Source organism: Eleutherodactylus coqui, chromosome 3 (genome assembly GCF_035609145.1).
Source record: "Eleutherodactylus coqui strain aEleCoq1 chromosome 3, aEleCoq1.hap1, whole genome shotgun sequence".
Taxonomy (NCBI): Eukaryota; Metazoa; Chordata; class Amphibia; order Anura; family Eleutherodactylidae; genus Eleutherodactylus; species Eleutherodactylus coqui.
In genome coordinates this window covers 146,186,134-146,330,312 of record NC_089839.1, presented here as the reverse complement: position 1 = coordinate 146,330,312, position 144,179 = coordinate 146,186,134, and the positions used below count along the sequence as shown (strand labels likewise).

The window sequence follows — 144,179 nt, the reverse complement described above, 5'->3', positions numbered from 1 at the left end:
TCAATATTCTGGGTACCGAGCTCCAGACAGCTGAGGGAGAGGAGCCTAAAAGGGGGATAAGCCTCCTGGGTGATGAGCAATTGTCTTGCCCTCGCAAGCGTAACATGTATAGACAAGCTGAGCAATCCAGCGATGATACTTCTACACCGTTATTAGAGATGCAGAGACAGATGACTGAACTGTTGACTAAAAACGTTAGCAAGACAGAAAGCTCTCACACTACTCCCCAGCCATTACTGCCTGAGTGCAAGCTACCACCTGGACCGCCTCAGTTGACCGGAAGTTATCCGTGCCCCTTGTGGCAATTTTATGAACATTGACGCCAATATGGACTTGAGGTTAACTCATGCTACCGTTTAAATGGGCGACTTCTGGGAAGAAAGACTGCACCCTGGGAGACCAAACAATAGATCCTTGCACCCTGAAAGGGATATCTAAATATGTTGGCCCCCATCCGGAAGTTACCATATATGTGGATGGTATGCCATTACCCGCTTTGCATGACACAGGATCCCAGGTAACCACAATCCGGAAATGTGACTTTGAAAATATTGGTCCCCTGAAGTTCTTAGCTGCCCGCCCAAGCAGCTCATTAACGTCATAGCCAGTAACGGGTTACCCGTACCACTAGTTGGGTACTGGGAGCCTACTGTCATAACCGGCAAAACGGAACTATATCATCAAAGTGGTAAATATTCCAGACAAAAATGCACCAGTCATAACTCTGGGCATGAACATCCTCAGAAACTGCTACGTAGAAATGTTGGAGGCTCTCCAGAGCCATGTACTTGCAGCGTCTGAGGCTCAGCGTGCTGTTCTAAAAACAGCAATTAGAGCACTCACGGCTCAGCAACAGTTTACTAATCCACAGGGTCACATTGGCCGAGCCCGCGTAAAAGATATCAGACCCGTTTTAGTGCCGCCAGAATCTGAATTTGTGCTATGGTGCAGGCCTACATGGTCGCGAGTACGAGACCGTCATTGAACCTATCCCTATTGATGGTCACCCATTCTTACTGGCTGCCCAGAGCCTGGCCACTGTCAAAGACGGTAAAGTGCTAATCTGTTTAATTAATATTGGAAATATCCCGGTGCAGCTAAAAAAAATACACTGCTGTCGTGAAGGTATCCCTGCTCCCACCTGATGATGTGCTAGAAAAGAGACTGACAGTGTCCTACAGAGTGCACAGTCCACCTAGCCAGATCCCGCTAAGCTTTCTTCCTGGCTGATTGACATTCCCATTGGGGATTCCCAGTCCTCTGCTGACCAGATACAAGGGATAAAAGATGTAGCTGTAGAAAAACAGAACGCCTTCAGTCGGCATAGTATGGACCACTCTATTCCAACTAACGGTTATGCCCCCATCAAAGAAAGGTATAGGCCCATTCCACTTTTCTCCTATCAACAAGTAAAAAATATGATCAAAGAAATGAAAGATAATCAAATCATCAGAGAAAGTCACAGTCCCTGGGCCACTCCAATTGTCCTAGTTAAAAAGAAGGATGGAGGCATCCGCTTCTGCGTGGATTACTGCAAGCTCAATAGTGTCACTAACAAAGATGCTTATCCATTATTCTGCATTGAAGAGTCCCTAACTGTACTAGGTACTGCCATCTACTTCTCTTTCTTAGATCTAACCAGTAGTTATTGGCAGGTGCCCATGAGTGACTTAGACCTAGAAAAGAATGCATTCACCACCCCCAAGGGGTTATTTGAGTTTAACTGTATGCCCTTCAGTCTCTGTAATGCCCCAGGCACGTTTCAACGACTAATGGAGAGATGTCTAGGTCACATAAACTTTGAATCTGTCCTACTGTATCTAGACGACGTCATAGTCTACTCAAAGAATTATATATAGCATCTCCCACATCTCAGAGAAGTATTCCAAATCCTCATTGATCACAGCCTGAAAATAAAACCTTCCAAATACCATTTGCTACAGACCAGAGTGTGCTACCTTGGACATGTTGTTAGTGCAGAAGGAGTCTACCCAGATCCAGACAAAGTTGCTGCGGTACACAATTGGCCTACCCCCAAAACGCTCAAAGACATTAGAAGCTTCCTAGGATTTGTAGGGTATTATAGAAGATTCATTCCCAAATTTGTACAAATTGCAGCCCCTCTCCAAGAAGTTTTGCGAGGACATCCTAAGGAAAACCATAAAAGGCCACTTTCTATTAACTGGGAAAAGGAACAAGAACAAGCGTTTCAGACGTTAAAAGGAAAATTGACAACCCCTCCTATATTTGCTTATCCAGCTTATATGCTCCCATTTAATCTATACACAGCCGCCAGCTTCAAAGGTTTAGGTGCCGTACTCAGCCAAATACAAGAAGGTAAAGAAAGAGTCATTGCATATGCCAGCCGTTCTCGAAAAGGCTCAGAAAGAAATGATCAGAAGTACAGCTCTATCAAACTGGAACTACTTATATTAGTTTGGGCAGTCACAGAAAAATGTTAAGACTATTTAGCTGCTGCAACCTTTACTGCCTATACAGATAACAAGCCAGTCGCCCATTTGAATTCAGCCAAACCAGGAGCATTAGAACAAAGATGGCTCTCAAGACTAGCCAATTTCAGTTTCAACGTGAAATACTGTACAGGAAGAAGCAATACTAAGTCCACCTGCAGACGGCCGAATCGGATCCCGAGCGTCTGCAGAGAGCAGCGTGGCACTTACCTCCTTCCACGGCTCCAGCTGCACAGAAATAGAGCATGCAGCAACTTGTTTGCCGGCCGAGATTTCGCGCGGTCAAACCGCGGCCGTCTGCCTAGGATTGCGTATGCTAACGGAATCCTATGGCAGCTTCAACGGGCGGAATTTCCGCCCATCTGCAGGCAGCCTAATGCTGATGCTCTCTCCAGGTTACCAAATTCACTTGATCCCTCCCCTGAAGATGACCTATGGAAGACATTGAACTTCCAGACTTCACGACTCACCAAGTTCATCAACGAATAATTCTGATTCCTTCTCAGAAACTACAGATAATCTGCAAAGATTTTTTCTCTTACAGCAGGACATTTAGGAAAATTGCAAGGCTATTTAATCACAGGAACCATCCCTAAAAGAATCTTACGTAAATCCATGGACTCTGAACTGCTATGCTTGTGGAGACAAAGGAAAAGACTGTTTCTAAAGAAAAATTTAATTTTCAGAAGTTCTATTGATCCAGCCTCTGGAAGTCGCCTACACCAAATATTAATTCCTCTCAGAGATGCCAACCAAGTTCTACTTGCCTATCATGACCAATCTGGACACTTCGGAGTACATAAAACAGAAGCAATTATCAAATAACGCTTTTATTGCATAGAAATGCATAATGACATTGAAAGCTGGTGCAAGGAATGTACAATTTGTAAAACTTGTAGACCCAAAAATGACCAGAAAGCCCGTTACATCCCATTGTTTCTACTAAAACACTTGAACTCTTAGCCATTGGCCATTTGAAAATTGAAACTAGTAAGTCCGGGTTTAGTTACGTACTCATTCTAATTGATCATTATACCAAATTCACAGTTGCCGTACCAGTAAAAGACTTGACCGCTAAAACTACAGCCGCTATTGTATGGAAACACTTCACTCTGAATTACATTTGAATCCCAATTATTCCAAGAACTTTGTGAGACTTATGAGTGCAAGAAACTGAGAACCACTGCATACCATCCACAAGGAAATGGACTTTGTGAAAAATTAAAGCAAACAATTTTAGAACTATTGAGGAGTATTCCACCCAAACAGAAGGCTCATTGGCCCAACTTATTGCCAGAACTCATCTACACCTATAATATTACACCCCATTGTTCTAAAGGTTATACCCCTTACCACCTTATGTTTGGATGTTAAGGAAAATTGTCTGCAGACCTCAGACTAGGAATTCAAGTCTCTGACAACACCAATCCTTTGCCCAAAACAGAATGGATCCAAGATCATCAAAGACGTCAAAAAGAAGCCCAAGAAATTGTTAACACCCATTTCATTGGAATAAGAGAAAAACAAGCAAGAGACTTTGACAAAAATGCCCAAGCATCAGATCTACAAATAGGTGACCAAGTATGGCTCTACTTGTCTTCTGCATCCTCCGCTCGGAGCGCTCAGCTGTATAATAGCTGGGCGCTGCGAGCAGAGAACAGCTGGATGCAGTAGACAAGCAGCCACGCTTGTCTTCTGCATCCTCCGCTCGGAGCGCAAAATAATCGCTCAACGTTTGAGCGATCACCTTGCGCTGAATGCACACAACAATTATCGCTCAAAAGTGGCAATTATCGCTCAAAAGACATCTTTTGAGCGACAATCGTTCTGTCGAAACCAGGCTGCAGTCCACAGAAACCACCTTAAGATTTGTTTAACTCAACCTCCTTCTTCATCAGATTGAGGTACTGAGGAAATAGACTCTGATTCAGATACTAAAGCAACAGGAAAGTCAAGTATCGAATGTCCTTCTCCATTTGACCTTGAAAACCAAATACTGTGGTACTAAAATCTGTTTGCTCGATTAATATATCAGTCACCAGATACCACAAATACCAAGTTCTTTGTCGACAGCAAATCTAGGAAATTCAACATCACAGTCATCGCCCCCTTCACCAGTCGTCTCACCTACTTCAAAAAGAAGACTTCCTGGACTACCCATTGTTCCCAGTTGTCTCGTGGACAACTGTCCTTGAGACTTCAAGACTAACTTTATTATATAAAGAACCTTAATTAATCCTATGGATTCTTCATCAGTTTAATTTATTGCAACATTCACACGTTCATCAAGTCTTGCACCCTGAGAGACTTCCCGGCATGTTCTCATGTTTAGTAACATTCAAGAATTGTGTCTCAAGAGACTATTTGAACAGTTCTACAAGTTATTGTAGTTTTTGTTTTATGCTCATTCTTGCTTTCACCTTTTTCAAAGATGCTTGATTAGTGCCCCGCACAACTACATCGTGGACTCTGGTTTCGTATGCTAATGTTTATGGAATCATACCTATCCTGGTGGTAAGGTAGCCAGCTTTCCAAAAGGTTTGCCAAGAAAAGAAGAAACTACTGTCTTTTATTGCATGCTTTCTTTTGCAGGTTGTACATGCATATATGGACTCTTGCACAGGACTCTAAAGTAAAGTTATGTGACTGCTGCCTTTCTAATGAATTCCTCTCCTAACAGGTTGCCTACTATACAGTGCATTTCTTGAAAAATGTCATTTATTGTTTGCATTTATATTATGCATAATCTGTTTGTTTGTGGGGAGAAGAGTTATGTAGGTACCCTATAACTAGCTGGAACCTAAGATTCAGTCTTACCCCAACATAATTCCTAAAACCTTGCAAGTACACTAAAACTCTAAAATTATGTGCTGTCACATACTTACTAGGTACACCTATCTTCCCTTCGCAGCTCAGTACAGCCGAGGGCGGTTGTGTTGTTAAGTAGGGAGGAACTGTAGTGGCCCAGAGGGCCTCCAGAATAGTCACATCAACTTTGTCCTGTCACACCGGTCTATGCACTTCTCTTAGGCATAGAAGGTGCCGCGCATCAAAGTAACCCTGTTTCTCCCCTTCCTAAGCTCAGAGCTTAGCGCTGGCAAATAGCTGGTTACCAATTGTCTGTCTGTCATGCCTCCACTGATTGGTGAGTGAGTCCAGGGCGGGAAACCATGACATGAGTCCCTATGCAAAGTGGGTGGAGAGAGAAAAAGTGTGGGAAAAGAAAGGGGAAGTGAAGGAGTCAGTGTGCAGAGCAAGAGGAAGGAGAGAGGACTCAGCGGAGAAAGCTGTGTGCAGCAAGTCGTGGTTAGAGAGGAGGAGTGTTAGCAAGCCAGACATGTTTCTCTACAAAGCCAGCAAGGGTGGCAAGGTCCATTTTTGCTCCCTTGTCTTTCCTGCAGTGAGGAGATCTGAGTTGGAGGCCAGCGTTCCACAAAATAGTAAGTTAAACTACCCAGTGAATTTAAAGCCAGGATTAGTTCAGCACCCATCTTTAACTCCCATCCAACAACTGTATCTTACTCTTCCAGTAAACCCACCAGCTAACTAATACCGAAGAAAAATGTTTACTGAGTTACCTCTAGGAGAATAGAGAGAGAGCCTTGAAGAAATTCTTGTTTTAAAGTACCATTCTACTTTATTCAATGTGTTCAATTACTGCCTCATTGTTGGCTCTTGTACATTCTTACTGCTGCAAAGTTCTGCTATATTATATTTTGTTATCACCAAAAGCTTCAATAAATCTGCGTGCTCCCAGTTTACTAATACAAGCTACCGGACTTGTCTCAGGTTATTCCGCCATCATTAGACTTGCGAGTTCTGGTTGGATTACTGGCATCACCCGTGACAAAACAATTGTTTATTCCAGACATAACCACATACGTTAACCTTGCCACTGTGCGACATCTGAGCAGAGCACTGTTACCGCCACTGTCAGGAGGGATTACATAGCCACCTGTGACAACCATCTTGCAATCCCCGTGGTCTCACCCACTTTAGCGCACTCAGCTCAGCCATTGCAAAGGTACTGTTGAACAACCACTCACATGCCCTCCTTATATTGAGGGAGGCGGCTGCTTAGTACTATTCTTGCCCAAAAAAGGCATATACAGGGTGTTAGGCCACATAGTACATGTAGTGCACCATGCAGGCTTACAACTTATTAATGACACCATATTTAAATCCAACGGGCTGCCCTGCACCTCACAGGTGAACCACACTGGCACCCTGGGCTCCCTCAGTGTTCAAATCAAACTGCATGTTACTGATACATACTGATAAATACGAGGTATTGGTTAATATTTTGGCCACAATACACAAGTTCACAACCTGCGTCAAGGGTCCTCGTTTACTTGTGTTTCTACACTAAGATCAATCCACATCACAGAAAAGGGAAATATAAACAGTCAAAAAAAATCACTGAAAGCGATCGTCCAATTGCTCCTCCATATAGCAGTTTGGCTGTGTGCATGTTGAGGGATGTGGTGCATTTACCTGCCCTCTTGTATTAGTACATTGCTAAGTATATGGCCGCTTTCAGTGAACTACTCAACAGACCATCAAATGTCTTTGGGTTGCACAATATAGCAGTTTTGAAAGGAGATCTTAGAATCTGAATGGGAACTAGTTTTAATAACTGTCTCAAGTTGCAACTAAATAGTGGAAAAAAAGTTCTCGAATAAGATCCTAAACACTTCATTCTATAATGTCCGAAATCAAATATTCTGGATTCCTAGTGGGACATTCTTCTCTTCAGATGACCCGCGAGCTACTACTTGCAGCCTAGTCTGTAGCTATGTTGACAATATGTGAATGTGGCACAGGAATCAGAGCTAACCTGTCTCCCAGGTGTGACAGGAACGCAGGAGCAACAGACCACGGATCTGAGCGAAACAAAGAGTGGGATTCATCCAGCTTTCTGATACTCCTGAGAAATCTATCCCCACCTAGGCCATTTCCATAGTAACAGGTGCAGAGGTAGAGGCACACAATGACTCCTCTGTTTAGTGGCGGACTAGGCAGGTTTGACTGCTAACATATTTTTTTTTTAACATGGTCTTCAGGGAGCCAAAACGATTATTGATTGCCAAATATGCAATTTCTGAATGTACGAGCATCGATCTTAGGTGGTAACAACAAAATGTATCCATGCAAAATGGAAAGGTATCTTGACAAGAATTAACATGGTGCTCTGATGTTTATGAAGCCTTATTATATGCATGTAAGAGGGTTCGTTAATTGAAAATTTGTGCAAAGTAGAAGTATTAATAAACAGAAACCAATCAGATTATGGCTTGCAGTTTTTAATAGAAATATGGTAGCTTTGTCAGTGTTCAGAAATCAGCAAATAAAGGTTATTATTTGTGTCAATGTTGACTCCGGCATCAAAGGGGGTCAGGCGCCCGGGCTCTGGGTTACGAACAAAAGTGCACAAAAGTATTTTTTAGTTATTTTTGGATGAGATTAAATTTGGGCACAGTCACTGCATCAGCTTTATTAAAGTCATATCTTGCCACTACACGAACAATGTCTAATGGCTTCTGGCTAGACAGCCAGTGTCTCAGAAATCCGGATGCCTGTTTCTATCTGTGGCAAATATTGCACTAGTGGAATATATATATTTACAAAAACATATGCGATACTTCTAGAAATGCTAATGATTAATGCTTATTTTGGCCTACTGGTTTGTTTATTAGAACTAGAAGGAAATGATAGGAGTTTTCTGCCTTTGAACTACTATGGTATAGCAATTTCAAAGGGGTCTCTATAGTAAGGATATTGTCTTGTTAATGCAATCTTTGGTGAAGGGGAGGGGGCTATTTTTTTAAATCCTTTAGATCCTTGTCAGCTCTCCCAACACCTGCTGCATTCCTGTAATGTTGCATCCCACCTTTCTGCAATGCTTCTAGGGGAGAATTCCCTGCAATACAACATCTGATGAATTCATATAAAACTTCTATTTAGGATGGAGATATAGTAGAGCCCTCTAGACTTCACTTAGGACTTAGCTGAAGAATATCATAAGTCTTGTGAAAGGTATGGGAATGTAAAAGAGGTATGTTATTTACCATTCTATAATATCTATTTAATAAGGCTACATTTTTAATAGGATTTTTAAGTATAAGTATTTCTTTTATAACATTAAGGCTGCATTCAGATGAACGTATATCGGCTCGGTTTTCACGCCGAGCCGATATACGTTGTCCTCGTGTGCAGGGGGGGGAGGATGGAAGAGCCAGGAGCAGGAACTGAGCTCCCGCCCCCTCTCTGCCTGCTCTCCGCCCCTCTGCACTATTTGCAATGGGGAGAGGCGGAGCGGGGCAGGGCTAATTCTCGAAACTTAGCCCCGCCCCCGCCCCACCTCTCCCCATTGCAAATAGTGCAGAGGGGCGGAGAGGAGGCAGGGAGGGGGCGGGAGCTCAGTTCCTGCTCCTGGCTCTTCCATCCTCCTCCCCTGCACACGAGGACAACGTATATCGGCTCAACGTGAAAACCGAGCCAATATACGTTCGTCTGAATGCAGCCTAAAGCTGTGTTCACACTAGTGTCATGGCTCCAATCTTAACGATGCCATGATCACTAAGGGGACCTGTTTTCGAACTGAGCCCAATGAAACACAGATTTATAATAGGGCCCACCCAGGTTATTTTTGATTTGTCAAGTATTGTAAGTTATTGCTCTCAGTAAGGCCTAATGCACACAGTCAGGGTCATATTCTGCATGCGGGATCCCACAGCGGAATCCGACCTGTTGCCCGGCCGGTGACCCCTGCGGACCCACAGTGTCTTCATCTGTAATGCAGATGTGCCGGCCAGGCCAGCCGACACATGCGCAGTACAGATGACGCCACACCTTCACTAGGCAATGACGCGGATTACGCTGCCCGTCTGTGGATCTGACAGCTTCCATTGATTTCAATGGAAACCATCTGTGCAGAAATCTCACTAAAATAAGACATGCTGCGATTTGCCCTCCGCGATCGGAAAATCGATTTTGATTTCCGCTTGTGGACATGGAAAAGCGTTTTTGCATAGCATGTCTATGGGCAAGATTTGCTGCGGAATCCAGAGGGCGGACGCCCGCTCCAGATTCTGCAATGCAAATACACCCGTGTGCATTGGGCCTTAGAGAGACTAAGTAATCTTGTAGATATGAACCCTTTAAATGGGTAACAAAAAAAAAAGATCTTACAGCTAGCTTTCAAGACTACCAGCCTGATAAAGAGGCCTAAGTAGCCTCCAAAACTTGCTGTAATATCATTCCATTTGTGTTGGGCACTGAAAGGTATTATAGTTACAAGATTATTTTGTTTGCATTTCTGAGAGGACTAACATTTTTCTATACTAGTTGACACGGAAACAAACATTTTTCTTTTTACTAAATGCAGAAAAGTGGAATGCAGCCTCCCCATTCCTCTGCTTTAAAAGGTTTAAAATCTGTAGTACCTGAAAAGCTCATAGGGCTATGATTCAATGATTTGTATAACACAAGGGAACTTAAAAAGACCCACTGTGACCACCATCTTTCTAATGATGATTATTCAGTAAGTGATGGCATATCCTAGCAGGAAAACACCTTCCAAATAGGGTCACATATAATCGCCATTATATTGATAATTACACACATAGAACTGAAATTTTGCCACTATGGAGATTGTATTTGTCCGTACTGGCAGCTCTCTGTGTTCTATCACCCGAGCTGCAGGGGTGCGGCGCAGGGGAGCCCCGGTCTTTGCGACCTACCCTGGTTCCGTAATCCTGGACGCCAGGGCGCGCACTCCTGTACTCAGGGTGCGGGCGCCTAGGTAGCCGGGTTGCTGGGGACGTGGTGGGTGCCGTCCCGCGCTGCGACCCAGTTGCCATGACACCTGGGCTTGCTTGCTCTGTCTCTGCTTGTCTTGTCTGGGTTGTTTCTCCCAGCGTCCTGTGATTGGGCCCTGCTGCTGTCAGGCTCCCCGTCCCAATCAGCTGCTGGGGCGGGAGTTCTGACAGCATTTAAACTGCTCAGTTTCCTTCTGACCTTGACAGTGTATGTTTGGTCTTTAGCTACAGTTATACCTTGAATTGATACCCTGTTTTAACTCGCTTGCTTTGGACCTGACTTCGACTTCACCTGACCCCTTGTACCGCTTTCTCTCCTGTTTCTGACCCGGATTGCCTGACCTGCTTTTATGTTTGTTTGTTTTCCTGTATTTGTCTGTGAGCCTGACTACTGCCCCGCATCCCTAGTGAGCCTAGGGACTGTCGTCCAGTTGTCGCCCTAAGGCCTAGCCTAGGGGGCAAGTAGGTGGGAACAGGGGTTGCGGGTAGGACTAGGGACTTCCACCTGCCCGGACTCCAGTCATGACAGTATTTAAAGAGAAGCCTATAAGGCTAATGGAGCTTTAACCCTTTCCAATCCAGTGACGGGCCTCGTCCGACATTGAGATTTCCCTGCATACCTCCAATATCGGGCGTGTTACAGCACATGGTTCTAACACTATGCAGGACAGCTTTCTGATGTTGGAGGCTGTTATGCATATATGTACATCAGAGAGATGTTCCGCATACTATAACATACATATGCAAAACAGCCTCCGACATCAAAGAGCTGTTCTGCATAGTGTTAGAAACATATGCTATACACATTGTATGCAGTTATAGGATGCAGCAGTATGGCAATGTATTACAGAGATGATAGACAGATAGATAGATATGAGATAAATAAATAGATATGAGCTAAGGCCCTTTTACACGCAATGATTATCGCTCAAAATGTGTCCAAATGGCCGAAAATGAGCGATAATTGTTACATGTAAATGTAGGCATCCTGCACTTTTCGTTTAAATTCAGTTTACTTAAAATCCATCATTCAGGCGCTAAAAGACTGAGCAAATGCATTCCATTTGAATGTATTTCTCTTATCTTTCAAAAAACTGCAGGATGTTCTCCCTGTGGCATGTTTATACTATCCAAGAGAAGAACAATGGAATCTGCCAACAGCCACAACGAGAACAAAGGAGCTGTTTGCAGAGCTGGGTTGTGTTTAAACACATGCTGGGCTCTGCAAACAACTCCTGCAGGTCCTTTTACATGCAAATGAAGATGATAAATTGTTAATAGCCATTAAGCCTTTATGCCACTAGAGCGCTAAATCTTTCAATTTTCCAGTCCTTTGAAGGATTATCTTTGTGTGTAAAAGGGCTTATGGATGGATGGATAGCTAGCTAGCTAGCTAGCTAGATAGATAGATAGATAGATAGATAGATCTCTTTAGAGAAATTAGAAATGAATAACATCTTATTATATAAATGTATGTTATATCAATACACATATAATTACAGGATTACAAATAATCTTCCCGATGTGAAACACTCATAAGTCACATTTAATTTTCAAAAAAATGCTAATAAAATCATCATGACGTGTCATTTTTATGTGTTTCTGTTGAGTAATTCCAAGGAATCCACAACACACTTTCCCACCCAAAACAAACAAGAGCTGGGAAGTGTGCGGGTGGCAGGGAAATTGGTTTGGAAAGGGTTAAAAAGAAAAATCACGTCTTTACAGGGCATTAGTTATACTTTAAACTGAATGTCTGCCTTTGAAGAGCTGGCAAATCTAGTGGATGCTTCGTTCTCTTACAAATATACTCACCTGTCACCTTTCCAGCCTTCTTCACTTCTGGGCACAATTCCCACACCAGGGTGGTGTCTGCGGACTGCGATGGCGTCAGGGAGTAAAGAGGACTGCAGGAACAGGGATGTGAGAATCTACATATCTGCTCTAGAGTCTGTTATGAGGAGTACTGTGATCTGGGGGTCTGCAGTAAAGGGGAGTCAGGTCTGACGGTCTGTATTTATGGGTTCTGACTAAAGTATTTGTTTAGGCGGCCTTGTCTAGTATCTGTAGTTAGAGGGTTGGGTCTGTATTTGATTAGGGAGTCTAGTCAAATTGTAGTGACCCAGAACATCATCCTGGTTCCTTTCATAAATGTCATACATGTATTGCCTCATGTGGATTCACTGTGCAAAGTTGTCTTGTCATTTTCTGTATGTGTGTTCCACAGCTGCAGCGTCTGAAGAGTTAAGGTTCATAAAATCATTGCCTGTCAGCTCTGTCTGCTGAATGTATCTATTCTCTTATGCCATGTGGTACAAGTGAAGGTATAAATTTGAGTGGTTGAGAGTGGGAAGAGAGTCCATTTTAAGGAGAGAGTGCTAACACCGAGCCGCATGGAAGCACCTTTAGCTTCCATGTAGGTGAAGATGGAGGAAGAAGAGTGGCATCCCGTACTGTTTGGAGAACGGATGCATTAGGAGTGAGTCCCAGCAAGAGAGAGAGTTAGTGCAACCCCAGTTTCCTACAAAACAGGTACCTGTTCACACCACAATACAGGCGTTTTCCTGTGTGGCTGTCTGTTAGTTTGAGATTACTGTACAGAGGTACTTTAATGGCTAGGCCTTTGTCTTAATAAGTGTTTCTTACCAGAGTGTATGCGGAGTGACCCCTACCCCCTTTCCTTCCCTGGAGTGCTCCCAATCCAAGACTGGTGACATATAGATAACTTGGACTATAGGGCCGTATTGATCCTGTGTATCCTCTCTACCTCTGAGATATAGCCTGTAACTACTGCAAGTGAATTGTGTCTGTAATTACCTGTTATACAAGTTACCTTCAAGTAAAAATAATACTGGGCCCTAACCGTTCCTAGAGAACCGAGGTACTACACACTGGTCTCCGTGTTATTTACTCCGCCGCATTGATTAACGGTGTGTGGGAATGGTGTCGTCACGAGTGATATCTACTACAACCCCCCTCCTCCCCTTTATTGTCACTCCCTGCCAATGGAATGTCAAAGCTTGGCTTGCAATCTATACTGGTCTTGGTTGCATATCATCCCTACGGGACCAGAGCATGGTAAGTGCCACCATGAAACGTCAGAATTTCACCCTCCCAGCTGTTCACATTAGCCAGGTGCCCAGGGTCACCCTTCTGGGGTTTTGCAAAATATTATAGGCTAGGGGGTTTATTGTATAAAAGTGGGCAAAGCATCAAGTATGCCACCTTATGCAACTTTTCACAATGTCCATGATGTCCCTTCTTGACGTGATTAAGCTCAGAACTCTTAGGCCCAATGTCCACTTGCACACACGGATTCCACTGCTGAATCCCGCAGCAGAATCCAGCTGTGCTCGCAGACATGGACAGGAAAATACATTTTCTTACCTGTCCAGCTCCAGCGCGGATCTCCTCTGTGCCAGCCGATTCTTCTTTCTTCAGCACGAGGAATGCGTCCAGATGCGCTGACGATGTGCCGGAAGCATGTGGAGTGCAATTTTATTTTTTTTAATTTTCTGCTTTTCCGTGGATCCGCGGCACATCCACAGTGACAGCTGTGGCTGTACCGCACATAGGACGGCTTCCATTGACTTCAATGGAAGCTGTCCCGTGGGATCTGCCAAAAAATGAAGCATGCTGCGATATCTTCCCATGTGTGCGATCTGCATGCTCTAAATTGTCTTGTGGATGCTAATGCATCTCTATGGGCGGCACAGGATCTCCTGCGCGGGAGACTCATGCGGATTTAATAATTAAAATTGTATAGTATTGGCGCTTAGCTCCGCCCCTGTCCCACCCCTCCCATTGCAAATAGTGGCGAGGGGCGGGAAGGGGGCGGAAGCTCAGAAAACCGAGCCGATATACGGTCATCTGAATCCACCCTACAGATGTACTGCAGTGTATTATCTGAGCTATCATAAGATCGTAGATTCAAGTCCCCAAAAGAGACATAAAAACTTGCAGAAAATAGTAAGAAAAAATTCTCTTAATAAAAAAAAACGTTTTTGCTCTTTTCCCTTTTCTGTTCAAAAAAAATAATTGAAAAAAGCCATATGTTTGGTATTGTCATAACATAATTAAAGTAATCAAAAAAGTCATATGTGCACCAAAATGGCACCAATAAAAACTAAAGCTTGTCATGTAAAAAAAAACAAGCTCTCACAGAGCACCGTCCATAGAAAAATAAAAAGCTTATAGGTCTTTGAATACAACAATGCAAGAAAATTTTCCTAAAAGGGGTTATTATTCTAAAAAAGTTGAACAACCTAAAAAAAACATATAATTTTGGTATTGTAATTGCACCGCTTTTATCATGTCAGTTATACCATATAGTGGGCGCCACCAAAAAAAAAAAAAGAAAACTGCCAGAATTTATGAGTTTTTTCTCCCTGCCCTCCTCCCCAAACAATAAAAGTTATACTAAGTATTATATGTTCCCCAAAATGGTAGCAATATAAACTTAAAGGGGTTGTCCCGTGCCGAAAGGTTTTTTTTTTTTTTTGCATAGGCCCCCCGTTCAGCGCAGGACAAACCCAAGGGATGTGTTGAAATTTTAAAAAAAAATTTTACTTACCCGAATCCCCTCTTTGTAACTTCTTCCTTCTTTTCCTCCAAGATGGCCGCCGGGATCTTCACCCATTATGCACCGCGGGTCTTCTCCCATGGTGCACCGTGGGCTCTGTGCGGTCCATTGCCGATTCCAGCCTCCTGATTGGCTGGAACACGTGACGGGGCGGAGCTACGCAATGATGCGTAGAAGGGGCGGAGCCAGAGCGCCGCTCGTGCCTGGACCGACCAGAAGGGAGAAGACCCTTCTGCGCAAGCGCGTCTAATCGGGCGATTAGACGCTGAAATTAGACGGCACCATGGAGACGGGGACGCCAGCGCAGGGAAGGTGAGTATATAACTTCTGTATGGCTCATATTTAATGCACGATGTATATTACAAAGTACATTAATATGGCCATACAGAAGTGTATAACCCCACTTGCTTTCGCGGGACAACCCCTTTAAGCAGCTCACCACCTGTTTCCAACATAGCATTTATCCAGGTATAGTATGTTGATGTATGGGGTGGATGTAAGGTGAAACATGAAGTAATAGCCAGGATAAAGCCCAGCACCAGAAAAATAATAATAGAGGTTAAAAATCCAATTTATTACCATGCATTAAAAATTAATACATGAAAACATTATGGTTTCGGCTTACGTGTATCTAGTCCGCCCCCCCCCAGCCTACCCCACAAAAAACACTCTTGCTACTACCAATAAAAACTACAACGCATCATGCTACAAACAAGCCCTCATATGGTTATGTCAGATTAAAATGTTATTGCTTTTGAAAAGTGGAGAAGAAAATTTTTTAAAAATCATCGCTTCCTTAAGTGCTAAGCTAGGTTGCATCCTTAAGGCGTAAAAATCGGTCCTAGGAGCGTATATCGGCCGCCGTTTTCATGGCCGGCCAATATACGCTACCATCTGAGCTGTCTTCCCCCTTCCCCCCCCCCCTCGCCGGCTCTCCGCCTCTCTCCTCCCCTCCAGCTGTTTGCAATCAGAGTATGCAGGACGGGGCGAAGCTAAGTTCCCGCCCCTTGTCCGCAGCCAGAAAAAGAGGGGGATGGACGGGGCAGAGCTTAGCTCCACCCCCATCCCACCCCCTCCCATTGCAAACAGCCGGAGGGGAGGAGAAAGGCAGAGAGTCGGCGAGGGGGGGGGGGGGAGAAGGGGAGGACAGCGCAGATGGTAGCATATATCAGCCGGCCGTGAAAAAAGGTGGCTGATATACGTTCGTGTAAATAAGTCCTTAAGATGAGGTTTTGGTGTTCTTTTTTCTCCAAACATTACATTGTGGATTTTGTGCTAAAAAGCTTTTGATTTGTGTCTCACTAGTCCACAGAACATTTTCTCAGAAGCATTGTGAAGCATCCAGGTGGTTTCGGGCAAGCTTGGGATGTGCCATAATTTTTTTTGGGCAGCAGCGACTTCCTTCGTGGTGTCCTCTTATGAACACCATTCTTGTTGGGTACCTTTCTAATAGTGGACACCCACATCTATCAACTTTATATACAATATGCTGTATAATTCAATTCTTTACAGGAACATAAAACTCTGGCCATAATAATAATCTTTATTTATATAGCGCCAACATACTCGCAGTGCTTACATAAAGGGGTACAGAAGCAAAACCACGCTTAAATCTAGTAATCAGTTGATGGAAACAGTAGGGGTGAGGGGTTTACATACTACAAATAATGGGGTGATACAGAAGATAAAGGGGCTGGGGATGTGCAAGGTATGGCGAGGGGGAGAGTGTGGGATGCTATACATATAGACAATGGTCAAATTGAGCCATATAGTGGCTGAATTAGTATGACTGCAGGGCGCGGTTGATGGCCGCTAGCAGGGATTCAATCAGTAGGACAGGGAGCATGTTATCAGGCGGAGTAAACAGGGGTTTACTTTAGGGGATATGGTATGCTAGCGCAGGTGGTGGGGCGAGCAGAGGAAAGCAATCTGGAGACTTCTTCCTCTGTTGTTGGTCTGAGTACAGAGTACAGAGAGAGGATAGGGCTGGAATGGGGGGGAAGGCGAGGCCCCCACCTAAAATGGAAGCCCGCCATGACACGAGGGGGGAGATAGCCGGAGTTAGAATTATTCGGGGAGTATGGGGTTAATTTTGTTAGTGTTGGGGAGAATTTTCTAGATTTAGGGGGATGTCATCAATTTTCTTTTTGAAGTAAGCAGGCAGCTCTTCAACACAGAAATCCTTTACCGGAGGGCTGCAATTTAGGGCTGAGAAGGGAGTGAAAAGTGTCAAAGAGTTTTGCTCTCAGATGTGTCAAGTCCCCCAATTTTTCCAGGAGCCACAGGTTTAGGGCCTCTTCTCCCAGTCACCAGGTCCCCTCCACCATTTACTTGGTCAGTAAGACCAAAAAAACTACTATACTAACCTCTTTTGTCCATCTTGGACACTTCAGTCACTGCCCATTGGTCTCTGGTCACTTCCTGGAACTGCCAGGAGAAGAGCAGAGACTGGTGAGACAGTGATAGGAGAGGATGGGGTTGGGAGCCAGGAGGTGAGTACTTTTTTATTTTACCTCATTCGATCCACAACAGGGAATAACTAATTACTGTGAAGGCACAAAAGGGGAATCAAATTACTGTGGGGGCCATAAAGGTAATATAATTACTGTGGGGACTGCATGGTGAACCTATTTACTGTGAGGGGCCACAAGGAGAAATATAATTACTGGGGGGGGGGGGGCTACATGGGGGACCCAATTACTAAGGGACTGCAAAGGGGGAACGTAAGAACAGTGGGGACACAAAAGCTGATCTAATTACTGTGGGGCCACAAAGGGGACATTACTTTTTGTGGAGGGCACAGTGGGAGAACTATTACTGTGGGGGCATTGATAGGGGCAGCAAAGGTAGCAGCAGGATGGGGAAACTGCGTTGAAATAAGTTGTTGCTGGAGGAAGTCTTCATGACGGTTCGGGCTTGGGAGAAGAAAAAATATATATTTCTGGGGACACGGTGTATCATAATTTATTTCTGGGGGCACCATGTGAAGTATAATTTCTTTCTGGAGACACAGTGTATAGTATAATTTATTAGTGTGGCACAGCGCATGTATTATAATTTATTACTGGGGGCATATGGTTGGTTATTATTTAATTCTGGGGTTACAGTGTGTATTATATTTTATATAGGGACAAAATGCATTATAATTTACTTCAGGGGTACAGTGAGTAGCACTCTTTTCAAGTGACATAGTCTGCGGTGCTGTTATTTTCAGAGGAACCAAAGACGTCTGAGCTACAAACTCCACAGAAGCATGAATTAGCTGAAAAAATCATGAAGGTCCGCAGCAAATGGAGGAGAAAACGAGAAAGTCTAGAGGATGTCACCTTTGAGTCACTCAGTGTCTTTGTATATTCTGTCACTGACTGCATCACATCAGTATTGCCTTCACATGTAAGGTCTGCAGCATATTAGTTTTCTATACTGCACCTCTCAGCCAGGGGAGTAACTAAAGGCTCAGGGGCCCAGGTGCAAAAGTTCAGCTAGATAGATAAATATGAGAGATAGATAGAGAGATAGATAGATATTAGATAGCTATGAGAGAGAGATAGATAGAGAGATAAAAGATAGATAAATATGAGAGATAGATATGAGATAGATAAATAGATATATATGAGATAGATAAATATGAGAGATAGATAGAGAGATAGATAGAGAGAGAGATAGATAGATAGATAGATAGATATGAGACACAAATAGATATAAGATAGAGAGATAGATAGATAAATATGAGAGATAGATGTGAGATAGATAGATAAATATTAGATAGAGAGATAAATAGATATGAGATAGATACATAGATAGATATGAGATAGACAGATAGATATAGATAAATATGAGAGATAGATATGAGATAGATAAATAGATATATATGAGATAGATAAACATGAGAGATAGATAGATAGATAGATAGATAGATAGATATGAGACACAGATAGATATAAGATAGAGAGATAGATAGATAAATATGAGAGATACATAAATAGATAGATAAATATGAGAGATAGATGTGAGATAGATAAATATGAGATAGAGAGATAAATAGATATGAGATAGATACATAGATAGATATGAGATAGATAGATAGATATACTGTAGATAAATATGAGAGATAGATAAATAGAGAGGTAGATAAATATGAGAGAAATAGATAGATATGAGAAAGATATATACACACATAAACACTACATTCACACACTATATATACACACACACACTATATATACACACTATGCACACAATATATAGACATATACACACACACTATATACACAGTATATACACATTTACAAACACACATATACACATACCCTGGGCCCGGACCAGTTCTTCCTTGATAGCAGCAGCACAGGCAGATGTGGTGGATGCTGTTCAGCAGGAGGCAGGGGCAGCGTATGATGACATCATCACTGTGCCCTGATGGCCCATGTGACTGTCTCCCTCCTCCTCCCCCACTGCTCTTCTCTAGTTCTTCTCAGGCTGGCCGAACTGCCTGCCCCGTGATTGGAGCCTTGCTGTAGGCAGAGCGGCCAGCTGGTAATGCACTGAATTTGCATATGCATGTGGCGGAGGGCGGCCTCGGGGCCCCCTGAGCGCAGGGGACGGGTCGCCACTGCGACCCCAGTGACCCCCGATGGTACGCCTATGCTCTCTGCATATTCTTACCATTGTTAAGGTGATACTGGGAGTTGTAGTTTCAGATTATAAAAATTTCTATAGAACAGAATGCGTTGCCAATAATGCTGTGGAGTACTAAGTATACCAAAGCGTTATTGGCAACCCAAGTATACAATATAAGTTGACTGCTGCATCTTTCATTCAATCTTCCCCTTTTTTTGCTCTCTTTCCTTGTCTCTCTGTTCTCCTTTAGGCTAGGCACACCCACTAGGGCAGTCACACCCTCAAAAGGCCACTTCCATCACCCTGTACAAGGCTCTCCCTGATTGATGTCCCTGCTATCTTCTGTCTTATGCTATGACCACGCACTATATATATATATATATATTGTAGAGTTGGAAGGGACCTCCATGGTCATCTGGTCCAACCGGTGGCGTAACTACAGAGGGTGCAGGGGATGCGGTTGCACCCGGGCCCAGGAGCCTTACGGGGCCCATAAGGCCTCTCTTCTCCATATAGGGAGCCCAGTACTAGGAATAAAGCATTATAGTTGGGAGCCCTGTTACAGGTTTTGCATTGGGGCCCAGAAGCTTCAAGTTATGTCTCTGTGCAGCATGGTTTAGGTATGGGTACGGGTACAGATACAGATAGAGGGGGGGCCCCAGCTCACCTTTTGCATCAGGGCCCCTGAGCCTTTACTTACGCCCTTGGGTCCAACCCCTTGCTCAGTGCAGGATTCACTAAATCATCCCAGACAGATATTTGCCCAGCCTTTGTTTGAACACTTCCATTGAAGGAGAACTCACCACCTCTCGTGGTAACCTATTGCACTTATTGATCACCCTCACTGTCAGAATTTTTTTTTTCTAATATCTAATTTGTGTCTCCTCCCTTTCAGTTTCATCCCATTGCTTCTAGTCTTTCCTTGTACAAATAAGAATAGGGCTGATCCCTCTGCACTTTGACAGCTCTTCAGATATTTGTAGACAGCTATTAAGTCTCCTCTCAGCCTTCTTTCTTGCAAGCTAAACATTCCCAGATCCTTTAACCGTTCCCCATAGGACATGGTTTGCAGACCGCTCACCATCCTGGTAACTTTTCTCTCATCTTTTTTTAAAGTGGGGTGCCCAAAACTGGACACAGTATTCCAGATGAGGTCTGACTAAGGAAGAGCAGAGGGGGATAACTACCTCACGTGATCTAGACTCCATGCTTCTCTTAATACATCCCAGAATTGTGTTTGCCTTTTTGGCTGCTGCATCACACTGCTGACTCATGTTCAGTCTATGATCTATTAGTATACCCAAGTCTTTTTCATATGTGCTGCTGCTTAGCCCAATTCCTTCCATTCTGTATGTGCTTTTTTCATTTTTCTTTCCCAGATGTAGGACTTTGCATTTCTCCTTGTTAAATACCATTCTGTTACTCACCGCCCACTGTGCAAGCTTTTCTAGATCTTTTTGAATACTCTCTCTCTTCCCTAGTGTTTTATATATATATTGTGGTCATCAATACACAAAGTCAATCGCAGCTGGTGAAAAGGAGAGATCACTACATGTAGAAGAGTTTCACAGGACCTCAGAGAAGTATATACTTTGGTATTTTATTATTAGGCTACTAAAAAGTTAGTTGTGAAAAGATGTCCTTTACTGGGCATCTGGCCAGTAGCCCTTCAAGTGTCATCCTGCTAAACTTTATCATTCTGAGGACTTAACAATCTATAAAAACTTCCATCTACTGCAACAGGAATATTGGTTTAAGAAACATGGACCGATATTGTGCTTGTAAAATTGCGAGTGAATTGCAATTTGCAAGAATATCATATGGCTAAACATGGCGATTTTCACACATGTGAAATTCGCATGTATTTTCAATAGGAAAAATGTAAAATTGCATCGCACTCGTGTGAAACTCACATGTACATGTGAGTACGATTTTTCCAAATGGGTGAGATTACTGTGGACTTGTAGAAAAATAGAACATGCTGCGTTCTTTCCATCTCGCAGTATTGTTGTTGAGAGAATAATCACACGTGTAAATAGACCCATTGAAAACAATGGAGTCTATTTCAGTGCTAGTTTTTGTGCGTTTCACAGAGCAAGAAACTCGCTCATTGATAGTGCAATTAGAGATCCCGGTTTGCAAGCTTGTGTAACTTGGTCAAAATTATTTATACCTTAAGTTTATTACTTCTACAGGATGTATGGAAGCCTTGTGATGTTAGAGAACAGGGTATCAGTACTCTGTGTGTTGTACTTAAAACATGCTGGGCAGATGCCTGATTTAAGAGGTTTGTAAAGAGTTGGGAAAGGGAATCAATGAATAACTAAATAAATAAAAAGCTCCTTTTTTCAGAAACAACCTACAGATAGAAGTGGCACTCTCCTTAGAAAAACAGAAGACTTATTGTTCCTACTTCTTTAAAGGGACATTATCACCATTTTTTTGTATTAAAGGGGTTGTCCCGCGCCGAAACGTTCGGCGCGAGACAAACCCGATGCATGTGCTGAAAAAAAACACCGGATAGTACTTACCCGAATCCCCGCACTCCGGTGACTTCTTACCTACCTTGCAAAGATGGCCGCCGGGATCTTCACCCTCGGTGGACCGCAGGTCTTCTGTGCGGTCCATTGCCGATTCCAGCCTCCTGATTGGCTGGAATCGGCACACGTGACGGGGCGGAGCTACGAGGAGCAGCTCTCCAGCACAAGCAGCCCCATTCAACATGGAGAAGACCGGACTGCGCAAGCGCGTCTAATCGGGCGATTAGACGCTGAAAATTAGACGGCACCATGGAGACGGGGACGCCAGCAACGGAGCAGGTAAGTGAATAACTTCTGTATGGCTCATAATTAATGCACAATGTACATTACAAAGTGCATTAATATGGCCATACAGAAGTGTATACCCCAACTTTGTTTCGCGGGACAACCCCTTTAATTAAAACCAGAGAGAGAAACATTTTCCATTTTTCTTTTCTGTTTTTATTTTCTGATTGTAGAATTTTTTTTATTTTGTTGCCTGTCCATGACTACGGGGGTGGCATCTTTTCTGAGGTAGATTTAACAGCATTAAGAGAATTTAGAGATTTGCTTGACAGCAGCCTCATGGGCCATTCACACAATGGACAGGAGGGGAACCACTGACCTGTATAGGACACTGGTCTAGACATGCTCTGTGACCTGCAGGGGTCATTTTGCAGGAAGGAGGAGTGGATGGTCACAGCTTATACCTCTTGTGAATGGTGGATACTGCGTTATCTACATATAGGTGTCACCTCTCCCTCTAATCCTGCCTGTGATGTCAGTAAAATGACTGCAAAGTTTTCTCTACAGATCGGGAGATGAAGAAGAAGAGGGTTGCCCAATGAGACATATGTTAGGTTATGGCCACATGGGGTGTAAACCCAGCGGATTTCATGCCACAGCACTTATGTGCTGAAAATTCACAGCATATAGTAGCAGCAAAGTGAATGAGATCTTAACAAATCTCAATCTATATGCTGCAGAAAAATATGCATGGGAACTGCAGCAGAATTAACACGCAATTTGTATTTTAAATACACAGAATTTGCCTGCTGTAGATGACCCACAATTACACCCATTGCAATGCCAAGTGAAATCTGCTGGGAAATTCACACCATTTAGTGCTTTTTTTAATGCTGCAGATATGGTGTAGCAGACCCACAACATGGTCCTTTCAGAGAGGCCTACATTTGGGCCATCAGTGTATTCCACAGACAACACACAGACCCATCATAGCCAATTGGGCTATTCACTTGAACATTCTTTCCCATTTCAGTGTATGTACCTGTCATACAGATACACCTTTTTTTTTTTTATTCACCGCTGATGACCACCCCAACCCAATACATAAATCAGCATTCCCACTGTGACAATGTTGCATGGCAATGAAAATCTTGCATTTACTAGACTACCATATTTCCCCTGATGTACTGTGCAATAGGCAGGTCATGTAAAAAGTACTTGGTAATGCAATTGGTCTTCTTCAAACTTAGGCCACCTGCACACAAGCGGAAATTCCACGGCGGGATTTCCCGTAGAATTTCCGCTGCTGGAATCCTGCATAGGATTGCGTTAACAAACGTAATCCTATGCAGACGGCCACGATTTGGCTGCGCGAAATATAGCGCGGCAAACAAACCGCGGCATGTCCTATTTCTGTGCAGGGCTCGCAGAGCCCCGCACAGAAATGTCACTCACCCGCCGCCGGCTCCGGTCTGCGCATGCGCGGGCTGTGCAGCAAGCCGGCACATCAAACAGCTGGAGCCAGCGGGCGCGGGTGAGTACGCACTGGTCCCTGCAGGAGCTCGGGTCGGGTCCCGCGGCGAGAATCCTCGCCGCCGGATCCGACCCGCCCGTCTGCAGGCGGCCTTAGACAGTAGAATGAAGGCTGGATTTTATATTTTAAGTTTTTAGTAAGGGTCCAGTGTTTCACTGTAACATACTAAGGGCTTATTCACACAGGCGTATTTTTCCTCACTTTTGTGAGCCCAAACCAGGAGCGGGTCCAAAATACAGAAGAAATGCAAAATTCTCCATTATACTTTCTCTTTTCATATTCCACTCCTGGTTTTGGCTCACAAAATACTGAGGAAAAATACGCCCATGTGAATAAGCCCTACATTGTCGACAGTACTCTAAGTCCCAGAACCCAGGCCGTTCATACAGTATTTGGTTATGTAATTAGTTGTAATGCGCTTCTGATTCGCTTGCTGCTCCTCACGAGCAGCAAAGATGGCTCCATTCTCCCGATCTTCCTCCTTGGCATTGTCTAAGTGATCAAGACCATGATCTTCTTCAACATCATCAAAAGCATTTTACACAGGAAAAACATTTAATTTTAACTTTACAAAAGAATTAAGCAAAAATCACAATAAAATTATTCGTTCACATACAACATTTACTATAACCGATCTCCTGGTGATGCAGTTATTAAACATGTAATGTCATTGAGCCTGAATGCATGGAGACAAGTGCAAAATTATCAGTCATCCATTTTGGCACCCATTGGCATGTAGTCACAAGATGAAAGCAATGCTAGAAATCTCTTATACATCGCATGTGCCAACCATCTATTCAAACATATGGCATAGAACACAAGGGTCATAATCTTTGTCACACTGCCACCTAGTGTCAGAGTACGAGTATACATGTTAGAGGCTAAACATTTGGCTAGATCCTAGTAGAATGATTCTGTCCCTAGTATTGGGATGAACCAGAATAACATTGGATGAATGGGGATAAAATGTGATAAATTGGAATAAACCAGGATCAGATTAAATAAATTGGGATAAACCTAGATAAAGTGGAATGAATTGGGATAAGATGGCATAATCAGGATGAATCAGGTTAGCCTGGATAAAATGGGATAAGTCAGGATACTTGGGGATAAGAGAGCTGTCTTCTTTTCCCAGCGTTGGATGCTGAGTAACTCCCTCCCCCCCCCTTTTTTTCCAGCTTCCATAGGAGTCTATGGGAGCTAGCTGCGAATCACGTCAAAAGATAGGGCAAGACCTATCTTTTCAGACGGCGTATAAAACCGGCAACCGAAACCGCCCTTGTATGTGCGATTTTTCCCGACGCGATTATTTTATGAACCCATTGAAATCCAATGCTTAGCATGGTCATGTTTTTTCACACAGCTAAATAAGCCCTGTGGTTAATCAAAGTCCTGCAACTGGGCGAACCTACACAATAACTGTTGGACACCCAAAACACAGAATAAGCACCTGCTGTTGAGAGGATGCTGACTTGTAACTTCTCCTCAAAATTGTACATGGCATCATATTTCACTCTATAAGGGCGCATTCAGACGACCGTATATACGCCAGGTATTCACGCCAGCTGATATACGGCGTCTCTCTCTGCAGGGGAGGAGGCTGGAAGAGCCGGGAGCAGTGCTCTGAGCTCCCGCCCCCTCTCTACCTCCTCTCCGCGCCTCTGCACTATTTGCAATGAGAGAAGGCGGGACGGGGGTGGGGCTACATTCTGGGAATTAGCTCCACCCCCGTCCCACCTCTCCTCATTGAAAATAGTGCAGGGGGGTGGGGAGGAGGCAGAGAGTGGACGGGAGCTCAGTGCACTGCTCCCGGCTCTTCCAGCCTCCTCCCCCTGCAGAGAGAGATGCCGTATATCAACCGGAGTGAATACCCGGCCGATATACGGTCGTCTGAATGCACCCTAAGGCCTCCCTCACACAGGGCATTTGCAGAAACGTAGCGTTTTTCAACGCTGCATTTACTGCAGATTCCGCCCCGTTTCAGCAGCGCTGGCATACTTTATGCCAGCGTTTTGGCTGCGTTTTCAGCTTGGCTGAAAACGCAGCCAAGGATGCTGGAAAGAAAAAAAATAAGTAATACTCACCAAGCCGCTGCAGTCTGGGTCGCGGCCGCTGGTCTCTGCCGCTGATCCGGGCTTTTCCAACACTCCCAAGTCTATTGCTGTAGGCCAGGTTTGAGAACCCTGCCTCCAGCAATAGAGTGCTGTGATTGGTTGTCAGCGCTGGCTCGATGCCCAATTACAGCCCTTCATTGACTGTCTCAGCCAATCAAGAGCCTGCCTGAAACCGCTGCCCATTCATTTTAATGGGCGACGCAGGGCTGAAAACGCCCCAAAATAGAACATGCATCACTGTCAAAGCGCAGCGTTGGGAGGCGCTGCGTTTTTAGCCCTGTGTGAGTAGCCCCATTGAAATGAATGGGAGCGTTGTACAGCGTTTAGCGCTGGGCTGAAAAGGCAGCGCTAAACGCTGTACAAAACGCCCTGTGTGAGGGAGGCCTAAAACAGTAATTTCCTAAACAAGTGTAATGCGGTGTATACTACATTATTTTTTTTTCACTCCTGTTTTAAAAGCAATCCCAAAATGAAACTTGCACCAAGGAAAGATTTTTTTTTATGACATATTTTATATGAAATACATTCCTCTATAACCCTTTTCATACACCTATTACCTTATTTAAAATCCTTAGGAGCCAGACTATCAGACCATCTAAAAGGGCCCTTAAGGTACATTTATACACACACACACACACACACACAGGATCTCTCAAGATTCGTCAGAAACTGACAGTTCGGAGCAATCATTTTGCCTTAGGCACTAGTGGGCTAAATCAGCCCTTTAGTACATCATTTACATGTATTTAGAGAACAGCAGGTGATCTGTTGTCTAAATACATCATTATTGTTCTCCAGCAGGACAGCGGCTGTTAAAGAATGTTATCAGGGCTGCCTACGGAGAACACAGTGTGCGGTCTGCCTTATCTTATCGTCCTTACGGGAGGAGGATTTTACGCAGAGCTGAAGTTAGCGATGGGCACACATTTACACACAACGATTATCACTCAAAAGAGGGCTTTTGAGCGATCAACGGTGTATAAAAGGCCCCTTTCCCACGAGCATAAGCATTTTTACGCCGTCTCACCTCCTCTCCTTCCCTCTGGCTGTTTGCAATGGGTGTGGGTGGGACAGGGGTGGAGCTACACACCCATTCCTTCCTTGCCCACAGCCAGCACTGGGAGGAGGTGGAGCTCCACCTCCATTCTGCCCCCTCCCATTGCAAACAGCTGGAGGGGAGGAGAGTATGAGGGAGTTTAGCAGTCACACTGCTAAACTCCCTCCCACCTCCCTTCTCTGGCCACTGTCATTAGCTCCCATAAGAGCCTATGCAGTGTCGGATGTAATCCGGCTGGAAAGATAGCTCCAGGACTTTTTTTTGGCCCAGCCGGGCGCTTTACACCACGGGAATACGGCCATGTGATCTGATGCATTGGAATCCAGCGCTGGGGCCCGTGCCATTTGAACAGGCGCACAAACGTTAGATTTGTGCACCTGTTCATGCATTTTGCGGTGTCTGTGGGCCCACGGCTTTTACATGTGAAAGAGGCCTTACTCTTATTTAACTTTCCAGCTTACAACTAAGGCCTCATGCAGACGGCCAGGTCGGATCCAGCTGTGAGAATTTTCGCAGCGGTATGCGAGCCATGCCCCTGCAGTGACCCCCGTGGCTCACCTCCTCTGGCGTCTCCTTCGTTCTGCTATGTGCTGGCTGCCGCCCCGCCGCTTCTGTGCGGAGCCCTGCAATCCTATGGTAGCATGCACGGGTGGAAATTCTGCAGGAAAGCCTGCTACGCAATTTCCGCCTGTGTGCATTCACCCTTTTTTTTTTCCTCATGCGTACAAAGTTTGTACAATTATTTGCCTCTTGCAGCCTCTCATACAGTCTCTAGTACTGTTGGCAGCACATTTGCTATGGGAGAGCGAATAATTATCTGATCACTTGAACATTTACCGGATCAGTGTTTGGGAATGAATGTCTGCCTGAGCAACCAGTAGGGATATTCTCACTCCAGGTAAACAACCCTTTACTTGTTATCTCGTCATGTGAAACTCCTACTGCGTTACAAATTAGTGCATCCAGTTTCCCCCCCCATACAGTTTATAGAATGTTTCAAGCAATACCACAGACCCCGTTCTCTCAATGTCTTCATTAGTGAATGCTTGACACAATTTCATACTTTATCTTACTTCATTTTGTATCCTTTCATGCATTAATGTTATATACTTTTGCTATTCTATTACCCTATGCATCACAAACATCATGTGTTGGAAGGCAACTTCCCTGTAAGGGCTCCTTCACACTGGCAATTGCAATATTGCCACAAGAAAATCACATATGTATTCATGAGATGTTTGAGCTCAGCGATGTTTTCCTTACAAAATCTCACATTACTGCAGCCCGCAATTTTCTCATGCGTTTTTAACATTAGAAACTCTGGTCTATCAGGTGAAAAATCGCATCACATGAAAGATGCAAGTTCGTGTGTTGCAATACAACAAAAAGGTCCATAGGGAAACCTGGGCAAAAAACAAACAAACCACACAACGCAGAAAGATATGGCAGGCAGCGATTTGTAAATCTCACAACATAGGATGAGTGAAATCATCACAGATGGGAATGAAATTGAAGAGCATTGGGTTTCATAATTCTTCATTTTCACATCGTACAAGTCAATACCCAAACCTTCAAAAAACAAAAAAGGCTTGTAATATGACTGGAAACACAAGCCAAGGATTTTGGTTAGATTGCCAGTCATGTTACAGTCCACCTTATTTACAGGTAGGATGCTTGATTTGACATTTGGGAGGGATTTATGAAATTACCTAGAATACAAACTGTCTTTGTTGCCTCTCACAATTAATCACAGCTCACTTTTCGTCAGCGCTCTTGCAAAATGTTCTGGGATTAATTGCTATGTGCAACATTTTTTCTTTTAGGGTGTATTCACATTTTGGTGCAGATCTGACCCTTACATTTGAATTTAAATTGAAGGGTAAAGTCTGCTGCAGATCTGCACTAAAATCAGTGATAAAATCTGCAGCAATCAGCGACGTGTGAACATGCAGATTTTTTTCATAAATCTACTCAATGCTCACCCATGTCAATTTTCATAGAAAACCCCACAAAGTTTGAGGAATGTTTGCGTTTCCTATATGTAAAGAATACAGGGTGATTTTCCAGGAACAAAACTCACCTTGTGAACCCTTCTATGTATTGGGTAGGCCATTATGAACTCTACCCTCTATAAAAGTTTAACAGCATAGCAGCCCTGATATTCTCTGCTTCCAGGCTGCCTTGTCTGCTAGCACAAGAAACTGTTGAAAGAGGAGATGGGTGTTTCTTTTATTCGCCCCAGGTTTCTTCTCCAGGTGAAGGACTAGGTCCTCCAAGTATGCCATCAGGGATGGGAGGAAAAACTGAGTGGATAATGTATTTCAAACTGCTTCAAAAAAGGAAGAAAAAAAAAGGCAGCATTGCAAGGAGACAAGTGATGACTACGGTCACTATGACTACATGCTCACCTCAATTACATCCAACATGAATGGAACCAGATTATAATGAAAAGTAACAGGACAACTTTATTTAACACATCTAATTTACAGGTTTTATAAAATAGTTATATACAACAGCCGACAGGGCAGAGATAAAACGTTCCATGTGCGCTGGAAGGCGTGCCGTGGTCTCAGTCGGTAATGATGAGCTCGTCAACTCCCCAGTCTTCATAACTGCCATCAGGCAGATAGCGTCGAATGATTATAGGGATCTTCCTGGCCCTGTAGCAACAAAGTTGATAAGAGTTAAGGAAAGTTATACATTATAACCTGCACGCATGGGGCAGAAATGCTGAAGATTTTCCTGCAGATGAATCCGCTGAGTACATTTGGCAGTGTTTATAAAACAGGCATTATACATGAGATTTTAAGAAATTCCATCCAGAGAGAAACCGTATCAAGTGAACCTAAGCTTAATGTATGACAAAAAAAATTGGGCTGCTCCTCCGGTGTGATTTTTGGAATTGTATAATACCTCAGCACCAACACTCCCTGATGGAACTTGAGAATGGAAGACCAATATTTATCTAATGACTATTCAGTAGACTAGCAGGGGGAATCTTTTTTTTCTCATCTCTATCCCCGAACTTATAATACGGCCAGACACCATAAATATGTGGTGTGGTCAGCAATACACAAAGTTAGCAACAGATGGTGAAAAGGAAGCATAACATTAGTAAATGCAAAAGGGAGACTATACGACTGAAACCTCAAGAAAGCGTGCATGTTGGATTAGGCCAAGGCCAGGCTTACACAAGCATATTTGAATTGCGTATTATGCACACATAATACACAGTGAATGGCGTCAATGAAAGTACACTGATTCTCATTGTTCCATTTACACTTGCATATATTTATTGTGTATACTACATGCGTAAAAAAGAATGCAGCATGTTTTATTTTAACGCGCATCACCCGTGTACAGCCCTATTGTTTTCTATGGGAGCGTTTGGAACGCAATCCATGCATTAAAAAAAAAAAAACACTGTTCAAGCACAGGCATATACGTGCAAAAACAACAATACGCAGTTGTACACCGGTAAAACGCTGCTATTTTTATGCAGTGTATTACCATACAGTCATGTGAATCGGGCCCAAGGCCAGATGCATTCTTCCTGTGTGCATGTTGCATCTGAACCTCAAGCACAACTCACATCACACAGCATATTGATATGCATTAGTGTATCCTACTTCTCGTCCACAATATGGAATAGGACGAGTTTTATCAGGGAGACCATTGGTCCATGGGAAAAAATAATCAATGTGTGTAACCTTACAAGCTATAATGGGGACATGTGCTGCTTGTGATTTAATATGGACAGCTCAGCCACAAATAATGTGCAGGAGGGGGTACAAAAAAGCAAGATGTTAAAAGATGACATTGATTATGGTAACTGTCCTACAACCCTTTAAATATCATTACACTAAGTTTTCTGACTTTGAAGGTTTTTAACTACACTGAGGTGTGAAGTTCTAATTTACTGCAACCAGACTACATGCAGTATAGAGGTTGTAAAGGGTGGCAAACTTGTATATTTTGCCCAAAATATCAAACTAATATCTTCGGTTTATTACTTTTACAGGATGTATAGACGCTGTACGATGTTAGAGCATGGGCATCAGTACTCTGTGTGTTGTACTTAGGAGCTACTGAGCAGATGCCAAATTTATGAGGGTTATACAGAGCTTGGCGGAAGGGTTGTCCTTTTTTCCAAGACAACCCATAAACAGAAGTGGTGCTGTTCTTAGAAGTAGACTTATTTTTCCTAGTCCTTGAACAGCCATTTTTCCCACCCAATACTATTATGTTGCAGCTGTGCCTACTTTGCTGTAGAACAGGAAGATGGTATTCTAGTCTCCCTTGTATCAGCAGGCATGGCCTCTGACTTTCACCCATAACAGCATCAGGAGATAATATAGGAGTTGCTAGCAATTCTTTTATATAATGATTTGATATAAAGTCTTAATACTTACTTGAGTTCCTTCATGGCAATAAGAAGAGGGTCTGTTTCTCCTTCCAATTCCACCATAACAGGGGCACACATTCTGGGAAAGAAAAAAAATGTTAAAAAAACAGCTATGAATTTGAAAGCTACTTTCAAATGAAAGTTCAGTATTCAGTCAGACAGACAGACATGGTGCACGCCTTATGGATTTTCATAGATGCATTATTAAAGAAAGTCTTCTGGTTAGTGAGGATGACAAACCACCAGGAATATAGCATGATTCAGACAGACAATCTAGAGGATTTTTAGAGGTATTAATTTCCTCCTTCACTCAAAAAAACCCAAAAAAACTTGGGCATCACTGGATAAGTTTGGAACCTTCTAGTAGGAGTTCTATCTAGTCTAACCATCTTCTGCACAAAGCCTGAAGGTTTTATTGAAACAGACATCGGTCATATCCTTTGAATCATCTATTTGGGCACGGCACATGGGTCGCTAACCCCAAAGATCTTCTGCAGCAGCACTGCATGCAGAAAACTCAGCATTTACAGTAACAGCAAAGTGAATGAGTGTTAACAAATCTCACCCATATGCTGCAGAATTAAAAAAAACAAAAAACATCTGTGTGGGATCTGCAGCAGAATTCACATGCAATGTGGATTTTAATTATGCAGCATATCAATTGCTTGCTGCAGATGCTCCTCTGGATTTCACCCTTTGCAATGCAGTGAACTCTGATACAAATTTGCACAATTTAGGGCTTTTCTACAGTGAACCATTATGGTTCAGTTTATCATTGGAGCGAGTGAAACTGAATGATAATAGTGTAAACACTGCCAGCGATTGGACGGTGAACAATAATTTGTTCATTTATTGGTCAGTTTGTGCAGGTATTAAAAAGTATAATAAATCAGAAAATTATCTCCCTGTATAAATAGGCATTCATTCATCCAAGACCAACTGCCTGCTAACTTTGAAAGGAGGTGGGAGGCTGTAGGGGATTAATGGCCTCCTGTGCCTCCAGGCACTGAAAGCGCAGGAGGGGTAGTCGCTGGGATGGCTATTGGACGCTTAAGCACCTCATAGTCATCCCATGTCCAAGGACCCATTGGGTTTCTTTTACTGCTACAGAGGACCCATGGGAAGATACTCTCGATGCCCATTCATTCAGGCAGGCATATATCTTGTGCTTTCCCACAGACCGCACACAAACAAGTTGAAGCCAAATGGGCCATTTGCTTGAATGTCCTTTCACATTCCAGTGCATGCGCCTCTTTTACAGGTACACTTATTTTCTGCATCCACCCTAATCTAGTACAAAACTCAAAAGAATGTAAACCAGCATTCAGACTGACAACAGTGAAGGGCGAGAAAGAAAGAATGAATAAATATCTTAAAAATAACTCCAATGTCATCTTCCCCCCATCCCGGGAGGTTTGATTTTCTGTTTTTTCATTAAAGGCCCCATGTTTGGCTGTAACATACTTACGCTATCTGCAGTGCTCTTGTTCCAAGAACCCGCGCCCGTTCATATTTGGTCATGTAATTAGTTGTAATGCGCTTCTGATTGGCTTGCTGCCCCTCACCAGCGGGTAAGATGGCTACATTCTCCTGATCTTCCTCCTCTGCATTGTCCAAGTCATCGAGACCCTCATCCTCCTCAACATCATCAAAATCATCTCCGTCAAAACTGTACAAAGAAAAAAAGAAAGACAAAATACACAACATTAGTCGTACACATACATTTACTATACCCCGACTCCCAGCGAGGCAGTTATCAAACATGTAACGTCACTGAGCCTGAATGCAAGGAGTATACAAATGCAAAATTATCAGAAATCCATGTTGGCACCCACTGGCATGTAGTCACAAGATGAGAGCAATGCCAGAAACACCACCTACATCCTATATGTCCCCATGATGCCCTCAGGCCTGGTAATTGGAAGGTTCATTGATGGCATCTAAACATATGGCATAGAACATAAGGATCTGATTATCTTTGTCACACTGCCCCCTAGTGGCAAAGTACAAGTATACATGCTTGATGCCAAACAGCTGGATCCTAGTAGAATGATTAAGCCCCAAGAATTGGCACAACAAGATAAAGTGTGACAGTATGCCTTTTCCCATAAAGTGATATTCGTAGCATGTGGTGCGCACAAACCTCGATTGGGGCCACTGCAGGAATGGGAGGACTAGGCGAGTATGGGACACAGCTCCATGGACTCCACATCACCTCATAGCTGGTACCAGGTTCCCTTTAAAGGACATTGGTCACCTACTAGTTGTGCTATAAACCTAATGTGGGACGTTAAAGTGTTTCTCCCAAAATAATACCCCGTCTTATATTAATTTTTGCCACAAAAGAGGTGGTAGGTCTTATTATCAGGGGGAAGGGGGGGGGGGGGGGTCTTAGGCTCGGTCCGGTCCTCTCACTGCTCTCCGATGCACGTCCTGCATATCCCACCTTTGACTGGTTCTTGAGCCCTGCTCAGCCAATCAATACAGTGCTCGATGAACCAATGATATGGCTGTGATTGGTTCATCGAGCACTGCATCGATTGGTTTTTTCGAGCTGTTCTCAGCGGTTCTCTTTATGAATTGACTAAGCCGACACATTGATTAGCCAATTCATAACTCCTGCCTCCTTAACCCGATGGCTATGATTAGCTTTTCGACTGCTGCTCAGCCAATCAATGCAGTGCTCGATGAACCAACTGCAGCCATTGCATTGGTTCTCAATCGCTGCTCAGCCAATCAGAACCATCACTTCCAGGAGGTGGGATTTATGAGTCTTCTGTGGCCAGCCAAGGACTGCTGAGAAGTGCGTCGGAGAGCAGTGGGAGGGACCTGGACCGTATCTGCCACATAATGTATTCCATAATGCAGCTAGGGCTTATATTTCAAGCATCCCTGAAAGTCCCGAATAAATCAGCTTAGGGCTTATTTTCAGGGAAATCGGGTAGGAGGGTTCCATAGATAGTTATATCTGGCTTGTGTGACTCCACCAAGATACTAGCCTTCATGTTTATCACGCGCCATATGTAGGTTAGCGTTGGACCATCTGATCCGGGTGCTCTCCGCGGGGACTGAAAAGAACGCCCCTTTCCATCCGTAGCAACACCACCAGCTGGACACGTGCGCGGTAAAGGCCTTTTTACACAGAACAATCATCGTTCAAATGAGCGAAAATGAAGGATACTTGTCCAGTTGTGAGCCCCGCCATGACCCTGCCTACGGCTGCATAATGTACTGCGCATAACTGCCTACTCATGCAGGCCGTCATATGCACCACACTGTTTATATTTCCCGCACCGTCCCTCAGCGATGACGCGAGTACCTGCAGCCGTACATAATGTAGTTGTGTATGGGCCGCCGCTATATCTGCGACCACGGAGCACAATGGGCATATATATGTGGCAAAATAAAACTAGCTGCATTTTATTCTCCACTCACAGATTGCGCAATTCCTACACTAATGTGAACAGAACGGTGTAATCCAATGCATGAGATAGATCTGCCTATTGTACGCTCGCAGAACCCGCAATTCGAATCCGGCCATGTGAGGGGACAGAGGCCACCCAACGCCAACCTACATAACAGGTAATATGTGGGCAGTGCAGTCACACAGCGCAGGTATAACAGTATCTAGGGATCCCTTATAACAGCCCACACTAGGTCACAGTACAACTAGTAGGGGGCCGACGTCCTTCATACCCTAGACGTCCTGGAGACCAGCAGATCTACAGCATATTACATCTACATCCCTGCAGCCGGGCCCTCAGGGGGCTCAGTGTGCGGAGGGGCCCAGAGCCTACATCAAACCGTACTATTATGTATGGCTAACACGCCGGTTCCAGCGGCCCCGCCATCACTCACTTGTCCTCGTTGTCAGACATGGCGCCGGGCCGTCCGCACACGTCTGTATGCACCAGGCGGCTGCCTCACAGACTGGAAGTACCCGGCGTGTAGCCCCGCCCACCGGCTTCACATGTTAATATGCCAGCGGATGTGCGCATCCTAATAAGCAATGGGCGGAAGTACGTCATATGTACTCGCCTGCGACTCTCCATAAACCACGCCTTCTTCAAGACCTCCCCAGCATAACCCCTCCCTCTTGTAACCCCGCCCCTAGTTCTGTTTCTATGGGAACGGTAAACATTCCCTGTGTGCACAGAGCGACTCCTGAAGACTTCGGTAAGATGTGAACATAATGTACTGTCATGTGAGGAGAGGAGTTCTGCGGCCCGTTGTCCTTATGCAGTAATTAGATGGTGGTAGGGCGGTTATTGTTGTCCAGGAGTTTATAACATGAAGCTGCAGGAAATGCTTGGAAATAAAGAAAAATGACAAACTATGCGTCTGCAATGCCCGTACTGTCTGATACTCCTTACTGCAAGGATAACATGCCGCAGGTGGCAGCATCATCGCTGAGGTCAGCAATTGGTGGCGGAAGTCACAGGGATAAATGTCAGGCTAGTAGGGTTGTCACCTTTGTCACCAAAAATACCAGCCAGAGTAAATGGGGGCGTGGGCTATCACAACATATAATTTTACCTCCGTTATTCCAGTGGCCTCTGCATTAATAGCGCCCCCTCTCAGAGGTCCCTTTAGTAATAACGCCCCCTCTTAGTGGCCCCGATTGTAATAGCACCTCCTCTTGTGGCCCCTATAGTAATAGCGCCCTCTCTTATTGGCCCCCTTTCGTAATAGCACCTCCTCTTAGTGGCCCCTTTTGTTAATAGCACTCCCTCTTAGTAGCCCCTATAGTAATAGCGCCCCCTCTCAGTGGTCTCATTGGTAATAATGCGCCTCCTTAGTAGCCACAATAGTAATTGTGCGACCCTTAGTGGTCTCATCAGTAGTAATAATTTGCACATTAGTGATCCCAGTAATAATAGTCCTCCTATTAGTGGCCCCAATAATAATGGTGTCCCGGTTGGTGGCCCCAATAGTAATAGTGTCCCCATTAGTGGCCCCAATAGTAATAGTGTGCCCTCCTCACGCATGAGTAACAAACATGGCAGCAAGTAGTTTACTCACTGAAGCAAATCCAGTCCAGCCATGGTTGCTGTACACAGAGACCCTGCTTCCTGTACACACAGTATGCAACACATACCAAGAATCAGGGTCTCTGCGTACAAGAGCAGGGACCCCAACAATCCTCAACATGCTTACTGCCGCTTCACTCATTTCAATGGGCTGACAAAAAGAGCTGAGCACAGTTCTCAGCATCGGTCTGCGCCATTAAGAGGAACGGAGCCACCGCTGAGCAGCTCTATTCCCCTCTACCCTGCAGAATGAATGTGAAATAGGGGGTCCCAGCACTCAGACCCCCCAAAATCTATCAGTTTTCACCCATGTAGTGGATGACCCATCACTGGAATACCCATTTAATAACTAGAATATTTAGCTGAATATAATGCTGAAGGGTTTAATGGTGATATCTGTCGCTGCCTAGGGAGGTTATGGGATAAAGGGGCTTGACACTTAGGAAAAAAGGCTGCGAAGGGCACAAAATAACAAACGTGGGCTGCATTCCCACGAACGTATATCGGCTCGGTTTTCACGCCGAGCCGATATATGTCCTCCTCATCTGCAGAGGGGGGGGGGATGGAAAAGCCAGGAGCAGGAACTGAGCTCCCGCCCCCTCTCTGCCTCCTCTCCGCTCCTCCTGCACTAACCGTACAGTTGGAGAAGATTTATGGAACTGCCCAAAAAAATGTGCGCTGTTGTCCATAACAACGAATCACAGAGCAGTTTCTTCATTTTTCAAGAGCAGAATATGAAATGAAAGCTATGCTGTGATTGGTTCTTATAGGCAACAGGGACAATTTTTCTTTTAGAAGAACAGAAAAGATGTAGGGTAAATGAAAAATACCCGCGCTCATAAGATAAGTGTATGATTGAAAAAGTAGTACTTACTGGGAGAGGAGGGGATCTACAATTATAACCCCCCTCCCTAAATGAACCAACAGCAGATTGTCCAATGAAGTATAGAAGATTAAAAGGCTTATTACTTGAACACAATTAAAAGGCCCAAAAAGATTCAACGTGTTTTGGCAACAATAGTTGCCTTTCTCAAGCATGCAGAAACCACGGAGCCTCGGAGTTGGAGATGTAGGGAATTTAATATGTGAGTACTGTCTTTTTTAAATTTTATAACATTTAGGTTTCATGCATACGAGGGCGAATATGAACTCTATTCTTTTGAATGCAGTCATACATATGAGTGATGCTCTGAGGTTAAAAAAAAAAATAAATCGCTGCATGCCCTATTTTTTTGTATTCCGCGCAACACATCACCCATTGTTTTCAATGGGACTTTAAAGAAATCACATGGCACTTGCATGCGGTGTGATGTGCATGTGAGGTTTCCCATTTAAATCAATGGGAAACACTTGCGATCCTCCAGCGTGTGTGTGCTTTCAGCTGTGTTAGAGGATCGGCAAGTGTTTCTATTCGCACAAGATTTGTGTCTCGCGATGCAAGAATCTCTTGTGAATTTCTCGTGTGAAACTGGCCTTACAGGGGAAAAATCTGAAGCCAATAATAGTTATGTTGTGGATTTTGAAATGTATTGCATCTTCTATTTGTTGCTGAAATGGCGCTGATCTTCAGAGCGGAATTCATTGATTGCAATGCAGTGAGTGAATTCTGCTTTCCGCGTGTGAATATTGATTTGTATTTTTACACAGATTTTCTCCACAATGTCTGCACATAACCTATGGGTAAGCGAACTCACATGGACTTACTTGCGCACACAATACTCAGAGAATAGAACCCAGTGTTTTCAGTGGGTTGATTCTCATTTTCCGTTCTTGCACATGCATTCCATGAAGTTACAATTGTGTGTTAATGGTCTGCTTTATAATTAGTACAGATACATTCTGCATTTTCTGAGAAATGTCTAATTGCTTTTCAATGAATGTTTTTCTAGTGGTGTAAATAGTCTGTACTTCGAATACATCCACATGTGATATACTACAGATGGCTGTTAATCAGCACACAGCCAACACTGCCACATGCATCCACTGAATAATAAACATCCAGATTAACTACTTGTAGGTTTGAGATTTGACGAGCAAATAATGGAAGTGAATTGATTTTTATTGCTGTACCGCCCAAGTAGCGTCTGAGTCTCAACAGGGCAGCGTGCACAATTTACATAAACGATTGCTGCGGTCTTGCTTTACGATATCTAGTGGTCTTCGCTATAAGCTCCAGGGACCTGATTATTTTGGAGTTATACATTGTGCCTAGCATCTAGGAAATAACAGAAGCATTCTGGGAAAAGCCCCGTTTGGCAGCTGGAATGCTGATAAACAGAAAGAAGCTGAGTGCCACATAGCATTTGTTTGTTATTGTTTTTGTATTACAATTTTGTAATTGTTTTGGAAACAGAATTCTGCAATGCTAATAAAATCTAGGCAGACCACTTATTACCTTGTTCCAAGGGCAAACCTTGCCTGGGCACTTTTTTTACGGAGCATTGTGCTACCTGACGCACTATAAACCAGCGGGAGTAGTGAGGTGTATTTTTTATATAATAAAGTTTATACTCCTCTTTTAAACCCTCTGTGTGCCTGTCTCTTCTCATCTTGCTTTATCAAGGATGGCATGTGCTAGAGGGCTTCATTGGTGGTATGGCATACAAGGAAAACCCATCAGAATGCTGGAGCAACCAGATATAAAAGACGAGTCTAAATATTTCTAATTTTCTCATTTGCAGCTGCCTGATTTTTTTTTTTTACAGAATTGAACAGAGAGCTTAGTTAAATAAATGTATTTAGCTAATTTGATCATATGTGTCCTTTTTTTATTAGGCATTGTAGCTCTCAGCATTCTCAGTATGTCTATGAAGGATGGAAATGTTCAAATGCGACTGGGCACTGGTTTTTGGACCAATACTAAGCCACCTCAATACAGCAAAGAGACTCAAGATCTACTAAAAGGTAATTTGTTAATATTTAACGTCTCGTTTGTTACAATTAGTGAGCAATTTGAGCTGGGTTTAAAATTTCATATTTGTAATCCTTTCCATGTACCCCTGAGGGATGTACAGACCCCCTTTACTCTCAGAACAGACAGAAATCTTTGTTGAATTGATTTTGCTGGCCAATAGGATGCACTGAAGTAATTTTCCTTTTCTTCAAACTAGAGATGTTAACATTTTGATATAGTCAAAAGTAGTCCTTAAATTAGTAGTCAGAAAGTAGTCCAGAATAGGTGGGTAGACTATAGGCTTTAAGAGATACATGTGGCAATATTGACCCTGGCTGGGACAATTAACCCTATCAAATCCAGAGTCGCACCTTGTCCGACTTTGAGATTTCATTGCATAGCTCCCATGATGGGTGAGGTCTGATACGTTTATAACATTATGCAGAGGAAATCTGACATCAGAGCTCTCTTCTATATATGTATATTACAATTGCTAATAAAATCATTGGAGTTCATTTTTAGGTGTTTATGTTGAGTAATTCCAAGGAATTCACAATGCGCTTTCCCACCCAAGAGTGGGAGTGTGCGGGTGGCAGGGAAATTGGATGGGAAAGAATTACAACTACGCTTGCACTGTGTAACTATTGGACAGTATTAGTGAATCTGCCCTAATAGGTCTTTCTTTTTCCTAGTGATGATGCAAGAATCCAAGCTGACAAACTTCCAGCAGCGTCAGATTAGAGAACATCTCCAAAGTATGTGTTATTTTTGCACATTATTATACTAAATCTGCTCTGTATTGGAGGAAATATCATAGAATGGTGTAACACTAGCTTAGTTATATGTCATTTATTTAGTGAATTTGCCCCCATGTTGTAAAGGCAAAGAGCTAAGAAATAGGCTTATCCTTATACAGTTACTAGTAATTATTAGGAAATTATAGTACCAGTGTTTCTGGTGGCACAATGCTCCACACAGCTGTGGTACATCCATTCTGACCCCACCCATTACACACACAGCTCTACTACATTGTACATCCATTAGGATTCCCACACAGCTCTACATCTATTTTCCCACAGATTACACACAGCACATAACACACACAGCTCTACTACATGCATACTGACATCACACACACAGCGCATTACACACAGCTGTGCTACATTGTATATGCATTATTATTCCTACACATTACACACACAGCTCTACATCCATTTTGATTCCCACAGATTACCCACACACAACTCTACTACATGCATACTGACCCCACACAGCACATTACACACACAGCTCTGCTACAGTGTACATCCATTATTATTCCCACACATTACACACACAGCTCTACTACATCCTTCTTGATTCCCACAGCAGATTACACAAACAGCTCTACTACATGCATGTTGACCCTACACACAGCTCCACTACATTCATCCTGATTCCCACACATTACACAGTACATTACACAAACAGCTCTACTACGTTGATCTTGATTCCCACGCATTACACACTTAGCTCTGCTACATCCATCCTGACCCCACACATCACACACACAGCTCTGCTACATCCATCCTGACCCCACACATCACACACACACACAGCTCTGCTACATCCATCCTGACCCCACACATCACACACACAGCTCTGCTACATCCATCCTGACCCCACACATTACACACACAGCTCTGCTACATCCATCCTGACCCCACACATTACACACACAGCTCTGCTACATCCATCCTGACCCCACACATTACACACACAGCTCTGCTACATCCATCCTGACCCCACACATTACACACACAGCTCTGCTACATCCATCCTGACCCCACACATTACACACACAGCTCTGCTACATCCATCCTGACCCCACACATCACACACACAGCTCTGCTACATCCATCCTGACCCCACACATCACACACACAGCTCTGCTACATCCATCCTGACCCCACACATTACACACACAGCTCTGCTACATCCATCCTGACCCCACACATCACACACAGCTCTGCTACATCCATCCTGACCCCACACATCACACACAGCTCTGCTACATCCATCCTGACCCCACACATCACACACACAGCTCTGCTACGTCCATCCTGACCCCACACATCACACACACAGCTCTGCTACATCCATCCTGACCCCACACATCACACACACAGCTCTGCTACATCCATCCTGACCCCACACATCACACACACAGCTCTGCTACATCCATCCTGACCCCACACATCACACACACAGCTCTGCTACATCCATCCTGACCCCACACATCACACACACAGCTCTGCCCAAGGCCCCCGTTTTCTAGACTGGGAGATTGGAACCCCCTGACCTACCTAAAATGTCAAGCAATATTGGTGGTGCTGTTTGTAGAATGTAATTGTATTATTGTTTGAGCTCTTAGGAAATATTTGGTTGTGAAATATTGTATGGCGCTATATGCGTCTTTTATATGGCAGTATCCTCTATAGTGGCATTTTCATACAGTGTAAAAATGTGTAAGTGGGGGACAGGGACGCGTTTTCTATAGAACGAGCCCTGGCCTACAAGTATAGCTTGTTAACAAATAATTGTATTAATAACTATATAGGAAAGAGGAGGTACAGCAGGTTACAAAGCCCCCATGCCCACCTGTAACACATCTTGTATCCACATTAGAGCCGGCCCAACAGGGTACTAGAGCTTCTATGCCCGCCCGAATCACATCTTGGATCCCAGCTAGAGGTGGTATAACAGGGTATTAGAGCGTCCATGCCCTCCTGTATCACATCTTGTATCCAAGCTAGAGGTGGTATAACAGGGTAGTAGGGCCTCCATGCCCGCCTGTGTTACATCTTGTATCCAAGTTAGAGAGTACAACCGGGTACTAGAGCCCCCATGCCCTCCCGTATTACATCTTGTATCCAAACTACAGGTGGTATGAAAGGGTGTTAGAGCCTCCATGCCTGTCTGTATCACATCTTGTATCCAAACTACAGGCAGTACAACAGGGTAGTAGAGTCTCCATGCCTGCCCATATCACATCTTGTATCCAAGCTAGAGCCGGTATAACAGTGTACTAGAGCCTCCATGCCCACTCATATTACATTGTGTCCTGTGGTACCACGGGCTCTATCATGTACCTTTGTATAGGAAACTATATGCCAACAATAACGTTGGATGCAAACAACAAATTTTATTTCCAAAGGTGGTGCTGCACTCCCAATCCAATGTCATCCCAGTTCCAGCCATAGCCAATCTAAGCCTCTAGTGTCTGCACCTCAGTCAGAAAAGGCCTCCATTGTAAATAAAAGACCAAGTTTACGTCCCGCAGAGAGGTGCCGAGCTGGTGATGCATATATGAGAGAAAAGTTTCAACCTCAAGCAACACGTAAGTAGTGAATGAACACAATATGCTTACAACTGTGTTTTTTTAGTGCATATTATAAAGACAGTATTTCCTGCGTGAAAAGTAATGTACAGGATAAGTATACCAGGTGAGTCGTTCTGATGTCCTCTCTTCTGCAACGGTATATAGAGTACGCATTGCTCTATGACTGGAGCCTCGGTATTGTTTTTCGGTATAGGAATGAAATAGTATTGTGGAGATGGTGTGCTTATCTGGACAATACCAGTATACTATGAGGACCACATTCAGTATAGTCAATGCTGAAGCCACGAAGAGTGTCCAACCTATGACCACTTGCTTCTCATTACTCTCAGGAAGATTTCAGAATGCAACGTTTAGTATCCAAAGCTATCCAGATAAAAGGATGGGAAATTGTATTTTAATTATTTGATCTTTCAGCACATTTTTGATTCTTTTTAATTTATATAACTTTTTTCAAACTCCACAGGAGACCTCAACAAAGAGAAAAGCAGACTTCAAAACCTTATGGCTACAGGGAAAGAGTTGTCAGATGTACCACAATTACCACCACCACAGATAGAAGAGAAGGAGACAGACAGATTTGATGAGTGTAAGTTCTTGGCTAAGGATTGTTGAAGCTGTATAATGGTAAGACTAGATCACATCTACAGCATACACTTTTTTATACATAGTGTTTTAGGATTTTGTACCTACTTGGCAACTACACAGCGGGGTTAATTTACAGGCCAAAATGTGCCCTTGTATGGATGGAATGCTACAGATGTATGCATTTTGTCTGGACTAGTACAATATAAAAAAAATTACATAGATCTCCTCCTCCCCCCCCATTTGAGGTTCCTTAATCTCTGGATAGTGCGGGAATTTTTTTAAAATATTGGTGTAAATCAGCTAGTGCAGTGGGTGTCATTCACATGTCAGAAAAGTGGCAAAAGAATATTCACAATAGTTTGTGTATCAGCCGCAAATAATAAATACAACTGACTTAAGTCCAGACCGTAAGGCCCAATTCACACAGGCGGATTTGATTTGTGGGAGATCCACAAATCAAGCCACCCATAGGGATGCATAGGCGCCCGCAGAGCAGCAAACAGCATGCATATGATTTTTTTTTTCTGCCATGCGGGTCGCACACGCGGGAAGAAATCGCAGTATGCTCCATTTTCCTGTGAATCCTGCAAGGACAGCTTCCATTTAAGTCAATGGAAGTCGTCCGGTCCGCGGCACACCCGCAGCTGTCACTGCAGATGTGTCGTGGATACGCAGAAAAGCAGGATATTCAAAATAAGAAAAAAAGGCACTGCGAATGCCCTGGGCACATCGGTCGGCGTGCCCGGATGCATCTGTCATGTTGAAGAAAGAAGATCCGTCTGCAATGGATCCAGAAAGGTAAGAACCTGTGGTTTTTATGCTCATGTCTGCGGGCCCGGGTGGATTCCGCTGTGGGATTCAACAGCAGAATCCGTGCGTGCCCGTGTGCATGAGGCCTAAAGGTGTGTCATCAGTTGGCTAAAATGATCATTTGTTGTTAAATTCCACCTGAGAAGTATCAGATTGAAGTCATCCATTTTAATGTAGGCCAGGCTCACAGTGAGCAGGCTATTGCTGTGTAGGCCAACGATTTTGCACTGCACATGACAGTGTATCTCATACACGCTGTCATGCACAGTATGACTTTTTTTTTAAATTTCCTGCTCTGACTCTTAGCGGCGTTGTGTATAAACGCCACACATATGCAACATAATTGTGTATGTACAGCGTTTATTATGCACCCATAGAGAACTATCACGTGTAATGCACTGTAAAGATAGAACATAATGCATTCCTTTATATGCAAAAAAAAAAAAACTGGACTAGTTTGCAGTGGGTAAGTGAAAATCAATGTATCTTATTGACTCCATTTACCACGTATTACATTGTGAAATTACGCTTGTGATAGCCTGCCCTTAGTCTAATGTATAATGGTATAGAACTAGGTTGTGTTGTTAACAAATGACTTTTTCAGTGATTGTTGAAATCCAAGAGAGACGGGATTTCCTGGAGGAGATGGAAGCTCTGGGTCGAGGAAAGCAATACTACAATATTATTAATACAGAGATTTCACAGGTAACCTATGATTTGCAGTATTGAACATTTATATGGTTTTTTTTTTTGCTAATTTTATATTCGTTTCCCATCTTAAATTTTTGCTTGTCTTGTTTCATTTGCCAGAAGCTGAGAGAGATGGAAATAATAGATAAGCAGAGAAGTGCAGAACTACAGGAAGAACTGCAGAAGTCAAAAAATAAGATGCCTGGTCCAACTCCCTCTCCTAATACATGTTCATGAGAGCCTTACTACCCGAAATAGACTTGGGCCATGGTGTTGCTTATTTAAAGGAACAGTTTATATAAACCACTACCAAGCTGTGAAGTAAAGCTGCACTACTCCCAATCTACTGAGAGTAACTCCAGTATTTAGGGGTGAAGGAAGTGTAGATTGGAGGTGTTGGCTGGTGAGGTCCTGATGTTGTAGTGTTTCTCTAGTTGTGTCTTCACTTGCCCTGATGGGGAAAACTGCCCAGTGTATGCACAGTCTTAGGAGTGCAAAGTTATGGTTCACATATGTATAAAACTTTTGTATTAAAAGAAAAACTTGTATTGTTCTTTGACTAATACTTACCCCATTCAGTACCATGAGGGAAAGTCACAGTGACCTCCATGACCATGACTACTCCTGGTATGTGAGCCGTAGCTAAAAGCTTGTTAGCATGCAATTTCGGAATTGTATCATATCTAACATGATTGTCACTTTAAGATTTTGCTAAATTTGGGGCATCATCATCAGGTTACTTGAATCTGTTTTCGTGAAAGAGGTTGATATCAAACAACTTCTAACTAATTTCTCCCGATTATACTCTATGTAGTCATTCTTAAATATATTTTTTGGTAAAGGAAAATTAATCACGAACTCCGACTTTGCAGCTGATTCTTTAGGACTCAAGTTGGTATGCCAATTTACATAATGCCTGGATAAGCATGAACACATTCTGTCTCAGTCTACACAGTAAAACAAGCACTCTTACTATACAGCGGTTTTATTTTGTTCTGATACAGAAGGCTCTTTTTCCAGACAGTTACAAACAGTGCAATAATTTAAGAATGTTAAAAATAAACACAAACAGGCTGCTACAAAGCAAGAACAGTATAACAGAGGCAAGTGCCAGGCTAAGCAGTGTTACCACAAGATGGTGGCAGGGGCATCACTGCATGATGGGCAATGATGGCATAGCTGAACTTTCACATGAAGCATCATTGGCACTTACAGGATGACTCAGAAAAAAAAAAAAGAGGTATGAGCACTTAGAATACCAATGGCCCAATGAAGACAAGCCCCATTGGCTTGGGTAGCCATGGTCCAAAATATGTCAACATTCATTTGTCACATACCAAATATATTTGGCACTGAATAATGAAGTGTGAATGAAAGTACCAGTCTTCCTGCATAAGTTACATCCTCCGCTATTAAAACATGTGCAATATCTTAAATATTTTTACATTAAAAAAAAATTAATGAGAAATGCAGTAAATTGTTCCATGGTGTAATAATGTTCCATTGGTGTGGGATTAGAAGAAACAAGTATCTACTTTTTACAGAAACAGCAGCACTCTTATTCATGGGTTGTGCCTGGTATTGCAGTTCAATTTAAGTAAATAAAAATTAGCTGCAAAACCAGATAAAACCCATAGACAGAAGGAGGGGGTGGATGTGCTGTGTTTTGGCAAAATGCAGACCCTGTTTTTGTAATCCTGGATAACCCATTGAATGTTAATTCTGGAATGAAATATGTATACTTTGTGGCTAAAGAAGCTGTGCTCACAGAGCAAACGTTAACGTTTAGCCATAGCGGTGCCGTCACGATGAGGAACTGGAGTTCAGCCACATCGCAGTAAATACAGCTTTTCATTATTCATTTGGCTCTATAACACATTAAATTGGCCTCAACTTTTCCCATAGGCAACTCCTGCTAGTCAGTGATCAGCAATAACTTGTTCTGGTACAGCTCTAGTTAAGAACATTGTTAAAACACACAGTAGAAGGACAATTGAAGTAAAATGACATGGCACAAACGAAGAAGCCATTGAGTGAAGGTGTTTGCATCTCAATAAAGACAAGACAATGGTGATTATTTTTCAAGGTGTTGTAGGACGACGGCTTTTACCAGTCATGCAGAGCTAAACTGCAGCTCATCCTGAAGTATACAGTAGTGGTGGCTGTGCATGCACCACCACTCCCAATCATTTCAACGGGACAGCCGGTCATTGTAATGATACTAACCCCTTTGGAATGAAGCTGGTTTGGGATGATCTCCCTCTGTTGATTAAGTGTAATCACCAGTAGCCTGTTCTATGCAACTTAAATATTTCCATTACTAAACTAAATGAATAAAAGACAGCAGAAATCTATTTTGGCTGTCTACGTTTGCTTATGGCCAGACTCCTTGGGAGAAAGCTTGCTTGCATGGTTTCTCCACAGCTATAAAGCTCATATAAGGCAAACGGTTTAGCAGCGAATACTAGATGGGGGCAGCAACATACTCAAGACTGTATCATTATTACTTGCTATGTATCTAGTGTCAAAATGTTCCTTGATGCTGCCCTCAATACAGTCCTGTCTACAAGAGGATCACAACCGTACGTCATCATTCTTAGGGCAATTCCATAGGAAGCGAGCTGACCTAAGCATGTTTTGGAAGTGTGGAAGGAAACGGGAATACAAGGCAGAAACCAGAGAACATGCGAACGCCAGATGGCGAGCTGATCAAATCACAAAGGCTATAAAGCATTATTACCATGATGGCCATGAGGAATAACTCAATACGTTTGGTGGTTGATAAAAAGGAATGTTTAAATAAATAGAGGCATCTGGCAAAAATGTCAAAAAGCAGTAAAAGTACAATTACAATTTTGGTTACCATGGCAATGAAAGATGCCATGACTTTACACTATTGCTTTTCCACCATTGATCATAGAGACTATGGTAATCTTAAACCTTCTACATAAGCTTTTCTGATGCCTACTACTGCAGCAGTCTAGTGACCAAAGCAAGTGGGCAGTCATGTGATGTCATTTTCATGAATCTGCATGCATGCTCCTTGAGTAGGTTGATATTTAAAGTGGATCTCTTCTTGTATAAAGCACAGCCAGCACAAAAAGATAAAGTCGAGGACTAGAAGTAAGTGTTGCAATAGCAATGATGTACATCTATGAAAACAATGATTTTGAATTATGGAACTACATTCTACCCCATTTGTATCCTCTTCCTTATTAGCCGGAGCAGAGAGCCCCTGCAAACAATATCTCTCCCTTTGGAGGACTCAGTGTGTTGAAGTATAACTCAGACAGTGCTTTTAATGAAGACTAGTAGGATGTTCTTTGCAAGTAAAGCTTTTCTGCTGATGGAATTGAAGATTGGAATAATTGATTTCTGCAATTTTTCTGTCTTTTCAAAGCAAGATTAGAAATTCAGAACTAAAAGGGGGAAAAAAATCTCAGACTATAAAAGGACTGTTCATTAAGCAGTGCCAACTTGTTTTACTTCAAGCTCTTAACATCCTGGTCTAATAGAGTTAGTGAAGAAGCAGATTCTGGCAGGTAGTTGCTGCACATCACTACTTGTATGTAACTTATTACAGTTCCTATGTAGTGTATGAGCCTCATCTACCAAATAATGACTCTCTGAAGGTTCATCTGCCTGGGCTTCCGAGTTAGCTTGTTATAAGGGACTCCTTTACTGTTCATTGTTTGAGAGTCAGCAAAGTCTTGGATGGAAGGGGAGGCACAACAATAGTGAGTCTCCCATTGTTCATCTCCATTTCCACTTGAATCCTGATCTACCTCTTGGCTCCATCCTCTTGCCCCTGAGTTTTGTCCTTTGGGCTTTTTGTTTTTGCCTCTTGTTTCGGAGACAGGAGCTTAAGGACTTTCATTGGTTTGAATTTGCCTTTTTTCTTTTTATGAGATTCTGTGTGAAAATCTGAAAAATAAAATAAAGTAAGAAGACTAGAAATGTGCAGTCTGCAATGCAATGTACATGGTGCTGGAAGGTAGAATAATATTCAGTTTATTGTCTTTGTTTGAAGGTAGAAGATCCAAAGGCAAGTTGTGAAAGGTGAATAGAAGTGGTAAAATGAGAAATCGAAATCCAAGCAGAACATACAGGGCTACATACGGCAGAAACCTTCGTTGTGAGGTACATCACTCATCCAAACATCACATTATCGACCTACCTACATCACAGCTAATCAAAGTTAATTGTGGCCATTTTGTGACCCTTAACTTTCTACAACAGTCACCAGAAATCCAAACAGACTGGATTTGTAGCAACTATTGTATCGTGGACAACTTTCACCTTAAGAAGAAACTGCAATAAGATAGGCCATTCACATTAGGAAAAGCTATTATCCCATAACATGCATGGTATAATATGACAGAATACTAAATCTATATGGGGTAAAATATAAAATGTTGCTTTCACTGAATGAGTTGATGCTGAAATAGTGGACATTTAGGCGTTTTATGTCCAATCACAATGCAGAACTCTTCAGAAGTCCATTACAGCACGTCACGCTCTACAAAGAGCCTAAAGATTATGTGATACTAGTATCTTTTCCATTAATATACACAGCTGCTTTAACTTGTAAACTATTTCACCTCCAATGAGCACCTTACCTTTCCTTTTGAGCATTGCTTCTATTAATTTGTCCTCCTCTTCTTCCCTGCAGCAAAACAAAATCAACATGCAACTTACACTATGATTTATTTCAGAATTTCATTACACATATCTTTTTTCTACCATATTGCAATGAAAGAGGAGTGAAAATAAGCAAATCTATAAAGATTTAAGTGAGTAATGACTTAGAATGATCAAACCAATTATGATCTGTTCAAGGATTTACAAAGCTAAAGTTGTATAAATAATATGATCATTCAATGCCCTATGCTCTAAAATATAGTGTCCAATGTCATATGGCATGATTTTTTAATATTTTGGATTGAAATAGAAAACTACCGTATATACTCGAGTATTAGCCGACCCAAGTGTAAGCTGAGACAATAAGTTCCACCATAAAAAACTGGGAAAACTTACTGACTCGAGTATAAGCCTAGCTATACTCGAGTATATACACTAGGTAAAAAAAACCAAAAAAAAAACCTCCATACTCACCCCCCAGCTGGCGTCTGTGTCTGTGCGACAAGCTGCTTGAATTCTCCCTGCTGTAATCCCCGACGCCCTCTCTGCTCGGCTCTGTCAGTGCTGTGATTGGATTGAGCACCAGCCAATCACAGCTGGCGCTCAATCCAATCACAGCGCTTACTTACACAGCACTGACGGCAGGGGATTTGAAAGCCGAGCAGGGAGATGACAGCGGGGAGAATTCGAAAGCAGCTTGATTGGCTGTGAATGATCGAGCACCGGCTGCGATTGGCTGACGCTCGATCCCATCACAGCTCTTACTTACACAGCGCTGACGGCGGAGGATGACAGAGCCGAGCAAAGAGGACGGCGGGGGGGGGGGGGGGCGGGTGACAGCGGAGAGAATTCACGCAGCATGCCGCACCGCCACCGGAGACACAGCCGCCGGCTGGGAGGCGAGTATGGAATTTTTTTTTTAAAGCCTTCCCTGACTCGAATACAAGCCTAGTGCTGAAAAACTGGGCTTATACTCGAGTATATACAGTATGTATGAAATCAAAGCCATGTAGAGGTACAGTAGGGCTCCAAAACACAGCTATGCCTCCATACAACTCAGATTACCAAGAGCTGTAATTAGTACTAAAGAAATTGTTCCCATTCACAAATCTACAGAAATTATGAAAATGAACTGAAAACACAAGGTTTATGATAGTTTCAAAGCTTAATTATACAATGATTAGCCTATAGTTACATAGAACTTGAAAATCCTTTTTTTTGTTTTTGTTCATGCAGCACAGAATTTAATACATTTGTAGATGTAGCTTTCCTTTTAATTTCTCCGTTCTTTAGGATCCAATCCTGGTTTTGAGGAAAATATTCTACACTGTGTGAACCTAACCTAAAAAATAACCTTTACGTCACTGGTTTTGACACTTGACTTTATGAAATCAAAAATTTTTGCTCCATGGACTGTTTTACTGTTCACAGTTTTTTTTATAAATGATGCCCAACATTTAGTTCTATACTTGATATCCAGCTGAACCCTATAAATTCAAAGACCATCTGTACAATAGAAAGATTAGTAACTGAAGAACAAAATATCAAATAAAGTGAACAATTAAACACGTAGTTAGAATTATGGAACCTAGAACACTAGGATTAATACCTTTGCCTATCTTCATCCAGGCACTTGACTATTGCATTTCTCTGTTCAATGAGAGTCACCAGCATCTGCATAAGTACCTGCTCTCTTTCCTTATCTTCATCCAACCAGTCTTTCTCTGTAGAGAGTAATCGATGTTTCAGTGAGCAAAAAACACCTCAATATTTCAATGTACTCAAAGTTAAACAATACTAATGCAGTCCAACAACAGCATAAAATTCTGTACAGACATATGAAACATATTTTATAAGTGACATATATATGTAAAGGAACGCCAACAAAGTAATTACAGGATCTCCCCGACGACAAACTTTACAAATGCCAATATCCCTTGTGAAGGGACCAAATGAAGACAAGAAGCTGCCATCATACTGGCATTTTTAAGGCTATGCAAAGCTGTCAGAGGTCACCCTCCTGCATCAAAGTATGCATGTAAACCTTCACTGCTGTTGCCTCTGCTGTCTCTCTCTTCTCCATTTATGTTAGTCAGTACACACTTGTATATTATAGGTAGGAACTACAACATATTACTCTTGCACGATGGGAACAAAAAAAAACAACTCTGAGGGACACCAAATATCTTAATAGGAGTCAAACAAACAACTATAATATGGTAAGAGTAGTAATTTTTAAATAAGCCTTTGTAGTAACCAGACCAGGATTTAGTGAGCTAGCTACAGATGACATCCACTATTTTAGCAAAGATGATAAAAAATTAGGGATACATCCCTCAGTTTAGATATACAAGTCTTTTTTTTAAGTTACACCTAAACAACAAAGAAACCAAACACTGTTTAACCATCCATACTTATGGTGTCCTTAATCTCTTAGTCAAAGCAACAGGTATAGAATTTTGAAAAGCCAGTAGGTTAGACCTACCTGACCTACCAAATACTTATAAAAAGTGTAAGAAAGATACTCATTAATGCAAAACCAGACCTTTTCAGATCACAATAAAGAATCTGCAAATAAGGGAGATGAAACAATACCTCTGCAGCGCCACCTACTGGATGGCAGCATTCCTTCAAATCAATGCTTGACCATTTATACAGGTCTGTAGAGCAAGGATTGGGAACTGGAAACCAAATCAGAATCCATGCACTGACAGCCATTTCAGGGTTTTTGCCCCTCATCAGTGTGCAGTTGTATCTTGGCTTGGCTAGTGAGAGGCCTGTGACGTGGGTTGGAAGGGGTAACATCTTTCCTTAGGGAGAGCACCAACAGTGATGCTGCCATCCAATATATGGTGCTGCAGAGCCAGTTCCATCTTTCTTATTTGCATATTACCCAGAGGAACATCGATGGCCTTATAAGTCTCCTCAATCACCTTCTTGGTGTTCTCCCTAAGGAGAGAGGTTACCCCTCCCGACCCACAATTCAGAATCTCTTAAATCTTATATTTGCTTTTTCCAAAATATTTGTACTAATGTAAAGAGGCAAAGAAATATGAATATAGGATTAAGACACATGGGGAAGAGGAAGCAGGAGAGAAGGCACATCAACATGCGGATGGGTTTTTGGGTGATAAAAAATGGCTTATTATAAAAATTTCCATTTCCAAATTACTATAGTATAAGCTGCTGCTGTAGCAAATAATACTTTTCAGAGCAAGTTTTCATGTGGATTTCTGTTATTCTTGCTGTCAAATATACCATAACCTGCTGACATGGCTAATAGCTCAGTTATAAACAGAAGGCAAGTGTGAACTGAGTCTAAGGGCTCCTTCCCACGAACGGATTTACGCCGCATAAATTCGCGGCAAAAATCCGCTGCGTTGCCCCCTATTAGGTTCTATTGAACCTAATAGCACAATGCTCACGGTGCGGAATTCCACCGCGGAATTTCGCACCGTGAAATCTCCCGTCCTCACCCGCAGCATGTTCTATTTGCCGCGGGTGTACGCGCTGACGGCTTCCATTGCAGTCAATGGAAGCCGTCCGTTCACGCTATCTCCCGCTGCAACCAGCGGAAGATAGCGTGAAAAAACGCTTCCCCGCCTACCGCCGCGCGTCATATGACGCGGCCGGCGCGTCACGTGACACGGCCGGCCGCGTGATGTGACGCGGTGGGCGTGTCACATGACGCGACGGCGGTGGGCGGGGAAGCGTCTTCACGCTATCTTCCGCTGGTAAGTATGGGGTCTCTGGGGGGCGCCGTGACGGGCTTCACTGCGGAATATTACGCGGCGGAGCCCGTCACGCTCGTGTGAAGCCGGCCTAATAGAAGTAAAAAAAATGAACTAGCGAGCTTTAGTGACTGCAGACCTACCTGGTTTATTAAGAAGGCAACGAAGTTCATATTCAACATCAGCCTGTCGTTGCTCAAGGTTTTGCTGCTTCATGCTAAAATAAATAGAAATAGCATTGAATATGATGATAGCTTTCTGTTAATGATAAGGTGTCTCAATAACAGTATAAGAAATACCCTTGCTAACATATACTCTATGATGATCTCATTTAAATTGCTTTTTTCCTTCTGTCCTAGGGAAATAGACCACAGACTACATAAATAGTAAGCTTATTTCTATTACTACTATTCTAGCTCCATACTAGCTATGCTACAGTGTGAAAATGTCATGTCAGAATACTTAGAAGGGAAATACAATAACTGACTGGACATTGATGGATTTCAGGAAAACCCTTTCTTCACAAAGCTTCAGACAATGAAGATATTTTCAATATAATTGCAGACTTGCTAAGAGCTTTCTAGAGTCACAGTCTTGTGTCCTTATTGGCTGTTATAGTCATGTGATATGAAATGTCACGGTTCAATGAATGTGCTATCAATGTCCTGAGGGACGACTGGCTGGGGAAGGGAGTGGGTTGCAACACTACAAAACTAAGTCTTTTACAAAACTAAGCGTATTGGACGTATTTTTCTTTCCGACATCCAGTAAGTGAAGTTTTCCGCCCAGATCTCAGAAAACACAACTACATAGAGACGAGGACTTTCATTGTCCTCATACATAATAATCCAACACACAATTTCACAGCCAATATACTCACGTGTACACAAGCTCAGATTCTCGGCGCACTAGTATATGCTTCTCTTGGATAAGTTTGAACCAATCTACCAACAAACCGTCTTCTTCAGGCTCTGTTAAAAAAAATTTAAAAAAAGAGAAAATGACAAACTGTATCAATTTTTTTTTTCTTATTTTCTTAGCACACTTCGCCCTTTCACACCATTCTCCAGCCTGCGAAGCCTTTGCTCAAGCACTACTCCTCGATGCTCCAGTGCATCTAGTCGTATCTCAATATTCTCCATCTCCATCTGAATTTCATCTTCTGGAATGTAGTCATCAGCCTGAACCTGAAGCCCGAGAGGGTATAGTTTAGAAACACAGCTCTCTATGGCTCTACGTAGATGCATAATATACCATGCTTTGCCTTACCTTGCGTTTGATAAGTGGGAAGCCATGTCCTGGCGCAGGTGGACGAGCAGGTTTTGGACCTTTCTTACTTTTTCTGGTAGTAGGAGAGGTTATTGGAGAAGACTTTCTATTGAAAGGATTTTCTTTACATAAAGTCTAAAAGAAGAGTCAGCAAGAAGAAAAATGACAGACTTAGCAAGGTTTATTTAATCTCAGAGCACCTGCTTGATATGCGTAAATAATGTACAGTGGTACCCCGGGATACGAATGCCTCAGTTTGCGGGTTTTTTGATTTGCAAGCGGGCTGTCCCCTGAATTTTTGATCTGATTTATGAGCAAAAAAGCGGGGTAGGAGCCTGCTTGCAAGTCAAAAAACTCGCAAGCTGAGGCCCAGGAGGGGGAAGGTGGTCTATTACTCACATATCGCCGGCATTTCGTCCTCGCAATGGTCTGCGGTGCTGCTGCAGGCTGTCGCTCCCTCTTCCACGCCGACAGGGCATTGCTTTCTGGATGCAGGGCTTGAATTTCCCGCCTCCAGCAAAATAGGGCTCTGATTGGTTAACTCAGCGCCACGTCAGCCAATGAAAGCCAGCCAGTGCTAGGTTAACCAATCGCAGCCATTCAATGACATCATGAATGACGGTGATTGGTTAACCCAGCGCCAGCTTTCATTGGCTGACGCAACGCAGAGTTAACTAATCAGAGCAGTAGCTTGCTGGAAGCGGGGACATTCAAGCCCCGCATCCAGAAAGCAATGCTCTGTCGGCGTGGAGGAGGGAGCAACAGCCTGCAGCAGAGCCGCAAATCATTGTGGAACGCCAGCGGTAAGGCAGTATTGGTTTTTATTTTTTTTGTAGTTAGTTTCCCCATAGAAATGCATTGGAACGCATTAATGCCGTTTCAATGCATTTCAATTGGAAAAAGTGCGTTGACATACAAGTTTTTCGGCTTAAAGGGGTTGTCCCGAGGCAGCAAGTGGGTCTATACACTTCTGCATGGCCATAATAATGCACTTTGTAATGTACATTGTGCATTAATTATGAGCCATACAGAAGTTATAAAAAGTTTTATACTTACCTGCTCCGTTGCTGGCGTCCTCGTCTCCATGGTGCCGACTAATTTTCGCCCTCCGATGGCCAAATTAGCCGCGCTTGCGCAGTCCGGGTCTTCTTCTTTTCTGAATGGGGCTCCGTGTAGCTCCGTGTAGCTCCGCCCCGTCACGTGCCGATTCCAGCCAATCAGGAGGCTGGAATCGGCAATGGACCGCACAGAAGCCCTGCGGTCCATGAAGACAGAGGATCCCGGCGGCCATCTTCAGCAGGTGAGTATGAAGACGCCGGACCGCCGGGATTCAGGTAAGCGCTGTGCGGGTGGTTTTTTTAACCCCTGCATCGGGGTTGTCTCGCGCCGAACGGGGGGGGGGTTTAAAAAAAAAAAAAAACAACCCGTTTCGGCGCGGGACAACCCCTTTAAGAGCTCCGTCTCGGAATGGATTAAACTTTTTTCCGGACTTCACTAATTGGCCTTTAACCTGCACATACATCTTTTTAAGGCAGTGGCTTATCTGACCACTGACAGCCAAGCTCCTGCTCTAATCACCAAATGCGGAGAAACCTCAGATCCTGGCAGATTAGTTTAGTTTCTAAAGTCCCTATGCAAAAGTCTTTGTCTCCATAGTAACAGACCAGAAATAAGCCATGTGTAGTCTGATCCTGTAATTAACTCTTAGAAAGTAAGCCGGAAGTTAGGGAGAAAATGGAAAGGAGCATGACTGCAGGATTTGAGGACACAGGGCTGGTTTGTAGTAAGTTACCACTGATAAACAAGTCTGCATAGTACCTGTAGATACAGAGTGGTAGTAGATTTTAATCTAGACTATTTAGAAAGTTGCTCCGTGATTTATTGTAGATGCATAGACAAAGTATACATAGCAGTTAAATATATTTTTTACTACCAGCCTGCAAACTGCATAATCTTAGAGAAGTAAAACGTTCTGATTTCAACATGGTGGTGAACATAGGGTTAATAACTATACCTTTGGAGGTGGTTTGGCTTCTGAAGGTGTACTTGTATCTGGATCAGGTGGCTGTGGGGCTGGTCTGCTTGGACTAGTTCGAAGGCTATCACAGGAGGAGTCTTTTTTTTCTGGGGACAGACTTTCATGTACCTCACTTGTACTGGCTACGTCACCTGACGACGAAAGGCTGGTGTTGGTTGATAAATGACTATGATCATAGCTATTATTTGCGGAATCGTTAAGGAAGTCTGCTTTCCCCTCATCTGGTGGTCCAGATGTAGTGGGCGAGTGAATAGTTGGTTCTGAAGAACTTTTAGGAACACTCTCTGACTCATGATCTTTTGTAGAAGGTTCTGTAGGAAGGCTCTCTGTGCTTAAAGCTGGTGAAGGACTGCTTGAAGGAGGCTCTGAATGAGACAGCCGGGAAGTAAGATGACTGGAATGGTGAGCTGCAGACACAAGATAGAATATATGGTGTATTGTAACGTAACATATCGCAAAAAGAGGCAAATAAGTTTTCCAAATACGGGGAAGCAAGGAAGGTTGTCTGTAAGTTAAGCAAGACTAGAGACTTTCTTACCCAATGGGGAAGCATTTGGTGCTTTAGGTGCTAGCCTTTTTCGAGTCTTTGGGCTGCTGGTTGGAGTAATTCCATACCACGGATGGCTTGGTTTTAAAGTATTTTCACTTTCCTCGTCATCTTCTTCCTCAAATGGGTTGTAGTGTTTGGCTTTATCCTCTTTATCTTCTGGTGATTTCATGTTCTTTTTCAAATCATCCTGTTTTTGAACAGCAGGTGGAGGAGGTGGGGGAGCTCGTTTTTTAGGCTCAGATGCTGCCACCAATGAAATCCAAGGTGGATCTTTATGTCGTTTTCCCTCCTCCTCTCTAAAAGACACATTGCAGACACCTAATGAGCTAAGCAATAATCAGACTTAAAAAGTTTTAGTTCATTTTAAAAACATTTATATAATCATTCTGACAGGACATGAAGGTTTTGCTACCCCTTTTTAATAAAATTTTACAATTCTCTTTCTTCTGCATGTTCGTCACTGTATTCATCTTCGCTCACTATCACATTCTCAGGAGGCACTGGTACTGGCAATTCTTCACCGTGACATGCAGGTCTTATGGCAGATGGTTATTTACGATATTGCACAGTTTTCCCTGTTTTCAAGGCGATTCCTACTATTTTTGTCAGACAGAAATAACAGTCTGTTGTGTGATCTGTTGGCTCCCTCCAAATCATGGGAACAGCAAAGGGCATATGACATGTTCCTTTTAACCAGCCTGTCAGTAGTGTAACACATATCAAACAGCAAATGTGCGGAGCCCATCTGCAGTCCTGTTCACCAACCTTACACCCGAAATATAGTTCGTAGCACTTTTTTACAAGAGGATTAAGTTTTCATTTTTGCAATTTCAGAGTAAACTCTCCACAGATAGAACAAAAAGAATTTGGGATATTTGCACGGGTACGAGGCATTTTTTCTGAATTGACACAAAACTCAAAACTTCACAAACGTAGAACTACAAGCAGTCACTTCCAACAGCAATTGTTGACTGAACTCTCAATGCTGAGATACGGGTTTGTACATGTTCTGGCATGACTCATGGGCAATGTTGCCAAACCTCCCTTATTTCCTGGTGATGGCTTTCTAAATTAAGGGTTTTGGATTGTAATTCCTAGTATATTTCAATTGTTTTTCAACAATTGCAACTGCTGAATTAAATTAAGCCACAGCAGAATACCAAAATTTAGTGTTTTCAAGGATTTCTATAAAAAGGGTAAAGTGTCACAAGAAAACTGAGCCCGATAGGCAAAAACTGATTTCATTTTCGAATTCAGCACTCATGACTTACAAAGAATGTGAATGATTTTCTTAGCTAACAAAAATGCTGTTTACCAGTGTTACCTGACAGTAATTATCTCACTATGTGCCGCCATATTGTTTACTTTATATAGTAAATGGATGCGGTGCTTAGCCCCTACAAACTCCCACTTCCACTAGGTCACTCTTCGTACTCATCTTGCAGGTAAGCCTGGTTAATGAGCACTTCTCTCCTCACGCAAGATCTTTAGGCTAGTTTCACATGGGTGATCACGAATTTGCAGAGAGAAAATCTTGTCTTTGTTCCAGTACCTTTTAAGCATCAGCGATGCTTTTTATTGAGAATAATCTCACAATGCTGCCTTTCCACGATAAAAATCACGCCATTTTTTATCGCGAAAGTCAGTAGGACTCTAATGTTAAAAAAACACATTGCACGAAAATTGCAAGGTTAGTTACTTACAGGTCCTTTTATTTCATACATCTTTATATTCTTACTGTATCTGTCAATGTAGTTTGAAAACCAAACCTAATATTTTTGAGCTTGTTACTCATATTTGTTGATTTTCTCATTGTGACAACTTTTCTGCTTAATGCTTTATTTTGCCATCTGAATTGGTAAATAAACAGTTTATAAATAATCCTTTTTTTCATTAACGTGTAACTGTAATTTCCCAAAATGTTTTACATGTCAAAAGTTTTGATCACTGGGGTATCAAAGTACTCAGACTTTCACAAGTTTCTATTGAGCGCATCTTCAGCTAGAAAACAGACAGTGCTTGGATGAGCACTTCTACCACCTTGTTCTAGCAATCTGTAGGGGTCTCAGCACCTGGACCCTTAGTGGTCAAAACTTCTGACAAGTCTCTATGACATGTCAAAAGTTTTTGGAAATGACAGTTATACTTTTAGATGAGAAGTTTGGAAAATTGACCCTTACTTCTGAAGCACTGGTATTTACCTATCTGAAGACCTTGGTCTGCCTCTTGGTTTTGGAACGGGGGGAGACAACGCCTGCTGGTCACCTTCATAGGATAAAAAAATATATAGAAAACAGGTTAAACAAAGTGTACTTAATTATATAATAAAGGTCTCACATGAAATGATTCAACTACACCAAGGTAATAAATATTTTATTATCTTACCATTCACAAGACTTGTTGGTCTCACTGGACTTTGTCCAGTGGCAGACCGTGCTCTTGGCAGAGGCTGTGGTATTACATCACTTGTTCTTCTTGGTGCTGGCACTGGTCGGCTGTCTGATATGCACTCACTATCAAGTTCTTTCTGTGGTTTGTTGGGAAGAGGTGGCTTTGGTGGTGTGCGTGGCTTTGGTGGAGACAAGACATTGTTTTCCACAGACCCTTTTTCAACACATACAGGACTGCTGGTGCCTGGTCGCGGTCGGTAGTGATGGGTACATACAAATGTGCCAGTCTCCGGACCAGGTTGATAGGAACCAGGTAGTAGGGTACCAGAGCATTCCTTACACCTGGAAACAAGCAAAATGCAAATGACTGAATGGTTTATAAATAACGTAAGCAAAACTTTCAAAATCGGAAGATATACAGAATACAGTAGCCATATTAGACTAACATCATGTAAGAGTTTTATAGCTGATTGACAAGGAAGATCTGAATGTAGAAAATTAAATCAAAACGTTCAAATATATGACAATTAAAAAAAACAAAACTCTTAATTGGACACTGCTATATAAAGCTGGCCATATACTTTAGATTGCTGTCAGCCTAACGCTGGTTCCCACAGACTCCCTTATACTTATGCTTGCTTGGCCATGTGTGCACGTGTTGTCAACGGGAAGAAGTAAATAAGCAGCTGCCAAACATCTCTGGCAACTGCTTATCTCCCATGCAAACGAAGGATCAAACATGATAAATCCAACATGCACAACTCTTCTTTCCCCCAAAACCCACCTTCTGGGAAAGTTAGGACACCATCATACATTACATGGTCGCTAGTTCTGCTGAAATTAGAATGAAGGTGAGAAGATTAATAAGGGGAATGGGTGGGGACTAAATTTGATTGACAGGCCTGTTGTCTAAGTTTGGTTACACCACAGTACTATGTTGATGGGTGTATGCATACTGCCAGGCAGCACAATACATCATCCTCACAACACAGTGCTGAAAACTGTGTGTGGCAATCTCGTTAAAAGATACACACAGAAACAACAGGGAGTAATACAATATTTAGCAAAATCTTCTCCGTCTATAGATATACATGGACAACTACTTTGAATATTGCACAAAAACCTGAATATTTGTTCTATTGTAACCCCAAGGGATCAGAAACATCCATTTCAGCTCAGCCAATTCAAGTGAACGTAGCTTACAGTAGTAGCCATGTCAGGCACAGGCACACTTGTACCCTGTGCCAGGAACAGGAGTTGCTATGCAATTTCTTTTTTTTTTTTTTAACTCTTTTTCCACATTATAAAGGCCTTAAACAATGCAAATGTTTTGTGGTGCATTGAAAGGCCTTAAACAAACTGTTCGGTTTTGGTACAAACTTCTGACCCAGGACTAAAGGGGTATATTACCTGCAGTTATTCTTTTCAGCTATCCTTCCAATTTGCTGACTCCAGGTACTGTTTTTGGCCATCCAAAATGGCCCACACAAACTTCCAACTACTTAATCCCCACAGTATACTGGTAGTGTTGGACTACCAATACCCAGTACCTGCTCCCTGCTTGGCCACAGCTGCTCAGGTGATCAGCACTGGCCAAATCAGAGAGCAGAGTACAGCGTGCATTACTTAGGTAAAAAATTGCTGCGGTCATCTTGGACAGCCAAAAATTAGGCTTTTAACTGGCGGATTGGAAGGGAAGCACATTAGAACAATTGCAGCTAATAAACACTCTTTCCCCGGGACATAGTTTTATCCCAATACTCGCGGGTCACCTCAGGTTCCACATAATTTTTACGATCACTAGTTGGTTGCCTCTGTTTGAATTTAACTACCGTCCTAAAACATCTCTGTATAAGTTTTTTCCTAACGTCTGATTTTTTTTTTTTATTGTTGCTTCTCTAAGTGACTAGGTCAACTGTAGTTACTCCTAAGTTATACATATGTACTTTTAAGGGGTTTTCTCACAAAAACAATCTGGGTCCACATGCCTGTAATCTAGTACATGGACCACCATTCCTATGATTGGCTGGCATTTTTATACCCACAGTAATTGCATGAAAGGGCAACCACTCTTTTTTGCTGTAGCTATAATGTAAACCTTCTAAACATATTAAATTGGTGTTGGAGAATCCTACAGCAAGAAGGCATTAAATGCAAAAGTGTTTGACGTGTACCTGAAGCACTGGCGGTGGTAAAGCTTTCCTTCCGCTAGGTACCGCTGCACAAGGTGTACATGTTGCTGGCATAAGGCACAGGTGCTGCTGAGAGCCACAGGAGTGGCAGCACCAATAGTATTCAGATTATCCTAGTTATAACGTGAAAGCCAAATATTTTAGGTTACAATCATTGTTTTCAAGCATTGCTGATATTAAAACCAAATGTAGTGACATAATACTATTTCCATGGCATTAGGCTATCTATAAACATATGATCGAGCATTGAGCCAAATAAAGAGGTCGTCCAACAGTTATTTAACCAAACAGCCCCATTACACATGCACACTTGGCTCAAGGTACCTTTACACAGGACAACTGTCAGGCACATAGTTTCACACAAGAGCAATAGTCATTCAAAGAGCTGAGGCGGAGTGTGTCGGATGGTACTGTTGTATCTTGTCTCCACCAGAACAGTGGGAGGAGACAAGGGGTTGTGCTGCTGGAGTGACACGTAACGTCCACAGCTGGCTATTGGCCCCGGACTCCCAGGTAATTTTCCCCGCTGTTGTCACTGTCCCTGCCACTTGGATTTATCTGCTCCTCACTCCAGACAGGCACTCTCCACTGGTAAACTCACCTCTCCGCTGAATTCACTGTCCCTGGCCTTTAGATGTATCTGCTGCCCGCTCTGGACAACCACTCCTGCGCTGTCCGTTGTGAGTGTCCCCGGCGGCCTGCAAGATCTGGCAGCGCTGATGCGAGTTCGGCACGGAGAATGACAGCGGGGACCAGACACCGGTAAAGCAGAGAGGGGAGAAGGCACAGCATCAGGGACAGTGACAGGTGACAGGAGGGAAGCCTGAATACACCAGACATATTGCAGTGCTAATGGCAGGCCGTCGGGGAGAGTCACTACGGACAGCGCCGGAGTGGGGAGCTGATAACTCAAAGCGCCAGTGACAGCAGCGGCAAGGTGAGATTATCGGGGAACAGTGGTTGTCTCGGCGGGGAGCAGATAAATCCAAGCAGCAGGGAGGTAAGATGAGGGGTGGAAATTACCTGGGAGTTGGGGGACCAATAGCCAGCTGTGGGCGTCCCATTTTACTCCAGCAGCACAACCTTGTCTCCACCCACAGATCCGGTAGAGACAAGATACAACAGTACAGTGTCGGATATCTCTTTTCGAACACCGATTCCGTTTACTGCAAACAGGCAGTCGTTCAAAGATTAAATGACTCCTGTTTAAAAGCGCCCATAGTCACTTGGTTTTAAGGTGAACTGAAAGTCAAGCAACTCCAAGAAGTGAAGGATTTCTCGCTCAGTGCATTGTTGGTGGCTGTGTGTACACGAGCCGAATAGCACTGAAAACCTAGGTTTTTTCTACTCCCCATAAAAAGCTCTTTCCGTTCATTGGGGGACACAGCTTGACTATGGGTATATAGCAACCGCCGATTGGAGATGGACACTAAGTGGTAAACGAGTTGGCTTCTCCTGCTTGCTATATACCCGCTAAAGGCACTTAGCCAATCAGTTTTGTACGCAAGCAGTAGGAGCACCCTTGTAGGGCCTAATATATTTCAAACCCAACTTAGGAAAGGTACCGAAAAGAAAAAAAAAAAAGACTACACAGAAAGAAAAAAAAAAAAAAAAAAAAGGAAAGCAAAACCAAGTGGGTACTGTGTACCCCAATGAACAAAGCAAGAAAGATTTTACAGTGTTAAAAAAAAATAAAAAATCTAGGGGACTTGTGGAACAACGCTTGATCATGGGATGTCCCAGAGCTGTCCCCGGGGCAGGAACCCTCTAAGACCACCAGAAACAGTCCCTGGACTTATGCAAAATCGTCTGGCCAAGGGCGGCATCAGCAGACGCAAAGGTTTGCACCTGGTAAAAGTCTGAAAAAGTATGTAGCGAAGAACAAGTCGCGACCTTACAAACCATGATGGCAGAGGCCCCATTTTGCACTGCCCACAAGGCCCCCAATGCCCGAGTGGAGTGTGCCATGACACGAAAGGGTGGAACCGCACACTTAGCCTGATAAGCTTTAACCACCGCAGCGCGTATCCAACGAGATATGGCCCCCTTGAATGTGGCAAAACCAACCCTTGGACCATGCGGTAGCACATCGAGAGACCCGGAGCACCTAAGGGTAGCCGTCCTAGACAGGTAAATCAGCAGCACCCGTGCAAGATCTATTTTACGCAGGGCCTGTTCTTCTTGAAGAACCGCATCTGGAAAAAAAAAAGATGGTAGTACGAGACCACCTTCAGCAAAAAAGTAGCATTTGGGTGCTACTTTTCACCACCTTGCCCTGGTGAAAAACAGTGAGGGGGGGCTCCGTGGAGAGGGCTGCGAGTTCAGAAATTTGACGTAAGGAGGTGACTGCCATCAACAGGGTCACCTTGAGAGTCAAAAGACGTATAGGAATTGACTAATGGTTCGAACAGATGTGACTGTAATGCTTCTAGCACAAAATTAAGGCCCCATGGCGGAATAGGAGACCGAAACAGTGGGACGGTGTGTAAAACCCTGCAAAAAAAAAAAAGTATGCATTTCCCCTCGGCTGCTATAGGATGCAGAATCAATGGGGCTGATACTTGTCCCCTCAATGAGCTAAGGCTCAAACCCAAGTCCAGCACCTCCTGTAAAAAAGCCAGGTGGTGAGACAAAGAAAAATTACGTGGGTGCAGGCCACGACCTTGGCACTAACAAAAATAACTCCTCCACATGCAATAATAGACTCGAGAGGATGAGGCCTTTCTGGCCCTTATTGTCTGAATTACAGGCTGGGAGAAACTGCGCTCCTTCAGCACCGCGGTCTCAACTGTCAGGCCGTCAAATGTAGCCGATGTAAATAGGGATGGGCAAGAGGACCCTGCAAAAATAGGTCGGCTCACGGCGGAAGGAGTGAGGGTGCGTCGTCTAGTAGTTCAACGAGGTCCGAGTACCACACAGGCCGAGGCCAGTCAGGGGTAGCAGGAGAACTGGGTGGCCTTCCATCTTGATCTTTTTGAGAAGATGCAGAATCAGGGGGAAGGCCAGAAAGATGTAAGGAAGCCACAAGTTCTTCCATGAAATCACGAGGGCATCTACTGCCTGAGCCAGGGGGTCACAAAGACTGGAAGCTTGTGATTGATCAGAGATGTCATTAGGTCGACGTCCGGACTGCCCCACCTTCAACATATCGCCTGAAAAACTTCCGCATGCAGCTCCCATTCCCCTCGGTCAACAGCCCTAAGGCTGAGGAAGACGGCCACCCAATTGTAGACCCCGGGAATGTGGACTGCCGAGAGAGCCAATAAGTGAACTTCAGCTCAATTGAGAATCCTGGCCACTTCCACCATGACTCCTGCGATGCGGGTTCCAGCCTGGTGGTTTCAAACTCTGTCCATCCTCCGTTCCAAACCCAAAAATATGGAGGGAGCTCATCTTTAGGGTCACTGAGGGTCGTGAACGACTACACAGCTAACAACAATGACAACCGCGGTAGCATTGTTTGACTGAATCCACAACAGTCGACCCTCCAGCTGTGGGGTAAAAAAGGAGGTGGGAACGCAGGATAGCTTGCAGCTCCAGGATGTTGATGGGTAGCGCTGACTCGTGCGTGGCCCAGATTCCCGAGCTGGACGGTCATGGGACGTCCCAGCCAGGTCTGGGGAGTACGCAACGACCACTGAAGGGAGTTCTGAACCGGCGCGGGTACCCGAATCCTCTGGCTCAGAGAGGCTATAGTCCTGTCCCATTTGTACAGAATGAACCATTACAATGTCCGAGCATGGAATTGTCCGAAGGTCGCCGCTTCGAACGTGGTGACCATCAGACTGAGCACGCTCATACAATGACTTCTAGTTACCGGACTGGCTGTCATCAGGGAGAGCGCCTGGATCTGAAACTGGCGCAACTTTGTTGGTGGAAGGCGAACACGGGCCTGGACAGTGTCAAACTCAAGTCCCAGAAAAAACAATGCTCTGCGCTGGTACTAAGGACGATTTGTGGCAATTTATTATCCACCCGAACCTGGATAGTCTGTCTAGGGAGATCCACACGCTCTTGAGATGGGCAGCGCAAGAAGGCACTTTGATCAAAATATCGTTTACGTATGAAATGACCACTATTCCTCTGGTGTTTTTTGAGAGTCATCACCATGGCCAGAATCTTGGTGAAGACCCGAGGAACAGTGGCCAACCCAAACAGAAGTGCTATGAACTGGTGCTGTTGTGTGCACACCGCTAACCTGGGATCTGAGAAAGCGCTGATGCGCCTATTAGGTGGGAACATGGAGGCAAGCATCCTTTATATCTATGGACGTTAAAAACTCCCCCTATTCCATGGACGCCATCACCTCTCTAAGGGATTCCATACAGAAGGGTATGACCCTTATGTACCAGTTTAGACTCTTGAGGTCCAAAACTGGGGACAATGAAAATGTTCGAATAAGACTCCCTTGAAACACTGATGATCCGGGACCGGAATTCTAACATCTTGCTGCCGCAGCCTGTGTATTGCCCGAAAAAAACCCTCGGCCTCGAGAGGCGGCCATGAGTACTCGAGATTCAAAAAAAGGTCAGGGGGCAAAGCTGTAAACTCAATTCAGTACCCATAAAAGACGACCTCTTGTACCCAGGAATCTGTTACCTGAAACAACTAGGTTTCCTTGAACCAGGACAGATAACCCAACCCCACCCCGAAGAAGCAGGTGAGGAGTCAACTCGTTTACCACTTAGTGTCCTTCTCCAATCGGTGGTGGCTATATACCCTCGGTCAAGCTGTGTCACCCAAATGACACGAACGAGAAATTGCTGTTTCTTTCAGCTGAGCTTGCAGGAGTCTGAATATTGAGGAGGAAGCTGCAGCCAGAGCAGCTTATCTCCCTGATAACAAAACGATCAAGCAGTTAAAATCCAACTGCCGGACTCTCATCTCTCCCGATATCTGCCATCAGTTGGCCACCACACATGCTAGATGATTTACTGATGCTGCCCAAAACTGGTGGGTTTAACCAATTGGAATCTAGTGTGTATGGACAGCCCTAGAAGCATCATCAGTGCTTCTCTTTGCAGCCTCACTACCAACAAATGTAATCAAATGCTTTCTTTTACCTGGGGAACGGTGTCTTGGCTATGCTCAGGTTCTATTGGCGAAGTTTGTTTTAGCTGAGGAAGCCCTGCTGTAGAGGGAAACGTTAATTAATAACCATGGATGATATTTTGAAGTTTGAAATCACATCCACCATCACCTACAATGCTATCACCTGGGCTGGAGTTACGGAAATTGTTGTAGTACTGGGATACGTAGGTCATGATACTAAGTCTGTCTGGCACTTTCATGGACACCATGTCTTCTGGATCAAGCAACGCTGGGATTCCCAACTCACGTTCTGCCACTTCAAAAGCCTGAAAAATAGAAAAAAGGAAAAGAAAGTGAAAATGACAACCAAGGACAAACGGAAATTAGTAATAAGATAATGGACAATAGAGAGCAAAAAGATAATATAAAAATAGCTTAATATCAGTAGTTATCAGTGAGAAAAGGACAAATAGGAAACTCAGCAAATACAGAGCAAAACTTGAGCTTGTTTGTGTATAAACTGAGCCGCCAACACTGTTTTCCCAAGACAGCCATACATATTTATGTTCTGCGAACGCCCTTACCGAAGGTGTACAGGAAATATTAGGAAGGAAATAGGACAACGGGAACTGCAGGCATGATTATATCACGTATTTGCCTGCCTCTACTTACACACGGTATTGTGTACAACACACTTTAGAGAGCTGATGGAGACAGAACTTTAGATGTAATATATATCACACAGACAAGTTTTTTTACATTAAACAGGTAAAAAAAATACAAGTTATAACAAGCTTTTGAACCTCTCTGGGTTCTTCCTCAGGTATAATGAAATAGATCCGAAGAGGCATGGGACTCTCAATGGGATTGTCGGAGATAGCCACATGCTTGAACTTGGCTGTCACATTGAAATGGATGGGGTGGCAACACACATGCACGAGCGTCACTCAAGTCATTCAGGGAATTTTGGAACCTCCTGCTGGTCAGCTGGATTCCAGTAGTTGGATCCCCACTGATCTATCAGGTTTCATCTATTCAGTGGCTAGGTGAAAATATTGAAAAGTCGTCACCTAACCACAATAGCCCTTTAAATCCTCCCCAAAAACTCAATTAGGCTTTTAAAAAATTAAAAAAAATTAAAAAATATAAAAATAACCTTACTTATAAAACCTATATGATCCAAACTTCATACATCTGTAAATGCTACGAAAAATGAAGCAACTAAAAGAGTTTGGGGTAAAATTGTCCCACAGTTTTGTGCATACAGCTCCTGTAGCGTCCGTGAATGCAGACTATAAACAAACTAAGTAGTCTGATTCTGTACATTCTCTGTTCCATCTTTTACAGTTTCATAGAGGTTGCATTTAGATAAGTACATAACCTCACAAGTCAGGAAACATTTCCATCAGCTGAGCTGCTCCTATGTGCCACATCTGGAGGAATAAAGTGCAATGATTGTGACAGTTTTAAACAATGGTCCAATTCATACTGGCACTTGTTTTAAAGCACAACGCTAACAACTCCCTTCCAAGACCAAGTGTAAAGGATTGCACACCCAGAACTAATGTCACTCTCGCTCTGTAGCCTCACACAAGCATCTTTTGTTAAGGTCTACTAATCTGCTGACTGGAGAAAACAGGAAAGTGCAGTTCAGTTTGTTTTCTTTAGACAAAATATAAAACTAAAATTGACAGCACATTTCTAGTAGTGACTTACCAATACCATCCCCTCTATACTGCACCCAGGTACTGGTGCATCTTATCTCCACCTGAAGAATGGGTGGAGACATGGGTTGTGTGAGTTGACTTAACAGGGGAGAGGCAGCTGACTGCTACTAATGCGGATTGGCTGCTCTCCAGACGCAAGGCCACACCTCTACCCGGCGTTCAGGCATGTATGCTCCCCCTCTGGGCTTCCATCTGCACTCCTAGTGCCTCTGTAACGCTCCTGCAGCTGTCCACCCATATCTTGTTGTGGCCCCGCTGTCAGTTTTGCCCACGGCGGTGAGGCCACTTCTGGCCCCGCTGGCAATCTCCCCCACCCCAACACCCCGCTGTTACTCTACCTGCCCGTGTACCATAATCTTGGTTGGTTCAGCCAGTGTTGGTTGCAACACGTGCAGGCTCACGTCTGAGTTTAAGACTGTACAAGGGGGGGGGGGGGGGCGTCATACATTTGCCTTCCATTGTGGGCAGGAGAGTCAGCAGTCCCTCATAGGCAAACGGACCATCTCCGTATAGTGACTTATTGGGAGTGGCATCCAGCGACATTAGCAATGCAAATACTTCTAATGAGGCATTTGCTTGTAGAACTTTTATTTAGCAAAATTGCAACTAGGCCAAGTCAGCCACAGAAAGTCTTGCAATTTCCCATAAAACTGTATATATGTAGAATTGAAGGAATCTGAAGTAAATGAGGCTGTAGTCGTAGGCCATGAATCGGTCACAACTCTTTTCTATAGTGTATAGTCTGTAATGCATCTGTAACAATGTTCCCACAAAATCTGTGTATTCAACGATTCCTTATTCTGAGTCAGGTACCGGCGAGGTTAACAGGTTTGCTTCGGGTTACTCGGAGATGACCGCTCCAGTGAGATGTAAGTCCACTGTCTTTTCACGAATTGGGCATTGGCTACTGGTTACCTAATAGGGGCCAGTTAACCTCCAGAGCAACAACTAACAGCACTGGTTCGTGCCAGAAACGATTAGAGCGTTATTTTCCTGCGTTATGATAATTTGTGGTCGACACGACCTTAAAGGGGTTGTCCCGCGAAAGCAAGTGGGTCTATACACTTCTGTATGGTCATATTAATGCACTTTGTAATATACATCGTGCATTAATTATGAGCCATACAGAAGTTATCAAAAGTTATTCACTTACCTGCTCCGTTGCTAGCGTCCTCGTCTCCATGGTTGCCGTCTAATTTTCGCCGTCTAATGGCCAAATTAGACGCGCTTGCGCAGTCCAGGTCTTCTTCTCTTCTCAATGGGGCTCCGTGTAGCTCCGCCCCGTCACGTGCCGATTCCAGCCAATCAGGAGGCTGGAATCGGCAATGGACGGCACAGAAGAGCTGCGGTCCACGGAGGTAGAAGATCCCGGCGGCCATCTTCAACCGGTAAGTAAGAAGTCACCGGAGCGCGGGGATTCAGGTAAGCGCCGTGCGGTGCTCTTTTTTAACCCCTGCATCGGGGTTGTCTCGTGCCGAACCGGGGGGGGGGGGGGGGGGGGGGGGGGGATGAAAAAAAAAAAAAAAAACTTTCGGCGCGGGACGACCCCTTTAATATGCTTTTTCAGAAGAATGCTAAATGTAAGTTTAGTGTTCTTATAAATTCTTCCCATTGGATGAGCTGAGCCTCTTATTTTTCTGCATCCATGCTGCGGCTTGCCAAGCATGTCTGTATTTCTGTCTTCTGGCGAGATTGGTTAGTAAACTGGCATTTTTCCCTTCTGTATAACTTCCAGAGCTTCACCTTTTTAAGTCTCTCCACTAGAGAAGCCGGCCACAATTGTACCGTTCCGGCCACTAGTGTAAAATGTGATTGTTCTCAGCAAGAGAAACGACGTAATCTTGTAGATATGATACCTTTTAATGGCTAACAAAAATACATGATGTTATAATAGCGAGCTTTCGTACCAACGCAGGGTACTTCTTCCGGCCACTAGTGTGTCACATGAGCATTCTTAGAATGCCAAACATGCACAAACGACATCAACAATAAACTATTGAAAAATTCACGGAGGCAGAGGGGACTAAATTTTCAAGCCCTTATCACAGGAGAACCCCAAAATAAATTCTTTATTGATATACGTTAAAAAATCTTGGGCCTAGAACAAGCAACGAGTAGTGAGGACAAAACAAAAAAGACAAGACATAAGTGCTCTGTGTACCACGGTATACTAATACAGGGAGTTCATATTGGGACTGTAATTATTTGTCTCTGATTTTTAAGTTCAACTTAAAATATCTCACTGGACTCTATATCTTGATTACGTTTATCCTGACCAGGAGCCCTTCTATTGGGAAGGCTGCTTAGTATATCGTATTGCTACATCCATAATCTTCAGGATACATCTTTTTATCATCTACTCACTTAGGCTAATTTTGTATATGAATAGAGACGGTCTCTCCAGTAATTCTACCAGAAGGGGGGATTAATGAGTGGACTACATATACGAGTTTCCAACTCTAATCCACAAAACCCCATATACTATGGATTTGATTGCTGACACTGATCTCTCATTCTAGTTTCCTTATGGGATGTTCTTCTAAAAATTGGGAAATTAATCAAATAAAAATCAGAGACAAATAATTACAGTCCCAATATGAACTCCCTGTATTAGTATACCGTGGTACACAGAGCACTTATGTCTTGTCTTTTTTGTTTTGTCCTCACTACTCGTTGCTTGTTCTAGGCCCAAGATTTTTTAACGTATATCAATAAAGAATTTATTTTAGGGTTCTCCTGTGACAACAACAATAAACTATAAACCGGGCTACCCCATTACAACCATAGCATGGCAGTAGGTTTAGATATACTATACTATCCAGGAGGCTTCATGCATTTTCTCTGCGCAATTAATTCCACTGTAAAAAACCAGGACTCGTTAATCCCAGCACACTGCTTGTCACATGCATCTATCAAAGGGATACATATTTTGACTCTTATCCCAGGAACAGAGCGGGGTCATTGTATTCGGTAATAAACAGGTGCCTCCAACTGCACTTAATGTTCTTTTACAAATATCCCGCACCATTTTAATATACAGGTCGCCTTGTGAGGTCTGCAAAAATCCATATAAATGCAAGAAAATCTGACAAAACTGACCAAGAGAAGCAGAAGGACAGTGTTGTTACCTGGTAGTGTCACTAGCATTACTGCAGACTAAGCAAAATCCACAAGAATTCTGGGTCAAAAAAATAAAAAATTGTCTACATGCTTTGGGCTAGATTTATTATGTTTTAGGCCTCATGCACACGGGCGGATTTGCGGAATCTGAGATCGCCTAGTCGCCCATAGGAAAGCATGGCGCTTCCTCAGCTGCACGCACATGTGGATTTGATGTGTGAATTCCGCATGCGGAAAAGAAATCACAGCATGCTCCATTTTACCGCAGATTCTGCGCGGATGGGCTCCATTGATCTCTATGAAAGCGAGCTATCCGCAATTCAATAGCGGATTGATAGGCAGATACCGCCACTCTGGTTGCTTGGAGACCAAGCAGGGATGCGCGGAGGAGGGGGGGCAGGCACTTTGGACGTCTGCTTTTTTCCCGCCTGGACAATTTGCGTATATCTGTGCAGAAAACCGATCACATCCGCGATCGCTGGCAAGCATTTAAAAATTATTTCAGCACTAACTCACAGGTCTACGCTGCGGGATTCAGTGTGAGGAATCCACGCGTGCCGCGTGCATGAGGCTTTAGACACACTGATTATTTTGATAAATTTGCTACGAAAAACAAGAACAGTTTTTCTGTTCTACCACTTAGATAATGCCCACGAATGGATTATCTCTGCAGAATTCACGGTCAGACACCCGCCATGAACATCACAGCAATGTCTGTCCATAGACAAGCTGTGTAAACGATTCTCCCCTGCCCACGAGCGGAAATCAACTGCAATTTTCCACTCACAGGGAGAATCGCAGCATGTTCTATTTTGTGCAGAAAATTGCACGAGCGGCCTCCATTGCAGTCAATGGAAGCAGTCCGTTCTGCATTACTTTCGCTGTGAGCACTGCAGAAGTATTACGGGTATCCGCATCACAGCCCAGTAGGTCATCCACTGCACTACGCATACGCGCTGGCTCGTCGGCTCGAGACACTCGTGGTGGATCCGCACAGGTGAGTATCGGGTCTCTGGGGGGCGCCAGGTCTGATTCCGCTGCGAGATTTCACAGTTGGAATCCGACATGGCCGTGAGGCCTCATTATGGGCCTTAGTTTAGATTGCTGACTGCAGTTTTGTTTTCTCCATACCAAGAACCAGCAAACTATCTGCAATTTTCAAAAAACCTCATCCATAACGAGGCGACTTGGCCCTGGATGTTAGTTCACCTTCTCTGCACAGTTCATGAAGAAAGTGTTGCCAGTTCCCATATGTTACCGTATTAGTGTCATCCCATCACATACAGTATACAAAAGCTGCTCTACTTGCTTTAGAACAGCCAGTAGTGTTAACCAAGTGCGGTGTGGTTTCATCTCTTGGAAACATACTTTGGTCCTGAGATCACACTTTGCTGATGTTTATACTCAAGAATTATAAATCTAAGATTGTTGGCAATCAAACACACAGAATCTGCAGGCCATGTTTAAAACAACACCACATAACAAAATAGCTGTATTAGAACTTCTGCATTAGGGATATTTGCACGTGGCTGATTTATCGCAGAGATATTCGATTGAGATGAATTCTGCAACATATCTATGTGCAAATTTGCCCGGAATAACTGTACTCAGTATTTTGCCACTTTACGTTTAGACTGATTTTTATTGATTGTTCTAAATTATATATGTATACAACGTATGTGCAGCAACTCACTGATTATTATTATTATTATTATTATTATTAAGCTCCTTTTTTAAGCAGGAATGATCTGATAATGGACAGAAATGCAATAAAAAGTCGTTCAGCAGCAGATAAGAATGAATTCCTGCATTGCCAGGCTATTCGTCTACTACAAAAACCAAAGAAATGGAGCAGCAGCCCTGCAGCATGTGGTGAAACAAATTCCTTAAATTCTGAAGTTGTTGCTGCTCAGATTCCTAATATGTGATAAGAGCCTGTCAGCCGTCATGTATCCTGCCCCGATGCAGCTGCCTCTATTATAACAGCACTCCCAGTCCTGGTCGGGGAACTCCATTTGTTTTCACGTTTGCAAACATAGCAACTGCCACACCAAAAAAATACACATCTACTACTAAGAATTACATTATAGACGGTAAATAACGTGTAAACACTTGGAAGGGGATTTGTTCTCCAAGTAAATACTGCACCAACGCCGCTTAGCCTTCAACTTTTTAGAACTTCCAAAATCTCAGTCAGAGAACATGTTGCCAAACAGCATTTTTGATTCGTTTACCAGCAAAGTTTGTACGCATTCTGTTTCATAACACTGGCGAACAAAGTTTTTGTTTCTTGGACACTGAGTGCTGTTTATCTATTTTTCGATGACAATTCAGAATCTACATATATACAGAATGTTGCTACTAGCCTGGTGAAGGATCCTCAGAGCTCCAGGAGCTTATAAACATAACTTTATGGTTAGCCAATGGCGATATCAGCTCTATATACTGAGTATTTACCTTTGTGTGGTACCACTTTCAAAGTGCAGGATTGTAATGGATAAAAATGGGATCAAATAGACCCCATGGTACCACACAAGGGTTAAAACCACAATGTATTTAAATGGGTTGTTAGGGGTTTGATTTTTTCCCCCTCTACTGTTGATCAGCGCGGGTCCACCGCTCGGACCACTGATCAGCCAATTACTGGTGCCACGGTCACTACGAAAAGTGCAGAAAGCACATCGCACTGGACCATAGCACAGCAGCCCAGGTCAGTATTGCAGGCACAGCTCCCATTGAAATCAATGGGAGCTCTACTTGCGCTGCGCTCTGAAGTCTCCCACTGCACAATGTGGTCTTCTCTCGGCACAGACAGGGGGCTTCACTGCATGGAAGTGACTGCAATATACATGAGACATCCAAAGTGTGACAGACAATCACATGAGGGTTGTAGGGATGGAAAAATGTGTTTTCACTGAAGACGCCCTTTGACATTAGGGCTCCTGTTTTCTTATGCACTATGCATTTGTATTTCTGCAGATTTTGTATGATTATTACCTTTTGCACTTGATTTTATATGTAAAACCTACAATGAAAGCGGATTAAAGATAAAATTACATGCTTTGAGGGAATAAACAGTCTGTAACATGTTTCACCATGTGCCTCCAAATTTTGGACAGTCTGCTCAGACGAGTGTGTCATATTTCATTAATGATATCATGCACTTAGCAAATCCTGCCTTTTCCAGTTTGGATACATGTTTCATGCAGACACACCCAACCGGCTGCCAAAAAGAAGAAAACCTGTCTTTCCAAGTCTACATGAAACCGGAAGCAATTCCATTATAATTATTGTTCTATTACCTTCCTGAATATTTGTGTGTCCGCTCTGATATTCAAAAGCTGTGAGATAAAAAAAAACTGTGAATGATAGCAAAATAATATGTGTATGTGTATCTAGACCTATATGAAGACTATGAAGTATCACCAACATTTGTTACATTTAACCCTTTTGCATCCGCAATACGAGCATCCATGCTACGGTAGCACACAACCTACACATTAATGGCACATCCCATTAAATAAAGTGCTGCCGAGGTGATGGTCCCATCTTACTTTTGTGACAAGGAACTGAAATAATCAGTTTCAGGTCATGAAACTCTCTAAACATAGTGCCAGTCAGCTGCTGCAAAAGCAAATAAAGTCTTTGGGTGTATTATAAGAGGTATAGGGCTGAAGGACGAGAACATTATTCTCCCACTATATAAGGCACTTGTCAGGCCTCACATGGAATACTGTGTACAGTTCTGGTCACCGGTGCTCAGGAAAGACTTTGCAGTGCTTGAGGGGGTTCAAAGAAGCGCAACTAAACTAATACATGGAATGAGGGGACTGGAATACCCAGGGAGGCTATCAAAATTGCGATTATTCACCCTGGAAAAAGGATGGTTAAGGGGCGACCAAATAACTATGTATAAATACATGAGGGGACGATACAAGGATCTCTCCCATGAGCTGTTTATACTTAGGACTGCGACGGCAACAAGAGGGCATCCGCTACGTATAGAAGAAAGCAGGTTTCATCACCATCACAGAAGGGGGTTCTTTGCTATAAGACCAGTGAGACTGTGGAACTCTCTGCCTGGGGACTTGGTGATGGCAAAATCCATAGAGGAGTTTAAGAGGGGACTAGATGTCTTTCTAGAGCACTATTATATTACAAGATATAGACATTAGGTGACCAGCGGGGTTGTTGATCTCAAATGTTATTCCAGGGATTATAGGGTCAGGAAGGATTTTTTTCCCCCTGCAAGCTAACTGGCTAGCTGTTTTTTTGCATTCCTCTGGACCAATAAGGGGGTGGGTAAAACAGGCTGAACTAGATGGACATTGTCTTCATTCAGCCTAACATACTATGTTCCTATGTTAGTGTAAACTTGAGTGTGGTTATCTCCAATGTGGAAGTAACGTCTTCAGCATTCAAGTTGCCATGAAAACCTGCAATATAATGCTATGTGTAAAGCCCGTGTTACATGGGATGACTGCCGGGGACTGAAGCTCACATCTTGGGTGCAATGGTGCAAGGAGAGGTGACGCTACGGCATCACCTGACTTCCAATGACGTTAGGTGTCGCAACAGACAGCGGGACTATGGCAGGACTGCAGCGCTGGCTCTTGGTGGTGGTGGAAGGGCAATTTTTATCCCTGGATAAAGCATCAAAGTGGCCGAGATTTGCAAAAATCTCGGCCACATGCTGCTGAGGAGCCGTTGCGGCCAAGCCACAATGAGACGGACATGCCGCGTGGAATTCAAAGCGGCGGCATGTCAGTTTTATTGCCATCTCCGTTGCGCCCACCTCTCCTCTCTATGGGGAGAGATGACCAAGCGGAATGCAGTTTTGAACGGCACGAGTTTTGAAGCTGCATATCTGACACAGAAATTGCACAGTATTTCTGTGCGGTCCCGCTGCAGTCATTCCGCGAGATTTACGCCCCGTGTGACCGCAGCCTATGAGAGTTTCCTCAGTTATAATCTGACTACAGCCTGATGATGAAGAGGCATTAAGTAGCACAAAAAGATTGTATGTATAGGTTTTCTGGTTAGTTAATAGAAGTGTCACCTCTATGATTTTTGTCTTTTTTACAGATGAGTATTTAACATTACTAAAAAGCCACACCAACACATACAAACTAATAGTACACCAAAGGGATGCGCTTTTGCCATATGCTTGACTATTAAAGTCTGTGGCACATTGTGGTATGCTCTTGGAACGCTACCCATCATAGAGGCAGAGTTCTAGCTCATTGTGCACAAGAAGGGGTTAAAGGGGTTGTTTAAGACATTTTTAAAATTCTAATATAAAAAGGCATTACTCATTCTTTTAAATGACCCCTCACGCCCACAATCAAAGTCCTGGATGCTCCAGCAGCAGACACATGCCGTTCATTGTTCATGTGACTGCTCAGCCAATCACTGGTCTCAGTGGCCATCTATGCATGAATAGCATGTGGCCACCTAAACCATTGATTCGCTTTTGGGACTGGAGTAGGGGGTAGTAGAACAGCGGTGCTGTACTAGGAGGTCCATTTGGGTTGAAGCTAATTTTTTGAGCACATCAAAAATTGCAGTAATCAACATACAGAACCACAATGGCCAAATTCCTGATATACTAAGTAACTTCTTAGGCTGTGATCACACAGCCATATCGTAATACATAGTGTAAAATTTGCAGCGTTTTACCCGCGTATGTGTGTACTTTTGCGCATATGCACTGAGTATGCAAGCAGGGAATTGCATCAGAGACTGCCCAACCCTATGGAAACAGAGGGAGGAATTAAAAAAAAAAAAAAAAAGTCTGTGTGACATGCAGGCATGCACAGTGCCATACATGGTCTCTGCCGACTATCTACAAAAGGGGTTTTACACCTTTCCCCTGTAGGCATGAGCCCTTAAGGAAAGCTAAGGGGAAGCAACACCCAGCCAATCGAGATGGGAGGTCCATTAAAAGGTGAGTATTGTTTTGTTATTTTACACAGTTATGTGCTGTCTTGGAAGTTTTTAAAAAGTTTTTTAAAAGTGTCTGGCCTTACTGTTCAAGCATATGTGGTTATGGATGACACCTTTTTCTCTCGTAAGGCTACAAACGTATGCTTTCCTGTGTAACAAAGCATCAAAACAACTAACCTTTAGCATACGTTCAAATCTAAGGCCAAATGCACACGGGCGGAAATTCCCACAGAATTACATAACCCAATCCAATGCAGACAGCCCCGATTTGACCACGCGAAAACAGGTACAGTAAACAAACAATTGTGGCATGTCCTATTTCTCGCAGAGGCCCGCACAGAAACGTCACTAGTGACGTGTCAGCTCTGCACTGCGCATGTGCCGGCTGGGCAGAGCAGGTGAGCGGCAGTGGTCACTGCAGGGGTACAGCGTGCATCCCGCTGTGAGAATTCTTGCAGTGGGATCCGACCTGGCCGTCTCCAGGAGACCTAACTGATGTGATCTGAAGTGAAGGTCACCTGTGGTTTTGCTCCTCACAGAGAAGCTGTTACTGTTTTCAGTGCTTTTACAAACATTCTCCAGAGATAGTCTAGACAAACATGTACCAAAGGGGATATCTGACCCAAAATAAACCATTGAGAGTATAAAACACCCTAAAGGGTGTTTTAACAAAGGGGTTCTCTTATTAGAAAAAAAATCAAAGTACTAACAACCACTGACTCCGTGTGAGAGTGCGTTACATGCTCCGCCTCTGATCACGATGGTGATATCCTCACAGGTCCTAAAGCATAAAACATGCAGAGCCTGACAGCACCAGTGTGTTCACAGGACCTGTGACGATGTCACCGTCATGTGACCAAAAGTAGCAAGTGGATCCAGCAGCACTCCTTCCAATATCCCTTAATAGGGAGAGGTAATCAGTCATGCACAGCCACAGCCTGGGAATTATGGACCTCCAATTCCCAATGTAGACCAACTGCAGACAAATTAGTGGCAGCTTCAAGGGTGTATAGCAAAAAGTAAAAAAGATTTTTATTGCACTATGTTAAAAGAAAGGCAACATTTCGACCATGAGGTCTTTATCAAACCAGGTCTCTCCCCTCAGTGTTTGCAGGACTCTGCTGTATGGCTTGCAGTTTATGTGTCACATCAGGATGCATTCACAGAGTGTATGGAGCAGAGCCGTGTCTGTGAGAGACGGAGGAGCAGAGCCGTTGTGCGATTGAGCCCTTAAAGGGGTTGTCCCGCGAAAGCAAGTGGGGTTATACACTTCTGTATGGCCATATTAATGCACTTTGTAATATACATCGTGCATTAAATATGAGCCATACAGAAGTTATTCACTTACCTGTTCCGTTGCTGGCGTCCCCGTCTCCATGGTGCCGTCTAATTTTAATCGGGAGATTAGACGCGCTTGCGCAGTCCGGTCTTCTCCCTTCTGAATGGGGCCGCTCGTGCTGGAGAGCTGCTCCTCGTAGCTCCGCCCTGTCACGTGTGCCGATTCCAGCCAATCAGGAGGCTGGAATCGGCAATGGAACGCACAGAGCCCACGGTGCACCATGGGAGAAGACCTGCGGTCCACCGTGGGTGAAGATCCCGGCGGCCATCTTCGCAAGGTAAGTAAGAAGTCACCGGAGCATGGGGATTCGGGTAAGTACTATCCGTTTTGTTTTTTTTTTAAAGCCCTGCATCGGGTTTGTCTCGCGCCGAACGGGGGGGCTATTGAAAAAAAAAAAAGAACCCGTTTCGGCACGGGACAACCCCTTTAAGGTCTTGAGTGTCAGAGGATACAAAACGATCAGTGAAAGCACTATAATAAAGGATTGCTGTGCATACCAATGAGGGTATGCTCTGGTTTTTTCATCTGCTATATAGCATACAACCTCTTTAACACAACCTACAGCCCGTTTTGGTCTTAGAGACCGGGATACACTAGTCATGTAGAGGTTATTTTAGGAATTGACAAGGAATGGTTCTAGATGGAAATAACAATTATTTTAGACTGGGCTGACAAGCATTTCTCACAGCGTGCAGGCTGCGAGATATACACGCACAGCACGCAGCCAGTACACGATGACATTGCATACTGGCTGTGGGACACCCATTGCCATGTACTATCTTGGTGTGTATGCGCACATAATACGAGCCAAGATAGAACTTGCAGTGGTTTTTCTTATATGCGGAATAGCGCAATTCATGTGAGTGGCAACATGGCCGCAATGCAATATTGGTACAGCATATTAAACGCGCAAAACCAGCGAGTATAATACACAATTACCAAAAGCTCGTGTGAGACAGCCCTTACTTGTGGTCATGCATGTTAAGAACCCATCATGTAACAAGATCCATGGATGATCAGATATCAACCAGAACATCCTTACTGTAAAAAACTACGGATTATGTTGAAGCGAGGAAACAATATCATGAAAGAGCCAAGCAGTCAGTAAAGCAAAACTCAGAAAATGACAAAAAGAACAGAAATGTGTCATTCATAGCCCACGTGCCCGGACAATACGCTCCACTATTCTTTGCCCACCAACCTCCACATCCAGCCCACAACTCACCAGGCGATTGTTCTCGAAGACATTCTCTTTTGATAGTGAATCAAAGTCACTGAGGAATAAATGAGAGAAGAAGCAAGTTACCCATCTGCAGGAGGAGTATGGATCTAAGCCATCACTACATAACCTCAATAAAACAACTTCAACGTGGACATTTCATTTTATACACTTTAAGGCTGGGTTCACGCTTCACTGAAATCTCGCAGAATAACTGCACATCTAGTCCACTTTGTTGGCTAATCACAGGATTAACCCTTTCCAATCCAGTTTGTATCCTGGTTTTCCTAGGGGGGGGGGGCTTACTCTTTTTCTGCAATTATACAATGGCGCTACATGTTGGCTAAAGCCAATACTGCATGAGGTGACACGTTGGATAGGCTCCGACAGCAGAGAGGCTGGCAATATACAGTAAGAGAACCCTGACGGACGTCTTCCAACATCAAAGCTGTACAGCCTTAAATCTTAATGTCTTCAGACATCAGACAGTGGATTGGAAAGGGTTAAAGACACGGGTGGAATGTCCGTGCAGAAAGTCCGCACGGACATTCCACAGCAATTACGCCCTGTGTGAACATAGCCTAAGATCTATAGCAAATCACTGAGAAGACTACATGCACATGAGGTTTTGTGGCACTTTTTTTCTCCCAAACACAACATGTTCTGTCTATGGCGTTTTTCTATAAGACTTTGAAAACATCAAAAAAAAAGGCAAAGTTTTATATGTTGCAAAATTAAAAATACCGCCAAAAGCACTGAAAATTCAGAGCCGTTTCTACAAGCTGTCGGAGAAAAGAAAAAAAACACTGAAAATATTGTGTATGTGAAAGAGGCCTAATAGAGAAAGCAACCTCTTAGGCCTCCCTCACACAGGGCGCTTTCAGCAGCGTTTTCAGCCCTGTTCTAAACGCTGTACAAGGCTCCCATTCATTTCAATGGGGCTGCTCAAACAGGGCTGAAAACGATGCTTTGAAAAGCGCTGCATGTTCTATCTTTGGGCATTTTCAGCTGAGTCTCCCATTGAAATGAATGGGCAGCGTTTTCAGCTGGGCTGAAAACACAGCTGAAAAGGTAGCTGAAAAGGCAGCGTTTTGCAAACGCCCTATGTGAGGGAGGCCTAAGGCCACTCTCACACATGCGTTCAGAAAACGCAGCTCGAAACCGTGGAATTTTTAGTGTTTTTGAACGCATGTCACAGAATTTGGCAATGCTTTTTAGCACACCCCAATATTGTGCTAAGGTGTGCGTTGAAGCGCTAGAGCGCTTAAAAAAAAAAGAAAAGTGAGAAAATAGAACGATGTTCGAGTGCATGTTTACGAAGCCCCATTGAAATCAATAGTGGTGTTGTACCATGGTTAGCGCGTCGCTGTGGACTCCGTGCTAATCGTGGCAAAAAGTGGCATGTGTGAGAGTGGCCTTAGACCGGGCACACATGGCTGTATGCATGAAATCCTGTAAGAGTCACGCAGGGTTTTAGCGCTGTGGAGCCGGCCTATGGCAGTGATATTGTACTGCACATCACAGTGTATCTCATGCACGCTGTTATGTGCAGTCTTCCGGTATTTTGTGTTTATTTTTTGCACTGTCGCTTTGCAATGGCGCGTATACACACTGCCCATACACAAGGTAATTGCGTATGGGCAGCATTGATTATGCGCCCATAGAGAACAATAGGCTCTCACACGCGTAATATGCAGCAAACTAGAACATGCTACGTGCTTTTTTTACACTCATGTACACCTCAATTCATACACACAGATGTGAGCGAAACTGTGTAAGGACATGTATTTGATTGCCTGCGATTACCATGTTTCACATGCTCGGAAGAAGCGGTAATCTTTTGCTCATTTGGGCCTGGGCCTTACAAGTACTAAATGATGCCCCCTCAGCCCTACTGCCCATGCCGCCTTCCTGAAGAAGATTATCCACCTCTATTTTTTATATGCTTTGGCTCAACATTGACTTTAAAGGTTTCTCCAAAAGTTTGTTGACCAAGTTGAATTGAGCACTGGATATGATATTCAGTAGTGGCTTTAGATCTCATGTACACCGCTTGCTGGAAATTTAGATTCCGCTCCTCTATGATAAGATGCAAGTCGATTTTGTAGGGACACTGGCTGTAAGAGCGATATAGACGTCAGTACCTCCTGCTGGATGTAAATACATTGCTGTCCTGATAGTTGGCGACCCCAAGTTCTATGTCCTTGTATAACAGATCCAAAGCAAGGAAGTGTTTGGACATTGCTTCAGGGGACATAGGAAACATACAATTTGATCCAAAAAGTGTGGAAGTGACTTTCATTACGGGGGAGGGGGATTGTGAAAACCTGTCCCTTCACTCCAAGGTCACCTTCTCACAATTATCAAGTAGGAACACCAATCCAGCACAATAGTGGACCACATCCACACAGAATTGGTCGGTCACAACATGATATGGTCACAGAATGACAGTGTGTTTCAGGGGTTCTGTAATCCCCCCTTGTAGGTATTTTTTAGAACACAGGGAAACTCAGTCATTACAACCAAATAGTTGTTTTTCTGAAGCTATCTAAAATATACAGAATCTGAAAGCACAACAAAGTGAGATGAGCAATAACTGGTTTACTAGTGATGTAAAATATGACACATAGTGTGTTGTTACTGCAGACACGTATGATCAAGCAGTCACACGGGTGTGAATCATAGGGGCAGCTTACAACCTGCTAAGAGCAACGAAGAAAAAGACTACAATGTATAGATTCCATAGAGTGCATGAGACAGTCACATCCAGTATACAGAAGTCCTAGAGTTGTTCTCCATTATTGGGAAATGTGGGTGCCAATAAAACTTCTCACAGAGACCCGAATGGCAAATCTGAGTTCAGCCAATTAAGGCCGTTCCTGTCAAGAGTTGGTGCCTTTTTGTGACAGACGCTGAAAGAGGACAGATACCTGTTGAAGGTTTATTTGTCATGCAGCGTATTTCACTATAGTTTAAAGGTACGATAAGACGGCAGCGTGGATTCTATCTCTAAAACCGAGGCAGAAATCTGCAGCTATACCACGAATATCTGCCAAGCATCTGCACACGGATTTAGCCCCATCATTGGGCAAGACCCGCTGTGCAGTTCCCAAGGCAATTTCACAAATCAGTCTGCAATATACAGTAAGAATACCTTGCTGAACATCTTCCGACATCGGAGCTGCACAGGCTTTAATCAGAATGTAGGAAGACGTCAGACAGTGGATTGGAAAGGGTTAAGGTGGATTCATTGCAGAAAATTCTGTGTGAAAATACCATAAGGCCGCCTTCACTCAGGCATTAAAACTGTGCGAGATTTGTGCATTGCGAGACGTACAAATATAAACCCTATTCTTTTGAATAGGGTCATACACCTGAGCGATGTATTCCTGTATGGCACCATGAAATTATGTTGAAAAAAATGGCAGCATGCCCCATCTCGTGCATGTTCTCACATCGTCATCAATGGGATCGGCGGCAGCAGCGCACTACGTGCTGGGTGCAGGCGATGCGGACTCCCACTGAAAACAATGAAAGACTGCGTTCGCACCCAAGAGGTCCTCCCGTCAGTGCGGCGCCCCCTCCATCACCCAGGAGGTCCTCCCGTCAGTGCGGCGCCCCCTCCATCACCCAGGAGGTCCTCCCGTCAGTGCGGCGCCCCCTCCATCACCCAGGAGGTCCTCCCGTCAGTGCGGCCCCCCCATCACCCAGGAGGTCCTCCCGTCAGTGCGGCGCCCCCTCCATCACCCAGGAGGTCCTCCCGTCAGTGCGGCCCCCCCATCACCCAGGAGGTTCTCCCGGCAGTACGTTGAATGGCCGACAGCTGCCTGTGATTGGCTGAGTGCCTCAGCCAATCAGAAGCACCCCTTTCAGCTGACGGGGATTTTAATTCCCCGCCTGCTGAAAGAACTTCAGTGAGATTCGGGGACAGCGGAGACAGGATGCGGCTGAGCCCCGGCAGCTGAAGAAAGGGGAGTAGGATTTTTTTTTTCTTTTAACACCAGTTTGGGTTGTTTTTTAGGGAATGGTTTATATTTAAAGCCCTTCCCTGAAAATCAATTAAGGGGTGCCGGCAGCTGAATCCTCTACCGCAGCTGTCACCTGTGACAGGGGACCGTTCTGGGGGATGTCACCGTTATCAGAGGGGGGGGGGCGCTCTGGGGGAGGTCACCGTTATCGGGTGAGGGGGGGGGGGCTCTGGGGGAGGTCACTTTTATCGGTGGGGGGGGCCCGCTCTGGGGGATGTCACATGCACCTGCGTGTATATTGTATGCGATGCGAGCATCTGCAGCATGTTCAGATGTGACACTAAACGTCATCTACTCGTGAGAACACGCTGGCCTGGATCCCGCACATGCGCACAGCCACTGGACGGGATCCAGGATATAAAGGAGAAAAAAAATGCTGCTATAATGCCACCCCCCTTTGTACCATGTCCGGTATATTTCCGTGACAAAGGGGGCAACCCTAGCCAGTACGGCCACTCCCCCACCCCCCGCCCAGGAGGTCCTCCCGGCGCTACGGCCACCCCCCGCCCAGGAGGTCCTCCCGGCGCTACGGCCACCCCCCGCCCAGGAGGTCCTCCCGGCGCTACGGCCACCCCCCGCCCAGGAGGTCCTCCCGGCGCTACGGCCACCCCCCGCCCAGGAGGTCCTCCCGGCGCTACGGTCACCCCCCGCCCAGGAGGTCCTCCCGGCGCTACGGCCACCCCTCGCCCAGGAGGTCCTCCCGGCGCTACGGTCAGTCCCCCACCCCTCGCCCAGGAGGTCCTCCCGGCGCTACGGTCAGTCCCCCACCCCTCGCCCAGGAGGTCCTCCCGGCGCTACGGCCACCCCCCGCCCAGGAGGTCCTCCCGGCGCTACGGCCACCCCCCGCCCAGGAGGTCCTCCCGGCGCTACGGTCACCCCCCCCCGCCCAGGAGGTCCTCCCGGCGCTACGGCCGCCCCTCGCCCAGGAGGTCCTCCCGGCGCTACGGCCAGTCCCCCGCCCCTCGCCCAGGAGGTCCTCCCGGCGCTACGGCCAGTCCCCCGCCCCTCGCCCAGGAGGTCCTCCCGGCGCTACGGCCAGTCCCCCGCCCCTCGCCCAGGAGGTCCTCCCGGCGCTACGGCCAGTCCCCCGCCCCTCGCCCAGGAGGTCCTCCCGGCGCTACGGCCACCCCCCGCCCAGGAGGTCCTCCCGGCGCTACGGCCACCCCCCGCCCAGCAGGTCCTCCCGGCGCTACGGTCACCCCCCGCCCAGCAGGTCCTCCCGGCGCTACGGTCACCCCCCGCCCAGGAGGTCCTCCCGGCGCTACGGCCACCCCTCGCCCAGGAGGTCCTCCCGGCGCTACGGCCAGTCCCCCGCCCCTCGCCCAGGAGGTCCTCCCGGCGCTACGGCCAGTCCCCCGCCCCTCGCCCAGGAGGTCCTCCCGGCGCTACGGCCAGTCCCCCGCCCCTCGCCCAGGAGGTCCTCCCGGCGCTACGGCCAGTCCCCCGCCCCTCGCCCAGGAGGTCCTCCCGGCGCTACGGCCAGTCCCCCGCCCCTCGCCCAGGAGGTCCTCCCGGCGCTACGGCCACCCCCCGCCCAGGAGGTCCTCCCGGCGCTACGGCCACCCCCCGCCCAGGAGGTCCTCCCGGCGCTACGGCCACCCCCCGCCCAGGAGGTCCTCCCGGCGCTACGGCCACCCCCCGCCCAGGAGGTCCTCCCGGCGCTACGGCCACCCCCCGCCCAGGAGGTCCTCCCGGCGCTACGGCCAGTCCCCCACCCCTCGCCCAGGAGGTCCTCCCGGCGCTACGGCCAGTCCCCCACCCCTCGCCCAGGAGGTCCTCCCGGCGCTACGGCCAGTCCCCCACCCCTCGCCCAGGAGGTCCTCCCGGCGCTACGGCCAGTCCCCCACCCCTCGCCCAGGAGGTCCTCCCGGCCGTAAGGCCATCCTATCACCCAGGAGGTCCTACAGCTGACCCCCCGAGGTCCTGCCCCCTTTAGGCACACACTGCAGAGGTACTACGGCTGCAATCACCAGTCATGGCGTCCCCACCCCCCACTACGGGGACAGCTGTCTTGCAGCCTCTACTCACCCCTGATAGACTGTCAGCTCTTGGGCTCAGGCCGCTACTTACATGAGGTCCGGCCGGTGACGGTGGATAAGAGCGCAGAACGCCAGTCCGTCCCGGAACGACGAACTGAGGTCGGAAACGCGGACCCCGGGGTAACCGTCACACTGCCGGGCGCACCACAGCTGGAGGGTCCTGGAGGCGGACATCATTGTGTGGAAGGGACAGCCGGCCCTCTGCCTGCTTGTGGCCCTGTAATCTCAGGATTTCACCCCAGGTCTTCCTCGGTCGTTTCCGGGCGGTGTCTGTCGCCGTCCAGTCCCCGCCTGCTCCTACTGCTCCTCCCCGACATGAGGGGGAGAGGTCGGAGAGCCTCAGAGAGGAGCGTTCACACCGCGGCCGCACACACGATTTCCTGAGGTAAACCCAGCCCACCAATCACAGACCCGATTTCATTTTTGACGTTCCAGTTTGGAGATGAGAGAAATAATCTGATTGGTTGCGCCGTGTCGTGTTTATATGAGGCACTTCAGAGGAGGGTGAGGAAACTTGGGTAAAGCCAAATAGGAGGTGTTACCATAGCAACCAATCACGTAAATGATAGGCTCTGGTTGCTATGGGTAATAACGCCACCAGTTTTCACAAATCACATTATATACCAATATGGCCATATAGCCATATTTGTAATATCTGACTAGCTGCAGTATTTCATGTGCTGCACAGCCATATTTAGTCAGTGGTGACTGAAAGTATCGCTACTTCACAGAAGTGAAGGGAGGCATTTTTGCCAGAAAAACGCCTCGCAACGGTATGAAAATGCAAGCGCAATATCAGGCCGAGTTTCTCGCGCTCGGTGTGTAGGGAGCCTACAGGCAGATCACCGAGCGTGTGGTTTCATTAAAAAAAAAGTATTAGACGTATTGCTTGCCGCACCCATTCTCTATAAGACCCGGCTCCCCTGAGCGTGATTCATCGCGTACTAAGCGGTGAATGGATTCAATGACAGTACATTGATTTTCGCTGGTACAGTCACACTAGCGTTCTAGTTATTTATTGCGCATAATACATACGTAAAAAAGAACGCAGCATGTTCTATTTTACCGCATATATACGTACAATGGTGCCCTATTGGTCTCTATGGGTTCATAATAGACGCTGTAGATACGCAATTACATTGTGTATGTGCGCTGCTTATACGAATGTGAGAGACAGAGCAGGAAATAGAAAAAAATAAGTCAGACTGCGCATGACAGCGTGCGTGAAATACGTGCATGAGATACGCTGCCATACGCAACAAAAGCCGGCTCACACAGCGGTAAAACGCTGCGTTATACACACACCGTCTTACGCATGCGCTCTTGTGAACCGGCCCTGATTAGCAATGTAGTTCGCAAGCGTATAGTTTTGACTAAATTTGACCTTCCATCATTTGTGTACGCCTTTTGTAGCCTCATACGCTTTTCTGCCTCACGAAAAATGTACGCTTGTTTCTTATATGAAGAAAAAAAAACGTCCAACCAATTAGCGAGGTTGTAGCGGGATCACAAGTTGCACGATAGGATAGGAGATAACGTGCTGATCATTGGGGGATCATTGCTGAGACCCCCACCAATCCTGAGAACGGGGGTCCTGTGTCCCCCGTCCTCCTCACTGCCGGGTTACTGCACCCCCACAGTGAGGAGGAGACTGAATGGAGCTCCGGTTTCGCAAGAACGCTGCCACTCCATTCACTCTTCATGGGACTGCGGAGATAAGGCAGTGGGAAGCGCTCAGGTATTTCCGCCCTATTAAAATGAATGGAGCAGCAGTTACGCATGCTCAGACAGGGCTCCATTCATCCTGACGTCACTGCGGGAGATGGGGTTGGGTGAGGTGACCTCACAGTGAAAAGCAGAGGGTGACGCAAGACCCCTCTTCTCAGGATCGGTGGTGAGCCCCCAATGGTTAGCAAGTTATTCACTATCCTGTGAAAAGGGAATAACTTGGGATCCTGGTACATCTAGAACCCCTTAACCGCACAGGACAGAAGTTTACGTCATGGGCACATGGTACTTAACGCAACAGGACGTTAAAATACGTCCTGTGTTTAAAATGTGGCCACAGTGGCAATGTAGTGATGGCTGCTAACATAATTAGCAACCTATCACAACTCGCTGCTGGGGGACTAATCACAGCGGTCCTGCCCCTGCGGTCGCTGCGATTGTACAGTCGGCACTGACTGACCAATCAGAGCGAAGCAGCCAGAGTTCACGCTATTAACAGTGCGAGCTCCCTCTCCAACTACCGCAGCGGGTTATCAGCAGCTGGAAAGGAAGGGCTGAGAGAGCATTGGGTGGAAAAAAGAACAATTACAGCGATGTGCAGCCAGAGGGCACCTTTGTGGAATTCCAGGAGGAGTTATCAAGGCCCTAATATTTAGGACCAGGAGGGGGGGGGCAAGTACTTTGGGAAGTGAGGCCACACATATAGTATCAGGGCAACACTTTACCCTCCACTGGTAAGAAGGGAAGGACCCAAAAAAGTGCAGTCTGTTACAAACGAGGAATAAGGAAGGACACCATTTATCACTGTGAAACGTCCTCACAACCCCCCTGTGCGTAAAAGATTGTCTCCCAATATGCCGCACATCCCAGGAATTATAATGGTATTTTTGTGTTGAACTGCCATTATATGACTTACCCTGATGTACTCCGCACAGCTTATACATAAAGCCACATGCTGCTCCTTACCTTCTAATCCCTGCCATGTGCCCGAACAGCAGTTTACGTCCACATATGGGGCATTTCCATGCTAGGGAGCAATTGGGTAAACACATCCTAGGATGCTTGTTCTCCTTTTTAATCCTGGCAAAAATTAAAAATCTGGAGCTAAACCTACATATTACTGGAAAAATTAGAATTTTTAATTTTGCAAATCAGTATTAAAAAAAAATCCCAAAGACAACTTGGTGTCTGAAACTTATTCCAGCAAAATCTGCATTCCAAAAGCCAAATAGCGCTCCCTCCCTCCTGAGTCCTGCCGTGTGCCCAAACCGCAGTTTACACCCACATATGGGGCATTTCTAAAAACTGCAGAATCTGGAGAATAAATTCTGAGTTTTGTTCCTCTGCCAACTGGTGTGATCTGTATGTGATCCGAAGACTCCTGCTGTGTTATAGAAAAAATACAAACTTCCTAAATGCCATTTTGAATACTTTGAGGGGTGCAGTATTGAAAATGGGGCGATTCATGGGGTTTTTTCTGATATATAGGCTTTTAAAATCCACACCAGAACTGAATTGGTCCTCTAAAAAATCAGCTTTTGAAATTTGCAAGTAAATGTGAAAAATTACTTCTAAATGTACATACTTAGTGGAGTCCTAAAAAATAAAATAACACTTAAATGATTGAAATATATAAAGTAGGCTCGTGGGGAATGTTAATTATCAACTATTTTGTGGTGTTTGACTATCTGCCTTAGGCCTCTTTCACACGGGTATGCAATATCGTCCCGAAAAAAAACGCAGCGATATCGCAGCATTTTCTTGCGGCAATATCTCGATTTTGTAGCACTGTATACAAGGATTTTCAGGTGGGCTTAAAATATAAACCCTACCCAAAAATAAGCCCCAGCCGCATACAAAAAACAAAAACATAACCTTTCAGGCGCTGTCAATTCCCTGCGCATATATTGTATTTCAGCCGCATTTAAGCACCGCTGGAGATTACAGCCACCTCATTGGTTGTTCTGCACCACTTGGATAGACATCGTGCACGCGGATACAGTTACAGTTACACAGCCGTGCACGAGGAGCTGTGCGCGAGAATGACGTCATCAGAGATGTGGCCATGTTTTACTCGTGCCGAGAGGAACGAAGCTGCTGCATGTAGGAAAAATATGTTCCTCTCAGCAGGAGTAAGCATATAATTCGTATATGCAGCAGCTACGTTCCCCTCAGCACCAGTATGGGCTATGTTGTAGCGCTCTATGGCTTCTCTTGTAGCCGGTATATGGGCTCTCTTTTGTCACTTCTGTCTCTTGTTGGGGTCTACAGGCTCTGTAGTAGCAGTCTACGGGCTCTCCTATGTCACATATAGTTTTCTTCTGGCTCTTATATTGACCTGCATGTGCTTTTTTCACGTGCTCAGAGATGTGGCCATGTTTTAACTCGTGCTGAGAGGAACGTAACTGCTGCATCTAGGAAATATACGTACGATGCGCTAACATCTCTCAGCACCTGGCAGCTTATGTCAGAAACGTTCCTGTCTGCACGAGTAAGCAATTATTTTCTAGATGCCGCAGGTCCGTTCCTCTCATCAGCAGTAAAACATGCCGACATCTCTGATCACGTGATAGTCGTGCACAGCTCCTCATGCACGGCTGTGTAAGTGTATCCGCGTGCATGATGTCTATCCACGTGCTGCAGAACAACCAATGAGGTGGCTGTAATTGCCAGCAGTGCTTAAGTGCTGCTGAAATACAATATATGCGTTCCCCACATGTCTCCGGCAGACTTGCTTGTAGTCGTCTGTCGTCACTTCCTGGATTGGAGGTTCAAATTCCCCGCCTACAGGAAGAGCTGGTTGTGATTGGTTACGCTCGAGAACCAATCACAGCCAGCGCTTGCTGGAGGTTGGGAATTTGAACCCCTGAAGCGCTGAGAGAAAACTACAAGTGAGTGCCACGGACCTGCAGAGAAGACGCGATGGAGTGAACAGCAGCTGTTAGGCGATGTATTTAAAAAAAAAATTTTTTCACTGCAGCTAGGGCTTATTTTAGGGGACACAGTAGGATTTCCAACTGTTAAAGTCGCATTGCACTGCACTAAAACTGTGTTTTCATACGAAGCGATGCAACACATAGGAAGGCTCCATAGGGAAATATGGGCTACAAAACAAGATAGCGGGCATATCTAGCAAAACACGATTTTATTTTTTTCACGGAATGGAATCTGACCAGATTCTTTCGACGTAGGTAGCGCAAGCCCATGAAGGAAGTGACGTGTGGTGTGCTGGCTTGATGGGTTTATAAAGTGTACGGTAGGCTGTGACCGTTGGCTACAAAGATGCGCGAGGGATGAACGATACGCTACAATAAAGAAGCTCACCATGAAAATGAACTGGGGGGGGGGGGGGGGGCTACCGGACGTGTCTAAAACAACAATTCAGCGAACCCTACTGTGTATGGGACTCTGAAGCAGACAGATGGTCACTGCACCTATGCTAACAAAGGTGCATCGGAAGGAAAGGCTCCAATTTGCACGGCCGTTTCGGAAATGGACCACCACAAATTAGAAAAGGGTTGCCTTCTCTGATGAGTCACGCTTTCTTCTTCATAGACATTGGCTTGTCAGGCAAGATACATCATAGAATAAACATCCTACAACCATTACTGGAAGAACACAAGCTGGTGGCGGCAGCATTATGGTGGAATTTTTTTGTTTCATTCTCTGGGCCGCTCATCAATCTGAACCGATTTGGTTATGAATCATCCTTGTAGATCACGTACACCCATATGTGCAGATTGTCTTCTTGAGGCAGATGGGATCTTCCAGCAAGAGAATACGACATGTCACACAGCAAGGCATGTCCAACATTGGTTGGAAGATCACAAGTACTTCTCTGGGCCAATAATTCCCCAACAGGTAGCAGCAGGATAGGGAGTTGTGTGCTGTCTGGGCCCATAAAGGGAAAGAGAACGACTCCGATCAGAGTAGATGTCACCTGTGCTCACTGGAGGTAAGTGCACGATAATCACTATGTAGAACCACTATCTGCTCATTGTATGGTGACTGTAATTTTTAGAGATATTATGCTTCCATAGATAGAACTTTTTTGTGTGTGGTTGTAGGGGGGAAAACTTTTGATAAAAGACAGGGGATCAGCCACTTTTTTAGCCCTTTGCATGAGTAGTAAGAGGACCTATAAATATATGTAGAATACTGTGGGAAATTGCAGCTGTTCTCTTTTAAAGTAAGAGCTGCGGGCGAGAGAAAAGCGCCACTTCCCACACTGCACCTGTTCTGAGTTTAATCTGGTTTTGCATGACTTGGTGTTGTTCTACCTCTAAGGCTGCAAAGCTGTTTCACGCTAGGATTTTTATGAGCTACTTATTATACTGCTGACAAATATCCACATTCAATAGTAAAAAGGAAACAAGTTTGGTTAAAAAAAAAAAACAAAAAAAAACTGTAGTACAGGTTTATGAAATGGTCTAAAATAAAAAAAACCTGTTGCCTACGGACCACGACGACTGTCTTTATTTTAGACAGTTTTGTAAATCTGCCCGTGTTTACACGGTCATTGTGGCTTCTGTTTGAGCCACTCAGCGCAACGTATTTACGATATGAATGAGGCTTTTTTGCGCGCATATCAGTATACTGTACCTTCTGCATCCACAGCGCATTGTTTATGTATGCAGCCCGAACACCTGAAAGAGCCTGAAATTGGGTGTTGATCCAGCCAGTTTTGTGGGTCCACTTTGGGAATATGGTGAGATGACCATTAGTCTAACAGAGTTGATGACCATTAGTCTAACAGGGACACAGTGATGACCATTAGTCTAACAGAGTCACAGTGAAGATACATTTATCAGTTGGATACCAGTCCGCGTATCATCGTAACCACATGATTCCTGAATGATATCAATGTGGTTAGAGATCTAGCTCGGATGGCATCCGTTAACCATGATTAAACCTAAATCAATCTGGGCTGGATACTTCAAGTACTGAGCTGAAACCAATTAATATCATAATTCAGACCATTTGCAACACAAGTATCATCAAATTTTGGGGAAAAGAAAACTCCCGTACTATATAAAAATCCACAAGGAAAAAAAAGGGAGTTTTTGATAAGTGATCAATACATCCTCACTATCCATCATCAAAGTGGACCTATTTCTGTAATATACTGTCTCCCCATCCTGATGAATCAGTCACAGGTTGGAGGTGACTGAAGAAACGCGTCGACTGTGGGAGAATAAATTAATTTCTGCACGATACACAAAAACAAGTTGATCGTGCATAATTTATATACTTTTTGTCCACCAACAGAATCTATTGATATTGGAACTACAGTGTTGATACTTTACTGATCGTAAATTGATCATTTAGATTGATATATATCTGTGTATGTTTGTCAGTGAGCTCAATTTTTAACAGAGTGAATAAAAGTTATATTTTATGTTTAAAATTAGTTAGTGGGCTCTTCCCAGTGTAAGTAACAAACCTAAGACATAAGTGTGAACTGAGCCTAAGGTGGCACTTACACGACCGCATTGCAGGCACATTTTGGCACCTATATTATAGACGAATGTCCCGGGCTGACCATGGGTCTACTGACCCAAACTCTCAGCGACTAAACGTGCATTTAAAATGAAAGAGGATTGCTGACACTACAGTTTGAGTGACAGTTTTGACCGATCATCTTTGCATAACTCTTAAATAGCTAAGAAGCTACTTATAGAGTTATGCAGGCGGAGCAGGACACCACTGTTACCCCAGATAACAAAGCAACTTTTTTCTATATGCAAACAGCTGCTTTGTTCTCTCGGTGTCCCGCTGAGCTGCTAGCTGCAAGAAACAGGAGCACTGACAGCTCCTTTGTTCTCAGTGCTGTCAACTGGTATCCAGCTGAAAGCATGCTATCAGTGCCGCCCGCTAAAAAAGAAAAAAAAAATCTGCGTGCAGCGCTAATAAGGCTTATCGCTCATTTTTAAAAACGCAGCATGCTCTACTTTTTTGTGTAGGAGTCTATTGTGGGGGCTTGGGGGGTGCAAATGTGCGCTCAATACACAAGGAAATGCCCAATATGCTGTGCTATTCTGCTGGAAAAAGAACAAATCTGTAACAGTGGAAATAGCCATTTAAAGCAGGGCGTGGTTATGTCCCATACATAAAAAACAATGCGCTGTGGGTGCAGAAGGTACAGTATACTGATATGCGCGCAAAAAACCCTCATTCATATCGTAAATACGTTGCGCTGAGTGGCACACAATTGCGCATATGCCTGTCTAAAGTTGCCTTCATCAAACAAGACACTCCCAAATTAAAACCTTTGGTTAAAATTGAAGTCTTGATGCTGTCATCCGGCAGAAGACACAATCCTACAAATGTAAATAATGCCATGTAAGAAATCTAGGTTGTTGCAATCCTACAGAATCTGTAGGCAACAAGGACAGCATACACTATCCTACCAAAAGTATTTGGACCTCCGTATCTGTAGAATGGATCATGTCTTATTAGCATAGCACATGTCCTAAATCATGCTACACAAGATATAGCCCTTCGGAGTGTCAGACATAGATTTCTTTGTTTCACATGGATGAGAGCGATATCAGGGCGTGAATCACAGCCCGATATCACCCTCACCGTCCATGTGAAAGTCCCAGGGATGCGAGGCATTTAAAAACAGACTCGCATGACTTTGAGGGATGAAGGGAATCCCCTGCCGCGTCTGTCACATCCGGGGCAGAGTTCTATTGCTTTCAATGGGGCTGAAAATAATGGAGCTGCGCTGCGAGATCACGCAGTCAGATAGAACATGTCGCATTTCGTTTCTCACATTGCATTCCGGTGCTATGCAGGAAAAAAAATTGCTCATGTGTATAACCCCATTCAAAAAGGTTTATATTTGTGCGTCTCGCAATGCACAAATCTTGCACAATTTTCTAAGCCAAGTAAAGACAGCCTTAAAGGGGTTGTCTCGCGGCAGCAAGTGGGGTTATACACTTCTGTATGGCCATATTAATGCACTTTGTAATGTACATCGTGCATTAAATATGAGCCATACAGAAGTTATTCACTTACCTGCTCCGTTGCTGGCGTCCCCGTCTCCATGGATCCGTCTAATTTCGCTTTCTTCTGGCGTTTTTAGACGCGCTTGCGCTGTGCGGTCTTCTTCCTGGTGAATGGGGCTGCTCGTGCCGGAGAGCTGGTCATCGTAGCTCCGCCCCGTCACGTGTGCCGATTCCAGCCAATCAGGAGGCTGGAATCGGCAATGGACCGCACAGAGCCCACGGCGCACCATGGGAGAAGACCCGCGGTGCATCGTGGGTGAACATCCCGGTGGCCATCTTGGTGAAGGAAGAAGTAGGAAGAAGGAAGACGTCGCAGAGCGGGGATTCGGGTAAGTAATATATATATATATAAATATATATATATATATATTTTTTTTTTATTTTTTTTTTTTTAACACATCCCTTGGGGTTGTCCTGCACCGAACGGGGGGGCCTATGGGAAAAAAAAAAAACCAGTTTCGGCGCGATTCCAAATAACTTACAGAGTTACATACTGGTTATCACATTGGTGGACTATCGGTTTGTGACGTTTCCACTAAAACCCAGATCACCAACTATGAGTTATGTGATCACAACAAGGTTGAGGAGACAGATGTAACATGACTAAATCAAGAACTGGACAACTCAAAGTATTAATCAAACAGGACAAACAGCCGCTTGTTTGAAGAGCTCACATTTCCACTGTCCAAAAACACACAGAGAATCTGCAAACAAGTGGAAACCAAGTCGGTATCCGCAGGAACTGCACACTATTGGATATACTTGTTATGCCACAGCACAAAAGCGGTCCATCAAAAAGTCATCACGATTCTTGCTCAGGTGTCCAAATGCTTTTGGTAGGAGAGTTTACTCTCTTGAAATGCCATGGAGCACACACGTGGTATGATGTCAAGCAATCATCAATCTAAGGGTTCATGTCACTGTCAAATTGACAAATACATAATATGGTTCCCATGTTACACACCCCGTACTTCCAATTTAATACAGAAGAATTCTATATGAATCCATAAAAGAAATCCAATACATACTGTAGTATTCTCCACGAAAAGTACTGCGTCATGGAGGAGGGCCTAGAGGTAATATTGTCAGGCCTCAGTCACACAGGTAAGACCTGTTGTGATACAACCCATTAAAAGTTTGTCCAGGCTAGAAAAATGGGTCTGCTGGTTTAACAAACAGTGCCATGTCAGTCCATAGTCTGTCTGGTACTTCATTTCAGCTCCATTCACTAGAATTGGGATGAGATTCAATACTAAACAACCCATGGACAAAAAGACACCCTTTAAGTGCCCCTTGACACGAGTGTAAGCGCAAAAATAGTTGACCAAGCGCAACGCCTTTGCGCCATGAACGATGCACTTTTGGGCTCATTTTTGGTGCCTATTACTGTACTTTTTGCACTCACAGGGCCAGTTCACATGGGCAAAGCCCCCCCCCCACTCTGATTTAAAAGACTGTTAGTCTAATGATGTCCAGATTTTTTTTTTTTTTTTAAACTGAATCGCACATTTGTGTGCCTCCTCTGTGGGGACCTTTGGTGCGCAAATGCGCACAAAAATAGGTATACTAATAGATCATAGACTGAACATGTGTCAGCAATATTATGCAGCAGCCAAAAAGGAAACACACAATTCTGGGATGTACTAAGAGAAGCATAGAGTCTAGATCACATGAGGTAATTATCCCTCTCTACTCTTCCTTAGTATAACCTCATCTGGAATACTGTGTCCACTTCTGGGCACCCAACTTTAAAAAAATATAGACAAACTGGAGCAAGTTCAGAGAAGAGTTACCAAGATGGTGAGCGGTCTGCAAATCATGTCCTATGAGGAATGGTTAAAGGATCTGGGAATGTTTAGCTTGCAAAAAAGAAGGCTGAGAGGAGACTTAATAGCGGTCTACAAATATCTGAAGGGCCGTTACAGTACAGAGGGATTAGCCCTATCCCTATCTGTCTGGGATAATTTAGTGAATCCTGCACTGAGCAGGGGGGTTGGATCAGATGACCCTGAAGGTCCCTCCCAACTCTACCATTCTATGATAAACATATGAATCTTGCTAGTCGTTCAGTCGTTTGCCAGCTTTTAAATGTAATGCTTATTGTTCCACTTCGTGCGAATGATTTTCCGAATGATAATTGCTCCATCTTTAAATGGGGCAAAACCTAAAGATGGGGGAAGGGGGTAGTGGGCGACATAAGAGAAGAGGTCTGCCTCCTATGGACACTAAGCTAGAAGCGATTTAGCTCAGTGCCTGCAGGAGCACATCTCATGGGAAGAGATAACACTTTTGTTTAATGTCTGCCTCCTAATGACAGCAGCTATACCCAAGATCTCCATGTGTCCCCAATAACACCGATAAGAAATTCTATTTTGGTACAGCTCCTTCAAGCTGAATCTCACTAATGCCAATCCAGAAATCATGAGGTATTAAAACTTATCTAAAATTAGAAGATCATTTATACTAGAAAAAAGTAGGATAAATCGTATTTCAAGTTTTTTTTAATTTTTATTAAAACATTTCAGTCTGTTTGATTTTGACAGCAATGTGTTGGGAGGAGCAGATTGACCTTTTAAATATCTTGTGTATTTGAATTTCTTTCAAGGCTTCTGGCTCATCTTCTTCAAAGTTTTGTTTAGCTACAAAAGAAAAAAAAAATGTCAATGAAATAAGGACTGGTGTTCTAGGCATATTTAACGGTATGAAATTACTATAACCCCCCCCCTAGTAAGAACAGAGAATAGCACATTACAGTAAATTGTCCAAATGCAGTTACAATCAGTATTCAACTACACGGTCTTAAGAGTCAAAAGGGGGTTGAAGCCTCTTATCAGACTAGTTGAATGTGCCATTTGTAGATCTGTGCAGCTCTAGTAACCATTCAGTAATGCCCACGGAGTAAAGGGAGAAGTATAATGATGTGGTTTCCAAGGATTAGAATCCATTACAACATTGCAGTTCTGGAGTCAGCCAAGCCATTAATTGTAGTTCTACAGGGTGTCCCAGCTAATGCCATCACAAGGCAGACTTCACCGCATTGCTGATGCCATCAAGTTGTCAAATTCAAGTAGTTTAAAACATTACTTGCTGGATTAGGGGCTTATTTCATGCCGTTCCTGCAGTACAAGCAAGTTTCCCTGCTGTTTATTTAACCCCTTAGTGACTAGGCCTGTTTGCGCCTTAATGACCAAATAAGCTTTCCTTTTATTTTCATTGTTGCACTTTAAGAGCCATAACTTTTAGGTTTTTCCATTCACACAGCCGTAGGACAAGTTGTATTTTTTAATGGCATCATTTATTGGTACATATAAAAGCACTGTAAAACTTTTATTAGTTTTTTTTTTTCTAGGGGTATTGGGAAAAATAAAAGAAAACTCAGCCATGTGTTTTTTGGATTTCATTTTTACGGCGTTTAGTGTGCAAAATAATGTGAAAACAGTATTCTCTGGGTGAGCACGATTCTGACAATACCAAGTTAATAGTTTTTTTTTTTTTATAATTTTGCCATTTTTGTTGACACAAAAAAAACAACTTTTTTTTTTCTTCAAGATTCGCGTTTGTGTTGTCACATTTTAAGAGCCTTGGTATTTTGTATTTTTCCATCAACGGAGCTCTATGAGGGCTTGTTTTTTTTGTTCGATGAGCTCTAGCCTTCATTTATCCAATTTTTGGGAACATAACATTTTGATTGCTTTTTATTTCATTTTCTCTAGGGGCAAGATTAACAACATCTGCAATTCCGCCATTTTTTTTTACTTAGTGTACAATTCATACCACTTTTGTTTTGCAATTTTTTTATGCTTTTTAAAGCTAGCTCCAATCATGACTGTTTGTGGAGGTTCTCATCCCACCTGAAACAACTCTGGAGTCTTTGCTTCATACCCACAAAGGGGGGTGGAGGGTGGGTGTAATGTTATTTATACATTTTCAACATCATTTATCCTGAAATCTGACATTTTCACAATGACCACAGTTCCTTTTCCATAAAATTTACTATTCAGCAGTCGTTATTAGAGGTAGGAATATAATGAAAGACAATTATTTCCCATTTAGATGTGACGACAGTCGTCTAAACGAATGCACGGGTGCTGACGTCACTGTTAAGATTATCAGCGCTTGTGCATAGCGTTTAGACAGGTAGATCACCGCTGGCTTCTCGCTGGGCACTTCACATTCTATATGCGGGGAGTGTTTACACTCAGCGAAAAGTCATGCTGATTGAAAGTGAATGACCAGAGAACTGTAAACTAATAGTGCACAATGGCTGTGCGTTTAGACACAATGATTATCACGCAAATATGTTCGTTTGAACGAATTTTGAGAGATAATCGTCCAATGTAAATGGCCCTTAACCCCATTATAAAGCTTGGGGCAGATAAGACAAGAAACACCTGTTGTCAATGGTGTAAAGTCACTTCATCTCCTCCTGCCCCTGCTCTATACACAGGTCTCGAAGCAGATTTCCTGAGTGTTGCGAGAGCAGGCAAGATGCCTGCCCCTATGATCATGTGCAGAAAATAAAAGACACTCCCTTATAAGCACAAAAAGACAGATTAGATAAAGAAAGTTTCAGTATCTAGTTATACACCATAAGAAATAACAAATCTGGGTGACATTTCTTTAAGAAAACGTGGCTCCAAATCAAGAATCAGTATCTTTTCGGCTTCTAGCAATAAAACAGTGGACCAGCCAAGTTTAACAAACACTCACCTCTTCAAACTTGTGTATCTGTCGTATAAAGAAGTCGCCGTATCGTCGGGCAACTTTGGTATCTGCAATGTGAATCATGTCCTGAAAAGGAATGTAAGATATTACTTGTGAAAAACAGTGACCACATATTATACGATATTAGCATACTTCATCCACAAAGATATGAATACAAGAATTTAGAGTAAAATAAACCGTGAAGTTCTTCCATATTAAAGGTTTTAAAAGGACAAACAAAAAGCCTAATAATGTACCTTGTCTATATAGAAGTCCACTTCTGAGGCAGACTGGAACTCTCCCTCCAGCGCAGAAATGCCGCTAGTCCACACAAGGTTCTTCATCTTATGCTTGAAAACAAGCAGCTGAATTCTAAATTCCTGTTCTGGCAAATCCAAGAATCCTGCCAACTTGGCCACAGGCATTGTAGTATACAACTTTAGGAAGCTGAAACAAAATGCATTGTGTTAAAATGTAGTCTCCAACACCGAGATGTGAACTCGCACTGTGGTCTGTGTGGTGCACCCGTGACCCCTCTTTCTGTCTCTGTATTCACCCCCACATGCCATGTCCATAAGACAACATACAATGGAACATTCTGCAATTTGTCATTTCTTCCTTGGGAACACAGCAAGTAAAAAATATAAATCTTCATGTGAGTATGTGTGATGATGCAGAGGTATAATGTGGATATTTTCAGCTGCATACTCATGATTCATAAGCTAATCCTGTATATTCTTGCAGGCAGGCCGAACAGTATCTTAGACCAACAGTAAAAGGGAGACAAACCTGCGGATTGTGGACAGTTGTGCCTGCTGCTGAACTTCATCAAGAAAGACTTTGAGTTGTTGAAGATACGGTTCTTTGTGGTAGTTAGGGTGAACATTGTCATAGTTCGGGACCACCGGTGACAGGAACTTGGGGCAGGCGTAATTGAAGAGTTCTTCATAAATCTGTGCATCACTAAGTGAAAGACAATTACAACTGGTCAGAAATTCCGTAAACTCCAGCAGCACCACCTCACTCCGTAGGAGTTAGAAATGGTGAACCTGTCCTTTTTACAGATACTGAAAATGTTAGAAGCTGAGTTTTTTTTTCTTTTTTTTTTAAATGAAGTATGGGAAAAAAATGTTTTGTATGTTGAAACAGAAACAAAAAAATTAAACGTAAAATAAAAATCTAAATTAATATATTAAACTATAGAGGTAAATCAGTATACAATTTGCATGAGACTCTCAACTTACCCTTTCTGCATACGCAACATTTTGTCACCATATTTCTCTCTCAGCTGAGTGTGGATACTCTCATCTATGCGCATAGGGTACATTGTAAGGGCAATGGCCAGCAGCCCGTGCATCTGCTCATTCTGCTTGTTTATCTGTGCAAAAGAGATTCAAAAGTTCTTTGATCCAGTTGTCATTTACACTGATCAACCCTAACATTAAAACCAACCTGCCTATTATTTAGGGTCCCTTCCTGCCACCAAAACCCCTATGACCTATCAATGCCTAAACTTCACAAGACCTCTGAAGGTACCTCTCGTGGTGCCTAGTACCAAGACATTAGCAGCATATCCTTTAAGTCCTGTGGGTTGTGAGGATCCGTGGATCAGACTGGTTTTGCAACATCTGTGAGCTCTGGGGAATTTGGACGTCACTTCATCACCTTGAATTTTTGTCATGTTCTTCAAACCATTCCTAAACAATTTCTGTACTATGCAGGGCATATAATCTTGCTGAAAGAAGTAATACTGTTGCCATGAAGGAGTATAGTTGGTGTGTATGAGGTTTAGGTAGGTGGCACATGTCAAAAGTAATATCCAAATGACTGCCAGAAGCCAAGGTTTGCCTTCAGAACATTGCCCATAAATAGCATCACACAGCCTCCGCCAGCTTCTCTTCTTGCCATAGATTCTGGTGCAAACTCTTCCCAGGCACGTGATGCACACACCTGGCAGTCCATATGAGATGTGGTTCGTTAGATAAAGCCACCTTCTTCCATGGAGCAGCTCTGATGCTCACATGCCCATTGAAGGCACATTGGGTGGTGGACAGAACAACATGAGTACTCTGACCACCCGGAGCCATGTACCTCCATACGTAGCAAGCAGTGACAGCTTTCAATCATAGCCAGCAGTAACTTTTTCGGTAGCTCTTCTGTCAGACCACATAGGTTAGTTTTCATCCCCTACATGCATCAATGAGCCTTGATTGCCCATGACTGACAGTTTACTGGTTGTCCTTCCATGGTCCACTTTTGGTAGGTAACTACCAAACTATTGTATTTCCCCCATAGCCATGTATAGATGTGAACGCTGGACTGCGAAAAAAGCTGATATGAGGAGGATGTAGGTGTGGTGCTGGTGAAATCTGCTGCTTATACCCTGGACAGCAAGAGTAACAGAAGTCCTGAATTGTATAAGACCTGATATAACAAGATGTAGGGCAAGATGACCAGGCTCAGGATCACGGATTTGGCCATGTAATGCGAGCAAAGTCGCTTAAAAAATTTTTTTTTTAAAATCTATAATGCTTGGATAGATCAGAGATGACAAAAGACGACCCGGCCACCAAAGAAAAAGATGTCACAGCCGATACTAGCATGGATATCAAACAACTGAAAGAAGCTCGCCTTTAGGGTGGTCGAGAGTCGTGCACAACTAAACAGCTAACAACTACAATTGTATAGAGCACCCCACAAGACCTATATTCCAGGCCTTTTTAGGGGTCATTGACGCAAGACAATGTTATTCACGTCATGGCTGATTGGTATAGATCATGATTAAAAAAAAAAGGTAAAACGGAGAAAAAGGTACTCACCATTTCATACTTGTATGTGGTTCTCTGGAACATACTCTTGGTTCTCTGGATATACAGCAAGATATTGGCGAAAACACGAATAGCATCTTGATATCGTCGCATCATAAGGTATGCAAAACCCACATAGTAGTAAGTGGTCACCTGGCACTCGGGAACTCTGGAGTACATGCTCTGCAAGCAAAACACCACAAGTGCATTGTCATTGTGGATGTACATTTAATGTAGGTCATATCAAGCATGATCTAGACGTTTGGACTTCAAACTTTAACCCGTTTTGCGAATATCAAGCCTCTTTCAAACCTGACTAACCTTGCAAAATGCAGTTCTACCAGTGGGACCCCACAATCCCCTGTAATTGTCAGGGTTAAGGATAAGCTGTGTAATAAACGACTGACAGTAAAATCGACGGAAATCCTTGTTATGCAACACATCGAGTCCTCTACAGCGAGACTCACAGTGGCTCTCCGTTTTTGAGAAGAGTTGGGTGTCCTGATTGGGACAACCCCCCCCCCCCCCCCTCCTAATTAGTCATCTGACTTAATACGTTTAATGAAATGGGGCTGTCCAAAGTCTACAACTCTTTTTGACAGCCATCAACTTATGTAGTGCTTCCACAGGAGTTGTTTCAAAAGAGTTATCCAAGGTTTAAAATTGATGGCCAATCCTCAGGATAGGCCATGATTATCTGATCAGTGGGGTCCACCACTCCCCATTCACTTCCATGGGACAAATTTGCATTAACCAAAAATAGCTACTCTGACAAGACATAGCCCCTTCTGCAGATCGGTGGCAGACCCGGGCTGCAGACCCCCACCGTTCAAAAAAAAAATGGCCTATTCCAAGCATAGGCCATTCATTTTAAGGTATGGGCAAAACATATTGGATCTGTGCCATGGCCCTTAATTATATAAACTTTTATGTCACATGTATTACTTCACTGATCTGTGTGTTCTCCTTATTCCTATATTTTTTGGAAAATTAATAAAAATTTTGAATTTAAAAAAAAAAACAAACATATGGATAACCGTCAATGATGCATAGAAGTGTGGACATACAGCACTCTAGCCGCAGACTTCCGAAATCTCAGCTTCGTAACCGCATTGTTTAAAATATAAAGCAATTTTTAACCTTCAATTAAGGCCGAATGCAGACTGCGAGATTTTCGCAGCGGGATGCGAACCTGTGCTCCTGCAGTGACCTCTGGCTTACCTGTACGGCATCTTCACTCCGCGCAGTGCAGAGCCGACACGTCAGTGTTGACGTGGTCGTGTGAGACTCGCACTGAAATAGGACATGCTGCGAGTTCCACCCCACAAGCGGATTATCACAGTTGATTTCCGCTCGTGGGCATGGAAATGCCTTTTTTTTTTCAATGCATGTCCCATGGGGGTGTAATTGCTGCGAAATCCGGAGATCCGGATCCCGCAGTGCAAATATGCCTGTGTGCATTAGGCCTAACTAAGTATTTTCATCTGCAAGAGATTTCGAAAAATCTGTATGTACTAAGTGTGTTCACACATGGTAGATTTGTTGTTTCTCAAGATGAGGTTAAAAAGAAAAATAATCTAACTGAATTATCCCACCGCAATGGATCTACAAGGTTTTACCCTTACAGTAGAGATCAAGTAATATTAACCCCCTTTCCCTTGCAGCAACTTTTTAGTTTTTAAATCCCTACCTTGAAAGAGCCCTAACATTTTTCCATTGACACAACAGTATGAGGGCTGGAATTTTGTGACCTGGATTTTCTTGTAATAGCACCACTTAATTTATTGAGAAACCTTTAGAAGATTTTTTTTGGTTGCCGGTAACAACAGTGCGTACCCATTGAAAGCAATGGGAGAACTCTGCGATCCTCTACTGCGGCTGTGACACTTGCGGCAGGGAATTACCTGCATTCCCGAAGTGATGCGAGGCGGTTTTCACATGAAAACACCTCGCATCCACAGGGTTTTCACATGGATGGCGAACAGAATATGGGGGTGGGATTCATGGACGCATATCGCGCTCACCCACGTGAAGTTAGCCCTAGTAAGTGCAGCATCTAAGATATTAATTGCCCAAGATTCAGTTATCTCCATTCTCTTCTATGTAACACAGCCAGCATCTGCTGGGTTTGGAGTGGAATCAAGTCCACTCGATACAGCCCCCTGCAAATCTGACGTACATGTACCTCAGATGTTGGGAAAGGGTTAAAAAAGCCAAACCTAAACTGGAACAGACACAAAACCAATATTTTTAATTAGATATTAAAGTTAAAACGCAAAACAATGCTTCCAGATCTAAAGATAACAATTGGGCTTTGATGACTTCATCATCATCCAAAAGTCATGAGTTTGCCATTTAAAATAAAGAAAAATGGCAAAATGTGCGTTATGATTGGGGCTTTAGATCAGACTTCTGATTTATTTTCCCTTGAACCAATAGTCATGCAGTCTCCATAACAGTAAAGGTAGATGGTACCTTCTTGTTGAGCTCAATGTTTTCTAATACTTTAATAGCTTGGTAGTAGTCTCCAAGCAGTGAGTGCAGACGCAGCAGTCCAACCAAGCTGAAGTATCCAAGCATCTTGTATAGTGAATGTCTTCCATATTCTCCAGCTACACTTTCTGGGTCACCTGAGGGGGAGAAAAAAAATTAAACAAAAGTCTTCATGTGATAAATTGCACAAGTTACTGACGCCCATAGTGAAAGGTCAATCCTTGCCGTTTGAGACTAAACAGACTTAAAGGGGCTGCTTACAGGTTATGCAGAAGTCTCCCATGCACCACTTGTCTTGTGCCGCGCTTCATGCACAGAGCTGAAAAGTGGCTCCAACATGGCAAATCATCCAAGGCACCAACTTTTCAGATATAAAAGTTTAATCCTTATCAATCTTCTCCAGTAACATTCTGGCCATAATTGGCCTTTATCAAGCCAAATAGTGTGGACAAAAAGACAGGCACTATTTGGGTAGATAAAGGCCAATAATGGCCAGAATGTTATTGGATATCTTTTATGAAGAAGATTACTAAAGATCAAACTTTAAATCTGAGAAGCTGGTGCGTTCAACGATTCGACGTATTGTGGAGACCAGAGGATGGAAAGCAAGGATGGTGTACAACAATAATTACCATCCAACCTGGAAAATCCTCTACAGCTCCAGCACTGCTGGTCACGGTTGCTCTTCTGCAGCAACGACATGGTAAGTACCTGCACATACCACTGCAGCCAATCAGCGGACAGTGACTGGATGCAGCAGTCATGTACAGGAAATCACAGAGTATTTTCCAGGCAGGGTAGTTGTATAACATCCTGCTTTTGGCTCCACTTTGAAATTGTACAGATTGGGAGCACGACAGGCACATGAGCCAGAGAACCAAACAAGAGTCATCCAATATACACTACTACAATGCAGATATATCACAACAGCCTATATAGTGTTATAAGATGTTCTGGTTCCCTCACCTCCACTGGTGTAAATCTCCAGCTGGCGGTTAATGTTGGATTTATCCACTAGAGAGTGTAAGACATTAAGAACGCTGTGAACGTTCCAGATCTTGGGGTTGGAACGCAGGAATTCAATTTCTTCCTCTGACTTCTTTGCAGTCTTACACCGATACTGACTGAATGACTGAAACTGAAAAGTGCAGAAGATTTAAACCAAACAAGAAGAGATCAGAAACTGGTTGATCAAACACAGAAAAGCAGAAAACATTGGGAGAAAGTCCACAGAAAAGTAACTGTACCTGGTAAATGAACTCATCAATAATATCCCACAACCACTGGTTAGGCAACTCCAAGGGTGCTGGACCATCTGCATCTACAAGGAAGCCATCAGTGTTAATAAAATTAATGAAGTGATCAAGTCCACAGACAAAACATATAGTTCTGAAGTAAACCTTTAGCAACAAGACAAACTTACTTAGAATGTAGTTGAAGAGATTGCAGTAATTGTAGTAAGATTCAAAACGCTGCTCCAATGTGGGTCCTCCCTAGCAAAAGGAGAAGAATCATGGGGTTACTGCATCACACCAAATACACATGCACTGGAGCCTGAAAGGAACATGAAAAAAATGGATGCTTACGCTGACTTTGGCGTAGATGTGTCTATAATATAGTTCCTTATAGAGAATTAAGAACACTGCATCTAAAAGAGAATAAATCACATTCATTTTAGCAGATAGAATTCTAAATTATAACAGTCAGAATGGCTTTCAAAATACCACCTGTCTGTATGCGAGTTATGTCATATAATCAGTCACCGGGGACTCTAAGCGCCGCCCCTGATCACATGACATCGATGTCATCACAGGTCCTAAAACATGCAGAGCCTGAAAACAGTCGTGTGCTTACAGGACCTGTGATGATGTCACCGTCATGTGATCAGGGTCAGAGCTCAGAGAGCATATTAGCCTTTTACTCCCCACTTTTACACGAGCCAACCTAAACAACCAATCACCGTGAATCAGCCAACCCAAATAACCAATCACGGGGAATGAGTAAATCCAAAAAACCAATCAGGTTGCAAATGGTGTGGATTTGGGGAGTAATACAGATATATGCGCTCAGAGACCCGGTGATTGATCACATGACGGTGACATCACAGGTCTTTCAAGCACATGGCTGCTGTCCAGCTGGTTGAGAGACAGTTTCACACCTCTATGGAGATTCCAATAAATGACACCTTACAAATGTCCACATACATAGCTGACCAGCAACATTGAAGCATAGTCCTTCACCACCATCATCACATCTCCTGAACGTGATATCAGGTCATCTCAAGTGCTAATGCCGCCAACACTAGTCGAGTCGTCATCTAATTGTGAACTGTTGTTTAGTATTGAAAGACAGGAGATTGCAACACTCATTTCAGAGACCTTTTGAATCAATAAAACTATTACCTGGTGGTTGCTATGGACAACTGCATCACTTTTCCCAAGTTTTAATAAATCTCCCTGACTGATCTAAGTCTTTGACATTTCAGCCTCTGAACATATAGGTTCAAATACTTTCGTAAGTCACACAATCTTCCCCGCAGGCTGTAAAGATGAACACCTACCATTGCCAACTTGAGGAGCAATTGCTTCAGCTTCAGGCCATGGGGAATTCTTGAAGAAACGTTCAGTTAACTTTGTCCAGCTGCAATGAGAAGAGAGAAGTGTCACATTCAAAAGAAACCCGTGGAGCAATATATAGGGGATGTGTGCATAGTACTCTGCAACTTTGCAAATGCCAAAAAATATTCCCCTTGGTGGAGAAGGTTAATCAGTCAGGAAGTCCATCCCAGTTTTTCATGCACAAACAAAAGTGGTGGCTCAGGAAATGCAGTAAGGGAATTTGGAGCTTCATACATACAGCATCTGAGCATTATAAGGTAGCAGCTGCAAAGCATAATCTGTAATATGAACCTCCATGCTGCAGAACATCATTACCTGTTTTCATAGATATCTTGTATCTCGTAAACCTTCTGGTCAATGACATCACTGGACACTCTGCTGGCTTGGAGCTCATACACCTTCTGATCGATCAGGTCAGACACAGTCTTGTGGAAGTACTGAATGAAGTTCTTGATAACTTCCGGGATGACTTGATACGTTTGCTGCTCATACTGGCGTTCATATGCCAAGTCCTGCTTCGGGTCACCTATGATATGATGGAGGGGAGGGGAGAGGGGGGTAAGGATTATATCACCAAAAGGAAAAATGGGTACCAGAAAAAAAAATTCAAACAATTTGCAATTCAACATGTTTCCTTCTGCGAGTACAGTTTATTGTGAATTTACGTTAAAAAGGTTATCTGGGGACGTAGTATTGTGTAAAACCTTGCAGCAGTAATAAAAAAATAAAAAAAAAAAAAAAAAAAAAAAAAATCACAGAATACATACTCACCCTTCCCTGTTCCCCTGCTGGTTCTAATACCAGGTACAGGGAACCGGTGAGGCAGTCTCGGACAAAAGGGCCATGTGACTGCGGCAGCCACCCACTGACTCCCTTCAGCTGGTGATTAGACGCAGCGCTCATGTGACCCCTTGTCATGTCGTCATCACTTCTTTGCGAGAAGTGAAGTTCAGCAGGGACTAGAGAGCTGGCAGCGGTGGGAAACGGGGAAGAGCGAGTATGTATTCTGTGATTTTACTGCTGCAAGAAGCTTAGTAAGGTTTTACACGTCACTATGTCCCCATATAACACCTTTAAATGTAAAAAGACAGCAGATTTAAAGGGGTTGTTCTGTTACTGGACAGCATGCCTCTTTTAGTGCTCCCGATGCTGAATTAAAAAGAGAGCAGTACTTACCTGCTCCCTGCCGTTGCGATCTAGTACTGCAACCCCGCTGTTGTCCCAGTGTTTGTTGCAACAGATATCACTGGTAGTAAGGTGACAGCTGCAGCGTCAATGTTCATTCTCCTCCTGGCATAAGAACTCACGTACTGAGAACAGTACACTGCAGCCTCTGATTGGCTGGAGTGATCAGCTGACTTCCACTATCATGTTACAACAAACGTTGGTACCACAGCGGGGCTGCAGCACTAGATCGCAGCGGAAGTGAACAGGTAAGTTATGTTCCCCCTATTTTCGTACAAGAGACACTAAAAGGCGCATCCAGTAACTGAACAACCCCTTTAAATCAACCTAACTTTTTAGAATGCACCAAAAACTAAAACAATGGTTTAAAAAAGGCACAAAAAGTGTCTTCACTTCTAGAACAGTTAAAGGACACATTGAGAGCAAATAGTAACAAGCCACAGAATACATTACACAGAGCATACATCAATGTATCATGTGCAGCAAAACCAATACAGAAAATCATAAAGTACTAAATAACAAAATATCAAATCTTTGTTAATGCAGCCAGCAATAAAGGCTTCCATCCTGCTTGCTGTGACTTGGCCCAGGCACAAGTACTCAACTACATGCATGATAGATGTCATATAGACACATCACAGCCATACAGAAATATCTGCATGCAGCCACAACCAGGAGACAAACATCTACATTCAGGGAACACAATAGATTTACACCATGTTTATTTTCTTATATCCCTGTAGGGGACTTGAACCTGCGATCCTAGGATCGCTCCGATAATACACTGCTGTACTTCTGTATTGTAGTGTATTTCTTTTAATTGGCAATATCAACCAGGGCAGACCCAGAGACCACTGTCGGACGTATGGTTGCCATGCAAATGGATGGCAGAGGGCCAATGACATCGCAGAGGGGGGTCCGTCTCTTAGGCCAGGCTCACACGAATGCAGTTGAATTGCATATTATGGCGGGCTCCCACGGGCGTAATTTACTAGTGTACTACAAGCACATAATATGCTGTGAACAGAATCAATTACAGTACATTGATTTTCATTGATACACTTGCCTATATCCGTTGCAGATAATACGCGCATAAAAAGAGCGCAGTATGTTCTATTTTACAGCGTTTTATGTGCTATAAAGCCATATTACTCTATGGGCGCGTAATACACGCTGTACACACACAGTTATATTGCATATGTGTGCCGCTTATACGCAACAACACTAAGCGACAAGACGGGAAACAAAAAAAAATAATTATGAAAACAAGTAAGACTGTGCATGACAGCGTCAGTAAGATAATCTGTTGTGCGCAGTTCAAAAATCACTGCCATTTGTGGCGATACGCCGGCTCGCACAGTGGTAAAACGCAGCATTATACACATACGCTAGGGTGAGCCCGGCCATACGCACATATAAAGCGCGTCAATTCAAAGTACATTGATTTTCACTGTTCCACTCACACTTGCGTATATTTATTGCGTATGTTACGTGCGTAAAAACAACACAGCATGTTCTATTTTAACGCATAAGAGCACTAATGCTTCCTATGGGTGCGTTCCGAACGCAGTGCGTACACAGCTACATTACGTAGGTGCCGCGTTCGTTTTAACGCACCGTTGCCAGGAGAGACACAAAGGAAATGCAAAACAAAAGTAACCAGGAAGTTGGTGAACTATGGTGGGCGTAAAATACTTTGTTCGCACGCAAGCATACACGAGCAAAAACGTGCCGATGCGCTGTACTACACGCCAGGAAAAGGCTGCGACTCTTATGCAGAGTATTACGACAGGGTCGTGTGAGTCCAGCCTTAATCAACAACACACCATGGCCAACATAGAGCACAAGGGGTTAATGGCAGGGATCAGCGTCATCTCCGGTCCGGGGCTCTGCAGTGGGCCCCACCGTGGATACTGCAGACAGAACCTCTGAGCCCACGCCATGCATCCACGGTTACCCCATCGTGCTGATGAGGTGCGCGTACGTCACCATACCTAGGAGGCAGTGAGCAGATGCTACACACCTGTGTGACTATCGTAGTCCGCCTGGTAGCTGTACGGGTCGTAGGAGGTCTGCTGCAAGACAGAAGAGACAACACACGTCAGGACTAAGGGAGCGGCCATATACAATGGGATTAAGTCGCGGTATATAAACTCCTGGGCTATTTTATCGCACAGTTACTCACATCGTATTCCTCGTACGACATGATGACGTCTGCAGTCTCCACCGGGTCGATCACCGGCAACTACAGCGCGCACCGGAAGCGGGAAAGAGAGCAACTTCCGGCGACGTCGTATTACGGTTTTTCCGGCGCCTCGCTCATCCAATCAGCGCTGCTCTTGCATCCCCATCTTCCTTGTCATCCTCCTGCTGATTGGCTGCAGTTATCCACGCCCATTAAACGCAGTAGTGCGTGTGTACAGCTGCAGCACATGGAGAGCAGCGCTTTATCAGCGGGACTGATTTAGCCTGGCCTTGTTGCGCACGGACGACTAACAAGGTGCGCCCGAGGTTCTCGGACTTCCGGTGTAGCACGCAGTTTGTACATACCGCAGCTATAGAATACATTTAGGTGAATTACAAACCCCAAGCTCCTCTGCACACAAAATACAGGACATGTGCTTAACCCTTCCACTGCCGAGCTTTCATTTTCATTTTTTTTCACCTCACTTTCAAAAAAAGTCCCATCGCTTATTCCTCTGGATGCGTGCCTGCTTGAGGGCTTCGGTTTTTGTTATTTTGTGGGACGAGTTGTGTTTTTGAATGGCAGCATACAGCGTGTTTCTAAAACCATTCTCCAGTTCTTTCCGTTAAGTTGCACCGGACTCCTGGATCCCCTGCAGGCCGCTCCTCTCCAGGCTTCTCTTTTCTCCATGGCTGCCTGATGCCCTGCAGTGGGGCAAATGGAAATAATGCAAAAAGTAAGGCCAGGCTCACATAGCTGCGTACAGCGACATAATGTACTGCGTATGATCATGTACTCACGCAGGCGGTCATCTTTGTTTATATTTCCCGCAGCCTGTACACAATGTTATTGCATATGGGCTGCAGGTATATCTGCGACCATAGAGCACTGCCGGTTTTATGCGGATATCCTCTGTAAAATGAAACGTGTTCTATTTTCCGCGAGCTGATTACGCAATTCTGAGCCGCTAATGTGAGCAAATGTAATGCTATGCACTTGATTCAACGCCATATTACCACGGACCATACAATCACAGGATCTGCAATTCAAATCTGGTCGTGTGAGATCAGCTTAACCCCCTTCCCCCCCAAAAAAATAAAAACGCAAAAAACAACATTCATGTTGCAGTAAACATGACATGCTAGCTTAAGGCCGCCTGTCCGCGGGCGTAGCAATATCCTGCTGCAGATTTCCGCCAGGGAGCTCTTTGGCACCGTGATTTTTCTTGATGAACCTATCTAGAATGATAGGTGCATCGCGGCAAATCACAGCATGCTGCGATTCTTTTTTTAACGCGAGCGGAAAATCACAGGCAATTTTTCGTTCATGGACTTTTGGGCTGCACTTTTATAGTTATTCTCTGGAAAGCGTTCACTGCGTTGCCCGCGTGCAGGTAATCAGCATAGACAGGAGGTCTTATTCTGTGGATGAGAATGATTACAGCAGTTCCAATTTATATGTTTTTTTTAATGTAAGGCTTTGAAAAGTTAGGCAAAAAACTTGCTTTCTTCCACTAGCGTTTGACACATATCTTTTTTATGTTTTCGTTGATCGTGTTGTATCTTGGCTTGTTTTTTGCGCGGGGACCTGTATTTCTATTAATGCCACATACAACTTTCAGATCATTTTTCCTTGGATACAGGGTGACCAAAAGAAAATGCAGGCTGTCATTGCCTATGTTTTTTCTGATGGCTTTCACCATGAGGGATTAATAATGTGATATTCTAATTATTTGGACCTTCGTCGACACAGTGATGCCACTGGAAGATGACTGGAAACTGTGGGGTGGGAGATAAACATTTACAACCTTTTTTTTTCTCTTTCTACTAGGGCTCATGTCCTCGTGCAGCTTTTCACTCCATATTATGTGTTTGATGCATGGCCACGTGATACGCGGTAATTGAAATTGACTTCATTGATCCATGTGCGTGTGGACACTGCATATCGATATGCATGAGAAATAGACCGCAGCATGATCTATTTTTCTACGTACTATGCAGCATGAGCCCTAAACAATTGTATAGGCAGCATATGCAACACTGTTCATACGCAATGCATCACGTACGGGTGGCATTTTCATACGCAACCCCGCTATGAAACAGAGCAGGAATCTAATATAAAAATGCATACTTTTTCTTGCACCACTCTTTGGTCTCCTTCACATGGGCGACAAAGTCGTGCTGCTACAATGCTACAAATCGCATGTATATGAAGCCCATGCTTTCCAATGGCTTAATTCACACATGCAATGTTTTGTAGCATGTGACATCTCGACACAAAAACCTCACGGGTCTTGTGATATGCACACAAGGGTTTTGTCGCCTATGTTCGTGAGGTTTTGTCGCTCATGTTTCCCTATGGAGCTTTCCTCTCTATCGCATCGCACGAAAATGCGATTTTCGTGCGGTGTGATGTAACTTTGACAGTAGGAAATCCTACTAGCTAAACCCTAACTGCAGGCAAAAATAAAAAAAACTGTGTTCATCACCTAAGAGGTGCTGTCAGCCCGGCCGCAATCACAGCCATTCATCGAGCACTGGCTCTGATTGGCTAAGCATCAGCCAATCACAGCCAGCGCTTCCAGGAGGCGGGGATTTTTCAATCTCTGGCCAGAAGAGAAGACGACCAGTGCCGAGGACCAGGAAGAAGCTGCATTGGAGCCCTGGACAGCGCTTCTAGGTGAAGTATGCTCTTTTATTTTCCTGCAGTTAAAGCTTATTTTTGGGATAGGGCTTATATTTCAAGCCCCTCCCCCTCAAAACAAATCCTCGCATGTTGTGCTACAAAATCCCAGTATTGCCGCGAGAAGCAGCAATATCACACGGACCAGTGCTGCGATATTGCTGCAATATTTTTTTTTTTCACAGCGATGCTGGGTCGCCAGTGTGAAGGAGGCCTTTAACCACTTTGCCTGAACTTCGGTGGATGATTTTAGTGTAATTCGATTTGTCAGACATTCATCACCACCTCGTGTGGTGCAGAGTGTTAAGGCAGCAGAAATGCAGTCCTAAGCTTTTGTTCACAACCTGAAGGTTGCGGGTTCAATAAACAGCTCTAGGTTGACTCAGCCTTCCATCCTTCCGAGGTTGGTAAAATGAGTACCCAGCTTGGTGGGGGGTAATAAATAAATGACCTGAAAGCACTGTTTTGTTGGCACTGTAGAAATAACAAGATTTATTTTTTCTTTACCACCATAAAATCTGAGTTGGAAATATTGACCCATCAGGCCACTTCAAAGTTTCAATGTTAAGTATAGTGGCGCGTCACGAGCAGCGCTGTTAGGAAGATTGAACCGTTGCTAAGCAACGCTCACGGTCTCGTAGACATTCAACGCTTCAGTGTTTTCAATGGGGTCGGCCCCTTTGAGAGCAATGGAACAACTCTGCGTTTCTCTGCCACGGCTATGAATTGAGTCCCCGCAGTGATGCAAGGCTGCTTTAAGATGAAAACGCCTTGCATCCACAGGTTTCACATGGATGGCGAGGGCAATATCGGGCCGTGAATCATGGCCTAATATTACACTCACCGGTGTGAAGAAGCCCTTAGGAAAACTCGGGGAGGGGGAGGAAGGAAGCAAAGAGAGAGGGGGAGGAGAGAGAGAAATGCATACACACGAGAGAGAGACACAAATGCACATACACATACACATGCATATGCATACACACGCATGAACACAAACACATGCATGCACGCACACATATATATGCACACTTGCATACACAGAAACACATGCATACACACATGTAAGTACATATACACAGACATATTAATATATTAAAATAATCCTTAAAACATTTACAACCATTTCCCCAAACATCTTATGTTTGCGTAGCTAACATCGGGTCAATCTAGTTTAAAAGAAGAAAAGAGACACACTGCGCATGACCCTGTGTATGTGATACATGGGCATGCGCAGTACACTCATAGCCATACGTGGTTTCTGCCAGCAGAGCCAGTATTTACAAAAAATGGTAAAATGCTGCAGGGAGACCTGCAGTGTTTTACTAATATGGCTATGGACATGAGGCCATAATACAATTTTTTTTTTACAGATTTGAACATTTCTTTAGTCTCTTTAGGAAATTTTGCAATTGTATTAGGCTGCCTGTCAGAATGCAGTATATCAAGACGTGCCACAGGCACACATGGATAGGCAATCATTCGTGGCAGTCCTGGGGGCCTTCACAAGACCCCAGGCTACCATAACAACCAAACGGCCAATGCCAATCAGGGGTAATCAAGAGCCCCAAATGCCAATCGGTGCATTTAAATTCCGCTGTCAGAATTAACAGCAGAATTTATTAGTTTAACAGCTGTTACATCTTCATCCACTCGCATTTCTTTCCACTAACCAGAAAACAAATCCTCCGCTCGTGAACATAGCCTTAGGCCGGCTTCACACGAGCGTGACGGGCTCCGCTGCGGAATATTCCGCAGTGAAGCCCGTCACGGCGCCCCCCAGAGACCCCATACTTACCAGCGGAAGATAGCGTGAAGACGCTTCCCCGCCCACCGCCGTCGCGTCATGTGACACGCCTACCGCGTCACATGACGCGGCCGGCCGTGTCACGTGACGCGCCGGCCGCGTCATATGACGCGGTAGGCGGGAAAGCGTTTTCACGCTATCTTCCGCTGTGTTACAGCGGGAGATAGCGTGAACGGACGGCTTCCATTGACTGCAATGGAAGCCGTCAGCGCGTACACCCGCGACAAATAGAGCATGCCGCGGGTAAGGATGGGAGATTTCACGGTGCGAAATTCCGCGGTGGAATTCCGCTTCGTGAGCATTGAGCTATTAGGTTCAATAGAACCTAATAGCAGGGGGCAACGCAGCGGATTTTTTCCGCAAATTTACGTGGCGTAAATCCGTTCGTGGGAAGGAGGCCTTAGGGACAGCATTTCACAGATCTCCTAAGCCTGGCCTACACTATTATAATAAAGGGAAATACCAGGCAGCCTGCTGCACACACTAGTCAGACCTGCTGATGAAGTCCTGGCTGGCAGTAGTGTCCCTTTCTATTTGGGCACAGGTTCGCACTTCTGAAGAGACCCCAGGCCCTAAATTTCCAGCTTCATCCTGGGCTGTTTCTCGTCTGTATCATTGGGGGACACAGCAAGACCTTGGGTATATCTCCTGCCACTAGGAGGCAACACTAAGCATAAAAAGTGTTAAAGGGGTTGTCTCGCGAAATCAAGTGGGGTTATACACTTCTGTATGGCCATATTAATGCACTTTGTAATATACATCGTGCATTAAATATGAGCCATACAGAAGTTATTCACTTACCTGCTCCGTTGCTAGCGTCCTCGTCTCCATGGTTCTGTCTAAATTCGCTGGCGGCTTGCTATTTTAGACACACTTGCGCAGTCCAGTCTTCTGCTCTCAGCACGAGCCGCTTCAGCCTGCTAGCCGCTACAGCTCTTCTGCGCATGCGCAGACGAGCTGTCACTTCTCGGGAGCGCGCTGGAGCGGCCATTCTGTACCATCCTCTCTTAGAGGAAGGTGCAGAAACTTGAGCCGCCCAGCTGTCCCGAGAAGCCGCCCAGCTGTCCCGCCGTCCTGCCGCCCAGGTAAGTGATGGGCCGTGGGGGGGGGGGGGCTGTCGCTGTGCCAGGGGGGGGGGTCTGCCGCTCTGCCGGGGGGGCTGCCGCTGGGCCGGGGGGGCCTTCGTCTGTTGTCAGGGGTCTAGCGCCGGTTACCTGCTGCCTGGCGGTGGGTGACTGTGTGCCGTGGTCGGCGGCTGCGGGGCGTCTGGTTGTCAGGGAGACACAGCTGGTAGTGTCTCGGGAGCGCGCACGTCGGGCTACAGCAAGCGACGGGAAAAAAGCCGGCGGCCATCTTGGGGAAACTTTTTATAAGTTGCTGAAACGCTGGAACTGTAAGTACAAACCAGCTAGAAAAGTCATTTACAGGGGGGCTTAGTAATGTATGCTTAATTAGGGGGACTGGGCAAAAAAAAAAAATTCACTGCTTCCTCGAGACAACCCCTTTAACTCTTCCTACTAGCTATATCCCTCCTGCAGACATTAAGCTACTTCAGTTTTAGCTTAGTGTCCACAGGAGGCAGACATGTTTAGTATAAGTCTTCAGGAAAAGTCAAAGATTGTGGAAATACAGGGAAGGGCAAATTGTACGGTGTCTCCGCCGTGCTGTTAACGCTCGACCCAAAGAAGAAATAGGTGGCTCTATCATGCCTGTGTGCTGTAGATCGATGCGCGCCAGCCATAGTGTTCCCCATCCTGGAGAAACTCCCATCCTCTGTGATGGCGAGTGCGGTGGGGAACACTGCGGGAGACGGATCAGGAACGCTATCTTTTCTCCTTTGGGAGAGCAATTGGACGCTGAGTGAGAACACTTGAACAGTCATTCATGCTCCTCTGGTAATATGCAATAAGGGAGATGGAATAATAACTTCACAGCGCCACCTAATGGAAGGCAGCATTCCCCAACACAAGGAATAACAGGCAGAGGGGAGGAGGAGGGGTGAGAGCTGGGCACCTCCAGTATTCCACCATGCCTGCTCCGGACTGGGTTGAGCTTTGCCTATCGGTAGTTACCCTGTTGCTCCTCCTGCAGTTCCCTGTAGGCAGCCTACCATAGTGTCCAATTCCAGGATGACACGTGGACAGGGGCCGGCCAGAGCCATGTACTATGTGCGCTCTCGCTACAGTACAAGATTTACATCCAGCAGAGAATATCTTGTCTGATTAACAACAGTGTTCCACCTGGTTGTCAGCATTCCTCTGGGCTTGCTGTGGTACCTTCCCTATGGAAAGAGTACTCAGCACAGGAATTCGGCGGACGCATTGCTCCTCATCTCCGCTTCGGATCCTCCTGCAGTTCCCTGCAGGCAGCATAGTGCAGTATCTGTGTCCGGCGCAACGTGGGGACAGGAGCTGACGAGAGCCACATATTACATGCGCTCTCACTACAGTACGAGATTACATTCAGCCGGAGAATATTTCGTCTTATGAACAGCATTGTTCGAAAGGATTGTCAGCGTTCACCAAGCTTGCTGAGGCCTGTGGTACCTTACATATGAAAAGAGTACTATCCATACGTATTCTGCGGATACATCGCTCTTCATCTCTGCTCTGGAATGAGTGAGCCTTACCTAACGGATAGCTCCCCTATGGTGGCCCGGCCTGGCTGCAATTCCTTGCAGGCAACTTTGGCACGCTCTCCATTTACAGGAGTGACACAGGTTGGGTCCTTCCAGAGCCACATAATATTGTGCTCTCTCACCACAATATGGGATTAACGTCCAGTCAAAGCATTTTTCGTCGTAGAGTCTTGTCCTGTCTACCTAGAGTGATAAGTCTGGGGTTCCATCCTCTGACAGGAAGCCTGGGGGCTGCGTACCCATCTACTGGCTCCTCTCCGGTCAGCTCTATGAGATGCTGCACCACTATGGGTCCGATCCCTTTTTGCACGCGGTTTCGGAACCAAAACGACATCTCCTGTTTTCCTAGAATGACAGAACAGCGTCAGCCCTGACCTTGGGTCCCTCATGTCGTCTGTTGGGAAGGCATCCCCTGCGTATCCGGATTGGGCGGCAGAGCAGACCACGAATTTGCCCCTATTGTGGATGGCTGGACTGTTGCCGTAGGGAGTACTCTCTAATTCACAGTAGTCTCCAACTACACTCCTTAAGTGTTTTCCACGGATCCTTCCTACACAGATACAATGCCTAGGGTTCTGGTTTGGTTTTGGGTCCTGTCTTACAACTGCTCTGCTAATCCGAAGAGTTGGGATGTCGTACATCCTCTGGTGTCTCGTTTGACGACACTCAATTCACTCTATGGCTGACGCGCCTCCCTTTTAGGTGGATGCATTTGCATCAGCAGAGTATTTGCTGGTGTTCCCTTAGCAACTACTCCGCGACCAAGTCATTTCTGTTCCTTTGCGATACAAATCATATAGGGAAGTTAACAGCTAAACTTCCCATATATGATACATTTTTACCTTAGCCGTCTCTGACATCCGTGCATTCTGTCACTGGAGGTAACATCTCTGGACGCAAATGCCATCTTCAAGATCCTTTTGTTGCACAGGTCCTCTGCAACCAGTATGACCTCAGACGCTGGTGGTAGGCGTTTTCTGCTTATCACAGGTCTGGTTCAGTTTTTGGCCTACGTCTTATAGATCGCTGTCTGATAGATACAGCGTTTACATCAGACGGATCCGGAAGCACGCTGTGATCCTCCTGCACTATTTCCTCCTGCATTGTTCCTTGCAGTAGGCTATGGAACAGTATACACTTATAATGCTTAAATTATTAGGGCTCGTCCATCTCTACTTCTGATGTTTCCACGATGGGACATACTTCAGTAATCTTGCCGTAATATCACCTTTTCTTGTGCCTCATTAGTCATGCAGTTGCTCTGACATCTTTGTAAGCGGCCAAACTTAGTGGTCTACCCAAAGAGTCACCATTCCAAAGCTGGATTTCTCTGAAAACCTATAGGCTTCATGCAGAAGGTGGCAGTATCTCTGGGCGCTGTAGCTCCCACGCATTTGCCTGGGATGCTTCCTTCTCACCCTTCAACAGCGGTACGGTCGGTTAACAGCCTGTCTGGCTGGGATGGGCTGCAGAATTTCTGTTCACCCTACACCTAACAAGACTACCGACGTAGTGTGGAGGGGTTGTTAAAATACATGGCATCAGGGCCATGCCGCACTTCAGTTATGAGCCTTGGGCCGGACAGCGGGGCTGCTGTTCTAGGTACCCCATATCCTAAAAGTAGTCAGCTGCATATACGACTTCCTCAAGACAGTCAATCCGGGGAAATCGCGAGCCTCTCCCTGCAAGCTTTCCAACCATGGTCATCGTGGGACTCCAACCGGACACGGTGGGGAAACACAATGGGTCTTTTCTTTGTTGATGTCTGGAATTAATCCGCTTCCTTCTTCACAGCGGGATGCTGAAGGCGGAGTTTACAGTCTCGATGTTGATGGAGGCTGCCGTTCAATCAGATCAATAGCAAGAAGGACCCAGCATTCTGAAGTTTCATCTCCTTTGGCCGCTGATGACACCACAGCTCTTTTCTGGATACTTATTTGTACAGAAGGTGTTTCAGCTTAAAAATTTTTTTTCGCACCCTGGGGTCATGTACAGCTCGACTTCACTGCCAGTCTCTTTTCCGAGCATAAGGCTCTATTGGGTGGCCTTCTCTATGGCTGTTTTGACATTCGGAGAAGGTTGTTAACCACTTGTTGCATATTCCCTCACGGCCGGTGGTATCAGGATCCACTTCAATGAAGACTCCTCCCAGGGATACACCAGTTGCAGGTGGCTCTGTTTAACTCACCCAAGACTACCTCAAGTGGCATTCTTCAATCACCCTAGCTCTCTGCTGGTCCTCTAGACAACACAAGTCATGTCCTTGGATTTCTGAAGTGGGCTCCTCGTACTAACTCAGCTCTGCAGCAGTACAGCGTACCGAACCAAGGATGTCATATCTTCCGCCCGTGTTACGGCACATATTACTCAGACAGCGGGTGCCTCGTCGGAAGCTCCTCATGAGCAGTTTCTCTCCCGCTGGATGGATGGGACTGTTTTCTCAAACCCTTTCTGCTCCATCTCTGAGCATGTTGGATGTTGAGCCATCCGTTAATGCTAGTTGCTGTTGAAGAGCTTATTGCGCTTCTTTACACATGTGGCTGCGTATATTTTCCCACTCCCTTGGGTACTGCTCTGGAACATCCCAAGGTCTTGTGTCCCCCAATGATACGGACAAGAAGAGAGGATTTTTGGTAAAACGTACAGTAAAATCACTTTCTTGTCACGTTCATTGAGGGACACAGCACCCACCCAGTGTGGTATTAGGACTGTAACGTATACTCCTCTTGGTTGGAGTGTTCTCAGTGCGGTCGCACATGGTGTTAGAATGAGTTACAGTTCTTAAGCATTAACTATTGTTGTTGTATCTTACTTGGCTGCTCCTACTGCTCTCATACAAACTGAGCTAGCTTAATGCCTGCAGGAAGTGTATAGCTAGTAGGAGGAGTTAACACTTTTTATACTTAGTGTCGCCTCCTAGTGGCAGAAGCTATACCCAAGGTCTTGCTGTGTTCCCCAATGAATGTGACGAGAAAGTGATTTTACAGCATGTTATACCAAAAATCCTGTTTTCTCAGACCTCACTGATGTCACCCTCTGTGTCACCCTACATCTAAGCTCTGACGCTGCAGGGCGTGATGGTCAGGTGGGGGCATTACAGGACTGGAGACCAGGTTAAGCTTCAGCCACAATGTCTTCAGGATTCGGCAACATTAGTGCTGGCAAGAGGGAGACCCACACAGCGATTCTGTGAGTAATGACGTCACCCTCCGGGTCCTGCTGTCCTCTGCATATCAGCGCTACTCTCATCTCTGACTGAAAAACAGCTGTGCTTGCTTTTCAGCTGCCCACAGCAGGGAACCCCTTTGGGGATGGGAGCCCTGGGCGATCGCCCAGTTTGTCCCCTCGAAGCGCCAGGCCCGTTCCCTCTAAAGTTTAATTCCTTCTAATAACTCCTTAAGGACACTGCCTATTTTGGGCATAAGGACACAGTGATTTTTGGGGGATTTTCATCTCCACTTTTCAAATCCATAACTTTTTTATTTTTCCGTCGACGTGGCCATATGAGGGCTTGTTTTTGCGTGGCAAACTGTAGTTTTTATTGGTGCCATTTTTTAATACATAGACTATATTGTAAAACGGTTTATAATTTTCTATGATAGCAGGGAGAGAAAACGCATCAATTTTGCCATTGTTTTTTGGGGGATTTTTTTACAACGTCAACCATGCAGCATAAAGCTCCTCATCAGCAGGTCTAGGTTCAGTTTTTCATATTCCTGCACTTTCCTTGAAACCCTAACGCCCAGATATGTAATGACCGATTCACATTTCATAGAGGTTCCACTCTCTTCTACAACCAGGTCAGGCTCATCTACAGGCAGTATGACGGATTTACTCCAATTAATAGTGAGACCAGAGAAATCTCCATACTGCCCAATCAGGGACATTGCTGCATCCAACGATTCTCTAGCATCACCCAGGAATAGTAGCAAATCGTCTGCATACAGCGCCACCTTTTCCTCTCCCTGTTTTCTTTTGAATCCGACTACTGCCGGAAAAGATCTCAGTATGCTAGCGAGGGGCTCAATCACTAGTGCAAACAAAAGCGGGGAAAGTGGACAGCCCTGTCGTGTTCCCCTGTGTAGCGAGAAAGTTTCAGACCAACTGCCGTTTACCGTGACACAGGCCTGCACCTTTGTGTATAGTAGCTTTGTGAAACTCACAAAGGTCTGTCCAAATCCCATTCTATCCAACACTTCCCACATAAAAGGCCATTGCACACTATCAAACGCTTTGGCAGCGTCCAACGAGCACACCACCCTTCGTTCCTCACTATCTGCCAGTAGCTGAAGATTAAAATACAATCTTCATATATTAACCGCCGTGGACCGTGCAGGAATAAATCCGCTTTGGTCTGGGTGGATCAGTGATTCAACCACACTTGAGGGACTGTTAGCCAAGACTTTCGCCAGAATCTTTACGTCAAGATTTAATAGTGAAATAGGTCTATACGAATCTGGCATCAAGGGGTCCTTCTCTGATTTCGGAATAATTGTTATCACCGCATTTCGCATTGACGGTGGTAGCTCTGCCCATTGTATCGCCTCCAAATTCACTTCGAACTGCTTTGGCAATAGTACGCTCGCATACTGCTTATATAATTAAACCGGGAGTCCATTATCTCCTGGCGCCCTATTATTGTGCAATGACTCCAAAGCTTCCTCCATCTCTCCCAAATCTATAGGGGTATCCAGGAATTCCCTTTTGCTCAGCAGTCAGCCTTGGTAGAGAGATGTCTGCCAGATAATGCATGATTTGTTTTTTTGTTTTACAAAGATTGAAGGAATACAAGTAGTCATAATATTGCCTTGCTATTTCTCTAATTGCATCAGAGCCTGTCTCTATCCTACCTTGGCTATTTCTCATCTTAGTGATGTATGTTTTGCCCCTTTGTGCCCTAGGGACTACGGCCAGCATATGTCCGGTTCACTCGCCTTCCTCAAAGTAGGCCTGTTTTCTAAATTTGCTTTTATGTGCAGCGGTTTTTAAGAAGTATAGGTTCAAAGCCTCCTGAGCCCCTTGCCATTGTCCCAGCACATCCGCTGTGCCCAACTCCACATATCTAGCTTCTCTGTCTACCAGTTGTTTTCTTAGGTCTTGTCCTCTCTCTCTATGTCTCGTCTTCGTCTAAGCCACCCGTTGCATTAGGATACCTCTAAGATAGTTTTTCATCGCCTCCCACTGCATGGTAATAGTTGTGGACCCTGCATTCAACTCAGAATATTCCTTCATGGTTTCTCCTAGATCTTGATGTCCTATAATATTGAGCCAGTATGCATTAAACTTCCATAAAGGGCGCCTAGGTGTTCCAATTCCAGAGTGTCATATAACCACCTGCATAGTGGAGTGATCAGACAGTACTCTAGGTCAGTATCTGGCCAGCAGTACCGCATTATATAACAAAGTATTACCAATCACCAGGTCAATACACAACATAGTCTGATACGTACTGAAATGGCAGGAATAGTATCTGACACCCAGATTCTTGGCTTGCCATATATCTAGTAGGAGTGTCTCTGTCAACAGGCGCCCTAAAGGGGTTAAACACGCGCTGTCTGGTGTTCCCTGCGTATGCAATCTATCCCAGTAGGGATCTATTACGGAATTAAAGTCTTCTACCATTAGCACCGGGGTGTCTGGTATATCTGCAATAAAGCCTATTACCTGCTTCAAGACCGCACTGCTATAGGGAGGTGGAAGATATATCGAGATCAACAGGCAAACATAAATATCCTACAGTGTAGACAAACAAAGCGACCCTCTGCGTCTATTCTCTGCGCAATAACGGCAAACAGGATGGAATGGTGGACAAGGACCCTAACCCCTCTAGAGCATATAGAATACACTGAGTGGAAGCTATGCGCTGCTCACTGGACTTTAAAGGAAGACAGTGAGTCTCGGGAAAGATGTGTTTCCTGCAGACATAGTATAAATGGGTGGAACTCTTTAACCCTTTGCAATCCAGTTTTGGATTCAGGGTTTCCTAGAGGGTTTTCTCTTTCTGCCATAATACAATGGCGCCATCTTCTGGCTAGAGCCAGTACTGTGGTATGGGACATGCTGGAGAGGCCCCCAACAACAGAGCGGCCAGTAATATACAGTAAGAATACCCTGTCGGACGTCTTCAGACATTCTGAATGAAGGCTGTACAGCTCCGATGTCAGAAGACGTCAGACAGTGGATTGGAAAGGGTTAAATGTCTGAAGTACTGCCAGACGCTTAACTGGATCTCCCATTTCTCTAATGTTCCAAGATAAGATTGTATATCTATCAGCCATTTCTCATTAACTGAGTATGGGCTGAAGGAGTCTTGTTAATGAAGAGTCTGGCGGCACCCCAGAACACCGCAATTTCTTCATAGTAGAACATTCTTAAAAGATACATTCTTAAATGGCCTTTTCCTCATCTGTTAGCCTTTACACTTTTGACGCTTTGCTTAGTCAATTTTCTTGAGAAATAAATGAAAATTGTTGTATAACTCCCTTCTTTGTCAGTTGCCATTGCTAGGCCCCATTCAGGCGGTGAGGCAAGCGCGCAACAGTGCGAATTGCCGATTCATGTCTCTCCAACCAGGTCGAGGCAGTCTTAGGACTATCAAAGAACTGCGTTTCCCCCAGCACTACCATTCTCAATCTGGCCGGGTACAGCATCGCATAGGATGTACGCAGATCTCACAGTCATTTCTTAACATCCGTGAAAGTCCCTCTTATCTTTTGTACTTCCGCAGAGAAGTCAGGAAAAAGGAAACTCTAGCACCATTAACTTTAATATCACCTTTTTCTCTAGCCCCTCGTAATATGGTATCTCGGTCTCTGAAGTGCAGGAGTTTCATGAGGACTGGCCTTGGAGGGGTCCCTGGGGGAGGAGGTCTCGTGGGCACACAGTGGGCTCTTCTATCGCGAACATTGGCGAGAAGGCTATTTTACCAAATAGTACTATGAGCCAATTTTCAAAGTATTCAGATAGATTATAGCCCTCCATTTTTTTCTGGCAGTTCACCTAAGTCATCGATTTTAGCACAAAGGGACGCTACTTTTTGTGTTATCCACTTCCCGTTGCATAGGCATCACTTGGTCTTCTATGTCACTGATCCTTCCCTCTGCAGCAGTCAGCTTTTCAGATATTTTCTGCACATCTTGACCAAGGAAGCCCATGTGCTCATGTAAAGTGCCAAACTGCTGGTGAAGTGCTTGCACTGTGTTAGTGCACTTGGTGGCAGCACCTAAAATGTCCTACAATGTGGACTCTGCTACATGAGGGCTTGTTTTGTAGATTGCCTCTGTGAGTGCTTGGCTTCTCTCCCCACTGCATGTCTGGGCTGCACCCCCCGCCGCTCTCCAACTCCTGTACTGTGCTATGCATGGAGGGTCTTACTGGTTTCTCCCTGCCTCCCAGTGGTCACACATCTCAGTGGCTGACAGCGGTTCCTCCCTGGCATAATGAGCCAGTTGTGCAGGGGTGTCTCTGCTATATTCAGAGCGGGGCGTCGGTCACTTCCCGGCACCCGCTCCCGCTCTGTGTACGTGTCAGCGCCATCTTGCCTGCTCCGGCAGCTCGCCTCCCCGCTTCTCTCCTTGTCTTTCTTGCGGATCATGACGAGTTACGGCGGCTCAGCATCCCCCTTCGCTTCCTGACTACCTAAGGAGTCTCTGCAGCGGTGGTGAGTTCAGGCAGTCGCGGTTTCAGGGTAAGTGTCAGAATGCTGCAGCGGAGCTTCTGTCACACACTCCCACTCACATCCCTGGCTTGGCTCCGCCCCCATCACCTCAGTTTTTTGTTTTTTACAATTTTTGCCTTGCAGGATAAAAAGTGTGTTCAATTTGTTGTACGAGTTGTTACAGATATGATGATTTCAAATATGTGGGATCTTTTTTTTTAATGTACTAATAGGGAAAAAAAGCACAAAAAAGGAGGTGTTTTAACTTTTTTTTTACACTTTTCATATTTGTATCATAGCTGTTATGATCGCTATGATTCTGTCCTGCAATGTCTTATCGCTTGTATTAGTGATCATAGGTAATGGCAAAGCAGGACGCCTGTAGCTGGCATCCTAATGCCATGGCAACCCATCGGCGCTCCCTCTGAAACCCTTTACATGCTGTGATCTACATAGATTGCGGCATGTAAGGGGTTAACAGCGGGGGTCACTGTCCCGATGCACCCTTGCTGTTGCAGCAGGAGACCGTCTATCAGTGACAGCCGGCTCCCACTGTCTGATCTCGTGCTACCCCAGGGTGTAAGTGTATGTCTTGTTGTGTTAAAGCAAATCTGGAATATACTCACCAACTAGCAAGATTTTGGTCTTCTTTACACAAAATCGCCTATCAATTTCGGGAGGTAAACAAGAGCTTCATAAACACCAATTTTCAGGCCTAAAAGACATAATAACAAAAGATGGAGTCAGCTGACACATATATGGATAAGATCTTCATAGAAATGTTGTCATAATTTTGAGACGAATAAAGATACATTAGTACTTACTTTGACTTGGTGTTCTCAAATGTTAACTGTATACCTCAAATTTCCTTCTAGTAGCTTCTTATACAATCCTAGTTTGATAGAAGGTTCAAAACGCCTTCTAGTACCAAAAAGAAAAATGAGCTCTTCTCAAAGACATAGCAGAACCATTCCATGGTACAGCAAAAGTGCATCTACCATGCCATGGCTCATGCAACACGGAATGAAAAAACGCTTATAGCTCCGTGCAAACATCATTTCACAGCTCGTCAGTAAAAGCAAACCTTTGACAGGTGCTTTTACTGCATGTATGAGTGTGAAATGTGAACATTGCATAGGAATATCCCAGCAGTTAAAGTAGTTTTCTTACCTTATTATCAATCCAAGGGAACAGGTGTAGAATGCACAATGGATACAGACTGCCAATGACTAAATCACTGGGTCCAGAAAGGTGCAGGAAGAAAGCATATCTTCATCCATTGGCATTTCTTTGCACCAACTACAAAACTTTTTGGTTAGTAGTAAAAAATGCAATCTCAATATCAAGCCTTCCAGCTTTCTGATACATGATGATTGCATAGTCCACTTTTAAAGCTTAAAGGGGTTGTCCCGAGGCAGCAAGTGGGTCTATACACTTCTGTATGGCCATAATAATGCACTTTGTAATATACATTGTGCATTAATTATGAGCCATACAGAAGTTATAAAAAGTTTTTTACTTACCTGCTCCGTTGCTAGCGTCCTCGTCTCCATGGTGCCGACTAATTTTTGGCCTCCGATGGCCAAATTAGCCGCGCTTGCGCAGTCCGGGTCTTCAGCAGTCTTCTATGGAGCCGCTCGTGCCAGAGAGCGGCTCCGTGTAGCTCCGCCCCGTCACGTGCCGATTCCAGCCAATCAGGAGGCTGGAATCGGCAGTGGACCGCACAGAAGAGCTGCGGTCCACGAAGACAGAGGATCCCGGCGGCCATCTTCAGCGGTAAGTATTGAAGTCACCGGAGCGCGGGGATTAAGGTAAGCGCTCCGGTAAACTTTCTTTACTTCCCTGCATCGGGGTTGTCTCGCGCCGAACGGGGGGGGGGTTGAAAAAAAACAAAACACGTTTCGGCGCGGGACAACCCCTTTAATTAGGTCTGTTAGCATGGGGCAAATGTGGAATATACTCACCAGCCAGTGGGATTTTGGTGTCTTTCTACAAAATTGCCCAGCAATTTCAAGAGCTTCATGAACACCAATTTTCAGGCCTAGAAGACATAATAACAAAAGATGGAGTCAGCTGACACATATATGGATAAGATCTTTACAGAAATGTATTCAACATGGTGATACAAATTAAAGGGGTTGTCCCGCGCCGAAACGTTTTTTTTTTTTTTTCAATAGCCCCCCCGTTCGACGCGAGACAAACCCGATGCAGGGGTTTAAAAAAAAAAAAAAACGCATAGTACTTACCCGAATCCCCGCGCTCCGGTGACTTCTTACTTACCTTGCGAAGATGGCCGCCGGGATCTTCACCCACGGTGGACCGCAGGTCTTCTCCCATGGTGCACCGTGGGCTCTGTGTGTTCCATTGCCGATTCCAGCCACCTGATTGGCTGGAATTGGCACACGTGACGGGGCGGAGCTACGAGGAGCAGCTCTCCAGCACGAGCGGCCCCATTGAGAAGGGAGAAGACCGGACTGCGCAAGCGCGTCTAATCGGGAGATTAGACGCTGAAATTAGACGGCACCATGGAGACGAGGACGCTAGCAACGGAACAGGTAAGTGAATAACTTCTGTATGGCTCATATTTAATGCACAATGTATATTACAAAGTGCATTAATATGGCCATACAGAAGTGTATACCCCCACTTGCTTTCGCGGGACAACCCCTTTAAGATACGTTGATACTTACTTTGACTTGGTGTTCTGAAATGTTAACTGTAGGCCTCAAACTATCCTTAAGTAGTGTCTTATTCAATCCTAGCTTGATAGAAGGTCCAAAACATCATCTAATACCAAAAAGAAGAATATGCTTCTTTGTAAGACCTGGATGAACCATACCATGGTTCCGCAAATGTGCTTCATCCATGCCTGGTCATGCAATGTGCAAGTTACTAACACGATGACGCGGATCTGCTACACTTCTGTAATGCTTATTGCAGAAGTGCCACGACAGGGACGGCTTCCATTGACTTTAATGGATCTGTCACACATTAAACCATAAGGACTCATTCAGGCATATTGTTACTGTGTATAATGCACAAGTATATCCCGTGTGTAACAGGCGGTGAATGCAGTCAATAAAGGTCAATGAACTTCTATTGATCCATGCACATAAAGTAGGTATTAAAATAATCAGTAGAATATATAGGGAACCTACAGAAGCTTGAAGTCTAAACTCAGTTTGCTATACTTGGTGTGTGAGTCCGTGAACCACCACTAGAGGTCAACCTTCTCAACATATTTGGCAAGTATTAATAAATATATAAATGACCACTAGAGGTCCTTGGTATTTATTTTATATGATTTATTTTCTGCATGAGGTGCAATACTGAAAAGTAGCCACAAGATGGCACATGACAGCAGCTTTTTTTCTTTCGACTTTTTCTCACCGTTTTTCCCAAGATTCCTTCTGACATTTTCTACAACCTGTAGGTGTGGCTGCAATTATCTGGGACACGTCCAATAGGCATCCAAAGGCCAAGAGAAGAAAGATGCAAAAATGTCCATAATTATATCAAATATCAATATTTATTAAACATTATTATCAAAAAATTTAAAGGACAAAGACAGTAAAACTAGAAACAAAACTTGGGAGATGCCAGATAGATATAACCCTCCATTATTGTACAGAAGCAGAAGGCACTCGGCACAACCACACATCAGCAAGGAATGGATTACAACAACAATTGGACAAAAAGATCAGGGGCGCCCAAGACAAATATTCTCTCGCCCCCGCATCCTTAGTCTCTTCATATTTCATTTTACATTGCTGTTCTTCTGTTCTGCTCAGGGGGTGTCAAAAGGCAGAAAGCAGCGATGCCTGGCGGGACCCAATGACTGTGATCAGTTTCATCCTGTCTCTGCAATGGCTTTTGTGATATCACTAGAAAGAATAACGCAGCATGCTGGACTAGTTTTCTGATCCATGATGGAAAGCCAAGAGTGGCTCCAATTCTGGTGTATTTATATACACACCATATACAGTTCACTATATATAACATACTGTATACAACTTATACAATACAGTGAATATATTACATATATTTACACACAAGCTATGTATACACCATATACATTATAACCACATATGTAATAGGTCCCCCAACTTCAGTATGATCAGGCTCCAGGCTGTTCCCCAGGATTAAAGCCCTCATGGACCCACTACCTCCTCGGCTCATGCTCCCCTCTTACTGCTATGTGAGGGAGAAGTGTTCGGGATGCAAGGAAGTGGAGACGGGTAAAACATGACCGCTGTACAATGTCTTTAGCGCTGTGCAGAGCAGGCAGAAGACTCCAGCAATCCCCAATAGATGCTATTGCTTCCATCTTTTACCCTCCCTGCCACCTTCAGCCAACAGCTGCAGCCTTACAAAGGGAAGTTCTGTTGGTTGCAGCCTCCTCGCTGTTATAGACACTTACAGCCAGAGGTCCCCGGGGAGTTACTACAGCCAGGTACTCTAGTCTTCAAGCTTGTGTGTGACTGCATGACGGTGATGTACAGTCACCAGCAGCTCTGATCTTGCCGTTTCCGAGGCTGGTGCTATTCCTGCAGCACATCGCTCTGGTACCTCCTTGTACATCAGCTCATCAATGCAGCAGAAGAAAGCAGAGGAAAGTTTCTCTTAGGACTCCTACCCACTTGTGTTTTTTTAACGCAAATGTCAATGGGACTTTCTAATGTTAAAAACGCATCGCACAAAAATTGCAAAGCACAAGCTTGTGATGCATTTTTACCATTAGAAAGTCCCATTGACATTAAAAAAATGCAGAGTTAATGCAGAATTTTAAAAAAACGCATGTGGGTAGGAGCCCTTAACAGAAGGTTTGGGACAGAATGCTTGGAAGGCAGGGCAATGGCCCCAGATCTAAGCATTTAGTGAGACCACTGATGACAATATATGCATCCTATATGCCTACCCATCTAACAGTAAGAAGAATTACAAGATGACCCCACAAGAGAGAAGTATATGAAACTGGCATGGATATCACACAACTCAAAGAAGCAGTGCAAAGCTGAGGAACATGGAAGGAGCTCGCCTTTGGGGTTGCCGAGGGTCATGAACGGCTAACAACAACAACAATAACATACATAAATCCACAAAGTGCAGAGGGTTACTATCATATTACAAAGATAATAAAGTGCTTGCTACATGAAGTAGAAAATCATCTGGAGCAGGTCAGGTCCTCAGCTGTCGGACACAGCAGAGGACCCAAAGGAGAAGGGTGGAGCTGTTTTTAACTGCTTCTGCTTTCTCCTTTCCAGGCTACATAGCGCTCAATAAGCATTATGTACTAAGGAGAGAAAGCAGAAGTGTTAGTTCGACTATGCGATCCGGCAATCATGCAACCGCTGGGTATCCCCTGTCATAGCAGAGCAGCAGAGACCTTGTAGACCGTGATTAGCTCTTTTAGAGTTTATTATCACTACAGGGGCTGTTTCCCCTGTAACTGGGGCTCCTGTGGATGGAAAAGTGTAAAATAAAAATTAAAAAAAGACAATATGATTGACCCTCGGAGGTCTTATATGACGTCATGGGGGACATAGATGGTAAAAAAGATTGTTACAAAAATAAGTTTAAAAAATTACAGAATCATATAAAAACATATAGATAAAAAAATAATCCAAAACTATACAAATATATATCAAATCGTCTAAAACAGCATAAGAAATCCATTACTGTACTTTATTTTAGCGAAAAAATACTCATTTTTAAAAAGCTATAAATTAAAAAAAATATTTTTTTTCAGCTTTTTACCTCTAATAAAACTAAAAAGTGGGGGAAAAAAGTCAGTGAAAAAAAATATATACAAAAATAGCTCTGTTTGTAATGAAAAAACAACGTAGCAAAAGTCATTTTGGTAGCTGAAGAAAAAAAATAGGACAGTAAAATCCCTAAAAACAACCTGGTCCTTAAAGGGACTGCAAAATAGAAAAATCTATACTCACCTGTGCCTTACCGGTCTGTTCACCAGAAACCTGCTGCTCACCTGATGTCCCTCCAGCAGCCTTTCTATCGCAGTGCAGAAGCTGGCAAAGTTCAGCCCGGGTCAGTGGTCAACGCGTCACAAGTTATCACTTACTTGCATTGACAAGACTGAAACCAATGTGTGTGATCACAGCCAAACACGTATAACACCAATCACTTCATATAAATGCCGTGTTACATTGTATCTTCTTGAGTCCTACTGCACTTTGTTCCATACTGTCCATACCAATATCTTGTCTTATTTTTCCAATAAGGTGCCAATTACTACACAATGTACCAATATCCAATTACTATATGGTACATCATGTGATCCTGCCCCCAAATCAACACATTCCTGTCCCTATAATCTCATATTACCCCTAAATATCTCAGTCAGAGTTCTTCAGGGCTCCCGCAGCGGTCATCCTATATTGTGCCGATTACTTTATACTTCCATACTCCAGCACAAGTCATTTCCCTCATAGAGTCTCCTACCTGAGGTATTTGCTAGTTGTTGGACAGCGAGCCGGGAGGCAGACGCTGAGTCTTCATGCTGAGATTGTTGCTGAGCCACGGTCTCTTAAGACACTATCACATTCCAAATGTCATCTCCCAGGCAACAGAATAAAAGCAAACATTTGATTGGTTGCTTGTAACTGTCACTTTAAGTGACATGAAAGCAAGCAAGCGCCTGATTGGCTCACTCTGTCACTTATGTAAAAGTCAAGAAATAAGCATCTGTACGTTTCAAGGTTCTAAGTGTGAAACTACATATGGAAGATGGAAAGATGCATCACATAATATGGTGCTAAAACACTTCATATCTATGAACCCTTTTCTACAAAACACAGAAAGTTCTTATACTTTTATTTTTAGGGCAAAACAGGGGCACCATTTGTATCATCTCATTATTTATGGCACAGGCGTATTTTCTGCTGGACAAGTTGTATTGCTTCACCTCCTAGTGATGGCCCCATAGTGTTTTCATGTCCTAGCTAAGTGGGCTTTAATTCTAGAGGACATAAAGATATGCATCCTTTTAGGATTAAAGCCCAATGGGCTGTGGACGAGACAGCTCCATGCTGTCAGTTCCTGGAGGTAGCTGACAACCTGGAGCTGTCATCGCGGCAATGCGATCAGAATAAAGTCAATAAAAAATTTTTAAAAGTTAATGATACAGTTGCCCTGATGGATCGGATCCATCAGGGCAGCTGAGATTACTCATCCCGGCCCTCCGGGAAGTTCCACCGTGAACTGGTCCTCTGGGACCCGACACAGCTCTTCTGTGCATGCATACCAGGCGAATGATGTCACACGCAGAAGGCTGGGAGCCTCGGCGAATTTGAAATTTCTAGGCTCCCAGCTCCTGAAGGTAAACAGGAGGCGGGAGATGTCACCGGGGACCGCGGTGAGTGGGGCCCTTGATCACCGGTATTCAATGGATACTGGCGATCACAAAAAAGTGAAAACAAGTTTCAAAAAAGTTAAGGTTTCAGCTGCCCCCATGGATCGGATCCATGGGGGTGGCTGTAAATACTCACCCCGGTCCTCTGTGATGTCCCACGGTGATCAGGCTTCTGCATATGCGGTGATGTGGCATGCATGCGCAAAAAGCCGGAAAGCCCAGCAAATTTAAAATTTGCCTGCACCCTGCTGTCAAAGATAGCCAAGTGCAGGGAGATGTGACCGGGGACTGCTGTATGCGGTTCCCAGTCACATGATCACTGTTATCCATTGGATAACAGTGATCATGGAAGGTTAAAGTAAAAATAAAAAGTTAAAGTTTCATCTCCTCTTACAGATCGTCCCTAGATTTGTCCAACAATGGGATCTTTATTCGCGGACCATACCCCATCTTTGGCGCACGCGGCCATTAGCAAAATGGCGGACGCAGGTGCAAAAGTCGAGGATTGCCCAGGAAATGTAAAATCTCCCTGTTCCTGGTTACCGAAGACTACCGAAGTAAAAAAAAAAGTTGAAGTTTCATCTGCCCTCACCGATGCAATCGATGAGAGGAGTCAATTTTTTTCCGCACAAGTGGGCAATGGGACCTGGAATTTATTCAGTTGTGCCCTGAAATCCAACTGGTGCTCCCTCCATTATAGGCCTAGCCATGTGTCCTGTAAGTAGGCTAGGGCCACAATGGGTATGTTTCTAAACACGGGACAAACAGGGTAATTCATTTTATGGTGAAAGCCTTCATTCCTATGTACACTGTACAAAAAAGCCTGTTTTCAAATTGACACAATTGCCAAAAAAATGAAAATCGTAATTTTTTTCACACTGCTTAGCTTAATTTATAAATTAATTTATAAACTGTGGGGTAAAAATAGCAGTACACCCCTAGATTAATTTGTTAAGGGGTCTAGTTTTCAAAATGGGTTCATTTGTGGGAGTTCACTATCGTTTTGGCTGCTCAATAGCTCTACAAGTGGGCAATGGGGCCTGGAATTTATTCAGTTGTACCTTGAAATCCAATCAGTGTTGTACCCCTTGTGCATATAGACATAAGATTAGGGCCACAATGGCTGTGTTTCTGAGCACAGGAAATACAGGGGTATCCATTTTGGGGTGAAAGTCTTCATTCCTATGTATGCTGTACAAAAATAAACAAACTGTTTTTAAAATGACAGAATTTGCAAAAAATTGAAAATCATAATTGTTTCCTTCTGTTTTGCCTAGATTCATTCAAAAACTGTGGGGTTGAAATATGCCATACACCCCTAGATGAATTCATTAAGGGGTCTAGTTTTCAAAATGGGGTTATTTCTGGGGGTCATTTGTAGAGCCGCTCAAGGGCTCTACAAGTGGACAACGGGGGCCTAAAATGCCTTCAAGCAAAGTTTCTGTTCTGAAAGCCACCGGCTGCTCCTTTCAGTTTGGGCCCTGTTGTGCATACAGACATAATATTAGGGCCAAAATGGATATGTTTCTGAACACAGGACACACAGGGGTATCCATTTTGGGGTGTAAATACTCATTTTCATGTGCACTATAGAAAAAAAAACTGCATTTAAAATGACATATTTGCAAAAGTATAAAATTTTATTTTTTCTCCTCTAAATTGCATTAATTCCTGAAAAAAAGTGGGGTTAAAAATACTCACGACCCCCCTCAGTGAATACATTAAGGGGTGTAGTTTTTTAAATGGGGTCATTTGTGGGGGTATCTATTATTTTGACACCTATGAGCCTTTGCTATCTTGGCTTGGTGCAGGAAAACAAAGTGTTCCTCAAAATGTTAATTATCAATGTTATATTTGTATGTCTCCTAAATGGCTAAAAAAAATTGAAAGTTTTTCAAATGTGTATCCAGAATAACGTAAATAGATGGAAATATATATCTTATCAAAAATTTGTACAGTATGTTTGCATATATTTGAGATATGTTCCCAATTTTGGCATAATAAATATGCATAAATTCTATTGGTCTATTTTTACCACCTAAATGAAGTACAACATGTGGTGAAAAAAACAATATCAGAATCACTTGGATATGCAAAACCTTTACGGAGTTATTCTATGTCAAAGGACACGTCAGATTTCCAAACTTTGGCTCCATTACTAAGGCGCAAACAGGCCTCATCACTAAGGGGTTAATAGAACCATTTATTATACAATATAACATACTAAAAAACTTTCTAAATGGGGTGAAATGGAAAAAATGCAAATGCACCATTTTTTGTTTTTTTTTTACAGTGTTTACTGTGCGGTAAAAATGACATATTCTCTTTATTAGTCATCACGTCCCCAGATTCACCATGATCGCTATAATCATACTGCGTGTTAGTACGGTAGGATTTTGGTGATCATGGCGAATCTGGGGATGTGATGACCACTGAGAATCAGCTTGTAAAGCCACAACTGCATGTACCACGTGGATTGCTATTACTGTTATTGTGGAACATAATAACAGTCTTCTCATTACAAGCGGATGCCTATGTAGTCCATGGGATACAGCTGTGGCTTTCCAAGCAGATAAAGTCTGAACACCGAGGAAGGGAAGTATAATAGTTATATCTCCGGATTCAGCATATTGGCTCCTACAAGACCAGAACTTTACTTTATGGGGCTCATAGGAGCGGACAGATTCCTTTTTATCCGGGCTGAGAAAGGTGACAGAAAACACAGGGCATCGCAGGTTGCTGAGTATGGAGGAGGAATATAACTGTAAGTTGGTCGGAGCGCCCATGCTGACACCTCTCTACTGCCAAGAGCACCTAAAATATAAGAAGGTGGCTTGGTCTGATGAATCAACTTCTCTTTTACTTCCTGTGGACTTCTGGGTGTGTGCATCACTTACCTGGGAAAGGGATGGCACCGGGATGCACTACGGGAAGAAGGCAAGACGGTGGAGGCCGTGTGATAGTCTGGGCAATGCTCTGGGAAACCTTGGGTCCCACAACTCATGTGGAAGTTAGTTTGAGAAATTGCATTTGCTGCTAAACACTGAAGGCCCATTGGCTAGGGTGGCTCCATATAAGTAGCTGGTGCCTACAGTGGCATTAAAAAATTAAAAATTAACCCCTCCCCTGCATCCTGCTGGACTCAATAATAAAATTGTCGTTTCTCTGTATGGGGGGACGGACACGAGTCGGACGACAAGATCAATCACAGGTTATATGAGCAAAAATTAAGTATCCAAATGTTTTAAAACTCACTGAGAAGAACCTTCATCTTTCCGGGGGAGGTAGATGGAACAGAGATTGAAAGAAGAGGGAGAAAGACAATGAATGCTCCTTCCTCTCCTCCACACTGAACTGTAGAGTGAGAGCTGACTGGTGGGGCAGCCGTCAGCAGGAACCACTATCTGTTGCTTCACCAATCAGCAGAGTCCATCCTGCAGACCAACTACGCTCCTCACTACCACTGAGGAAACGTCACCAGAGCTGCAGTGGGCAAATCCTAGGTGGTGAGGGCTTATCCTGTATGCCCAATACAGACTCTTGGATGAAGGATGATGTTTGTGTGAGTAGTAATGGGCAGGAGGCTAAGATGTGAGAGAACATGGAGGAAGCATGGAGTTTGGGTGGCAGGCTGTACAGTAAATTAGGGGTGACAGGAAAGGGGCTGAGATTTGGTGGAGCATGTTGGAGGCTTAGACTAGGGGGGACTAGTAGCTGAGATTTTAGGGAGAAAGGGTGCAAACTTCGACTAGGGGTGACAAGTTGGGTACTGAGATGTAAGGTGATGGTGTAGCGGCTGTCATAGGTTGACAGAGTGCACTGAGGACAATAGAAAAGGGACTGACACTTGCAATCATTTGTACCTTACATGCGGATGACCAATGCTAATAGGGAAAATATGGGGGCAACTCGATGGTGAGGTCCTCCTTTTAGGATTTGTTGTTTCACTTAAAGGAGTATTCCAGAGACCTAATGTCTAAGTCTAGGGAATACCCCCTTTTATAAGAATCAATTTGGTGGGTTACATCAAGGGAAAGACCTTTCTGTCTTATCCCTCCTCCAGATATGTGACCAAAGGAATAGGAACGGACCTTATCCCACTAAAAAGTAAACGGCCATCTGGCTGAAGATCTGAATTTCCTCTAAATGCATGGACCAAAAATCCTCATGAGACGACTTTTATGAGGAAGCAAAATCTATTACTTGTAACATAACTGTCTGTTCTGCTGGTATTCACCATTTTAGTTATTCATAGAAACTTCGTTCGGTGGAATAATGCATTTTTAAATATATACTGCTAAAAGTTTAAGTGTAACTGCGCTTTCTAAAAGCTTTTAACATGTCATAGGGAGATGTCAAAAGTTTTCATCGCTGGGGGTCCAACTGCTGAGACCCTCACTGATTGCTAGAACAATCTAGCTGAAGGCTTATTCAAGCGCTGTCACTACATGTTATTGGAAGACGGACTCAATAAAAAGTCTATTGGGATAGAATGGTAACTAGAGATGAGCGAACGTACTCGGATAAGCACTACTCGTCCGAGTAATGTGCTTTATCCGAGTATCGCTGTACTCGTCTTGAAAGATTCGGGGAGCGCCGCGGAGCGGGGAGCTGCAGGGGAGAGCCGGGAGGAACGGAGGGGAGATCTTTCTCTCCTTCTCTCCCGCCCGCTCTGCCCCGCTCCCCGCCGCAACTCACCTGTCAGCAGCGGCGGCCCCCGAATCTTTCAAGACGAGTACAGCGATACTCGGATAAAGCACATTACTCGGACGAGTAGTGCTTATCCGAGTACGTTCGCTCATCTCTAATGGTAACTACCAGCAGAACAGCCAGATATGTTACAGCTAGAGAGGACTGATGGCTCACCAGCAGGTCGGAATCAAGTAAAGACGACAAGAAAAGGATCCAGCATCCATAAAATCACAGCTTTATTGAAACATATTAAAATTCCAACAGGAAGTTCATAAAATGGAGTAACCAACTGACACCTTTCAAGCTGCCACAGCAGCTCTTAGTCATTGCAAGTCGTAGTATGTTGGTATTATCTAGTCTCTGTATGGTGGTGTTATCCAGTCTCAGTATGGCAGTATTATACAATCACTGTCTGGTAGTATTGTAGTATTATACAGTCACTGTATGGTAATATTATCCGGTCTCTGTATAGTGGTATTATACGGTCTCTGTATCATGGTGTTATCTGCTCATGGTATGGTGGTGTTGTCCAGTCTCCGTATGGCGGTATCATACAGTCACTGTCAGGTAGTATTATCCGGTCTCTGTGTGGTGGTATTATACAGTCACTGTATAGTGGTATCAAACAGTCACTGTATAGTGGTATTATACGGTCTCTGTATGGTGGTATTATCCAGTCCCTGTATGGTAGTGTTATCTTTTCATGGTATGGTGGTGTTATCCAGTCTCTATATGGCGGTATTATACAGTCACTATATGGTAGTATTATACTATCTCTGTATGGTAGTATTATATGTTCTCTGTATGATGGTTTTATCCAGTCAGTTTATGGGGGTAATTACACTACTCAACAGCATTTTTGCATCTGGTGTGCAATATATCAATTCTTATGGATTTTTGGGTGTGGAATCCGAATTTACCTTTAGAAATGATGCATCACATAAGGTTTTTATGTAATTTAGATTTTTTTAATCTTTTTTTAAAGGTTTTTGAGTTTGTGCTCATTTTCTGGGGAATTATTTATATAAAATTAAATCAGTGACTAAGCTAAACTCTTTATTTGAATATAATACACCGTGAATGTAGTTCTTAAAATGGTCACTAGATGGCAGAACAATGTACTTGAGCAAGAAGGTTACTGACATGAGCCTATCTGTACTGCTGTTTAGTCTTTGTTGTAATCTGCATGAAGCACTTCTCTTCATTCTTACCTCAGTATTTTTTTAGTTTCACTCACAAATACATTACCAGAAAAACATTGAGTTCTGAGTGTTATTTTTTTATTTGTATTTAAAACCAGACAATATTTGGCAATACTGTATTATTGTCTATGTAATAGTGCTATGTATCTCAGAAATGTGACGTGATAGACATAATCTGTTTCTTTCACTGAATTCAGCACCCCCAAATTAGTTAAATTAACCTGTTTGCAAACTAGATACAGAAATTTTGTTTTTGATTCGTTGACCAGTGTAATTAGTCACTGAATGTTATTATTTGGAGTTAGGGCTGATCTATACATACAGATTCTGAGACAGCATAGTGTACTCAGCTGGAGTATAGATGATGCATAAATCTGTCGGGCTGAGGTGGTCACGCCCCCTACCAACAAGTCATACCTCCCACAACAAGTCACGCTCCCTTTTCTTAAAATTGCCATGAGCATCATAGATTTTTTTTTGCAAGTTAGGATAGTTTTACAATTATGAACGGCATTATTTACCAAAAGTAACCAAGGAAGGACAATAGGTAAACCACCGACAGGGTCTTGGGTGCCCTGGACTCATACAGGTGCAGAGAGCAAAGATTATCCCATCTGTTGTTAATGCTCGTCTGATCACAAGGAAGAACTGATGTAGCACAACTGTACTGCTGGCTATGATAGAAAGGAGTAACAGACAGTATATCGCAGCTTGCTATATATACAGTCATATAGTGCACAATAATAGGCAACTGATTCTAAAGTGATGGCTGATCTATGTACAGTCATACCTCTACTTTCGTCGCCTTTTTCTTTTTCCGGTTTTCACTTTCACCGATTCTTCAATGCAGGAGTCTGCCTCTTCTTTCATTGCTTGTTCCTAGTCTCGCTGGCGGCTGCCGGGCCACGTGACCTCACTGTCCAATCACAGCCATTCATTGACTGGCTCAGCCAATCAGAGTTGGTGAGCTCTGATTGGGTGAGCCAGTCAACAAATGGCTGTGATTGGGCATCAAGCCAGCACCAAGAACCAATCACAGCACTCTATTGCTGGAGGTGGAGTTCTCAAACCTCGCTTACAGCAATAGATGATCTGTCAGTGCAGGGGAAGCCTGGAGCAGCGCCAGAGACTAGCGGCAGGGACCCTGACGGCACCTGCAAGGTAAGTATGGCTTTTTGTTTCCCCATCTAGTGTAGCTAGGGCTGGTTTTCAGGGTAGGGCTTAGATTTCAAACCATTCCCCCGAAAATCGGTGTGCAGTTAACTCTGCCAAAAATGCTGCATCAGGGCTCAGTCACACGGGCGTTTTTTTTTTTGCACGATTTGCGGATCGCATAACGGATGCGCATCTGCAAATCGCGTGACCGAGGCCGACGATTCGCTGAAAAATCTGCACCTAGCAGCGTTTTCAGCAAAAGGGCCGAGCGCTGCCTGCTATCCTCTGCCACAGCTGTGGCACAGCCAATCAGCAAATCGCTCAGCCAATCAGAGGCAGCTCTCACTTACCCATTCATGAATTCATGAATGGGTGAGTGAGTGCTGCCTCTGATTGGCTGAGCGCAGGGACCAATCAGAGGCAGGTCTCAGCTATTGAATGACAGCTGACAGTCATATAATTATCGGCACATCCGCATCAAAAACAGACATGTGACCGATCCCATTGCTATGCATTGGGTCTATATATCTGCAGATCGCAAGCGCGTCTGCAAATCGGACCAAAAACGTCCGTGTGACCGAGGCCTCAAGTTGTGCCACGTTTTCAGCAGTTCTGAAACCACTGTCCATTCATTTCAATGGGCGATGCAGGGCCAAAAATGCTTGCGTGAACAGCCCCATTGAAATGAATAGGAGCATTGCACAGCGTTTAGTGCTGCGCTGAAAAAGCAGCACTAAACACTGTACAAAAATGTGGTTTGGTTTGTTTTTTGGAATGTCTAGAATGAATTAATTGGATTTACATTGATCACTATGGAAATAATTGCCTCGAGTTTCGTTGGTTTCAAGTTTAGCCGATTGCTTTCGGCGGATTACCAACAAAACTAGAGGTTTAACTGTATATAAAAACCACGGCAGGATCCCCGGATTAGCAGTGGGAGTCGGGGTGGCAGCAGCGATAGAGATCAGTGCCTTCACCCGAGTCAACACTGGCATTCTGTAGGTTTTGTGGTCTGGATTGCAATAGTGGTAACTGAGGTGGTGTGGTGGACAAGCGTACTTAACCCCTTAATGACATGGCCTATTTTGGCGTTGAGGACCAAGCGATTTTTTCGTATTTTTCCATCTCCATTTTTCAAAAGCCATAACTTTTTTATTTTTCCGTGGACGCGGCCGTATAAGGGCTTGTTTTTTGCGTGGCGAGCTGTAGTTTTTATCGGTGCCACTTTTGGGTACGTAGACAATATCGTAACATTTTTAAATTTTTTTTTTATGATAACATGGAGATAAACCGCATCAATTCTGCCATAGATTTCTTTTTTTTACAGCGTTAATCATGCAGCATAAATGACACACCAAATTTTTTCTGCGGGTCGGTACGGTTACAATGATACCAAAATTGTTATATTTTTTTAGGTTTTTACACTTTTTTGCAATAAAACCCCCTTTTTTTTGGAAATCTTTTTTTTTTCTCTATAGCTGCATTCAAAGTCCTGTAACTTTTTTTTTTTCTATGTACGGAGCTCTATGAGGGCTTAATTTTTGCGAGACGAGCTGTAGTTTTTATTGGTACCATTTTGGTGAATGTATGGCTTTTTTGATCACTTTTATTGCTCTTTTTGGGAGGCAAAATGCAAAAAATTTGCATTTTGCCTCTGTTTTTTAGCTTTTTTTTTAACGCTTTTTGCAGTACAAAATTAAAAGCATCTTCAACTTTTTGTACACGTCGTTACGGACGCGTCAATACCAAATATGTGGGGTTTTCATTTTTTTCCCCTTTTTTTATGCCAATATTAGAAAAAGCATAAAAAAGGGGTTTTTTTACATTTTTTTTTACATTTTTCTTTTCTTTTTTTTACACTATTTGAGTCCCTCTGAGGGACTTGCAGCAGTATGCCTATGATTGCTGTCATAAGGCATGGCAGAGCTATACAGCGATTATAGGCACAGGCAATACAGGACGCCAGTGTCTGGCGTCCTGTTGCCATGGCGACAGGCCGGGCTCTCGCGATGATATCGCGAAAGCCGGCCGGAGACACAGAGGGATCGCGATCCCTCTGTGAACTCTTTCCCTGCCGCGATCTACTTAGATCGCGGCAGGGAAGGGGTTAACAGCGGGGGGCGCATCTCCGATGTCTTGTACAGCAGCAATACAGGCAGTCTATCATAACTGCAGTGTAACAGCTTTCAGGCTGCTGGTAACATAGTATGGCAAATTTGCATCTGCAGCTTGGACTCTGAACACAACACGTTCCGTAAGGTGGTGGGCTGGAGAAGATCGGTTCTCTTTCTGTAGATGGCATGGAGCTCAACAGGGATATGGACTACAATGCCCACTGGTCTGCACACATGCGGGAGAACAGTGTCAGCTCTCTCATACCTCGGCTCTGCTATGCAGCAAGACAACAATCCGTGGGGGAAACACTTTACTTAGGCCGCTTACACGCGGGCAGATTTGCATTGCGAAATCAGGAACGGGCGTCCACCTCCGGATTCAGCAGTAAATACCGCCCATAGCATGCTATGGAAAAGTGATTCTTCATGCACATAAGGGAAACCACGATGTGGATGAAAAATTGCAGCACGCTCCATTTTTGCGCGGATCTCGCGTGGGTGGCTTCCATTGAGGTCAATGGAAGCCATCCAATCTAAAGCCCTTTTACAATTGACATTGAGGTCACCGATTCAACATCACCACTAGGCGATAATAATAAAAATAAAAATCTGTACTGCACATGTCCGATGGCGAGCCGTGCGGACCATCCGAAGTACAGATTGAAGAAAAGAAAAGCAGGCACTCGCAGATGCCGCTGCTGCCAGGACTGGATTCCGCAGCGGGATTATGCATGCAGAATCCAACCCACTTGTGTGCAGGCAGCCTTAAATGGATACCTCCAGGCAGGACAATGCCAAATCCCACACTCATGGGCAAATACCTCAACTGTAAGCCATTGCCCCCATTAAAGAGAATTTCTAGCATTATTCTTAAAGTAACAACATTGTCAATTCTGTCTTATGTATTGGTCATTTTATTATCAACATTTGCCTTTTAACGATTGACCTGTATAAGCTTTTACTTATTGTAGGCAGTTAAAGCGTGAAGTTGTGGATGGAGTATATCTCCCTCCCAGGCTCTAAGTCTGGACAGGGTGGCGGTCCAGTCCACAACTTCACCCTAGTTCTTAGGAAGCTCAGCTGTAGGCACTGACCCCGTTAATGGGGACATAAAAGACTGCAGCTCCCAAAAAGTCAGTGTCTGTCAAGCTGAGAAGGGAGCAACACCTCACTGCATGGACCTGAGCACCCTGCGTGGTGCACCTGTTGTTTTGAGAGGACTTCTCTATTTTGCTTTGCTTGGACTTTACCTTAAAATAAAACGGAAGCAAGTTTTATTCACTTTCTGGTCCAGTGTGTCTTTGCCACCCCCATCCCTTGGAGGACTTTCTTACATTTGATGGAGGATGCGGGCGGCAATCCTGACTGCTGAGGGCAACGCAAGGCACCTGGTGAATGTTCTGGGTAAAACCTGCAATCGCAATGCAAACATCCTGCCTTGAGGAAAGACGGAGCTCTGACTACAGCCAGGCCCAGAGAGACTGTGCAGAAATTTCTGCAAAAGATGACTCCTGAGGATGATATTGAGGCCTATCTGACTGTGTTTGAGAGAACCGCCGAACGAGAGAAACTCCCCAAGACTAAGTGGGTCGAGGTTCTAGAACCGTTCCTCATTGCGGAACCACAGAAGGCATACCACGACCTCAATAGTCACGAGGTAAATGACTACGGCAGGTCAAAAGCAGAATCCTGCCTCGTCTGGGTGTTACAGCGGCGGTTCGGGCCCTGAGAGTGCACAATTGGAGCTACAGGTCCGCCCAATCAGCCAGATCGCAGATGTTTGACCTGTACCATCTGGTAAAAAAAATGGCTGGAGCCGAACATGTGCACACCTGCCCAGATGGTCGATAAGGTCGTGGTGGATCGTTATACCAGTGCCCTGCCAGCAGATCTGCAACACTGGGTCAGTCATAGAGGACCCAAGGATGCTAACCAGCTGGTAGATCTTGTCGACCGCTAAACGGCAACTAAGAGCTACCTCCAGGATGTCCATTCCGTCCAGACCTCTGCTACGAGTTCCAGGCCTGCACGGGGTAAGAGACCACTAGATACCGGATGAAAGCTATGGCATGGCGGGAAGGAGGCACCGTTGGAGTTAAAAGGTTCCGATAG

General features: G+C 44.3%; 4 protein-coding genes across 7 annotated transcripts; 1 reads left to right on the top strand and 3 right to left on the bottom strand.

Moving 5' to 3' along the window:
* Positions 1-29,402: 29,402 nt before the first annotated feature.
* POLR2F (RNA polymerase II, I and III subunit F) lies at positions 29,403-35,359 on the bottom strand. The gene is made up of 4 exons (XM_066596245.1): positions 35,227-35,359; positions 32,837-33,037; positions 31,376-31,447; positions 29,403-29,623 (listed from the first exon to the last, which is right to left on the bottom strand). Exons 1-4 carry the CDS (start codon positions 35,244-35,246, stop codon positions 29,533-29,535), a joined length of 384 nt encoding a protein of 127 aa, XP_066452342.1. The 5' UTR covers positions 35,247-35,359; the 3' UTR covers positions 29,403-29,532.
* A 123-nt stretch (positions 35,360-35,482) lies between these two features.
* Positions 35,483-45,311, top strand: C3H22orf23 (chromosome 3 C22orf23 homolog). The gene is made up of 7 exons (XM_066596253.1): positions 35,483-35,544; positions 39,174-39,302; positions 39,984-40,046; positions 42,488-42,670; positions 43,137-43,259; positions 44,673-44,773; positions 44,879-45,311. Exons 1-7 carry the CDS (start codon positions 35,493-35,495, stop codon positions 44,993-44,995), a joined length of 768 nt encoding a protein of 255 aa, XP_066452350.1. The 5' UTR covers positions 35,483-35,492; the 3' UTR covers positions 44,996-45,311.
* A 416-nt stretch (positions 45,312-45,727) lies between these two features.
* On the bottom strand, positions 45,728-86,310 carry MICALL1 (MICAL like 1). 2 transcript variants are annotated; one of them, XM_066596247.1, is made up of 16 exons: positions 86,050-86,310; positions 79,958-80,006; positions 66,785-66,926; positions 66,633-66,700; positions 61,552-61,682; positions 59,373-59,719; positions 59,189-59,252; positions 56,976-57,283; positions 56,414-56,844; positions 54,400-54,534; positions 54,191-54,317; positions 54,011-54,101; positions 53,274-53,347; positions 51,009-51,123; positions 49,378-49,424; positions 45,728-48,682 (listed from the first exon to the last, which is right to left on the bottom strand). In XM_066596247.1, the coding sequence occupies exons 1-16, from the start codon at positions 86,193-86,195 to the stop codon at positions 48,540-48,542; spliced, it is 2,418 nt and encodes an 805-aa protein (XP_066452344.1). In that variant the 5' UTR covers positions 86,196-86,310; the 3' UTR covers positions 45,728-48,539. The 2 variants fall into 2 exon arrangements, with proteins under 2 accessions (XP_066452344.1, XP_066452345.1); XM_066596248.1 differs by having other exon boundaries at positions 66,633-66,697.
* A 10,937-nt stretch (positions 86,311-97,247) lies between these two features.
* EIF3L (eukaryotic translation initiation factor 3 subunit L) lies at positions 97,248-110,884 on the bottom strand. 3 transcript variants are annotated; one of them, XM_066596249.1, is made up of 15 exons: positions 110,752-110,884; positions 110,590-110,641; positions 107,697-107,907; positions 107,324-107,403; positions 106,350-106,411; positions 106,187-106,256; positions 106,011-106,084; positions 105,730-105,901; positions 104,746-104,900; positions 102,283-102,453; positions 100,708-100,841; positions 100,253-100,426; positions 99,721-99,910; positions 99,470-99,550; positions 97,248-97,398 (listed from the first exon to the last, which is right to left on the bottom strand). In XM_066596249.1, the coding sequence occupies exons 1-15, from the start codon at positions 110,770-110,772 to the stop codon at positions 97,360-97,362; spliced, it is 1,686 nt and encodes a 561-aa protein (XP_066452346.1). In that variant the 5' UTR covers positions 110,773-110,884; the 3' UTR covers positions 97,248-97,359. The 3 variants fall into 3 exon arrangements, with proteins under 3 accessions (XP_066452346.1, XP_066452347.1, XP_066452348.1); XM_066596250.1 differs by having other exon boundaries at positions 110,590-110,638; positions 110,752-110,849; XM_066596251.1 differs by lacking the exons at positions 107,324-107,403; positions 110,590-110,641; positions 110,752-110,884 and having other exon boundaries at positions 107,697-107,906.
* Between the last annotated feature and the right edge of the window lie 33,295 nt (positions 110,885-144,179).

What these genes read in the sequence shown, in the direction of transcription:
- POLR2F (XM_066596245.1), bottom strand. Translation starts at nt 35,246, where the DNA reads ATGTCTGACAACGAGGACAA. An exon ending in ATGTCTGACAACGAGGACAA is followed by an intron (nt 33,038 to 35,226) that starts GTGAGTGATGGC and finishes TTCTTTGTACAG; the next exon opens with TTTTGACGGAGATGATTTTG. An exon ending in ATTGCCATGAAGGAACTCAA is followed by an intron (nt 29,624 to 31,375) that starts GTAAGTATTAAG and finishes TTGTTGCTACAG; the next exon opens with GGCCAGGAAGATCCCTATAA.
- EIF3L (XM_066596249.1), bottom strand. Translation starts at nt 110,772, where the DNA reads ATGTCGTACGAGGAATACGAT. An exon ending in CCACATACAAGTATGAAATG is followed by an intron (nt 100,842 to 102,282) that starts GTGAGTACCTTT and finishes TCTTTTGCACAG; the next exon opens with ATAAACAAGCAGAATGAGCA. An exon ending in TGGACTTCTATATAGACAAG is followed by an intron (nt 99,551 to 99,720) that starts GTACATTATTAG and finishes ATTCCTTTTCAG; the next exon opens with GACATGATTCACATTGCAGA.
- MICALL1 (XM_066596247.1), bottom strand. Translation starts at nt 86,195, where the DNA reads ATGATGTCCGCCTCCAGGACCCTCCAGCTGTGGTGCGCCCGGCAGTGT. An exon ending in AGACCAAGGTCTTCAGATAG is followed by an intron (nt 57,284 to 59,188) that starts GTAAATACCAGT and finishes TGTGTCTTTTAG; the next exon opens with AGAGGAGGAGGGAAAACGAC. An exon ending in ACCAAATGCTTCCCCATTGG is followed by an intron (nt 56,845 to 56,975) that starts GTAAGAAAGTCT and finishes TTGTGTCTGCAG; the next exon opens with CTCACCATTCCAGTCATCTT.
- C3H22orf23 (XM_066596253.1), top strand. Translation starts at nt 35,493, where the DNA reads ATGGGAACGGTAAACATTCCCTGTGTGCACAGAGCGACTCCTGAAGAC. An exon ending in GACTCAAGATCTACTAAAAG is followed by an intron (nt 39,303 to 39,983) that starts GTAATTTGTTAA and finishes TCTTTTTCCTAG; the next exon opens with TGATGATGCAAGAATCCAAG. An exon ending in TTAATACAGAGATTTCACAG is followed by an intron (nt 44,774 to 44,878) that starts GTAACCTATGAT and finishes TTCATTTGCCAG; the next exon opens with AAGCTGAGAGAGATGGAAAT.